At 37.2% G+C, this 127711-nt stretch overlaps 9 protein-coding genes, 1 long non-coding RNA gene and 1 gene segment (V, D, J or C); 7 read left to right on the forward strand and 4 right to left on the reverse strand.

Annotated features, from left to right (window-relative positions):
- The window catches only part of LOC128031306 (T cell receptor alpha variable 13-2-like), a 1778-nt gene extending 1763 nt beyond the window's left edge, over positions 1-15 (reverse strand). Inside the window, exon 1 of the V gene segment in view lies at positions 1-15. This exon is cut by the window's left edge and continues 153 nt beyond it.
- A 15231-nt stretch (positions 16-15246) lies between these two features.
- On the forward strand, positions 15247-24529 carry LOC128031242 (inhibitor of growth protein 5-like). The gene is made up of 9 exons (XM_052619517.1): positions 15247-15445; positions 15773-15844; positions 15940-16106; positions 16195-16306; positions 16409-16502; positions 16610-16745; positions 17000-17061; positions 17148-17943; positions 24296-24529. The coding sequence occupies exons 1-8, from the start codon at positions 15409-15411 to the stop codon at positions 17185-17187; spliced, it is 720 nt and encodes a 239-aa protein (XP_052475477.1). The 5' UTR covers positions 15247-15408; the 3' UTR covers positions 17188-17943; positions 24296-24529.
- On the forward strand, positions 24342-30507 carry LOC128031209 (serine/threonine-protein kinase PAK 2-like). The gene is made up of 13 exons (XM_052619483.1): positions 24342-24528; positions 24844-24947; positions 25140-25284; positions 25366-25484; positions 25604-25739; positions 25860-25923; positions 26070-26118; positions 27653-27765; positions 27900-28017; positions 28101-28200; positions 28283-28479; positions 28625-28762; positions 29469-30507. Exons 1-13 carry the CDS (start codon positions 24342-24344, stop codon positions 29553-29555), a joined length of 1557 nt encoding a protein of 518 aa, XP_052475443.1. The 3' UTR covers positions 29556-30507.
- A 133-nt stretch (positions 30508-30640) lies between these two features.
- Positions 30641-37049, forward strand: LOC128031200 (kelch-like protein 6). The gene is made up of 7 exons (XM_052619470.1): positions 30641-31344; positions 31520-31685; positions 32676-33125; positions 33733-33970; positions 34577-34779; positions 36084-36297; positions 36402-37049. The coding sequence occupies exons 1-7, from the start codon at positions 31073-31075 to the stop codon at positions 36701-36703; spliced, it is 1845 nt and encodes a 614-aa protein (XP_052475430.1). The 5' UTR covers positions 30641-31072; the 3' UTR covers positions 36704-37049.
- An 863-nt stretch (positions 37050-37912) lies between these two features.
- Positions 37913-42379, reverse strand: LOC128031214 (cyclin-L1-like). 4 transcript variants are annotated; one of them, XM_052619503.1, is made up of 11 exons: positions 41989-42368; positions 41605-41679; positions 41411-41520; positions 40986-41103; positions 40825-40889; positions 39729-39828; positions 39541-39645; positions 39303-39444; positions 39115-39214; positions 38749-38844; positions 37913-38634 (listed from the first exon to the last, which is right to left on the reverse strand). In XM_052619503.1, the coding sequence occupies exons 1-11, from the start codon at positions 42226-42228 to the stop codon at positions 38301-38303; spliced, it is 1485 nt and encodes a 494-aa protein (XP_052475463.1). In that variant the 5' UTR covers positions 42229-42368; the 3' UTR covers positions 37913-38300. The 4 variants fall into 4 exon arrangements, with proteins under 4 accessions (XP_052475463.1, XP_052475456.1, XP_052475475.1 ...); XM_052619496.1 differs by having other exon boundaries at positions 38749-38847; positions 41989-42366; XM_052619515.1 differs by lacking the exons at positions 37913-38634; positions 38749-38844; positions 39115-39214; positions 39303-39444; positions 39541-39645 and adding an exon at positions 40404-40417 and having other exon boundaries at positions 39768-39828; positions 41989-42375.
- A 6530-nt stretch (positions 42380-48909) lies between these two features.
- On the forward strand, positions 48910-53795 carry LOC128031398 (pentraxin-related protein PTX3-like). Its single transcript, XM_052619646.1, has 3 exons — positions 48910-49290; positions 50269-50832; positions 51653-53795. Exons 1-3 carry the CDS (start codon positions 49119-49121, stop codon positions 52267-52269), a joined length of 1353 nt encoding a protein of 450 aa, XP_052475606.1. The 5' UTR covers positions 48910-49118; the 3' UTR covers positions 52270-53795.
- Positions 53796-53934: 139 nt separating this feature from the next.
- LOC128031378 (Golgi integral membrane protein 4-like) lies at positions 53935-62609 on the forward strand. Of its 5 annotated transcripts, none has more exons than XM_052619602.1 (13): positions 53935-55057; positions 56210-56284; positions 56461-56510; positions 56620-56673; positions 56792-56942; positions 57067-57149; positions 57325-57408; positions 58446-58607; positions 58961-59294; positions 59546-59616; positions 60127-60264; positions 61259-61327; positions 61432-62609. In XM_052619602.1, exons 1-13 carry the CDS (start codon positions 54871-54873, stop codon positions 61582-61584), a joined length of 1611 nt encoding a protein of 536 aa, XP_052475562.1. In that variant the 5' UTR covers positions 53935-54870; the 3' UTR covers positions 61585-62609. The 5 variants fall into 5 exon arrangements, 4 of the variants coding, with proteins under 4 accessions (XP_052475562.1, XP_052475572.1, XP_052475592.1 ...); XM_052619621.1 differs by having other exon boundaries at positions 54988-55057; positions 56478-56510; XM_052619612.1 differs by lacking the exon at positions 58446-58607.
- Positions 61416-64060, reverse strand: LOC128031415 (uncharacterized). Its single transcript, XR_008188090.1, has 4 exons — positions 63312-64060; positions 63115-63220; positions 62920-62977; positions 61416-61549 (listed from the first exon to the last, which is right to left on the reverse strand). It is a non-coding gene; the product is annotated as an uncharacterized LOC128031415 (long non-coding RNA).
- LOC128031407 (programmed cell death protein 10-B) lies at positions 63187-68085 on the forward strand. The gene is made up of 8 exons (XM_052619657.1): positions 63187-63349; positions 64112-64273; positions 65030-65083; positions 65284-65401; positions 65579-65705; positions 66203-66281; positions 67379-67461; positions 67615-68085. The coding sequence occupies exons 2-8, from the start codon at positions 64184-64186 to the stop codon at positions 67694-67696; spliced, it is 633 nt and encodes a 210-aa protein (XP_052475617.1). The 5' UTR covers positions 63187-63349; positions 64112-64183; the 3' UTR covers positions 67697-68085.
- Positions 68086-103350: 35265 nt separating this feature from the next.
- Positions 103351-108223, reverse strand: LOC128031419 (SLIT and NTRK-like protein 3). Its single transcript, XM_052619677.1, has 2 exons — positions 107798-108223; positions 103351-106730 (listed from the first exon to the last, which is right to left on the reverse strand). Exon 2 carries the CDS (start codon positions 106704-106706, stop codon positions 104058-104060), a length of 2649 nt encoding a protein of 882 aa, XP_052475637.1. The 5' UTR covers positions 106707-106730; positions 107798-108223; the 3' UTR covers positions 103351-104057.
- Positions 108224-112638: 4415 nt separating this feature from the next.
- LOC128031428 (nardilysin) lies at positions 112639-124361 on the forward strand. Of its 2 annotated transcripts, none has more exons than XM_052619698.1 (31): positions 112639-112743; positions 113149-113378; positions 113652-113898; positions 115390-115471; positions 115572-115725; positions 115927-116000; positions 116090-116185; positions 116268-116390; positions 116477-116534; positions 116610-116683; positions 116759-116828; positions 117134-117211; positions 117334-117454; positions 117754-117812; positions 117935-117989; positions 118164-118268; positions 118403-118526; positions 119202-119288; positions 119394-119513; positions 119620-119671; positions 119866-120016; positions 120100-120227; positions 120912-121074; positions 121293-121324; positions 121419-121557; positions 121680-121727; positions 122417-122469; positions 122557-122640; positions 123128-123335; positions 123441-123530; positions 123823-124361. In XM_052619698.1, the coding sequence occupies exons 2-31, from the start codon at positions 113209-113211 to the stop codon at positions 124039-124041; spliced, it is 3264 nt and encodes a 1087-aa protein (XP_052475658.1). In that variant the 5' UTR covers positions 112639-112743; positions 113149-113208; the 3' UTR covers positions 124042-124361. The 2 variants fall into 2 exon arrangements, with proteins under 2 accessions (XP_052475658.1, XP_052475648.1); XM_052619688.1 differs by having other exon boundaries at positions 112680-112743; positions 113100-113378.
- The last annotated feature ends 3350 nt before the right edge of the window (positions 124362-127711 follow it).

Below are 127711 nucleotides of genomic sequence, written 5' to 3' on the forward strand. Positions count from 1 at the left end.
GAACCACATGAAACCCAAGTTCAGTTCCCTATCATAGGTCACTTCGATGCTGCGGTGACGTCACCACGTATGGGAACACCTCTGGTGTGACGAATGTCTGAAGCCCTATACCATCCCGCCAATCCAATTGGCCAAATGGCGCATAGCACCACCCTACGCATGCGCACGCATGATATACCTGGGTGCAGCGCGCCATTTCGCTCAGATTTCATTCCTTCAGGAATAGCGAATCATCTGTGCCCTATCATCTCGCGTTCTCCAGCGATCTCTTCGAGCAGTGTTAACTCCTCTTCGCGGACGCGGTGAGTTTTCGAAAATGCAAGGAGCCATGTACCAGGTACATCACGGCGGGGGACACTCATGACAGGTGCGTAGTATGTCTTGGTTTACATCACGCAAAGGCGGCGCTTAGCGGCCTTTCTTCCTGTCCCCATTGTGATGGCCTGCGGCTCAGAGTACTGCGCTCCAGGGTGGAAGTATTCTCTAATGTCGCCCTCGAGTCTAACCCCCGTCAGGTCACCTCTGCGACTGCCGAGGCACCGCACGAGGCGAGGGCCTGGGGTGACACGTGCGACATGGACTTCGTGGACAGCGCAGCGCTGGAATATTCTCCACATCGCTCGCTCTCCCCTACCCTGCTGCAGAATAAAACTTATACTGAGCCTGTCGTCTTCTCTAATGAGGATTTACTTCCCACACCGGAGGCATGCGCCGCCATCTCCTTCGGTTGTGGACGCTATGACGACGATGTTTTATCCACCGCGGCCTCGGGGTCTGAGGACTTCGCGACCGACACTAGCCCTCTTCCTCCTAGCGGACAGGAGAGGCGTGTTTCCCCCTCCTACAGTGAGCTGTTGGAAGTTGTTTTCTCGTGCGGTGGGTAAATTGGGGCTAGACTGGGAGGTTGACAAGGCCGAGGCCCAACCTTCTTCTAAGCTGGACGACCGTTTTCTAACCAGTCGGACACCTACACAGCCCCGGAGGCCTTAACCTTTTTTCCCGGACCTCCACCAGGAGGTTTCGAGGTCCTGGAAACAGCCGTTTTCGGCGCGGATCACTAATGCTGCGGCCGCGGATTTCGCCACCGTTTCTGATATGGCGAACCATGGCTACACTATGATGCCCCCGGTGGAAGAGACTCTCGCCGAACACCTTGCGCCTAGTTCGGCCGCGGCATGGAAGTCTCGCCCCCTTCTTCCTTCGAAGGCGTGTCGAGTCACGTCTAGTTTGGTGGGTAAATCCTACATGGCGGCTGGTCAAGCGGCTGCTTCGCTCCACTCTATGGCGGTCCTTCAGGCCTACCAAGCGGAGTTATTAAAGGAATTGGATGAAGGTGAGGGCATCACACCGGAGGCAGTGAAAGAACTTCGCAGAGCTACGGATTTGGCGCTACGTGCTACCAAACATACCGCTCGTGCAGTGGGCCGTACTATGGCCGGTTTGATTTCGGTTGAGCGCCACCTCTGGCTTAATCTCACCGATATTAAGGAGAAGGATAAATCTTTCCTTATGGATGCCCCTGTCTCCAGGGATGGGAGAAGTTCAGGGCAGCGAAACAGCAATCAGCCGCTTTCCGCCAGCTGATTCCCCGCAGACCCAGGGAGGTCGAACGCCGGCAATCGCCCGCGCGTTCTCGCTCAACCTCCTCTCACCGCCAGCGAGCAGCCTCTCGAGAGGAACCCACACCTATGGCGCCTCCTCGTAAGGACTGGGGCCCTAGGGTTTTTCCTCCGGCGCACCAGCGTCAACGTAAACGATTGAACCTGACCTCGAAGGCTAAAGCCTCTCGTTCTCGGGTACCGAATAGCAGCTCCTGATCTTTTTGCTGCTTGCCAGGGACTGTGCCCTCCGCTAGAGAGCGCTGTCGGACCGCTTTCGCGCATCCTACGCTCTCATTGCAGTCCCCATGCTCAAACATTGATTGTCTCGCCGCAAACAGCGCCTCGAGCAACATTGGATCGAACTGTAATGACAGACGCTCCCTCAGACACTCTGCGCAGTCCTGCTTTCGGAGTTCGAGGGACGACTCAAGGACCCTGCACAAACGGCCCGTTTATGACGGCTCGCGCAGCCGCCGCTTTTTCGCTAGCGGCAGAGCCCGATGTTCCATCTGTTGGCCTAATTCCTGCCGTGGACACGTTTCAGGATTATACTCAACGGAACGCAACGACTCTGGCGCATACGCTTCCCCGGTGCACGAACACCACAGGTTTTTCGTGTCCGGTCGTTTTAACGCGTATGACGGCGTTGCAGGGAGCGGAAGTTTTGAAACCGCTAATATTGTTTCGGGCCGCGTGGGAACGCTTGCCCGGCATTTCTCAATGGGTGTTACGCACGGTTTGTCACGGATACACCATTCAGTTTCGGAAAGGCCCGCCTCCTTTCCGCGAAATTCTTTCCACTACGGTGAAGTCTACGGAAATGGCGATGCTGCGACAGGAAATGTCAGCTCTGCTGAGCAAAGGGGCTATAGAAGAAGTACACCCCTCTCAGATGGAGACAGGTTTTTACAGCCGTTATTTCGTGGTACCGAAAAAAAAGACGGCGGGTTACGGCCCATTCTGGATTTACGCCGTCTGAATCTTGCACTCAGACCGAGCAAATTCAAGATGTTGACGGTGAAATCTATTCTGTCTCAGATCCGACCAAACGATTGGTTTATTACAATCGATCTGAAGGATGCGTATTTCCATATTCAGATCGTCAAGAGACACAGGAAGTTCCTCAGATTCGCTTTAGAGGGCAAAGCGTATCAGTACCGCGTTCTTCCCTTTGGCTTGGCTTTAGCGCCCCGTACTTTCTCAAAATGCATGGACGCAGCTCTGGCCCCGTTGCGGCTCCAGGGCGTTCGTGTGTTGAATTATTTGGACGATTGGCTGGTGCTAGCGCAATCGCGGACTCAAGCACACTCTCACCGAGATCTTGTGCTGAATCATTTAAACAGCCTGGGCTTACGAACAAATTTCAAGAAAAGTGTTTTAACTCCCTCTCAACGGATAACTTTTCTGGGAATAGATCTGGACTCTCGCGCGATGACAGCGAAGCTTTCTCTCCCGCGCGCTCAGTCGATTGCGTCATGCGTGCGGCACTTCAAAGCGGGTCGCACGGTGACAGTGAGATTGTGCCTCAGGCTCTTGGGTCTAATGGCAGCAGCATCCCCCGTGATTCGTCTGGGATTGCTTCAAATGCGCCCCTTTCAGTGGTGGACGAAAAGGCGGAATATTTCACCCCGTTGTCTCCCGCATCGCACGATTTCGGTGACACGGCGGTGTGTGATGTCGCTAAAATTTTGGATGTCAACCGAATTTCTCCTGTCAGGAGTTCGACTGGGAATGTATGCTTTCCGAGAGATTGTCACGACGGACGCGTCTTTGACTGGTTGGGGAGCTGTGTGTCGAGGGCGACCAGCCCACGGAGTGTGGACAGCGGCTCAGTGCGGCTGGCACATAAACAGACTGGAATTACTGGCAGTTTTTCTGGCTCTCCAGTATTTCACGGATCTGCTGATCGGCCGTCATGTGCTGCTCAGATCAGACAACACAGCGGTTGTGTCTTATCTGAACCATCAAGGAGGATTGCGCTCTCGCCCCCTGTGCAGGCTGGCGAGGCGTGTTCTTCTGTGGTATCGGGACAAGTTTCTGTCGATCCGGGCCATTCATGTCCCCGGACGATTGAATTTCGGAGCGGACTTGCTATCCAGACAGGCTCTGGAACAGGGAGAATGGCGATTACACCCCCAGACGGTGGATCTTTTATGGCGGATATTCGGCAAAGCGAAAGTGGATTTATTCGCGTCGAGCATGACTACGCATTGCCCGCTATGGTTCTCCCTACGCTCCCCGTCGCCCCTGGGCGTGGATGCGTTAGCTCACAGCTGGCCCAGGACCAGTCTGTATGCTTTTCCTCCGATTCGTTTGATCCCAGCGGTATTATGCAGAATACGGCGGGACAGAGTGGAACAGCTGCTGCTGGTGGCTCCGCGATGGCACACGCAGCCGTGGTTTGCGGATCTGATCAGTCTGCTAGCGGGCTCTCCGTGGGAGATTCCCCTCAGACAGGATTTATTATCACAAGCACAGGGGCTGATTTGGCACCCGAGGCCAGATCTGTGGAAACTGTGGGCGTGGCCATTGAGCGGAGTGCATTAGTATGTCCCGGTCTTTCTGTTGAAACTACTGAGACTATATTAAATTCTAGAGCGGCTTCTACGAGACGCTTATATGCTTTCAAGTGGAGACTGTTTACAGCCTGGTGTGGTAATCATAATGTGGATCCAGTTTACTGCCCAGTGGCTTCAGTGCTGGAGTTCCTCCAGGAGCGTTTTTCGGATGGCGTTACACCAGCCACTTTAAAGGTTTACGTGGCAGCCATTTCAGCTTACCACGAATACATAGGCGGTGCCTCTGTGGGGCGTCATCCATTAGTTTCTCGTTTCATACAGGGTGCGCGACGGCTGAGGCCTTTCCGCCCTGTGCGAGTTCCTTCATGGGATTTATCCATTGTGTTGCTAGGTTTATCAGGGCATCCGTTTGAGCCCTTGGAGACCGTATCGGATAAATTCCTGACACTGAAGACACTTCTTCTCATGGCTTTATCCTCCCTCAAGAGAGTTGGGGATTTACAGGCTCTTTCTGTTTCACCCTCATGCATGGAATTTGCACCGGGCTCTGTGAAGGTGCTGCTGCGGCCCAGGCCTAACTATGTTCCTAAGGTCGCATCTAACCCTTTTCGCTTTCAGCAAGTGGTTCTGGAAGCTTTTTCACCTGCTGAGGCTGGGTCAGGAGATCTAAGTCTTTGCCCTGTGAGAGCTTTAAAGACTTATGTGGATCGTACAGCCCCTTGGCGTGAATCTGACCAGCTGTTTGTCTGCTTTGGACATAAAAGTAAGGGCCATGCAGTTACAAAGCAGCGCATGTCCCATTGGCTGGTGGAGGCAATTTCTTTGGCCTATGAGGCGCGCGGACTCGCTTCGCCCTTAGGGATTAAGGCTCATTCCACTCGAGCTGTAGCTTCTTCTCAAGCTTTTCTCAGTGGCTCTTCTATGGATGATATCTGTGCTGCGGCAGGATGGTCCTCACCGAGCACTTTTATCAAGTCCTACAGTCTGGATGTGAGGATGGCCCCTGGCTCCCGGGTTCTCTCCGCTTGAGCAGATGCTTCCTCGGATCTCAGTTATCAGGTACGTCAGGCGTTTTGGTATATCGTTCCCATACGTGGTGACGTCACCGCAGCATCGAAGTGACCTATGATAGGGAACATCTTGGTTACGTATGTAACCTTGGTTCCCTGAATATGGAACGAGATGCTGCGGTTCTGGCCGTTCCGTACCTTGATAACTCTTCATCTTCAGTCATGAAATCTGAGCGAAATGGCGCGCTGCACCCAGGTATATCATGCGTGCGCATGCGTAGGGTGGTGCTATGCGCCATTTGGCCAATAGGATTGGCGGGATGGTATAGGGCTTCAGACATTCGTCACACCAGAGGTGTTCCCATACGTGGTGACGTCACCGCAGCATCTCGTTCCCTATTCAGGGAACCAAGGTTACATACGTAACCGAGATGTTCTGTGATTTCAATTCTGTTCTTCATTGCTGTAGTTCCAGTGAATCTCTGAGAACACTGCCATCTTGTGGCACATTATACCTGCATAACGTGTTACTCATGATAATGCAGTAGAACTTAAACTATAAACTTCTTTGTATGTATTTGATGTAATTAACAATATTGCATTTCTTAATACACTTTTGAATTTCATATTTATTTAAAATACTTTTAATTTGCAATTTTGCACAAATAGACTTGGATTCAGAAGCTTTTTTATCAGATTATATACCTATTAAATCTACTATAAAATTTATCACGGCTACAGTTTATAGTTGCTGTTTTAGTATTTGTCTCTGTGTGTCATTCTTTTTTAAGGACTTGATTTGAGACGTCAAAAGAAGCTCAAAAGAAGCTCTTGGAATTTTTTCAACAGGCCTGATTTAACCCCACACAGGTGTGACCACATTTTATTATAGATTGTGGTTTTCAATAGATAGGTTCAAAGGGAAAAGAGCTTTAGGTTTTTGTACAGCATGTTTCATATTTTGTTTCACTGGGCTTCTACTCTTAGAGCACAATAATAGAGAGCTGAATCTGACAGACGTACATCAGTGATAGTGAGTTCAGTGGAGGATTGTGTTGTAGCTGAATGAAATCGATCATTAAAGGTGTATTCATAATTTGTCCTTTTATTTTTGTATAAAAAGAACTGCGGTTCTCTGTTGGGATACTGTCTGTACCAGTAAAGCCGAACATATTCACTGTTTGTACTATAAGAGCAGCTCAGCTTGACAGTTTCTGTTTCTTGAGAGGTTTTTTCTGTCCCTTTATCTGGATTAATATCATCTCCAGCCACCAAACCTGTCAACAATAGGAACATATGAGCTTATTTTTGATTTGGTGGAAGCAATTAATCTACAGAATTTCTTTATTTAATAAATATTGTACCTGTTCCCACGATGAGGATCAGTATGAAGCATCTGTCCATGTTCAATCAGATCAGTTCAGTTCTCTGTTGAGGCTCTCAGTGCTCTGAGCTGTAAGTCACTACAGGAACACATACAGGAAATTCATCCTCTCTAAACTTCCTGCTGGGGTTGATGATTGTCCTTTAACTGTGCTAGATAACTACTTCATGAGAGAATGTAGTACATATAAATATATGCATGAGTGTTTCCATCAAAAACAACACAAGGTGTTTAGGTTCAACATTTTCCACAAAACATTACAGTGTAGTATTTCTATACACACACACACACACACACACAAATTCAGTTCTATAAGTGCCTGTATAAAGCCCACTATGGCCAATTAAATATACTGCACAGCTTACACTGAGCTTTACCCCCAAGGCTTTTAAGGCTATAATGGCTTAAATATTTGATGCATGTGTTTTTAATTTGCCAGTTTCCTCATATTTATTATGAGAATAAATACCTAAATAATATATCATTTTTATTTACAGGATTATGCTTTCTGTTACATAATTTTGAATACTGTATATAAGTTTAAATTTTCTGCTTATTCAGTTGAGTCTGTTTCTGTTCATTTGTAGCCGTAGTAGCTTATATACGTCCCATTTAAATGAATGATAATATCTCTATTTTAATACAAGCTATATTTTTATGACATAGGCTACACGGAGCTAAACTCTCGAGACGAGACTTATGACAAATAATATAAGTTACTAAATAAATACATTATTGTGATAGAGAATAAGAAGCTGACGTCTGATTTCTTCAAGCGGTCATATTTACCATGCTTACTATGGTAATGTTAATGCCTAGCATGCACTTTTAGTCTTTAGTCTTATGCATCACTTATAAATATTTCTGCCTTGTTTAGTTATTGTAATCCAAATCGGATTGAGTTTTGAGCTCAACTTATTTTAAAAAGTCTTTAATGCTGGTGTTAAAGCTGTTATCTTTCTGAAATGATCCGCGGCTGACGTTCTCCAGAGACAGAGAAACTCCGCCTTTGTTCAAAACCACTCCTCTAGCCCTAGCTGACCCGCTTTGGCCCAAGGTTTTCGTCGGGCCAAAAAACCCTGGCAGGAAACCCTGAGGAAACCCCAAAGAGGGACGATCAAGCAGTGACAGTGGAAATGTGACTGGTCCTGGCAGGCAATAGCACGCCTGCCTTTGGCCCGACAGTGGAAACACGGCTATTGAATGACTAAATCCAACTAGTCGGGACGTGTATGAAATTATGTCTTTTAGTTCTCCAGTTTGGTTCCACTCAATCTGTGTTTATTTTCCTGATAAATATTAACACAATTAGAATATTTTGTCATGAGAGGGTAATTAATTCAAAAGTCTGTGGAATGCTGAGCACCTCATATCAGCAGATTATATTGATCTGAGTAGCATACTGATTATGCTACTGCATAATAACAATATATTTATATCTGTCTTAAAGCTTTTTCATCTTATGCTTAAACTAACACATTCTATTAAGTGGTAGATGTGGAATAATTCTATTAAGTGGTAGATGTGGAATTTTCTAACCCCATTTTAAAAGTTAGAGTTTGACATCTCCAGAACAAAGAAAAACAGAGAAATAACAATTCAAAAACAACTAAAAATAAGTAGTAGATGATTGAATAACCAGTTAAGATAATCCATTGATTTACATTTAGAAAAAGCTAGAACCTGTCAGAACTGACTGACTGATGGTGGTTTTTGTGTGAGTGTTGAGTGTGTTTCAGTCACTGTGGGCCTCAGAGCACAGTAGTACACAGCAGAGTCAGACACTCGCAGATCCTTGATTGTCAGAGGAACTGATGTTGAAGATGTGTCGATATGTGCATTAAATCTGTCTTTGAACTCTTTGTCTTCATCTCCAGTCTTGCCAACTCTGTTGAGTATATATTTAGGGACTCTGTTTACTTTTTGCTGATACCAAAAGAGAGTCGGGGAGTACGAAGTTTGATATGTACAGTTGATTATTACAGTTCCACCTTCATAAGCAGTCTGAACTCTTGTTTTCTGTTCAACACTGTCCTGTGATTCTATTCCTGTAGAACCAAATCATGAACATCAGCAAATGATAAACATTCAAAATTACTTGGTAGCATACTGAAAACAATACTCACAAAAAATATTACTTACGCCAGATATAAATGAAAATAATAATAGTGTGTTTTATCCAGTGTGCCATTTTTCCTGCTTTAAGACTCAAATATCTTGTTCTCACCCTGATCTAATCTGTGAAAGAGTGACTGTAAGTACTGTAATGTGTGAGATCACTTGAGCTTCTGAGCTTGCTTGATGAGGTTTCTTTGACTCCTCCCTTTGACTTGATTCATAGTTTATTTCTGCCGTCTGGTGGACAAGAGTAGACAAACATTTTGTGCCAATAAACTCAAAATAAATTTTCTGCCCATCTTAGAACTGTTTTCCATATTAATTCCACATTAAAATTAATTAAGTTGCTTTAAGACTATTTCTGCCAAAAAAAAAAAGGATCATTTGGAACATAATATCTGAACTTAATGTTTATTTGAAGTTTTATGCCAGGCTTCAATGCAGGTGTTTTCAAGTTTTTTATTACATGGGGTGCTTGATAGATTTTGGTTTTGATTGTGGTTTCACTAGATAATTTCAAAGTGAAAAGAGCTTCAGGTTTTTGTACGACATTCTTCATGTTTTGTATCACTGGGCTATTACTCTTAGAGCACAATAATAGAGAGCTGAATCTGACAGACGTACATCAGTGATAGTGAGTTCAGTGGATGTACGTGATGCAATCGACTGAAACCGATCATCAGAGGTGTGTGCATCACTCGCTGACTTTACGTTTTTGTTTAATAGATATTGTGGTCCTCCATTAGGATACTGTCTGAACCAGTAAAGATAAGTATAATCACTACTTGTGCTACACGAGCAGCTCAGCTTGACAGTTTCTCTTTCTTGAGAGGTTTTTTCTGTCCCTTTATCTGGCTGAATGCTGTCTCCATTCACCAAACCTGTGAACAATAAGCACAAATAAACTTTTTGAATGTGAAAGCAAAGTTGACAAAATAGTATTTTTGTATAGTAAATAGTCAAATGTACCTGTTCCCACGATGAGGATCAGTATGAAGTATCTGTCCATGTTCAATCAGATCAGTTCAGTTCTCTGTTGAGGCTCTCAGTGCTCTGAGCTGTAAGTCACTGCAGATCAGTCACAAACACACACAGGAACTTCCTCCTCTCTGAACTTCCTGCTGGTGTACACTTTCATCCATATGGTGTGATGTATTTTTTATATTATTTGATTATATGTGATAAATCTTTTCCCACCCTTTGTATATGATTGTTCAGAACTACCAGAAAAAAACTCGTATTGAATCTGTGTCATATATTATTGATCTTCTTTCAACTTCAGTCAGATGTTTGTCTGGTAGAGTAGCCCTACTCTGATCTGCACTTTGTAAAGGTTTCAGAATATTAAATGGAAACAACTGAAAATGCAGTTAAATTAAATGCATACAAATAGTGTGAAAAGAAGTATATTCCTCAACCTGTGTGACATGACTGTCTATGTTGAATACACTTTAAAGATAAATCAGTGAATGGAAATGTTTTGCTTTTGTTATGATGAGATGAAAAAAAGGTAATATTGATTGCTTACTGCCATCTTATGGTTATTTGCAAGCATTGCATTATATTGCCATTTCAGTAATTAAGGTGTGTAACATACAGCCAAAATGATGACCCATACTCAGAATTCGTATTCTGCATTTAACCCATCCACACACACACCGTGAACACACACCCGGAGCAGTGGGCCGCCATTAATGCTGTGGCGCCCAGGGAGCAGGTGGGGTTCGGTGCCTTGCTCAAGGACACCTCATTCATGGTATTGCTGACCCGAGACTCAAACCCACAACTTTAGGGTCTAGTAGTAAAACTCTCTAACCACTAGGCCACAACCTCCCTAATTAACAAATTAAACATAATTTGACTCACTTTAGAATGTAGATTTTTGCTTTATGTTTTGATCCTTTTTGCATTAGATTATTTAAATATTTGTATACTAGCTTCTTTGTGACAATTTTTCTCTCTGTCTCTGTTTCTCTGCTGTCTCTCATTGTAACAGGTTTTTGTAGAGAGTTGATGTGTTTCCTGTCACTGTGGGCTGCAGAGCACAGTAGTACAGAGCAGAGTCTGATACAGCAGCAGAGGAGATGATCAGATCCACACGTTCCCTTTCTGTAATGTTAACAGTGAATCTTGGATCGATATCAGACTCTTTAGCTCCTTTTGCACTACTGTAGGTGAGTACAAGAAATTCAGGTTTTGATCTTCCATACTGACGATACCAGTGAAGATAATCTGTACCTCCAGATGCAGAATAACTACAAGACAATGTAACACTTGAACCCTCCTCAACAAAAACCTCTGTTTTGTTTGGTTTAATGACATTCCCAAAGACAGAAGCTGTAAAAGAAGAGGCACATTTGTAGCTTTCTAGTGCTTTTTATTTAGTTTTTAATAAACTGAATAATCAATGAAAAATGAAAATACATACCGGTTGAGGCACAGAACAGAATAAATGAAAGAAGATTCATTGTACAAGTGTTCACTCTGAGAAGAGTCAGACTGAATCAGTTCCACCACAGTCTCTGTGAGACAGAATTAGATCATGTCAGATATAAATCCCTCCTCTTTTGACACTCCAAGACAAAAAAGAAGCTTTATTTTGAAGGAGTTTAGTGAAGGAGTAGTTTTTCTTCTGGCTTGGCTCATTACTGCTACCATTATGTGAAACAAATTTGTCTGTCCATAATTTTTAAGATTAATTCTAAGTAATAATAGTTCATATATAGTGGATTTTGTTATGGTAAGTTAAAATGAATCTAGTCATATTTTAGTGTCAGACAGTCTGTCACCCTAAGTTTTATAAAGTAGAGAAAAAGAATTTGACTCACATTAGAATGTTGCATTGTTATGATACTTTTTTTTCATCTTTGCTTTAGATTAGGAAACATTTGTATACCAACTTCTGAAGAAAGCCTGAGAGCCAAAAAAATATTCCTCAATGTGCAAAATAAAATAACAAAAAGTTCTGAATCTCAGTTGTGAATCATAGCTGAATATACCATCTTTGACCTCAAAATGTTTCTCTCTGTGTCTGTGTTTCTCTCTTTGTCTCTCATTGTAACAGGTTTTTGTAGAGAGCTGATGTGTTTCCTGTGACTGTGGGCCTCAGAGCACAGTAGTACAGAGCAGAGTCTGATACAGCAGCAGAGGAGATCTTCAGAATCACATGGATTTGTTCCTTTTTTGTTACTTTAACAGAAAATCTTGAATCTACACCAGATACCTCACTATCTTTTGCAGTACTGTAAGTGGCTACAAGAAATTCAGGTTTTAATCTTCCATACTGACGATACCAAAAGAGATTTTCTGTAACCCCAGAGGAGGAATAACTGCAGGACAGAGTAGCTTTTTGACCTTCATCAGCATCAACATCTGTTGTCTCTGGACTGATGTTGTTTCCAAAGACAAAAGCTGAAACAGAAGAGAAATGGGTAGCATTTTAAAGAGATCTCAGATAATAATTAATAAATAAATAAAACAATTCTCTCAATAGAAATACACACCTGCTGAGACACAGAACAGAATAACTGAATGAAGATTCATTGTACAAGCGTTCACTCTGAGTAGAGTCGGACTGAATTTTTTCAACCAGTGTCTGTCAGACACATTAAATCATGTCAGAACTGTGAACACTGAGTCCCTCCTCTCTGAGTTGTTTCATTCACACCTGGGAAACAAGAGCATGTGTTTTGTATTATATTGTAATTTAGTCTATATAATAAATAAACATTTGTATGTTCTCTGTGTGCTCTTAATGCATCTACTATGTGATTCCTTAACATACAGTTTGAGGTTGGTAATATATTTACATATAGATAGATAGATAGATAGATAGATAGATAGATAGATAGATAGATAGATAGATAGATAGATAGATAGATAGATAGATAGATAGATAGATAGACAGACAGACAGACAGACAGACAGACAGACAGACAGACAGACAGACAGACAGACAGATAGATACTGTTGAATGCTTTTTTTTTTAAATCATGTTCGCCAGATACTTATTCATTATTTCAAATGAATAAAGCTTTTCAGAATCTAAATGAAAACTTAATAACTAAATGAAAAGTTATTTGAACATGTATTTCTTGCCAATCTGTTTATTTGTTCTTATCTAAATAGTATCACTGTACACAATCTTTAACAATGTATCATTGCTTTTATAAATGTATTGTTTATGATATAACTAGAACAAGAATATCAGCAGCTAGACTTTATTTGACCATATTTCAAAACTCACAGCATGTTTCTGCTCCTGTGTTTTTGTATGTGGTTGACTTGAGTTTTCTCACTGTGGGCCTCAGAGCACAGTAGTACACAGCAGAGTCAGACACTCGCACATCTCTGATTGTCAGTGGAACTGAATCTGATGAAAGTTTAGAGTGAAATCTCTCCTGAAACTCAGTGACAGTTTCTCCAGTTTCAAACTTATCCCTTCTCAGGATGTATTTAGGAATATCATTTGCTCTCTGAATGTACCAGAAGAGATCTGGAGCTGTTGACGCACTGCTGTATTTACAGTTTAATGTGACTGATTTTCCCTCCAATTCAGTCTGATGTCTTTCTGGCTGGCTGACTGTTTCTTCCCCTCTACATTCTGGAAACATATTAAATTAATTCAAACAAATGAGACATCAGACTTACATAAAATGCTCATGGATATGTAAAAAATGTTATTGCCATACCTAAATGAAGTACAAAAATAAAAAACAAATTCCTTAACCATTGCGACATTGTTTCCCTTAGTAGTTTGAATAGCTTAGAAGAAATCACCATCCACAGACTGATGGGAGAAGAATCAATATATTTTCTCTCTCTCTCTCTTCTTGAATGTATTTGATAACGCATGTAACTCCTCCCATTCTCAAGACCGGCTGTGTGATATATTCTATTTAGTACTGCCAATTATTACAACAGTCTCGAGATGTTTTTGCTCCATTTGACAACCTTACTGAAATTGTGATAAAATGTGTTGGTGTTGCATATAAATCATTTTCCAAAAGGAATTCATATCCTTAATGCAATTTCATCTCCCAGTTAATTTACTGTAATATACTACAATATAGTCTCTGTCAAATGTATTATTTTAAATGTAACTTTAAAATGCTGCAATATATGGCTATCCGCCAAATAGGAAGTATTTTTGTTGACTGACTTAGAAATAGATGTAATTTAGGGGTTATTGTCTTAGTGTTGAGTGTGTTTGTGTGACTGTGGGCTGCAGAGCACAGTAGTACACAGCAGAGTCAGACACACGCAGATTCTTGATTGTCAGAGGAACTGATTTTGAAGATGTTTTGAGATCTGCATTAAATCTGTCTTTGAACTCCTCATCATTGCTGCTAGATCCAGAACTTCTGATCAGCATGTATTTTGGGGAACCATTTGTCTTCTGTTGGTACCAGAGCAGATTTGGATATTGAGTGCTGGTTGCTTTGTAAGTGCAGTCAAGAGTCGCTGTTCCATCTTCATGAACTGTCATAACTGGTTTGGACTGCATTACATTGTCCTGTGCTGTGCATCCTGTTCAATCAAACATAAATTATTGTACAAGGTAAACTTATGCTTTAGAAAAAATTAAGTCAAAATACATACCTAAGATAAATGCTGTCATAAAAAATATACTATAGCACAGTTTCATCATTGCAGTGTTAAATATATGCAAAATAAACGAGATATTCACAAGAGCTTACATCTATGTCTTGTTTCTGCTTTCATCACTTAGGCTAGTACAAATGCTAAATACAAAACCTGGGAGGAGTCATTTACATATAGACTATGCTTATTGGCTCGCAAGGTATACACAAGGTATATTATTTATATCATATTATTTATATGTTATTTTCTTGAATAAATCTCATATTGTTTTTTAACAGTACTATCACTTTTGGATTTATTTTAAAGGCAAACATAACTGGATTTAAAGGTAACCATATCTCATTGTATTCCATAAATGAGTAAAGGAGCTGTCTAATCCAATCTTTCTCCTCATTTTCTAATTCAACCCTAATTTAACTTTTTTTATTATCGAATAGTGTGGTGCCATGTCTGCATTTACATCAATGGTGTTGCAATCCGTCATCTCTAGTGTTTCTGCATGAGGACTGAATGTGATTTGGTCACAGTGGGTTTCAGAGCATGCTGAGGATGACTTATATTTCTTCTCAAACTCTTTAGATAATCCATAATACAGCTGTTTCACCATGTCTATTTTTCATGTGCAGTATTCATGTCATTCAGAGAAAATGCTAAATAAAATCAATAGCCTACCGGTTATGCCATTTGTTTTATTTCACGTGATAAAGTGGCTCAGCCTGTCACTTTAATACCTAAGAAGACACTGCCACCTTGTGTTCTGAATATACTGTGTAACATACGTTGTCTTGTCCCTTACTTTTTAAACATTAGCAAAAAAAGTCATAAGGTTGCAGTTGATATTTAGAAACCTAAAACTATATAATACCCATCGAAATTCTTGTATTATCTAGTTCTTTCACAGAGAGCGAAGTCGTGAACTGCAACTCCACTGCAGTAGATGGCGATAAAGAGCAACTTTTTACTTGATGTACTACAGATGAAGATGTAAAGCTGCAATATATGATATATAAATCAAGTGGATAGTCTTGTGTGTTTACTTAATAGTAGTTTGGTTGATCGTTTTCATATAAAAATCGAATAACCTACAAAGCGACTTCAGAGAGATAATTTCAGCGCGCGCTGAATAAACCACCGTACACGCCTGCCGAAAACAAAGTAGCCTACTAACAAGAATGGCGAAGGGAGTTTATTTAGAGCATTATTTAGACAGTAAGTATTTTAAACGGTATTTTTGACAATCGTGTTGCCATATTTTAATAACTGCCAAGTTGTATGAAATGTGATGAATTCCTCTCGCAGTTCACTTGTGCGTTTAGGAGTCGTTTTGTTTCAAAAATCGTCTAATGTTTTACTTTACGATAAAATGCTGAACTGTAACGTTACATGACCGAGTGCCTGAATAATGTTTTGTATCTTATACCACCGCAGGTCAGTGTGTAAAGTTAACTTCCTGTAGCATACATGCGTCTTATTTTTCCCTGCCATGTAGGCCTAAATACAGTTTACACGATCTTTTATTATAATCATTCACTCCAGGCATCGAGGGACTTCCCTGCGAGTTGCAGAGAAACTTCTCATTAATGGAGGATTTAGATAATAGAACTGAAGGTATGAATCCTTGGATCAGTATCACTTTGTATTAGAGGCCACTTAACTTTTAAATTGTGATTAATTAACAATTACTTTCTTATTGTTGTTCACAGAGAAAAAAACTGAGATAAGTGATTTAGCTTCTGAGTATGTTGCAAAAGTTAGAAATTTGGCATCCGAGGAGCGTGCCCAGCATTTAAAGAAGATTGAGAATGCCTACAGCAAATGCAAAGAGTACAGCGATGACAAAATTCAGCTTGCAATGCAGATTTATGAAATGGTGAGATGCAAAGTCCTTGGTTTTATTTATTTATTTGCGTGTGTCATTTGATGCATCAAGAAAAAAACAAGTCTCCTGGCATTTCCAGGTGGATAAACACATCCGGCGGTTGGATGCTGATCTTGCACGCTTTGAGAATGATCTGCAGGAGAAACTGGACATGGGAAGCATGGATAGCTCAGATGAGAAGCAGTTGCGAAGTTAGTCTTATTGTTCAGAACATATCTTCATGTACGTATCATTAAAGTTAATACGGTGATGTAATATAGGGTGAGACTAAACCGACCCATTTGTTGTTTCAGAGGATAAGAATATAAAAGACAAGAGGGGATCACTTGGAAGAGACAAGAAAGGATCAGATCAAGACTCACCCAAGCAGAAAAAGCAGAAAACTGGGTAACTGTCATATTAAAAGGACACATTTGATTGATGCCAGTATATATTATTTTAAGCCTTTGTATTCAGATACTTTGTGTGTGTGTGTCTTGTCTCTCAAACACTAGTGCCAACATAAGTGAATCTCTGCTCGCAATGCACCCATCAGATGTCCTGGATATGCCAGTGGACCCTAATGAACCCACATACTGTTTGTGTAGTCAAGTATCATATGGAGAAATGATTGGATGTGACAATTCTGATGTGAGTAAAAGTATATATACATGTATGTTATTTTTAAGCCATTGTTTGAGGAAACGGTTGTCACGCACAGAAACAAGTACTATTTTACATGATGATAAAATAAATAAATAAAAGAGACTAATGGATTTAATTTATGTTTTATAATATCTACAACACTGCCAGTCCAGTTGGAATAGGCGTTTATTTTTGTAAATAGAGAAAAGTAATCTAGTTGATATTTAAAAGAATGAAAAAGGTTTCTTCTCTTTTAACAGTGTCCAGTAGAATGGTTTCACTTTGCTTGTGTCGGCCTAACAACCAAACCAAAGGGAAAATGGTGAGCCAAATACCTTTACTTCGTATTCATTTCATTTGCATATTCCATGTACTTAATATCATATTTTTTGTGTTCTCTGTTTGTAGGTACTGCCCACGATGCACCCAAGATATGAGGAAAAAATAGTCTACTTCTACAATGCATCCTGAATCAAATCTCCAGTTTTTACAACCTTTTCAAGTGGAAATCAATTAACCTTTTATAAAAGTGCCTTTGCTATGTAGACGATCATGATTGTAACAACCGGGAAGAATATTAAATGAATTTTCCAGTTGGTGCCAGCAGAGGGCTTGGATCTCTATTCATTTTGCTGTAGAATAAAGTTTATTTATGTTGATGACTTTTATGCCTTGTCTAAATAGCTTGATCTTGTATCTTACTATATATAATATGTAAATATTTTTTTATTTTTTTTATACAATTTTATGTTAATCTAAACCCTTCGCTCTCATAAGACTTAACTGTAACAGTTACGTGGGCATACCAGTGAATCGTATAATGAAATAATTTGACAAAGTTAGAATCCGATCAGTATAGGGAAATGTAGTTCTTTGAGTACTCCACCTACCGCGGTGCAATAGAAATGGAGACTACATTTCCCGTCATGCAACGCCCGTCAGGACTCATGGACGGAACCCATTTGCAAACAGCAGTTTGAGGTTGCAGGAAACTTCTGATCACAGTTAGTTTTTTTTTTTTTCGCGCATTTTAATAATATTTAATTAAGATTTTTATAATAATAGGTTAATAAAAACCTGATCAACCTAAAAAGCTACGTTTAGTGAAGTCCAAACACTGGGCTGGGTCGACAGTTCCGCTTCCCCTCCGCCATAGCAGACAGATCCCGGGAACAAGAAGAAGTTAACGCCAAAAAACAAAAAGGTACGTCGGCACGGCATCCCAAATCATAATCTCCAGGGAGATAGTAGCATTATACTTGCAACAGAATCTGTTTATGTGGGTGAAAAAGGCGGAGCTTAAACTTTGAAAAGGTTTGCGTGAGTTCTGGTGAGTTGAAAAAGCAAAACTGGTCTGATCTTGACATCTGCTCGGCCAGCAGTGCGCAGACCACTTGATATTCAAAAAGGATGGTGTGTATTTATGATTTATCATCAAGCTTTAGATTTTATAATTACTTTGTATTAATAATGCAGTGCTGTTTGTTTGTTTTTCTATTAGAAAGTAACGTTACTCTGGGTTGTTTTTTTTTCTTCCAAAAAAGTATGAATTAACACGAGTAACGTTAGATAGTCGACAAAAACAAGGCGAACTAAACCTTAGTTTCCATTAAGCTTTAACATTTTTACATCAACAATTGATTTATATTAATGTTTGTTAAGGGGGCTTGTGTGAGGGGTAAAAAAAAATCAAACTGTAAATCAAAGTCCTATCTTTTAAGCCTTTCTTTCATGTTCTGCTTGAAAGTTTTTTCATGTTACGATTATGTTTCTTTTCTTCATGGAAAACAAAGTAGATGTTTGGCATAAATCGCAATTTAAGTCACCTTTCACCATCATTGTATGAAAAATATGCAGTTAATAAATGGTGACTGAGTCTTGAGCCCTCATAGAATTCTGTCTAACATCTCATTTTGTGTTCCACAGAAGAAATGAAGTCATGAGGGTGAGTAAATTACACATTTTTAATTTCTCTAACAATAAGCAAGAATTGTGTGGTTAGAAAGCTTGCTGCTGCTTGTCTGGAACAGCACATGCCTTCATTCTCTAATAGCTCTGAAGGAGGACGACAGCTAGGTTCAGTTCAGGAAGTCTTGCTCAGTATTTCCTTATATAGAAACTGCAAATACAAAAGGCCCCTGGTCTGTCTTCCTGTAAACAGTTCCTCTACACAACCACACATCTGTATAAGAGGCGTGCTCCGATATCTTTGTTTTGGTCCAGTTGGTCAGATTAAGTGCAAGTGTGTGTGACCCGTAGTGGTCGTGGCTGGTAGGATCAGGAAATGCTTCTGTTATCCGTCCACCAATCAGAAATGGAGGGGATATGAGTAATAGGAAGTGGTGGCACTCTGCTGATGAATTTTTTTTTTTTTTTTTTCTTCCCTGTCTCTCTAGTGGTAACATGAAGATAGTAATCAGAACTGTCAGAAGTAACATAGTTGGAATTTTTTACCAAAAATGTTTGAAATATTTTGGTGATGGAAATTGTATCTCTAGCGGGCAAGGCCAAAATACCAAACATAACAAAATTAGCTTCTATAACACAACTAACTAAACTACAAAGAAACATAAAAATTAAACAGATTAAACTAACTCCCTAAACTAACATGAATAGGAGAAATTAAGTAATGAAAAATAAAATGGCACCCACCTTCCTACTAAACCCAAAACAAAAGACGTGAATTAAAACTCTATTTATTATGGGCAACTGAAGTTAACACTACGGCCTCAGTCATAGATGTAATCGGTGAGACAAAAGACAGAAGCTCTGCTTCAACAGTCTCAACACAATTGAGAGAAAGATACACCATATCGCCAAACTAAAGCCCCTATATACTTCAAAAAATATTGAAGAACGAACTTATATGATGTAATCTCGATACAAAATCAGGCAGTACGAATCCTCAGCCACTGCCACCAACTACTGGTCTGAGGGTAGCTGTAGTTTAAATGATCTCACTCCTTTCCCATCACCAATCACAACTGAGCTAAGTGGGGATACTGGTTCTGTGGGGAGAGAGAGAAAGCGATAGAAAACAAGGCACAGAATTCACAAAGCAATGAAATCTATGGCTCTGGTCTGGACAGTGCATCATGTCTGTTGGTTGAATGCTGAGTAGTGAATACTGATGTTCTTGCATTTATACTGAGAAGGACCCACATTGCATGCATAGTCAGTGGCACCTTATGTTTACTTTTGAGCCGCCAGTCTGTAAGTGTGGAGAACAAATATATTCTGGTTAGTTTAGGCCTGGCGCGGCTCATATTAAAGAGGCTCAGGGTAGCAGATGGGAATGTCCACAGTCCCGCTTCCCATGAGCTTTCTCTGGCATTTTCATCTCACTTCCTCCGTTTGTACACACAAACTGAGAGGACAGCTTTCAGCCTTTGGCTGAAGTCCCACTTACTTTTTATGCGTGACTTAAATGGAAAAGCGTATCTTTATGATTTTATTGTAGAAAATACTGTAATTTGTAATAAGTGGGATATTCTGTGATATTATTTATGCATTTGGCAGATGTTTTTATGTAATGGAACTTATGTTGAATTCAGGGTTTGCATTTTTATCGGTTCACATGCTCCCTGGAAATCAAATCCATGACTTTGGTCTTACTAGTCACATGCTCTTGTTTTGGTCTTGAATTCATGTCTTGAATTAGTGTATTGCTGTTTGCTGAAAATGCATAAATCAAAAGTAAAAGTAAACCTTTGGTGTCACATGGTATCTTGTCACAGAAGTGGGGAAAATGAAAAGCCAGTAGTTGTTGTCAAGCATAGATCATGGCATGCTTGACTTGATTTATAGTGCATCTTTTTTTGTGCACTTTTTCATTTAGGTCTGTATGAGCATTTCTTTGAGACTTTTTTTATATATATATTGAAAATAGATCATCTTCTAAAGCAGGGTTCCTCACAACTGGTCTTGGAGGGCTGCTGCCCTGCAGAGTTTAACTCAAACCTTGATCAAAGTCACCTACCTGTGAATTTCTAGTGATCCTGCAGACCTTGATTAACTTGCTCACGTGGGTTTGAGTTGGAGTTAAAATCTGCAGGCCACTGGTTTGAGGTACCCAGTTTTAACTCCTTGCATAACCAGCAAAGTTTAAGAACAGTGGATGACTGATAGATGGATATGTCTTCAGCAGGGCTCTAGAAATTACAACTGAAATGAGCACAGACCTTTGAATTTGTGGAAAACTTTGTATGCATCAATTTTGTCCTGTGACTCATTGGTTAAGTACATCTTCAGAGTGCATGCCAGTAGTTCTTGCATGCAACAGTGAATTCAGCACAGGCCTTGATGTCTGATAAACAGAAAAAGATTCTTGAACCATTTTAAAACTAATCTCAGTCATTTCTGAACAACGCTTGCTCTTAATAAAATTATTCTGTAATTTATCAACAAATAAGACATTTGGCTAACTTGATTCCTAAATTATGTTTGAATTTTTTTATTTTTTTGAGTCCTGGATCACATTATGCATGGCTTCACAGAAAAAGTTGTGGAATTAGTAGCTTGGGGCGTAAGATTCATGATAGCGCTAGACTTATAGTATAGTTTCTGAAGTGGAAACCTGAAACACTGGCTCTGAATGGGAAAAGAATCATAAAATGGACCGTGCAGAAGTTTGTTTGAGCCTGTAAAGAGCACTGTGTGCTGGAGAGAGCCACACCTCTCCAAAAACGTCATTACAGGGCAACAAGTTGAGACTTGAGGATCCCAAATAACATTCCTTAAGGTAGAATTGAAAATTATTACTGAAATCGGCAATGATCTTGCAGTCTGTGTAGTGTTTTTCAATACCGAATGAAGCCATGCTTCAAACAAGAGATTTTTCTTTTCACATCCTTTTTTGATAGTTTTGTGGGGGTGAACATGCTCATAAGGCACCTCCCATAATTCTGATTCATTCCTAGTAGTGTGATTGTTGTGTAACGGTGTTAGTTCCTCAGAGCGAGAGAATCAGTGATGTGTAAAGGTATGTCCAGTCTAATGTCTCCTCTGCTGTAGGGCCTTATATCAAGCCTGGTAATATCACTAAAGCAGTGTGCAGCACAAAGGCATGACTGCACTCGCAGCATTTCATCCTGCTGTGGAATGAAGCATGCCTGCTTCAACACGCCTCTATCTCAGCTCTCTTCAGTGGAAGCACAGGGAGAAAGAGGCTGTGGACACACCATAGCAAAGACCCTCAATGTCCCAGGAGTGTGCCAGATCTGGGCCAGGGACGTCAATTGGACCTTTCCATCAGGGTTCTTCAGGGTGAGATGGCCTTACTGGTGGTACTGGCATCTGATTGCATGCTTTTTCATTGATTTCTTTAGAGTTGACTATGCGCCTTTAAACAAGCTGATGACGAAGCGGCTGGAAAAAGCAGTTTAAACTGCGCTTCAAAATAAATTAATTGAATTCAATTCGATATTATCCTTTGACTACTTGATAAAAGATACAACTATTTTTTTTGTTGTTGTTGTTAGATTCCATGTGATAAGTATATACGTTTTATTTATATTTCTAACCAGACTAGCTTCTGAGAATGTTATTTCAGTAACTGCACTGATCTTTATTCTGCCAATGTTTCTTCTCTATAGGGAAACAGGAACTGGCTCACGAGTGTTATCATGCAAGTCTTGTGCAATAGTTAGTCTTTTGTTGATTGTGTCTCAATTCTTCAGAAATATCTTTGTTAAAGCTCAGGTAACACATGCTTTTTATGCCTTCATGATGAAAACACTTCTTCAGGATTTATTTAGGTCTATGCAATAGAAGTTCAGTCATGTAGAGAAATGTACCATACAACTAAACTTTTAATACTGCATCACAATTAGTCATTTTTATTTCATTGAGTTTGCTCAGCTCGACTATTGATTCTGAAGAAACTAGAAAGTGTGTAATCTATGATTCCGTGAAGTCATTACATTTTAGTTTTTTTTTTTTTTTTTCAGATTTATTAAACCTTACTCTTTTAATCTGTGCAGTTGTAATCAAGCAGGTACCTATGGCCTTTGTTGATTGAATACAATGCACAGTTGAACTGAGCTGTCAAACAGGAAGACACTGTGGTCATGTTGAGGTTGAATTGCATATGATTTGCTGAATTAACCTCACTAAGGTGAGACAGGATTTTCCCTTATTTGGACATGTTGATGACAGGGGCGGAGAGGATGCACACAGCGTGTGATGGCACTGATTTCTAACCAGACTTGACAGACTGTTGGAAAAAAAAACCTTTGTACAATCTGAGGTCATATGCAGCTGATGGAGATTTCTATTAATAAATATCTCTTACTAGTAGAAATTTAAAAGGAGAAAGACTCAGGGCACATTGTTAAATTCACATCTGTTCCCAAATCAAATAAAAAAAAAAGATAAAAGAATGTTAAAGCATTATAAATGTACTTCCAACAAGCAATCAATAAGTAAATTTTAGCCTTTTAAATAACATTTCGGAAACTGAACTAAATATGCTGTCGAGGGCCTTGTGTTAACAGGTAATAAACCAAGTTTCTTCAGCAATTTCTTCTGCCTCTCAATATTTCTGCTACACTACTTCAGCTAAACTTAGATGTTGTTATTCTGTCATCACTGCTGACATGTTTACCTGTTCGCTCTGTGCATTCATAACACATTGAAGAATCATTTGGCCCTTTAAAACTATCTCGGCCAAAATGGGAAAAAAAGAACTGAAAAGTATACATTTTTCCTTGTGCCCTGTATTTTTATGTTGAGTTTCTTAAATGTTTTAGGAGATATGTTCATGCTGTCTATGTAGAGTGCAACAAATCAGTTACTTTTAAATTAAATTTTTATTAAGATTCTATTTTTGTTAACTAAGCCACTAGACAGCAAGGGTAGCAAAGCTCACTAGGTTTAGGTGTGCTTATGTCACCCAGCCATCCTTAGCAAGGCATTTTATTGTGCAGACTTGCATTCTGACCTGAAAACCTCAACACTTTCAGTTGAATTGATGATCTGCTAGAGCTGCTACTCTCAGAGGATAGCAATGCTAGGCTAACTGACAGCTCTCTGTTACAGACGAATGGCAGTGGCAGTGCATACTCCAAAAAGTTTCAGTTGCTTTCACATAGGGGTGGACACTGTTGGCAGCTAGCAGAACATGAGACAGTCTCTCTATGTCCATGCTGCTAACTTGTTGACTGGCTGCTTTTGTAGCACAGTAGCAGCTGTTGGCTAGGGGTTAGTTAGCTTTGCACTGTCTTAGCAGACTCTTGGTGTGGCTGTTGTGGTAGTGTGAAAGCTCTCATAAAAGGTCTGTACAATACAATTCTGAAATTGTTCCTCTGAGATTTTACTGATATAGTCACATTGTTTTCTGGGCATTTAAAGCAGCACATTAATGAATGAACAACCTTGGCTGGTTTGTTTATTTAGCTTTTATTTTGCCAGTGATGAATCTTATAGTCCCTGTTAAAGTCTTCTGCCAAAATGGCCTGTTATATGTCATTCTCTTCATTTGTTGTATCCTAATTGTCTTTTTAGTGCAGCCAATCATTTATCAGCTAAGATGCGTGTTTCTCTGCTGCCCTCTTCAGGTTGATCTCTGAAACCCTATTACCCCTCTGAGTGTGTTTCCCTGTCATGTCTGAGAACGGAGAGCTGGAGGACAAACCCCCTGCCCCCCCAGTCAGAATGAGCAGCAACTTTAGCATCGGCATCAAGGACAGTATGTCAACAAACCCCAGTTCTAAACCCCTGCCCTCCGTCCCAGAGGAGAAGAGGGACAAGCCGCGCAACAAGATCATATCCATATTCTCAGCAGAGAAAGGTAAGACCAGAAGACCCAGGTTATTCAGGCTCAGCTAATTTGTTGAATGTATTTTATGTGATTGATTAATTTAAGTATTGACTTAAATATTTTCTATGATAATCAATGCCACAAATGGCGACGACAATAAGGCTCAACTTGTATTGAACTCAACATTTTCCTTTAATTGACCTTATGGTACTCTATAATTGATCACATTTTGGACACAGAGGCTCATCTCAGACTTGGGATCATTGATTGTAAATTGATCCACTGGAATCTGTCATTTTCCCAGTGACCAGAAGCATGTAACCACAACCATTCTTTCTGTTGAAGGAAGAAAAAAAGACAAGGATAAGGAGCGTCCAGAGATTTCAAGCCCTTCAGACTTTGAGCACACCATACATGTGGGCTTCGATTCTGTCACGGGGGAGTTCACTGTGAGTGAGACATACTTACCGCATTCCTTTTGTTGCAGTTTCCCCATGCTGTCCCGATCTGTCCTAATCCATCAAATGCTGGAAAGAATTGCCAATTAAATTGCCTAGATTGAATTCTATGTCCATTTGTCTCCTGTCTGTCATAGTGCACTGATTTAATTTGCTGAGCTCTTTCTCATTTTTGTCTCTCAGGGCATGCCAGAGCAGTGGGCTCGGCTGCTGCAGACCTCCAACATCACGAAATCTGAGCAGAAGAAAAACCCTCAGGCTGTCCTGGATGTGCTCAAATTCTACGATTCCACCGGCAACAGCAGGCAGAAATACCTCAGCTTTACAGGTAAATGAACACACAAACATACCACCGGTCTAACTCTATTTGTATTTATCCTCTAATGTCTGTTCATTCTCTTGATTTCAGATAAAGATGCACCACCAGCAAAAAAAGGCTCTGAGCAATCACCAGTCAAGGATGATGATGATGACGATGATGAAGCCCCACCTCCTGTTGTAGCACCACGTCCTCAACATACCATATCTGTGAGGGAACATTTCTTGTCGTATTTGTCATATTAAAAAGGCATTATTACTTTTTTTACTTTATACTTTATGGTTCTTGAGGGAATGCCTTATTGTTGGTGTCTTTGTTGTCTGGATAGGTATACACTCGCTCTGTCATCGATCCCATTCCGGCACCTGCTGCCATTTCAGAGACAGATGGATGTAAAGCTGGAGATAAACAGAAGGGCAAGGCCAAGGGCAAGATGACAGATGAGGAGATTATGGAAAAACTTAGTATGTCTTTGGTGATTACTAAACATTAGAGATGCTCACTTTAACAATAATGTTATTATATGCACTGCAGCATGATTTTATATGACAGAATTCTAACCGTGTTGTTGTGATTGATCTCAGGAACTATTGTCAGTATTGGAGACCCCAAGAAAAAATACACAAGATATGAAAAAATTGGACAAGGGTAAATATATTCAATGATTTGTAACTGGTTTGGAAGTTTTACTTTCAATATGTCCGTCTGTATCACAGAACCAGTTAACCAGTAGCTGAATTTATAAACTGAACTGTAATCTTAGGTTGCTTCAATTGAATGTTGTCTCTTTACAGTGCGTCTGGTACGGTGTACACAGCCATTGACGTTGCTACTGGCCAAGAGGTATTTTCTCTATTCAATTCTTAATTTTCTCTATTCAAATTTGAATCCGTCAAATTCCAGAGAAAAGTCCTTAAATAAAACTACAATTGAATTTACATATGGGTTGAAGAAGGGCACGCAAAATTTCTAAATCCCTGGTAGCTCTTCAGGCAGAGATTCTTCAGGTTTAGGTAACCCAAAATGAATTTAACAAGTCTGAATAAAAAAGACAGGTTGAACCTTACTGTGGACAAATCTGCATGACCAGCAAAAACTAGTAGCATATAGGGATGGAACGATTTTCTGAACTTACGATGCAATAGAATTTACGATACATAATACACTACCATTTTCTTACAATTTATTTATATATTTATTTATTTATTACCAAATTATATTAAAGACATATTATAGATAAAACGTCAAATGCTGCATTTTTCTTTGTGGAATTGAGATGTTAAAAAATAAAAAATAAATTGAAGTTTTAAAACTAAGTTTAAACATTAGATCCAGAGAAATGTCCGCTATATTAAATAGTTTGTGCAGAGACCCTTTGCAAGACATGGAGGTGCCAGCACGATAACTTAGATATTTTAAATACGCCGTCATTTTTGTTCATAAATGTAAGGGTAATAATTTGTTACTGCAAAGGGTCTACTTTTATTTGTGTGCGCTCACAATATCAACAAAACGTTGTGCTTTTATAAAATAAAGAAAACAAACATGATGCGCTTTCTGCCATCTCATCTTTAACAAGTATCCTTGTGTTTACTAGAATACTTGCAGAGACAATTATTTTGTGATCATTTTGTGTGTATGTGTTCATTCAGAAGCAAGGATATGTATACAATTCTGTGTACGGGCATTGTCTGAAATGTGGATCTCTGTGTGCGCTTTGAAACCAAGCAGAAACCACCGTGCTAGCTCTGAGTGCACGCAAATGTTTTGAAACGCTTGTATGTTTAAATTGGCAAGACTTGGAAAAAGTGCAAACAATCAACCACAATCCATTTCACCCTTACAATCGAGTGAACAACTCGAATCAAGTTAGGAGTTTTATATTGCTATTCAAGATAAAAAAAAACACAATAGCCCCGGAACGTTGGGCTAGCGATTTTGCGAGTTCCAGGTGAGGACAATTGCTTAATGTACACTTCTGTTCACGCATTAAATAAAAAATTGATAGTAAAGACATTCATAATGTTGCTATTTCAAATATATGTTGTTTTGAAATAAACACATCAGCAAATTAGAATAGTGTGTGAAGTGTCATGTGACATTTTAAAATATATTAAAACTAAATTTTAAATTGTAATAATATTTCATAATATTACTGTTATTATTGTATTTTTGATCAAATAAATTCAGCCTCTGTGAGCATTAGAGACTTTTTTTTTCTTATACAGCCCCCAAACTTTTGAATGGTAGTGTATTTAATATAATAAATCATACTTCATTAAATGGACCACCATAATTTATTTGTTTGAGTTTCTTTTTGGCTTTTCTCAGTTTTTTGACACAGGCCAAGCTAACTGCCAGTGATGTGTTTCCATAGGTTGCCATCAAGCAGATTAACCTACAGAAGCAGCCCAAGAAGGAGCTGATCATCAATGAGATCCTGGTGATGAAGGAGATGAAGAACCCAAACATTGTCAACTTCTTAGACAGGTAGTTACATTCCTTAAAGCTATTTAAACATGGCTGAAGTGCTGTTATTTTGTGCATTATGTCCCATAATATGTTTCCAGCCATCTACTGTAACATCTACCTTCTGTTTTGTGTGTGTGTGTGTGTGTGTGCAGCTTCTTGGTAGGAGATGAGCTCTTTGTGGTAATGGAGTACCTTGCTGGAGGCTCTCTGACGGATGTGGTTACAGAAACCTGCATGGATGAAGCACAAATCGCTGCTGTCTGCAGAGAGGTACAGTATTTCTGGCATAGTTGTGAGCCCTGAACCGTTTTTTCCCATCACCAACTGAACATTGTGGTCTGCTTCCTCCACAGTGTTTACAAGCTCTAGAGTTCCTGCATTCAAACCAGGTCATTCATCGAGACATCAAAAGTGACAATGTTCTATTAGGAATGGATGGATCTGTCAAACTAAGTGAGTCCACAATCTCACTGCCAAGACCTGGCTTCATTATGTCAGAACAGTTTGTTTTAATAGTTTGCTCTCCTCTTTTCAGCTGATTTTGGGTTCTGTGCTCAAATCACGCCTGAGCAAAGTAAGAGAAGCACCATGGTAGGAACACCCTACTGGATGGCCCCTGAGGTGGTCACACGGAAAGCATATGGGCCCAAAGTGGACATTTGGTCCTTGGGTATCATGGCCATTGAGATGGTAGAAGGCGAACCTCCTTATCTCAATGAAAACCCTCTGAGGGTGAGCCTTTCTTGTCTGATACTTTTATTACTTTGTCACGGATTCATTTAGGAAATCTTTTTGTTATTAATGACGGTAGCTCAAGTGATCTGTTTAACTTTTAAAGAAAAGATTTATGACATTAATGCTTAATGATCATCTCCAGGCGCTGTACCTCATCGCTACTAATGGCACCCCAGAGCTGCAGAACCCGGAGAAACTGTCACCCATTTTTAGAGACTTCCTAAACCGCTGCCTCGAGATGGATGTGGAGAAGAGAGGCGGAGGAAAAGAACTCTTGCAGGTAAGGAGCAACACTAAATTCCAAAATGTCTCGACATATTATTTTTGTCAGTTTATACGTCTGTTTGAATACACCAGGGTTTCCCAAACAGGGAATTCGCAATAGGTTTGTGATGTGATGATAAGCTAAGAATTAATCCAATTGAATGTAAATTTAAAATGGATAGAAATTGGGCTGCAAAATGAATCAAAATAAAAACATAATCAATATTTGGATGAGTGCATTTGGGAGTGCGCAGTGTTTTCTTTGAGTTCACAAAGTTTACAGCATTTCACCAGTATTCATTTGAAAGAGAAGAATTTCAGAAACAAACATAGTAGTAGTAGTAGTTGAAACTTGTGGTGTAAAATCAAATATTTTTATAATGATCGAATATTAGTTTTGTTTTGTTTTTACATTGAAATACAGTTGTAATTTAAAATCGAAATATATTTCTGCCTCAATTTTTATAGTTAAAACGAATTCATTTTTAATTCATTATTAAAATGCATTGAAATGAACCTTCATCAGAGAACCGTGATTATGTGGATATGTTTTTAAATGATTTTAATATGAAATTACTTTCTCGGGGTACTTCAAGTACATAAATAAATCTAAGGGGTTTGGCTGACAAAAAGGGTTTGGGAACCCCTGGAATAGACTGTGGAGCTATTGATGATTAGGCGATTTTCTGGAAAATGTGCTAATGTCCTTCTGTCTCTTGCAGCATCCTTTCCTCAAGCTGGCGAAGCCTCTCTCCAGCCTCACTCCTCTTATACTTGCTTCCAAGGAGGCAATGAAGAGTAACCGTTAGCCAATGCCCAAATTCCTTCTCGCAACCGATTCCTGTGAAAATCTCTATCACTCCAGCAGAGTCCCCCTTCTAGTCCGTGAAGGACCTTTGCTATTCAGCCCCGAGGACCCTTTTCATCTCCACCCGGGCGACTAACTTGCACAATCACCATGTCTTGCCTCCTCACACCAAACTCTCTTTTAATGTGCCTTAAGGGGCTACAAAACCAGAGGAGCCAATGACTGTAGACCTCTCTTGTTTTCTACTGATGTTTCTCATTGTATTTGTTTAATGTAAACTGTTCAGACACCGTTGCATTGGTCAGTGTGTACCTGAACATTTCAAATTTCTCTTGTATTTTAATTCATTTTGAGTATTGTTGAACTCTGGCCTAACAAAGTACTTTTTCCCTTTTTTACCATCAAGAGAAGTATTCTAATACTTATACTGTCCCATTCTTTCTTAATGACCTGTCACCTGTGCCTACTACCTATTTGCCTTCACTTGTCTCAACAAAATGGAACAATTTTGCTGTATAAAAAAATTCAGTGAACCATTTCTGTTTTTAAATTTTTATTGCAAAACCTAAAGTTTATTAAATCGTTTTGTATATTATGTATTTTGATTAGCGTGCAGAAATGGGGGTGGGGGGACAGGAATCAGGACATTTTTACAAGTTTTGTATTTATGTGCATGTATACAGTATTTTATATTTTATGTCAGACCTTAATGCATCTCCAGAGGGTTGTAATAGAATAATTGGAATAATTTGCTATATTCTTTTTGTATGTTAAATCTAACTGGTTTTTAACACATTTCAATGAGAAACATTTTCAGACGTTCCAACTGAGTAAATACACTTCCTGTCTTTTTTCTGCTCGTTTCCCATGAGATACAAAGTTTTTAATGACGAAACCATCATAAAATCTATCCTTTGTAAATTATTATTAAAACAGACTTGCAGCAAAGATGATTGAACCTGTGATATCGACTGGTACATTTCTAGAGCTTGCATCATTCTGTCGTGACTCTTAAAATATATAGTTGTTACACTGATTACAGTACTTGATGAAATCTAAATTAAATTCATGTTAATACTTCTGTGAATCATATTTGTTTAGACTTTAGTGTTTTATAATCTCTGTACAAGAAAGGATGTCCTTTCATTCTTTATCTTTTAAGATTTTTTTTTTTCAGAAGGTTTAATTAAGACATTTGTTTCTTTCTTTTTAAGGAACTGTGATGTATGATGCATTAGATGCAAATGATACATTTCCCCTTGAACCGTTGCCTTAAATGCACAAGTGTTCAGATAGCCCAGAGAAACGGGCAGAATCAAGACGACTTGAGAAGTTGCGGAGAAGAATTTTAGAGGCGTCAGCACTTCCTCTTTGTAGTCAGTTATGAAAACAGGAAGCTTAAATGTTAGGACAGCACAGTTCAGTTTTTTGGCTCTAGTGTTTCGTCAGTATCTAGACATCACATGGTGTTAAACTTCATTCAGAGGTGAAATCGGTAACCTTTTGGGACTCCAGATCATGGCTGACACTTTAGAGAATAACTCCGAGTGCCCTTCATCTGCCAAGAGTGATGCTTCAGCAGGTGGTCTGAGCATGCTGGAGAGCTCGATGCAGGAGAACCGACATGATGGTCAGGTTGTGTTTGAAGACTCCGTGTTTGCTGGTTATTTGCAGGATGGGCTGCAAAGTCTCCGGCTGGAAGACAGCTTGATTGACGTCACCCTCATCGTTCAGGGTCAGAGCTTCCAGTGCCATCGAGTGGTCCTCGCTGCAGCCAGTCATTATTTCAGGTTAGCCAGTAGCGCATCCAGATCATTTGATGTGATATACAGAGAAACGAGTTTGCTTGTTTCATGTAACATTAATTTTTTTTTTAAATATAAATTTTAAGAGAGCAGTGTTTCTTCTTTAAATGTATATTTTAAGTCTGCAAACATAGAATTTTCATAAATGTGTGTTTTACAGAGCAATGTTTTGTAATGATTTAAGAGAAAAACACGAAGAAAACATAAATATTAAAGGCATTGATGCTGACACCATGAGAATCCTGTTAGAATACACTTACACCAGCAAAGTCATCATAACCAAGGACAATGTTCAGAGAATGCTTGAGGCAGCCAGCCTATTTCAGGTTTGTACTATGACAGCTTTTTATCAAACTATTTTTATGGTGGATTAGCCTACATGTAACGGTTTCTGTCAAGCATGGCCATTTAAATGTCTACCAGTATGTTTTTGCAAGGTACAAATGACTTTTTACTTCCCCAGTGCCACATTTGTGGTATTTTATGTTTTTGTTTTTTTTACTTGGAGGTGAAGGCATCCAAACCACCTCAGAAGTACCAAACATAACATGGAAGTGAAACTGTATATTAGATTTTCCATTACGGTCAGTTTTAGTAGTCACATCTGTGTTTGGGTATAGCTGGGTGGAGATATTTGTTTGCTAAATATAGTTGATGTAGCTTACATATAAAATCATAAACTCTTAAGTAAAATAATGCATTTCTGCCAAGGCCAAATCTGATTTCAGGCTAGTTCAGACCATTAAGATTATGAGATTGGCACAATAAGTAATGTTTTATCTGTACAGCACCTTTCAAAACTGTTTTTACAAAGTGCTTTACATATACTGTTTAAGACCACTACTGCTTAAAAGTTTTTTATTAAAAGTTTTCAAGCGGCAGTATCTTATGCTCACCAAAGCTGATTTATTTCCTCAAAATACAGTAAAAAAAAAAGTTTCATTTATTCCTGAGATTGGAAGATGAATTTTAAGCAGTCATTGCTCCAGTGTCGCATAATCCTTCAGAAACTATTTTAATATGCTGATTTGGTGCTCAAAAACATTTCTTATTATTATCAATGTTAAAAACAGTTATGCTGCTTAATAATAACCAACTCCATTTTTCAGGATTGCGAAGTCTGAACTCACTTTTGATCACTTTTACGTCACTTTTGTTCAATTTAATGCATTCTTGCTGAATGAAAGTATTAATTTCTTTAAAAACAGAAATCTTACTGACTCAAAATGTGTGTAATGATAGTGTCCCTAAATGTCTAAATGTGAAACAATAATTTGATGCTCTGTAATGACCTCAAATCTCATTTTTGTTTGCAGTTTCCGCACATTGTGGACGCCTGTATCAGTTACTTAGCAGACGTCCTACATCCAGACAACTGTGTGGGAATCCTGCTCCTAGCTGATGTGCACTCGTTGGAGTCTTTGAAAGCCCAAGTCTACACCTACATTGTCCAAAACTTCTCTCAAGTTGCGGACCATGATGAGATCCTGGATCTTCCAGCAGATGTGTTGGTCAGTCTGCTGCAGCATGATGACTTGGGGGTGACCGCAGAGGAGCAGGTGTTTGATATGGTTACACGTTGGGTGAGGGCCCAACAGGATGAAAGAATAGCTCAGCTGCCGCTTGTCCTCGCACATGTAAGGCTGCCCTTGTTGGACCCATGGTACTTTGTAGAAAGGGTGGAAGGCGAGCCTCTGATCCGCCAGTGTGCCGAGGTTTTCCCACTGCTGCAGGAGGCCCGGCTTTATCACCTCTCAGGAAAAGAGGTCAGTTTTACAAATGTGACCTTTCTAAATGCTTGACGCCATGTAGAAGTGGTCACAAGATTCAAATACAGGAAGTGAAATCCAAACTTGGGAATTATGACTTTGAGTCATAAAGACATGGCAGGCTTTCATTTTAGAGGAAGGGTATTAAATCATAATGTCAATTACTTTGCCACTATAGTGAATTCTGTAAATTATACAGAAAAACCTTCTTACTTCAAATATTGCAAATATATGTAATAATTCTATTATTATAATTCTATTATATTATAATAATAACAGGGCACAAACTATGCAGTTAAATTTAAAGGTGATTGCGACTTTTCTAACAATCATGAGTTTATCTCACAATTCTGAGTTAATTTCTCTGAATTTCTCTCAAATCTGAATTGTGAGATGTTGGTGACCAGACAGTTGAAGGTAGCCACTGACTTCCATATAATGTTTTCTTAATTTTAAATTTTCAGTGGTTAGCACCAACTGTTTGGTTACAAACATTCTTCAAAATATTGTCTTCAACAGAACAAAGAAATTATACATGTTTGGAACAACGCTTGGAATTTTCATTTTTGGGTGAACTACCCCTTTAAATCCTCTTGGTTTCTAGGTGATATCGGAGCGGACCAAACCAAGGGTGCAGCAATTCCAGTCTGAGGTTTTTATGATTATTGGAGGATGCACAAATGATGAGAAATTTGTATCTGAGGTGACCTGTCTGGACCCACTACGCAGGAGCCGCTTAGAGGTGGCAAAACTACCGAACACAGAGATGGAATCTGAGAATGAAAATAAGAAGTGGGTGGAGTTTGCGTGTGTCACCTTCAGAAACGAAGTCTACATATCGGGTGAGCATCAGTACATCACACTGAGATACATCACACTGAGGAATGCACTTATTATAAATGAAAACAAGACAAAGGAAATTATTTTTGCTCTCTCAGAATAGGTATCAAAAACAAGTGACCATACATAATATACAGATTGAGCAAGTGTCTTCCTATAAATATTTGAGTGTCTATGTAATGACTGCTTTATCATGGTGTGCACATGTGTTTGTTGTACAAAAACGCATCTATTTTCTTAGGAAAGTGAGGTTATTTTGAGCAAATAAGCAGATCTTGCTGTTGTTTCTTCAATCTGTATTACAGAGTGTTGTGCAGTATGGAGTATGTGCATGGAATAGTTAATTGTCTGTTCATCTCAAAGCTTGACTGGCTAGATTGCTATCGGTTTTAAAATTGTGTTTTCAAGATCTGTATTTGAAAAAAAAAAATTACCTTGTCTGGAGAAAAAAAAATTTTTTTGGAAGAGATTCCAACAATAAAATTACAAAAAAAAAAGTATAAGATATAACTGTAAAGTGGCACTGCCTATGTAGTATGTTTATTTGTATGGACACTGATGTGTAAGATCAAAGAAGAAATTTGTAAAGCCGATTTACACTTAAACAGGTGGCAAGGAAACACTGCAGGAGGTGTGGAAGTATAATGCATCACTAAACAAATGGATCCAGATAGAGTATCTCAACACAGGCCGCTGGAGACACAAGATGGCCGTAGCTGGAGGAAAAGTCTATGTTTTGGGTGGTTTTGATGGAACCCAGAGATTGAGCAGTGTTGAAGCCTACGATCCATTTCACAACTGCTGGACAGAGGTGAGTCCTGTAAATATCTGGGATGGGTAATTATATAACTTTAGGTCCTTTGCAGTCTCAAAAGAGAGAGAAATAACTTTTAATTTTCAGTTAATGGTTGTCTGATTAAAAGAGTGTCTATTAGTTTTTATCACAACACATTTCCATATTGTTCATGGGATTTGGGGGGCAGTGTTGGGAAGGTTACTTTGGAAATGTAATCGGTTACAGATTGCAAGTTACCCCCATTTAAAATGTGATAAGTAGTAAATATTTTAATAACTGAATTACTTTGCTAAATTTCTAATGAATGGTTTCAGCTGTTAATCATTTGAAAACATTTAAAGCAGGCAGGGTTAACCTTACAGTAGTACACGACACTGATTACTGTCAGACTTTCAAAATCCTTCTCCACTTAAATTAAGATTATATTCAGTTAATTTAATAGCACAGCCACCACAAAATCAGACTTTCACGCCGCCTCTTTGAGATCATTCTGAGGTTAAATACAGACTTAAAATCATTAGAAATAGTTCAATAGTTATGATACCGTTTTTGAAATCAAACCTTTGCATAGCTACAACAGAAAACACTGGCAGAAATACCTTGGGGGGGGGGGGGGTGTGCAATTTGGAAAATAAATAAATTAAATGTCTGTGTGTTACATTTATTTTGCAATTAAATTATGTAATTCCGTTGCATTTAACTAGTTACTCCCCTACACTGTTTGGGAGTTAAAAATGTCTATAAAGTGCAGAAAATATTCCATGTATGAAAAATGCATGGAATTTAAATGTTATATCCATGTATTTCAACACATATTTTACACTGTAATTTATTCCTGTGATGGCAAAGCCATAACTCAATTCTTCAGCATCACGTGATCCTTCAGAAATCATTTTAATGTGCTGATTTGCTCAAGAAAAAATTATTGTTATTAAGAATGTTAACAACATGCTGCTTTTGCTGATTCATATTTTTTTGTAAATTCTAATACCATTCAAAATTTGGGGTAAGAAAGTAGAACAAAGAAAAAAAAGGAACTTTTATTCAGCAAAGACATTAAATAGGTCAAAGTTGGCATTATAATGTTACAAAATATTTAAACATGAATAATGATAAGAAGAACCATTATCAATTATTAGGCTCCAAATCAGCATGAATGATTTCTGAAGGATCATGTGACACTGAAGACGGAAGTAATGGCTGAATGAAGGATAGATTAATATCTAATACATCCGCACCTATCATAACATTTCAGTGCATTTATGATGGTTAATCTGATCATATATACAGGAAACGTAATATTTTTGTCCACCTTCCAGGCAGGACCGCTCATGATCAGCGTAAGCTCCTTCTCTGCTGCCAGCTATGACAAATACATCTTTGTGATAGGTGGAGGCCCCAATGGCAAGCTAGCCACAAACAACATGCAATGCTTTGATTCCCTATCAAATCAATGGAGCTTAAAATGCCCGATGCCAACCGAGGCCAAATGCACAAATGCGGTGACTTTTAAGGATGTCATTTTTGTTGTTGGTTTGTACCTTTTAATTTTTTTGCTTAAATAAAACTGTAAACAACTGACCAGAGATAACCGCCATGCTTTGATGATTAAATATGTCATTTCCTCTAAAATAAAGGTGGTGCGATGAAGGCCTTGTATTCCTACAGCCCTCTGGAAGACTCCTGGACGCTTATAATCCAGCTGGGTTGTGAGAGGGCCAGCTGTGGTATTGCTGCCTGCAATAACAAGCTCTTCATTACTGGTGGCCGTGATGACAAGAACGAGGTGATCGCTACCGTTCTTTGTTGGAACCCGGAGACAAAAAAGTTGACTGAGGAGTGTGTGCTTCCACGTGGAGTATCTCACCATGGTAGTGTGACTCTCAGGAAATCCTACACACATATACGCAGGATAACGCCTGGAACAGTCAACGGATGACAAATTCAGCAGCTTCAGAGACTACAGTTTTAACTACATGTTTTGTCCTTAGATTTGACTCTTTTCAGGCCCATATGATCAACATTAAGCAGTGGAATTCAGTGTTCTCTATTACATTAATACTAAAAGTGTTCTCTATTTTTGATATTTAACTATGCAGCTTGTATATACCAAAGTGTAACCATTGTGTTCATTTTGACAATGCAAAGAAATGTTTACACACATTACAGTAATTTTTAAACATTGAAACATTAATATTTATTTTGTGGCACTTCACAATAACATTTCAATTGTTAACATTGACAATCGGTATCATGAACCCAATTAAAAAAGACATTGTTATTTATTAATTTCTTATTGTGAGCAATTCATTTAATATCATGTTTAATTTATAAAAAATAATTATTGAGCTTGCAATAAAATGTAATTCACTATTCAGGTAAAACGACATTAATGCACGACAGATCTGGCCTATCATTTAGGCTACTTAAACCAGTTAAAGCTGCGGTAGGGAACTTTTGACGCTCTAGCGGTTAATAAACAGAACTGCTTGCGTCTTGCGGAAGAACATCGTAGCCGGAACTACTTCTCTCTGTTTATGTCTATGAAGAAACACAAAGGTACTGGGTTACTCCGCCGCGGTACCCCTGAAGCAATCTAAAATAGTCCAAATATAAACACTTGTTATAGGTGCACCATAGGGATTCAGGACAGGCTAAATAACACGGTTTGGAAAATGGATTCATGGTGTACTCGCTTATTATATACATTTTTCTACATTTTGAACACAAACAAAGTTACGGACCGCAGCTCTGATTGTTTCTTAACGGGAGCGATGTATTTCTGCAAATGGCAATAGGAGCACTGGGAGGAGCCAGAGGAGCTTTTTTTTTCACAGATTATCTGTCTCATATTCTACTGTCAGGACATGACAGATTTTACAAATATAAAAAATATATTTTTACAAAAGTTACCTACTGCAGCTTTAATGATATAAGATGGGTATGATTAGTAAAACTGCAAAACTTTACCTGAGTTAGCATTTATTCTGCATTGAAACCGTTACACTAACAGTGACATGAAAAGATCCAATGAGTGTTTTCTTTAGTTTAAAGTAACTCAATATACACACCATATAAAGTAAAACAAATGTTCTCAGAATTGGAATATAACATATTTATTTTGTGTAGACAGATGAATACAAAGTCATCATCATAAAAAATAAGCTTTATTTGTACAGGGCACAAACAGCTGTGCATTTGGAAAATATTTTACAGGCACAGGTCTCATCTGCTCTTTCCTGTGCAAATGGGATCCCTGATATAGGCAGATATTTAGCAGTCTGTTTGTTCACTTTCAAGTTTCACGTAAAACACAATTGTCAAATACATAAAAGGCACCACTACCTTGCCTAACTGAACTCTGTATGAGTTGGTCAGGTGCAAGAACAATAACATTGAGAGAAAATCCACTTCTTCACAAGGTTTACTCTGGAGGAAACATTGTATTGAAGCAAGCATTTTTCCAATCTACAATTTAGTCCTGTAGTCCAATGCCATCGTAGTTCTGTCAGTTTCATTCAGCAGTGCCATGTGTCTCATCTCCGGTGTCTGCGTCCAGAATGTGACCTGCTCTGGTGTTTGCTTCGTCCCTGATCATGTGATCTGTCACGATCACGTTCACGATGGTCCCAGTGGTGCCCGCGATCGTGCTTGTGTTTCACATAGTCACGGTCACGCCCTCGTTCGCGGGAATTGCTGCGAGATCGGCTCCGTGATCGCCTCCTTTTGTTGCTATTCCGACTAGAGTCACTCTGTCGGTCTCGTTCCGTCCTGAGCTGTGTAACTGGTGAAGCTCTGTGACCTTTGTGTTGGCGTGGTGATGGGCTGCGGCTGCTCTGAGAGCTGTACGTTCCCGAGTGGCTCCTCTGACTAAAAATAATAGAACATCATGTCAGCAGCAGAAAGAATAAATCTATTTTAAACATCAACCTGGTGTACAGGTATAAAATATCACTTGAATTAAAAGTGCACGGTGTAACTTACTGTCTGTGTGGAGAACGAGATGGCGAGCGAGATCGTGAGCGAGACCGGCTGTGGTTCTTGCCATTCTGAAACACTTTGCCTTCCTCCTTTTTCATGCTGCTATACAAGAAAGATAAAAATAAATGAACAAAATAGGGATGGGTAGCAGTGTTGATTATTTACCAAAGCAATGTTTAATAGTTTTGGTTAACTGAAATAAAATAAAAGCTAAATTAAAATTTGATCGAAAAACTAAAAACACTTTTAAAAGGCATAGAATTTTTCTTAAATATTAATAAATGTAATTTTTCATCCCAAAAGGGTAAAATAAAACAAATGATTAAATTTGGCATTTGCAACAAAAAAAAATTGCATTTTAAAACTTACCCATTTAAGGGGCTTTTTGGAAACAACTGTCTGTTCTCAGACTCCTTCACCAATTTAGAGTTTGGCGATTTCTCTTCCATCTTCACTTCTCGTGGAGAAGCTGGAAAAGGAAAACATTTTAGCTGCCTGTGATTTGATAAGTTAAAAAGTTTGTTTAGTAAGTAAAAGCAAACAGAATAAAAACGTACAGGGTTTCGATGCTGGGGAAAATCCACCAATGGCAGCAAGAGCTGGCGTGCCATTGGGATTCTGTCCTCTGGCTTTTAGTCTTGCCTCTTCCAGGGCCACCTTCCTCTTTTCCACCCGTTTTTCAAGCTGTTCACTGTTAGGCTGAGAGATGGATGGAGTATTAACCACAGCATGTATTAACAATTATTAAAAATAAAGATTATCAAACATGTGCCAAGTTAATAAAACTCAAGCTACCTTTTCTCTAGAATAAAGCTTCATCGTGCTGATACATATTTCTCTGATGTGCTCCTTAGTAGCACCGAAAACAAGATACCAGTGTGGCTTGGAAGGAAGAGGAATCTGAAGAAATACAAAAATACATGATGAAATAAAGAGAGAGACTGAAATAGATAAAGATAAGAGAGATAGATCCAAAAATGTACCTGTAGTACTCGAGCAGCGAGGTAAATACAGGCACACGCAATGGTCTCAGGTTCAAACCGCACAAACACGTTGGTCCGGAGGGCATCGTTCATATAATTCCTGCAAAACATAAAGAAACACCTATGCAACACCTGCCATGCTCTCTCTCTCTCATATGGCTTCTGGAGGCTCTTAAACTTCATGTCCTTTCCCTAACTTTTTGAAATGTAGCCATGATGGTGCCAACAGTATAATCTTAAGAAATTTGAACAAATAACTGAAGCACAAACAAAGCGCATGTGTTACGAAATCGAAATTTTCAAACCCCCTATCAAAAAGGTGTGAGGAGAGGCAAGAATCAGTTAATGGTGGATATCAGGGACAACTTACAGTAACAAAATTCACATGAACAAGATTCATATGAAAAAAAAAAAAAAACGACATACCATTTTCATTGCTTAAAAAAAATTAGAGAGCATAAAGCGCACAACTAAGTACTAGCACTCAAGCTCTGTGGGAGGGAGAAAAAGAAAAAAATCCTGGACCCCCCAGCAAAGCCAAGGCCTTCCATTCAGAGAACCTCCACTGAGAGCTCTCACTGGATTGGCTGGCAGTCTCGAAAAGCCAGCCAATGAGGTGGGAGGGGTTCCTGGGTCTTGTGCCTGAGGAGTTCGGGTGTTTTCTGTGACACTTACCACCATGGGCTACCCTTTAATCAAAGAGTAGAGAAAGGACAAAGTTAAACAGAGCTCTCCATAAGCCTTAACCTCAAAGATGTGCAAGAAATCACCGAACACGCAACCTACAGAATATCTCTGTATTTTTACTACAAAAAAACTGTGTGATGCCAGAATGATGTGAACCTATCTTACCTTTAGGTATACTGTACTATTATACAGATTATATATAATGCAGTGTTTCCACTAGGTCCTGTTGATACTCAAGTACCAAGCGCTTTCACACAAGTTCAAGGTCTTATCAGCCAATTTTACTAGTGGAAACACGGCATGAGTCCAACCATAAATCTGATGCAAAGTCTCCTCTATAAGGGGAAAAAATTCCAAGTGATCATTTAAAGGGCATTTTTGTGAGCTCCAAAAACATAGAAACACTTACCATGCTGTCTGAACAAGCATCTGATTCTTCTCACATTCAAGAACTTGAAGGTACATGACTATAATCTGAAAGAGTTGAAAATGAATTAAGGAAATTTACTGGATTTTCACACACAAAAATATAATCCGGATAGCAGCAGAATTGTATAAATCAAAACTTACCTTGTGTGGATGTTTGACATGTACACAGAACCCCAGTTCCTTAAGGACACGGCGCTCTGCTTTGATCAATTGGTTCTTGGTGTTGATGTAGTTTTGATCAAGGACAAGAGGGGTGCTCCTGGTTCAACACAAAACGGCTGTTATAATACGTTAAATATGATATATTATTAGAAAAACATAGCCTCTGCTTTATTTTATATTCTCTTAACAGATGATACTAACATGTTTATAATTACAAAGAAAAATTTTATAAAAACAACTCAATAATTAGACTAAGTCATCAGTAGATTTCATTAGATCCAAAGTTTTAGCTAAGCACAGCAAGTAACCAATGGAGTGGAAATTCTACAGGTTTCATCTACTAAATTTCTTGGGTTAATTACTAAATGTCTAACATTAATAATAAAAACAAATAATCAACTTACTTTTTGCCCTTTCCTTGTTTCAAATGATGGAAAACGTTGATCACATCCCTCACTCTTCTTGGCGATTCCTCGATCTTAGATGCCAAATTGACGCAGGCCATTGCAAAAATCTGTTACACAGTGACAACCACATTAGGTCATAATCTGGGTTTAAACAAAGGTTGATTTTTTTTTTTTTTGTATCTCTGATTTACCTCAAAGCTGTGCTTGATGAAAGACTTCGAGTAGAAGAATCGTTGAAAAAGGACTTGTCCAGTCGCCATCGCCACCTATTCAAAATACCAAACAATAAATGAAAACCAATGGTCATGTCAGTTGCTTTACATAAAAGCAACCCTACTTGTTAGACAACTAATAGTAGAGCGACAAATAATCTACTTTTAATTACATCCCAAAATAGATTTCACGGCAGGCACTCTCTGAAGAACCGCTGCCGCTGGAAAACAAAAGGCCGCCGGTTTCACTGTGCCGGTAACGGCTAGCTAGCTAGCCGTGCTAAGGATGTCGTCTTACACGTTAAAATCATTAGGAATTAAACTAAAGGACCAAATAAAACATTAACAAATTTAGATAGTAACCTGTGGCAGACGCAGAAGAATCCCGGCGGACTGGATGAGTTCACAGCCCAGAATCCGCAGGTTTGTCTCAGTCTCATTGTCGAGGCCATCCAGCATGGACGGGGTCGAAGAGAGACTCTCCTCAGGTATAATCGAGCTATCGATGGCCAGAAACACCTCCGAGTACACTTTATCACCGATCAGTATGCCTTGGCTGTTTGCTGGAGTGTTCACATGAGGAGATAAAACACCTAGAGACATCTTGATGGAGTATTTCGGTTTCACAAAACGTAGACCTTTCGTCTGCCAGGCGGAAATGGCGACGTTTCGTAATTGACGCAATACATCAACGGATGTGACGTCAATGGTTCTGTTGCAATGGTGAAATCCCGTAGAATACCGACCTTTCCCGTTACGGGAGGGTTCTTTTGTCTGAAGCAGAGGGAGAACATGTCGTTTTGTATATCCTTCTCTTTCTCTTTTTGATAATGATGACTCTACTGCTAATATAATACAGTGCTTAAAGCAGTTCTTTCCTGTCTAACTCAACTCTTCTTAACATTCCAAATCGTTTCAGTTAAAGTATATAATTTTGTTACCATAAAGGTACAAAAAATGCTCCAATAAATTGCATTATAAATTGTTTAATTTTGTTTGAAAAAAAAAAAAATTCATAAGAAAATATTCTCTAACTCGCAGCCTACTTTTTCACATTTCTTAGTTGAAATTTATGCATTTCTCAAATCCCTTAGGTTGATTAAAAACCAGAAAAGTAACAGTTTTTAAATCTTATGATGATTTGTTTTGTAAAGCCTCTAATACATAAGGTTTGCTCTGTTTGTCTTTATTGTGCTATTTTTATTTATCTATTTTTTTCTTTTATTGTGTTTGTTGAACTTTACATGAAGAGTTTATGTTATTTCATTCCTGTAGAAGTTCTGTCTGTCTTAGTCTGTTCATTGTTTGATGCATTATAATGTATATATATATATGCTGTGTGGGTGGTGCTGCACCAAATGTTCTCTCAACAATAGTAAATTTTATAATTATATATGTGTGTGTGTGTGTGTGTGTGCTTGTAATATATAAAAACTATATAAGTCTACACCATTTCCTCATTTAGATAGCTTAGTAAAGGTTTGTGTAATAATTAAAAGAAATGGAATAAAACAACAACTTATTGCCACTATAGAATAACAGATAGATAGATAGATAGATAGATAGATAGATAGATAGATAGATAGATAGATAGATAGATAGATAGATAGACAGATAGATTGATTGATTTCTTGCTGTGCACCAGGTCCCCTCAGGGATGTGCTATAATCCATGACTGTGTTGCCAAGTACCAAATTAATCACATCATCATATCCGGGACCTACACCACAGTGAGGGGGCTCATCACTGAAACTGATGAGACAGCTAACAGAGGGGATGTGATATGCCTAGACACCTGGTCAACAAGACATATAAAGATTGTTGACTTCAGGAAATCTTGTGGTTCCTTCTTCATATCAACGACACTGGAATTAATTTCATACCAGCAGAAAAAAAAAAAAGATTTCTGGACTTATATAATACATTTTATTTTCAACAGTGCAATAAAGTACAATACTTCCCTTTATATGCTTTTGCACATATTCATTTTCCCGCGTAATTAATTTTTCTGTATACCTCACAATCCAAAACCCATTCTCAACCTCTCACCTCTTTGCTGTTCAGATAGTGCCAGACCTGAGGTTATTATTCTGTTAAGATTTTTTTACAAATTATATAGAAACAGAATAATTTGGTACTATAGGTGAACATAAAACTGTGATTAACTTTTTTCCACTTTAATGTCTTCATTAGCACTGTTCAGGTTATTGGCCTACTATTTGGCTAGATTTGCTGAGAGGGTTAAGGATAGCCTTGGTCTTTGCTGTGCACCAGGCAGGAAGTAGGAGAGATGCCAACTGTCACTGATACTCATTTTGACCTCATTTCATTTACCCACTTGCCCCTCTCATCTCTCAACCAATATCCTCATGAGATGTGTCCAAAAGAAATAAAGTACATTAAGTTGTGCCAAATTTGCCCCCCAACCCCTGAAAAGCACTTCCGATTTTAATAAACAAATGCTTTGTAAAAGATGTATTAAATCCAACATGATCTCTTATTACTGCACTTTTCATAAATCTACTAAATATTTAAGAGAAATTTACAGGGGGCAAAATCATTTATATATATATATAGAGAGAGAGAGAGAGAGAGAGAGAGAGATTTGTCTCAGTCCAAGTGAAAACATTTTGATGATAATTCTTTTTTTATGTGTTTTCATAAAAAAAAAAAAAAAATTGCCTGCGGTTGTTTTTGTGAAATGCATGTTCCAAGTTACTGAGAAAAATAGTAAACAAGACCTACCCTAGACAAAATATCCTGCTGCAGTTGAAGTTTTGTTATATTCTGTGTAAGATACTTAAAAGCCTGTTCTTTATGCATTATTATGCATTAAAATGTTATTAAATGCTTTGGACAAATCCGACATTGCAAATAAAGAAAAAGGAAGTACAACATTTTCCAGCATTACATGATAGTTATATGAATTAATATTATACAGATTATTTTGAAATGTTTCACTTTTTGGGAGACATTCTCATGAGGTCTGCAACAGTGAAGCTTCTGTGCATGCCAGCATGTCAACAAGGCATGCAAATAACACCTTGCACACAAGCCACTTTTTCAGCTGTATACTCAAGAGAGAGAGCCCCATCCCCTTTGCTTCTGAATGCAGTTTGTTACACAATATGTTTGTGACTTCAATATATGTCTCACTTCAAAATACAGAAAATGAGCTCAGTTGGACAGCCATTTAAATTACATCGCATGTCAGTCATGCAAGTACAAAATGTCATACTCTTTCATACTGGCAGCTGAGCAGCACTGCATAAACCGAATGTCCCAGAGGAAGAACATCTTGCAGCTTTTTCTAGCATAAATCACTCACCGAGACATTTTAATCAGGTAATTATTCATACTTTCTGTCAGTGACAGGGGGATTCGTAATGTACTCCAGATCTGCTGGCTCCTTGAATGGCACTACTGGGATCTGGTTAGAGAGCTGTTATGTTTCACCTCACAGGTTCAGAAACGCACACACTGCATCTTTGCTAGGGGTGAAAATGTGATATTTAAAACCATAAATGATGTCTGCGTAGGCACAGAATTTTCTACGAGTGCTTCATTTCACAGTGCAGAAGCTTCATAGACCCGGGAGGAACCATCATTACGAACAAGATATTCTTGAGTGAATCAAATATCTAAAAACCTAAAGTCAAGGGAATGTCATCAGAAGTACAGCACAGTTAAAACTGAACAATACAGCATTTTATGAGGCAGGTTTGAAGTAGCCCCCTTAGACTGGAAAAAAAAAGTTCTCGCCCATAGCAAGCTTGGCACATACAGCCGTGTGACGTAAATCAGCATGTTTCTGTGTCTGATTTCATGGAGAACATGTTCCTTTCACCTAAGGAATGTTTTTGTTCCTGTCTGCCATTACCAAAAGCAAATTTGATTGGCTGCTTGTAAGCCAGTGAGACTAATTGTGATTCTTTTCGAAAGCAAAGTCAGCTATATTTTCTTAACCCTTTAACTGCCGCTCGACCAAATGGTTGAGCACATTTTGAGTCACTATATTTTATTGAGAGGAGTACCTAACTTAATTCAAGCTGATTGAGCCATCTCTACCATCTGGTAGAGGTATGTTAAGCCAAAAAAAATCAACAGCATTTGTCACAACACTTCTTCTTTGATGGATGTCAGAGAGAAAGAAATCACTCCTGCCATGTAAACTGTTTTTGGTGAAATTTTGCAAGGTAAGCATATTTTTTTGACATATTACACTGTAAGAGCCCTAACTTTACAAAATTATTTTACTTGGTGCCATGAAAAAACTTTAGTATGTTTTCAATAATTTTTCAAAAACGTGCTCAACCAAATGGTTGATTTGTCACTTTATGGTAAACGTAGAAAAGCTAAGCTAATGTTTTAAAAATTATGGGACGTGTTGGAAAAAAAATACATTGAGTGTGGTAACTAATGACATAAGGAGATAAGAAATGCAAACAAAAAATGCTTTTTTCTTGGTGGGGCAGTTAAAGGGTTAACATACTAATGATTTCCCAAAGCCTGTGGATGTGACATACAGCAGAGACCTGGCAACCGATGGTGAATATTAAACCTGCTGTTGTATGAAACATTCTCAACCTCTCACTTCTCTGCTGTTCAGACAGTGACAGGCTTGAGGTCATTTTTTCATTCCTGAATGTGTGTCAGAGGAAGGAAGCAAAGTTGAGTTTTTTTTTTTTTTCAAGTGTAAAACCCCTCTGGTAAATGGTATACACTACAGGTTCCTTGTTGTACGATTATTGACCTGGCCTGCAAACCAGCTGCATTGCTTTATTGAGATATTAACATCGTCACAGGACACCTCCAGAAAGTTCAGTTACTGTAGGTTATACCTCACAGTCCAAAACCCATTTATAGAAACTGCCCACATCTGGTGTTGCCTGGTTCACGCTGGGTCTAATTCCCACCTCACCCCCAGAAGGCCTAAAAGTGTAAATATTTCCATCTCCACATGTTCTCAATTTTGTTCTGACTGAGAGTGCCCTGTTCTGTGAACTGAATGCTGAACTTAATCACATGCGATTACTTTTTCTGTTTCTATGTGACACATTATACTATGTAAACCCCCCACAAACAAATAGTTAAAAGGAGAATGGAATGAAACTCGCTGACAGCAATGATAAATCACTGGAGCAGTGATTTCATAAATGTTCAGATTAGTGATTGCTTCTCAGAATTTCTGTATTTTGGCATTTTTTTGTTATCTGACTGACTTGGTGTAGATAGATCTACCCTTTATAATGAGCAGTGTGTGTGTGTGTGTGTGTGTGTGTGTGTCTAAGTCTAAATATATATATATACATATATGGAAAAGCATTGCTGTCAGATATTTCTCAACAGAGCTAAAATAATTAAAAATGGTATAATTATACAATGCTTAAATAGTATATCATTTTGGAAAGAAAAACAAATAAAGCTGTCTTTGTTTTTAATGACTTCTGAATTTTAAATGCAAGTTTAAAAGGAATAGTTCACCCAAAAATGAAAAAACGCTGAAAATGTACTCACCCTTAGGCCATCCAAGATGTTGATTGGTACGTTTCTGCATCAGAACAGATTTGGAGAAATGTTGTATTATAGCAGTTGCTCAATGGATCCACTGCAGTGAATGGGTGCCGTCAGAATGAGAGTCCAAACAGCTGATAAAAGCATCACAATAATCCACACGACTCCAGTCCATCAATTAAAGTAAGCAAATGTTATATTGGTTTCTCCAGTGAAAAAGCATTCTTGTCTGAATCAGAGGAGAAATATGCACAGATCAAGCATCGTTTAACATTTGTGTGTGCCAAAGGTGTGAGGGAAAAAAGTGTTCTCTACAACCAAACGATGAAGATTAAATGATGCAGAATATTTTAATATTCTTAACAATATATATTAATGATGCCAAAATAATTAATTGCTATTCAAAATAAACCATGATAAAAAAAAAAAACTTTTATAAAGGTAAATATACATAAATAGTGCTGATATATGTTCAAAGACACTATAATAAATCAGCAAAAATTATATATATATCATAATCTCAAACAGCTTTCAGATACCATCAGGACTAATAATTTAATTTAATTTAACTATAATTTAATGTATAAAGTAGTATATTTTGCAAGTTGGGTGCCCATGAAATTAACAACATATTTATGTTTATTTTGTTTATGTTATTTAATTTTTGAATATGTATAAAATATGAAACAATAACTTTCATTTTTGGAGAAAAACATAAAAACACAAAAGTAGACAAACGCTGAATCAGTCTACAGCTAAATGCTATTAGATGCTATTTTTGTCTGTCTCATAACAACCTACAGTATATTGCCAACTAAAGGCACACCCAAGACAAGGAGTATTTAACAGATGTTTGTCCTCACCTCAATAAATTATTTGGTTGCGCTTCTAAAAATTTCTCACTGATCATAAGCAGTAGGTGGAGCATTCATTTAAACTGATTTATGCTGACATAAAAAATAAAAAAAATCTGCTGGAAACAGATCTTCAGGTGTTCCAGCCACCGCTTTCAGCGTGTTCTTTCAAAATGTAGTGAAGTCACATATGCTTCCTTCAACAACATGAAAGCTGGAAACCAGATTCTTGATATCACGTCATTGTTTTGTATTGTATTTATTAACTTGTTTGTGTTGTTAAGAGTTTGACCTAAGGGTGTACATAGACATGACATGCTGAGTCACTCATCGTTTATCTTGATTTATTAATATAAGTTATTGACACAATTAATTCAATATCATGTTGCATCATCTCTACAATATGGCGAATGAGTTAAACTTCAATCAGAGTTGATGCTCCAATGCACCCACAATTAATATTTATAACTGACAAAAAATGAACAATGAACAGTCTGTCACGATTTACTCATCCTTATGTCATAACAAACCTATAAGACTTTCTTTCTTCTGTGGAGCTCAAAAATGTTTTTTGGATGACGTGAGGCTTTGAATGACATAACAGTGAGTAAACGATGACAAAATGTTTATTTTTGAGTGATCCATCCCTTTAAGAATCAGACATAAAAAAGGTACTGCCATATTCAAATGCTGAACAGCGAAAAGAAAGATATGAAGAGGGTAACTCCTGGACAACATGCAAAGGAAAGCTCCCTCTGGAGTTATTATAGCTACTCCCATAAGATCAAGATTTTTATTTATTTATTTATTTAGCCCAGATCTCTCTTTCTATCCTTTCACCTTGACCTGAGGCAAAATTCTCAATGGGGAGACCCAACTCCTTTCCTACTTTTTCTTTCCACACCCCCATGACAACTTCTTGCCCAACCAGCAGTAGAGGCTGTGACATTTGAGTACATCACAGATGCTGCCCACCTCCAACAAAGCATTACTCACACTGTGACAGCCCTGCTCTGAGTGCTGTGTTTAAAAAGAGCTCACTTAGCCTCATGTACGCTCAGGAACAACCACAAGGCATCTTAGTGGCTGTAGAACATCTGATTTACTTCAAAATAATCTGATTACATGCAGGGGCAGACTAACATACACACCAGCATTATCAACAGAATGTATGTGCCCGGGGCTGTGCTGGCCCTCTGCCTGCCCTGCTTTCTCAGTGGGAATGTGTTTGGTTATGAATACGGAGAGGATTACTCTGATTCCTACTATAATGAAATCTCCAACGGTGAACTGCAAAGTATGTATTTTTCAATTCCAGATATCTCTTCTTTTTTTTATTTATACAAGTTGCTGTACTGAAATTTTGCTTCTTATTTGACTTTTAAAAAAGTAATCTCGACTGCATGACAAATTATTTGAAAAACAGAAATATTGAATAAATGGGTTGTTTATTTATTTATACAAATTTCAGGTTAAAATGTATACATTTTAAAACTTGTATATACATGTATATAGATTTTTCTCTGTTTTTCAGTACATTTTTGTCTTCACCAGTCAGTTTTATATTGTCTTGGAAGTGTGACAAATTAATATCAAAAATACAAATATTTCATGTTCTTCAATTAAAATACATTTATGCTTTTCACAAAATTTTAATGTTCTCAATGTGACAAATTAATTTTTATAGAAGAAATATAACATAAAATCTCTTGTCATAAAAGCTGCATGCATATAATTATAAACAATATGTTAAATATGGCTGTTAAAAGTTTTAAGCATGTCACACCACAAAATATGCCAACTTTCTAAAAAAATCTTTCATTTCAACTATTCAAATCTATTTAAATATCTGAATTTGTAATGCACAGTGCTATGAAAGCATAATGTCATGAGCCATGACCTATAGCTTTCAAAAATACAAAAGTGTTTCTTGATATTTGACATTTACATACCTTTCCGCTGACACTCTCCTGCAAACCCAAGCCTGGAGCTTGAACATATTAACCAGAGGATGCTTAAGAGCATCATAAAAGTTATTTATTTTCAAAGAACTTGCATCTAAAGTGGTTTAGCAAAGTGGCAGTTAGTGATCCTTGTGGCCACTACAAAACCTTTAGCAGAAGCCCTGGGAAGCCCTGAGAGAACAAAGGATGACAACAAATAACACACAATAAGATTATTCATTACAAGTACATTATTATATGACATTTTACCTTTAAAAATTGGTTATGTTGCACCAACACAGAGCAGTAAAACCCACACTCTTTGTTCACAGCAGGAGCTAAACAAATTCAATGTCCGCCTCAAGACCTCTCACGCTGGGACAAACTTTTCATCATGCTGGAGGACTATCAAATGAAGCAAGACATGTTCTTGCAGCAGAATGAAGACATGGTTAAGGCGGAGATGAACTCCATACGGAGGGAGCTCCATAAGCTTAACAACAACAACAACAACGTGTGTGTCCAGGCCTCAGAAAACACCTGTAAGTGTGTAAGTGAACAGATGAATCGCAATCTGAATCAAGCCATGGACCAGCTCAGAGAGGCTGCAGATATGTATCAAGCCCAAAACAATGAGACGCTGCAGCAGCTCATTCAGTACAGCAGGAACCAGGCCACCCGTCTCACCAAACTGGAGAGCAGCTCACTGCTGGGAGCAGGTCTGGGGCAAGTGGCCATGAAGTCATACTCCACTTATCCAAAGGAAGAAGAAGCAAGCAATGCAGATGGCGGTAAGCTGGAGAAAGCGCTAATGGCCACCGTTGCAGATCTCCAAAGGATACAAGCCCAGCTAGCCCTTTTCCAACGAGCAACGGCACACCGATTCCTGCCCTCAGGTAGATGCTTTAACTGTCAGAAACCCCTAATCCATGATGATTTCACTGTTTTAAAATTAAATTAAATTAAATTAAATTAAATTAAATTAAATTAAATTAAATTAAATTATAAAGGGCATTTTAGTTTAGTGCATGAGGAACAGACAAGGCAGACAAAAATCTATGAGAAGAAAAATTATCTATTTATCTTATCCTCAATCTTATATATTCTGTTGATTTAACTGATCAAAAATACAGTAAAAACAGTAGTATCGAGAAATATTTTTTTATGTATTTTGAATGAATCAATAGAAGCAACTAAAAGTGACAGTAAAGACATAATTTTATAAAATAATTATATTTGTAAATAAACACTGATCTTCTGAACTTTCTATTCATCACAGAATCCTGAAAAAAGTATCATGGCTTCCACAAAATTATTAAGTAGCAAAAACATTTTCAACAATGACAATATTAAGAACATGTATTAATGACTGAGCACCAAAAAAACTGAGCACCTGAAATAATTTTTGCTGAACATTCATCTCTGGTATCACATGAATAAATTATTATTATTTTTTAGCAGAAAACTATTATTTTTAATTGACCAAATAAATGTAGCATATCAGACTTATTAAATTCCTTTTAAAAAAAAAAAATCTCAGTGATTCCAAACTGAACAATGTTTGTAAAAAATAAAATATCTGTGACCCTGAGAAATAATTATAAATAAATACTTTGCAAATACTTTGAAAACACTGTACTTTGTCAGTACTTGCATGATGATTCAGACTAATAATGAATCTTTAATTTCTTGCTTGCTCTCCCTCTTTTTTTTAAGGCTGTGAAATGGCTTTATTATTCCCAATGCGCTCCAAGCATATCTTCGCCGAGGTAACACCCTCCATGTCCATGTCCCTTCAATCATTCACCATCTGTCTGTGGGCCAAAGTGACTCAGTCACTGAATAAAACAGTGCTTTTCTCTTACGGAACCAAGAAAAACCCTCAAGAGCTCCAGCTTGTTTTGGCAAGACACTCGGTGCTCCTCACAGTGGGTGGTGAGACCCATCTAGTGGAAGCTCAGAGCGTAGTAACAGACGGTCAGTGGGGACACTTCTGTGGAGCTTGGAGCTCAGAGCAGGGGTTGGCCACTTTGTGGGTGAATGGAGAGAACGTTGCCAAAGTGCCTGGGGTAGCCGAAGGGCACGTACTGCCCAGTAATGGGTTCATTATTCTCGGGCAAGAACGCAGCCGGTCGGGTATCTACAGAGATCTGGACTCATCGGTTGCCTTCACTGGAAAAATGACAGGGGTGAATATGTGGGACCACATGTTGGAAGCAGGGAGGATTAAAGAGTATGCCAATCAAGACGGATACTGTGATAGCCGTGGGAATGTGATTGGATGGGGTGTATCAGAGATCATTCCACATGGTGGCGCTCAATATATCAACTGAGACTGCATGCATCACAATACAATCTTGCACATTAAGTAATATTACATTGTATATCATCAATGATTTTGTATTTACCTTCTTTTTCATTTTAAATAAAAAGCACAGCTTAAAAGGATTTGTTCTCCCAAAACTGAAAATTTGCTGTGTGTTTATTCACCGTGAGGCCATCCAAGATATAGATGATTGTCTTTCTTCAGTAAAAGAATAAAGAAGATTTTTAGCTCAACTCATGATCCCTGGTGATGCAAAAAATGCAAGTCAAGGGTACAGTCACTTTGAGAGAAAAACTAAAGCAGATATATATAAAAAAAAACTAAATGAATCGCTGTGGCTCCTGAAGATATAGTGAGGTCTAATGTAGTAAAACAACTGGTCTGTGTGAAACTGAATGTTCCAAATGTTCTGAAACTGAATATTATTTACAACATCATTACCTATAATCCATGCAGTTTCGGGTTCTTAAACAGAGCCATCATTTCACTTCATAAGACCTCAATATATCATCAGGAGACACAATTTGAAGAATTCATTTTGTATTTCTGTAACTGCTTTTTTACTCTTAAAGTGACGGTATTCATTGGCCTATATTTTATGAATCACCAAGGACCAGCTAAAATCTGCATTTCTGTTCTACTGGAGAAAGAAAGTCAAATAAATCTTGAATGACCTAAGGGTGTTTCATTTTTGGGTGAACTACTCCTTTAAAGGGATAATCTACACAGAAATGAAATTTCTGTCATCATTTACTCACCCTTGTGTCATGTATGATTTTTTTCCCCCGTGGAACACAAAAGAAGAAATTTTGATATGTTTCTCAATGAGTTTGTCCATATAATGAAATCCAACGGGGTGCAATGGAATTTTATTGTATGGACAAAACAGCTGAAACATTTTTCAAAATATCTTTTGTGTTCCATAGAAGAATAAAAATCAAGCATGTTTGGAAAGACACAAGCGTGAGTAAATGATGACACATATTATTTATTATTTTTTCAATTTTAGAAGAGAATTGCATTACCATGTAAATAAATTAGTTAAATGAGTAAAAAGCTAATAAATTCTAGCGGTGTGGCTCAGTGAGCATAATTAATGGACTACAAATAGAACTTTGTTGTCCAAATGTACATTTTAATGACTTAAGGTGGGGCAAGTCTGGATTTATTTACATCACCATGCTGGATATGACTGTTTACATTGCTTACTAATAATTCAAATCAGATTTTCCCTCTTCTATAGTTTAGTAATTTACAATGTCTGGCGTATTGCTGAATAGGTGTTGCTCCAGTATAACTATTGCCAGTTGGTCCAGTCTGACCACAAATAATATAAAATGACCAAAACAAGGCGTGTGCTTTAACCATAATGGCAGTAACTCTGAAATGACACACACATGTGTACATGTAATGATTATTACAATGAGCAGTACTTTCCAGTGGTGTGGGAGGCATATGGTCAAAATAGCCCTTCTCATTTTAAATGACTTAACTTCGTCATGTCAACCTAAATATAGACTATATTTAACCAAAGTTAACTATAATCGACTATATTATTTATCCTGAAGGCCTAACACATCAGTACCAATGACTGTATATTTAAAAGTTCATGCATATTACTTGCTATTTCTGCATTACAATATGGTTTAATCATCATAAAAATATTTCTAAAGTTTTGTAACATGACAATGGTAGAGTAAAGTTGTTGAATTAAACCGAGATTAGTATAACATATGTTGTTCATAAAGTAATTAAAATTATAGAGCTCATTTGGAAATCCAAACAGCTTGAATTATTAATAACTTTCATTTAAGATCTTAGACAAAGAGTTATAATATATGTGAATGCAAAATCGTTGTATATTTGAATAATATGGGCAAAGTGTTTTCATTTCATTCCAAGTTTTTCATTTGAATTTCATGTGTTTTCATTTGCAGCAGCAAGAAATGAGAATAAGATAACAATACAATTTTTATTGTTTGTAATTGTCATATTATGCACAAAGTACGAACATATGATTTAGTTGTGTGTACCTACATAAAATTTAGAATTTAGCCTATACGTTTGAATTTCACTTCAGCAATGTTTAAAATTTCACAGTATTTCTTCACAACAAAACGCTGATAAACATAATAGGAAATACAATAGAACAAAATAGAATCTGTCACCTTTCGGATGGATTTCTAATGTTGATTCATCTCTAAATCTCTGAAATGCGTTATGAAGTACAGTAGCTGTTGGAAGTCAATATTGTTCTATGTCAGCGCATTGGCCCCTGGGTGGCACTGTACTCAAAAGGGAGGAGTTGGTTAAAACAAACTGACTGTAATGATAGTCCTTTGAGAATGACACGTATGAAAGATTTGAAAAATCCAATTCATAGCCATTAGTTGGGCTTACTTTTTCCGTAAGGGATAAGTAGCCTATAATTAGAGCTAACTCGAGAAGTCTACGTGAGATCAACTCGCGCGCCATTTAAAGGGGCAGCATCGAGAGGAGAAAAAAATAAATAAACAGACGGATCATTGTGGCTTTCCTAAAAATTTACTTTACTGAAGAATCGGATGGCACATAGTCTTTACGGTCTACTCAAGAAGAGGAGGAAAGGATGGGGAAGGGAATTTGTTCGAGACGACAGAGAAGAATATTTCAGTCTTTCCTGCTTCTCATCTTCGTCTGCGGGACGCTGTGCGCCTTCATGATCTCATATGAGATGCAAAAAGAGCTGAAAAAGACTGAGGCGACGGCTTTGAAGTACCAGCAGCATCAAGAGTCACTTTCTGCACAGCTGCAAGGTAGAAAATGAATGAAAAGATCCTACAGCGAAGACACTTTGTATTAGATGTTTGATTAGGGCTTATCTGATTGTTTTGAGATATCTGATGCATAGATTTCTATTGAAAATGTTTTGGCCTGTTTGTTAATTCCTCTTATCCAAACATAATAGTTGGTATATAATTAAGTAGAGGACACACATAAGAACAGCATCAAGATTTTCTTGTGAGCAACATTCCTTGAGAATACTTATTTGCTTTCACTTGATGGCAGTGCTTTCTGCCTCTAAGCTTTTGAATGGGGTCCTTTGACAAAATTTGGGTAACACTACACTGAGGATTTTCACCTCTCTGTGCCAGATTATTGAGTTCATAATATATAGGCAAATCTCGTGAAACCCATCAAGAAATGTCCAGATCACATTTCATTCCAAAAGAACACAGTAAAAAGTCATATTTGGCTAAAAATTAATGTAATCTACTACTGTCAGTTAAGCAAATAATCACAAAGAATCACTATAAAGTGTTTGGTATTCTTTTTCTCAATATTTTCCAGTAATATACTACTGTAATAAAAAAATGTTTAAATGAAAAACAATTTACTGGAATTCATTAAAGACAGTACACTATGTGCTGCCATCATGTTTAACTAAAATAAAATAATTAATAATTAATTAATAATTTTTCATAATACTCTAATGAGAAGATATTTGCATTAATGATTTGGGGATAAAATTTGCTTAATTATGCTGAAAATAAAACCATTATGCAAAAAAAAAATATATATATAATAATAATAATAAAATCAATATATATATATATATATATATATATATATATATATATATATATATATATATATATATATATATATATATATATATATATATATATATATATATATATAAATCTGTTTATATATGTTTTTGTAATCATTTTTTTTAAACATGTTCATCTTTTATATTTTATGTTAACACGTACTGACTGGTTTTAGAATGGATGAATACGTGACATATATGTCCAAAATGTATTTTTGTATGGGGTTGATATATTTGCTAATATAAGACATTTTTCCAGTTTTATATATGTTTTAACTTTTTATTTATGGAAATTTGTATATACATTACATTTGCATATGAGTGCTTATACTGATTTTTTTTTAAATCTTTTCAGTGGTATATGAGCATCATTCTAAGATAGAGAAATCCCTCCAGAAAGAAAGACTTGAGCATAAGAAGGCTGAAGAAGGTAATGTCCTGTTCATTTGCACAATAATTGATTTCCTGATACACACAACCCACTTAATCTGGATGAGATTTGATAATGATAATAAACATTGAATGATAATGAGTCCAGGTTGTGCTGAATGCAGTCTGCTTCACCTTTGTTTTTAAAAGCCTCTATTGATTGTCAATACATCATAGATTTGCTTGTGTTTAAGCGGGAATCACAGAAGACCCTCAACAAAGAAAAGGTAATTCAAAACATATGGTGTTTTGATTACTAATGATGTGTAAACAGGATAGAGCTGCTGTCAGCTGCTGTGGATGCATAATTACTTACAGTTTTGTTTGACCTGACAGCAAGAATCAAGCTATCGACTAAATGCTCTGCAGACACAGCATCAAATACTGAAGGTGAGATGGCATAATGGAAGTTCTTAGAAGTCCAAAAACTAGTTACAAAACTGACATTTTAATTGTGGATGATAATAAACATAATAATTCTGACATCTTTTGTAAATGACTTAATCAGTCCCAGCATGAAGACTTGAAGATGCAATATTATGAACTTCAAGAGAAGAACCAGAATCAAGGGCAGGATCATGAACATGTTCTGGATGAGCACAGGCTGGAAATAGACAACCTGCAGAGGGAGAAGGAGGTTGAAATATCGAGACTGAAAGGTAAATCTGTGTGAAACTCTTGTATGCATTCAGAGTAATCAGATTTAAGACTTTAAGCCATATAAAATGCGCCTGACCTTGTATATTTTCTAGAGTTTTTCATCACTAGATCTCCTCCTTTTAGAGAATGTGTACAACCTTCGAGAGGAGAACAGACAGCTGCGGAAAGCTCATCAGGACATCTACACACAGTTACTTGATGTGCAGGTCAGAGAAACTGCAAAGGATTGGGTGATGCATTATATGATTAGGGTTTAAAGGAAGTTTTACATAATTTGCATGAAGATTGTATTTTATTGGTGTTTAGTTTGTACTCCTAAAACCTTGACATTTACTATTCTAAACATACTGAAATTATAGTTATTCTTTTCGTCTTCACCAGGAACAGCACAGAAACCTGAAAGCTTCCAAAGCTCATCTCTCACTCACATTACAAGACCACAAAAATGCACTTGTTGCAGCCCAGGTAAAACACAGTCATGACTACTGCTTTACATTAGCCAGAATCTGGATGTGTTTGTGTTTGTATCATGCTTGAAGTATATCCCATTCTGCCATTGCCACACCTTTAACAAATACAAAAACAAATTGGCAAATAAAGAACAACTGATTGCTGGGTATCCCAATATTATTATTAACATTTAATTTACAGTGTTTGCTATCAGTGTAAGTCTCTTATGCTTACAAAGGCTGAATTTGTTAAATAAATACAGTAAAATAGTTAATTTATTAATTTATTATAAAAACAGTAATTTATTTTCAGGATTCTTTAATGAATACAAAGATTTGTTGCTAACAATGTATAAGTCTTTGCTGTCACTTTAGATCAATTGAATATATCCTTGCTGAATAGAAGTATTTGTTCTTTCTCTCAAACAATGTAACTGACTCTAAACTTTTTTAACCTACTAATCATATTCTCACCTCATTTCATTCCATCTCACCCTATAAAGACAGCTGAAAAATGTTCAAAGAGATTTTAAATGGAGTTAAGTTTGTTGGAAAGTCATGCCTAGCAATATTTACATCTTAAGCATATCTAAAGACTCATATTATGGTTGATCATTTTCTTTGCCTCAGACCACAGGTTCATGCATCATCCTGGCATCTGACCCTTTTAATACTGACATTATATCTGACTGGCTATAATGTGCCACTGTGACACATTCAAACATGTAAACTACTTATTCTTCCTGCTCTTACATTGCAGGGATAATTTCTTCAGTAGTGTCATACTATATAAACCTTTGTTCTCAAATAAGAATGGGGAAGATGTTTTATAACAATTATTTATGAAGGTTATAATATATAACATTATAAATTCAATGCGTTTTCTCCTCGGCTGTATATTTAATTGACATTTTACAGTCTCTGTGCTGAGTTAGCATCTTTCTTTCATAGAGCCGGCTCTCATACTATTTGACTTTCATCACCCGATCCATGCATCACAAAGTATCACTTGAGAAACATTTAATTCCATCCTAATTCAATGTTTGGATAAAGCTTCAGGTGGATGAGCTGAGGCGATTAAAGGAGAATCGCAATAAAGCATCCAGTGCAGGCCGAGCTGCTAAAATTGATAAATTTGCTACTGAACGCACCCAAAGCTATATGCTGGAGACAGTAGAACATCTAAATGAGGAGCTGCATAATAAGCCAATTCAGGTACAGAAGGAAATGGAACATACAACATTAAAAAACTGACTCATTTACTATTTGGTTTTTTACTTTGCCTTTATTAGTAAGGAAGCCTGTGGATTAGCCTACTGTAGACTTGAATGTGTGCTGTTCACACTCTCACATCACAAATGGATTTAGTCTTAATCCTTTTTTGAAATTATTCTCACTTTCTATTGCAGTTGAAGTGTATACACAAAGGCCATTTGGGCGAGTTTGTCAACTCCAGGATGAGATGACTCGTGTAACCTAATAATGTAAATGTGTGACTGTGGCTAATGCAAGTGTCTTATCATCAGGCCACACCACACTTTGGTCATGCGGATGTTTCTCCTTTACAGGTGGAAGGATATGAGGAAAATGAAAAAGGGTTATCCCCTCGGGGTGTGCTGGAGATTGAAAATAACAATGCGACCAAAGTGGCAATGAAGCAGCCTCAGCAAATTGATATTTTTTCTGAGGGAAATGGCAAGAAAGAGGAGAAAAGCACATCAAAGGATAGAGGAGGAGAGGATAAGGGGAAAAAGGCAGTGATGGAACATTCCTTATCAAACCCAGTAGAGTTGGGCATTAACCCTCGCAACACGCTAAGCCAAAGCCTGGAGAAACAGACACAGACAGAGCCACTTCACAGAACCAAAGTACACTTTGAGGCTTTGGATACAGTGATCGCTGGTAAGGAATGATATTTTTTGTGGCAGATATTTGCTTTTTCTGATTCTGCTCAATTTTATGAAGCTAAGGGTTCTAGCACAAAAGTACAAAGTGCTATCAAGCTAAGATTTGTAAAATAAATAAAATAATAATTCCTTCAGGGATACATTTAAATGACACATTTATGTTACTACGCTTTAAAAAAAAAGAAAATTTACTCAGAAATTGATGTTAAATTTCACAAAGTAATACAAGTAACATTTAATTAACAGGGAATGCTGTCCAATCACACTATATTATGGCTGGACAAGATGATGTAAAGGAGACTCAAAAGCATGACAAGGTGTGTCTGATAATGCAGTGTGTATGTTATTATATATATATATATATATATATATATATATATATATATATATATATATATATATATATATATATAATGTGTCAGTTTCTTTTATGATCTGCATTTGCAAACTGAGAGTCTTTGCAGTAAGAACTGCATGATCAGACATGAAAGAGACCTGAAACAGATTTAAAAAGATCAATGTTCATTTACCCTGTTCAGGAATCTGTGTAGAGAGGGAAAAAAAAACTGATTTGGACTACTTTCACACTGTGTGAATGACAAATTGCATGCATAGTCATAAATTAATTATTCAATAATATTAAGGCAGTGTGGCATAAACACTGTGGCTGTGTTTTCTCTGTATTATTTCTCAAAAAGCTAAATTATTTGACTTTGAAGAGCAAATTACAATTTGTTTAAAGTTTTATCACAGGAAATTACATCATTTGAAGTTTAAGATTTCTATTAATGACTTATTCTCTCTCCTTAAATGACTCCTTTGAGCAGGGCATAGGAGAAAAAAAACTGAACGCTGTGAATGAGGGCAACAACCAGAACGAAGATGAATTTGAAGAGGCAGAAGAAGAAACAGAGTACAAGACCAATGTGAATGAGATCAGGCCTGAAGAGGATGAGCAGCTTGTGGTGAGTTAACAAGAAGGATACAGACAAGCTCCTCTTATATTATTCATTTATATTTGTTCAAATATTATTTCATTAATTTTGCCTAGGATTTTTTTTTTACGTATCATTATTTGGCAATATTAAACACACTGCCATTCAAACGTTTGGGGTCAGTAAGATCTATTTTTTTTTATTTATATTTATTTTTGAAATAAATTAATTTTATTTAGCAAGGACACATTAAACTGACTGTAAAGCCTTATATATATATATATATATATATATATATATATATATATATATATATATATATATATATTACATATATATATATATATATATATATATATATATATATAAAAACATTTAAAAGAAATTGCTGTTGTTTTTAACTTTCTATACATCAAATAATCCTGAAAATATCACAGTTTCGAATAATGTTAATAAATGTTTCTTAAAAACTAAATCATCATAATAGAATGATTTCTAAAGGATCGTGACACTGAGTACTGGAGTAATGATGCTGAAAATTCCACTTTGCCATCACATGAATAAATTACATTTTAGAATATATTACATTATAAATTACATTATAAAATATATGAAAATAAAAACACTATTACAGTTTTTACTGTATTTTAATCAAATAAATACAGTCATAGTGAGCATAAGAGATTTCAAAAACTTTTATAGTGTATATCGTTTTTTTTTTTACTGAGGTTTTATTAGATTTAAATAACCTTTGTCATCTTAAAGTAAATTAAAAAACACTAATCGTGTAATAACTTTAGCAAGCTTTAAAATGAATATCCATTTTCATATTGCACACTATAATGTTGTAGCAGTTAAAATGTTTTGTTTTATTTTTATTTTTTTATTTTTTATTTAGACAAAATACTAATTGTAAATAAATGTAAAAACCTGTTGACAAAGCTGCTATTAGTAGTTCCCAGCAGAAGAACTAAATCCACTGGTATGGAACGATAAGCAGATTACTGAAGCACTATATCAATAGGTGGCAGGCAATCCAGAGCAGCAAGAGGACCAACCAGATGAGGAATATGAGGATGATGTAGAGGATGAGGTGAGGGAATACAGGCATTGATGGACTGGTGTGCTGAGGAAGTGATACAAAATGCTACATGAAAAATGACTTGTTCCCATCATCCCCACTGCGACATCCATTAGACTCTTGATGACTCAGTGCATGACAGACAGAAGAGAGCAGAAGAGGAAGAGAGTGAAGATGATCCCTACAGTGAGCGTAATGGAGCACAGGTCAGCCAAATGAAGAAGTCGTCCTTTCCTATCAGTCAAATAACAGTAGTGAGAAACATGTAGAAAACTTTGTACTTTAGCTGAAAATGCAGAACAGTGTATTTAGAATGTATATGCACAAAATGTTTGACAGGCTAAATAAGTGAATTTAGAGCACAGAAGATTTGAAATATCAAACAATATTTTGTTTCATGGCCATGAATGAATACACAGAAGCTGAAAATGATGCCAATCAGATGGAGAGTTTCCAAGAAAAAAACGATAAAAAGAGGATTGAAGAAGATCTTGGGGAAAGCAATCAAAAGCCTGAGATGTGAAGGGGACTGATTCTAGTGTCTGCTGAGTGGCTTTACACATCTCTTCTAGCAGAAAACTAAAGTGCAACAACTGTGATCCCTTGTTTTCCCCCCAAGAAGTGACTACTTGTGCAAGTGCCTTTTACTTCCAAGTACAAGGAGTTGTTTAGCATTTATATTTAATCAAAGCATTGTATCTTCTTGATCTTTCTAAGGCGATATGAACTGGCACCCTGCTGAATGAAAATAAGTCAACTTTTAATTTCTTATGTCAGGGAGAAATATTCCAATTAATCTTCAGTTCATTCTTTTCACTTATTAAAAGTAGTAAAGGGACTGAAATTACAACAAAGTTGAAGAAGAAAAGAAACATTTAACTTTTTGTACTTTTTTGTCTGGTATATTACTTTCTTCTGAGAACTTAATGCACATCTGGACTTTCCCTAAAAAAATATAAAAAAATATGATATAGTAAAGCTGTACATGAGCTCTTTAATTGCATTGTGTTATTATAATATGAAATGTATAGGAACCTTAAATAATTTAAAAATGTGGACATAAAATGTACTTATAAAATACATTATAATTTGAAATATTTACATAAAAACAAATGTGTTTTTTTTTAGCTTTATTAAAATTCTGATTAATGTGGTTCTTTTGTTCATGTTCACCCCCTTACATTTTTTTTCTTCTCTTAACCACGCATACTATTATTTATATATCTGTATTTGTTTTTGCAAAAGTAAATGTTGTATGTTTACTGTTTTGCAAATAAAATGATTTTAAAATATGTATACAGTATTTTATATCATATTCAATACAAAATATGAGACACCCTTAGGAAATATTACAGTATACAGAAATGTATCAATGCATAGGATGTGAATGGAAGGAATAGAACGGAGGATCAGTTTTAACCAGGCTGAGGTTTGACCACAGGGTTAAATAAAACTTTTTTTTTTTTTTTTTTTGTTAGGTAAAGGTAAATCAGATGAATGTATGGAATGTTAAATCACAGAAAATTCAGAACATATAGTGTTGCATTGCATAGGAAAGAAAAGATTAGATTAAAGCAAAAGATAAATCAGGAAGAAAATGGAACCTTGAAGGTGTTTTGGGAACAACAGGAGAAAGATGCACAGGATGCTGTTGTGGAATATCTGAAGGATACAGGGGTATATGATAGGGTTTAGATAGTATGTTATTTTTTACTTTTTTTAAAATTTCTAATAATGTAAATATTCATTGAGATATAATTCATGCTACATGCTCCAATACAGTAGGTTACGGTATGCACCTGATAAATCGTGGTTGCAATCCGCAATAAAACCTTCGCCCATGGAAGGAGCGATCTGGTTGGTCAGGAGACGGAAGTCGTCAGCTTTCTCGCAGCAAACTTCCGACTTCCGAAGAAAAAATAAATAAATAAATAAATAAAATAACATTGCTAACCATTGCTATAAGCTAAGCGTCAAGGAAACCTTTATTACTTACCCCTCAGCAGTGGGACGTGCAGGCATAGACGAGAGCAGGTATTTCTGTTGAGATTGTGATCATATTAAGTGTACAGACATCGAGATGAACAGATCTGTCTGCTAACTTTGATAGCCAGCCTGCTTCTGTCTGGGTATGAAGGAGTTAGCTAGGCTGCTAACTCTTAAAATCAATTGAGAAATCGGCAAAGCTTCAATAACGTCAGAATGAGGTCTGTTTGATTCGGCTTTTTACGGTTTAAAAACAACCAAACTAAACCGAGAGGAGCCGGTGGGGTTGTGACGTGATAATAAAGAGACTAGAAAAACATTTGCTGCATGCCCACTGTAATGGACGGTTTAGCAGGTTAAATAATTAAGCTTAGTTTCACTAGCATGGACTTTCTAGACTATATTTTTGTGACAAAAACAAGATGTCTAGATTGTCGTGTAGGTGTGGCTTTGCAGTCAACTTTGACAGAATGAAACCTTATAGCATTCCTTCAAAAATATTATTTATTTAACTGTTATCTTTTGGTATAAATCATATGCGTTAAATATATTTACATTGAGACAAAGTTGATAATATTGATTTAAATGCAATAAGAGTTATATTATCAATCGCATCTTTTTAATTGCACCTTAGAGACCTCTTAGTTGTCACAAATGTGTTTAAAACTTCTTTAACAGTCTACAAACATTTTGTTCCTTTAAATGTTGAAAATTCATCATGAAGGGATTTATTATTACTTGAAGTTTTATAAAGTTATATAGATATTTTGGTAGATATCCATTAATTCAGTGTTTTCTTTTCAAATGTAGAGTGCTTGAGAGAACTGAGTGAATTGTGTGGCTCAACTGCCCGTTTTTTCCTGTGGTGGGCCTCCATCGAGGATGACAATGGAAGAGATGAAGAATGAAGCTGAGACAAACTCAATAGTCTCTATGACATTATATGCAGTCATGTACCCCGTCTTCAATGAGGTATTTACATTTACATTTAAGCAAATATGTAGTGTTGTCACACAGAAGAATAAGTTATGTTTGTGTAACATTTAGTCATTTAGCAGACAATAAAAACATTTTCCATGAAGTTTGTTGTGCAAACTGATACATTTGGACAGCATACTGTACTGTTTTAAAGTTTAGGCTTGGTACAATTTATGCTCATCAAGGCTGAATTTTTTTTTAAGCACACTTAAAACTTAAATTATAGCAATTTCAAATAACTTTTCCATTTAAAAATATTTTAAAAAAATTTATTAATTCCTGTTTTGGCAAAGCTGAATATACAGCAGTCATTCCAGACTTGCGTGTCACATGATTCTTCAGAAATCATTCTAAATATGTTTATTTGGTGCTCAAGAAACCTTCCTCTTTTTTTTTTACCATGATGTATACAAAGTTCAAAAGAACAGCATTTATTTGAAATAGAAATCCTTTATAACATTAAACATGTCTTCATTGTCACTTTTGATCCATTTTCATTTCTTAAGAATCATGTGACACTCAAGTCTGGAATGACTGCTGTATATTCAGCTTTGCCAAAACAGGAATAAATTACGTTTTCAAATATTTTTAAATAGAAAAGTTATTTTAAATTGCTATAATTAAAGTTTTGTACATTGTACATTCTTGATAAATGTCTTTTTTTTTACATTTTGTAACTTAAAACAGTTGATGATATATCATAAAGTATGTGAATATGAAACATCTTTTTTGATTTCGTTCTGTTGACAGTTGGAGAGGATAAACCTGTCCGCGGCACAGACTTTGCGGGCAGCATTTATCAAAGTAAGGCTTCCTGAAAGTGTCCATTCATCAGCTTGCAAATGCCGATAATACAACATTTATTTTTCTGACATGTTATCTCTTTTTATCTGGCCCTTGTGATGTATTTGTTTTTGTTTTTTTAAGATTAATTTCATGCTCAACATAAAATGAAGTTTACTGACGTGAGTTTAATTCTCTTCAATCAATGCCACCCTCCAAAGGCAGAGAAGGAGAACCCAGGCCTCACTCAGGATATCATCATGAAGATTCTGGAGAAGAAGAACGTGGAGATCAACTTCACAGAGTCACTCTTGCGTATGGCTGCAGATGACGTGGAAGGTAAAAAAAAAACAACATAATTTGCTTCAGGTACAGTCCATATTTCTGGATCTATCCTGCAGTAACACTCAAATGATTAAGTTCCTTTGTTTTTCCAGTAAAGAACAGGGTGGTTCTTGTGACCATGTGCACCTGTTTTTTTATCTGAAGCTATGTTTTGTGATTCATATTTTACAGAGTACTTAATTGAAAGACGTGAGCAGGAATTCCAGGACCTAAACGAGAAAGCACGAGCCCTCAAACATATCCTGAGTAAAATCCCAGATGAGATCAATGACAGAGTGCGCTTCCTACAGACTATAAAGTGAGAATCCTGTCCCTTGTTTCACCTTGATGGCATAGTGGTTAATGATCTGCATGACACTTAACCTCCAGTCATTACAGAGGAATTGTCCCAGTAATAAGTATACTGTATGTCACTTAGGATAAAAGCATTTGCTAAATGAATACTTATGTTGTACTTACTTAAAACAAACTAGAGTAATGATCACACAATAACTGCAGTCAAAATCGTTTGGAGCCTATTGATTTTTCACCCCTCATCATAGTCTTGCTTAAGGTCTAGTTCTTTAGTTTTAATCAAGCAATCAGCCAACAATTAATCGACAAAGCAATCTCAAATAGCTGACAATACCATGGATACATAGACCTCAGGAGATGTTCAAACATGAAGGATTTGTAGGCATTTTAACGGGCCACTTTTCTATTATCTTGCCATTCTTTACTTTCCTGACTGCTGAGTCAGTGCTTCGCTCTTCATAAATGTGTTCATCTTTCCTGACCTCTCGCTGATTTCCACAGAGACATCGCCAGTGCTATAAAAGAGCTGCTGGACACAGTCAACAATGTGTTTAAAAAATATCAGTATCAGAATCGCAGGGTAAGTATTTCTTATTTCACAGATTAAAGTTCCATTGTTGCACAAGCAAGTTGGGATATTTTTTGTAAATAATATTGGGATTAAGTTAAAGCACCCCCGAAAATTGAATTTTTTTTTAAAGAAATGTACACCCTCAGCTCATCCAAGATGTAGGTGAGTGTATTTCTTCAAGGGAACAGACTTTGAGAATTGTAGAATTGCATCATTTGCTCACCAGTGGATCCTTTGCAGTGAATGGGTGCCGTCAGAATGAGAGACCAAACAGCTGTTTAATGTAATTGAGTGTTTAATGTATAATGTTAGCTGTGTAATTAAACAAATCCATCAAGATATTTTTTACTTCAAATAAGTCCTCCAATGATAACGCTTACTCCAAACTAGTAGTTTCAGTCTCCTCCGTCTCCTCTGAATCAGGCGATAAATATTCTAAGATCATGCATGGTTTACAAGTGAAAACAGTTATGTCACTGGATTTTGATATGAGAAGATGGAATGGCCTTCACTGGTGGAAATGTTACTATGGTTTATGGACTCAATGGCTTAAACTTAAAACACCTTGATGGATTTCTTACAAAAATCACTTTTTTCACTTATATTTTCACTTATATTTTACAATATTTTGATGTCTTTTATCATCTGTTTGGACTCTGTTTGACGGCACCCATTCATGGCAAATCAACTTTTTTGATCAAGAACAAACTCATCTTCACCTTGAATGGCCTGAGGGTGAGTAAATCCAGAAAAATTTCATTTTGAGGTGAACTATTCCTTGACGCTCACTTGATAGTGCCCAATGTTGATTACTACAAAATTAAATTTTCCCTCCTTTTCTTGTACTCATTGTTGTAGTAATATAACCACAAGTCATTTTAGTGTGAAGAAATTGCTTAATCTTTTATGTTTAAAGTTAATCTAATTATACAACTTTGTAGCCATGACAACCTAATGGCTAAAACCTTTAAATGACTTTACATCTTAAATAAAAGTTTTAACAGAAACGTTAAAGTCAGTGTTTATCATGTCCAGTCCTTGCGACCCCCTGCTCTGCACATTTTGTATGTATCAAATATTACCATTTTATTTATTTTTTTCCCCAGGCACTTGAACACCAAAAGAAGGAGTTTGTGAAGTACTCCAAAAGCTTCAGTGATACGCTGAAAACATACTTCAAAGATGGAAAGTAAGCAAGCAGACAGTAACGGAAGTTTTTTCAAAGTGCCCTCATGCTTCTAGCAGACATCTATTTTACATCTTCTATGAAAATGCATTTCTCAATGAAAAATGATCAGCCAATTGATGTCCTGAGCACTGACTTTCTCTTTCTCATTTGCAGGGCAATAAACGTCTTTATCAGTGCCAACAGGCTGATCCACCAAACTAACTTGATATTGCAGACCTTCAAAACTGTCGCCTAGGAGATGCAGATGCGATGTGTGTGGGAGTGTGTAGCCAGTTATGTATAATATACAAAGATTTTTTTCTTTTCAGAGTATAATTTATAAACTTTGCCTCTTTTGAAGGCACTTGAAATGAGGACTTCAAGGCATGTTCATTTACTCTTAGCTGAATAATCATGATTTTCACCCTTCCTGACAGCTTCATTAACTTTTTCTTTCACTGTTGTTCTGATCAAATGAAAGCCAAAAGACTTTGCGCCTTAAAGTGTCATTCAACATTCCATATAAAAAGTGTAAATAATGGTATTCTTTGTCACTGAGACAGAAAGTATAGAATAAATGATGTATTTAAAAGAGATTTGGTTATAAATGTTCAATAAATAGTCTCCAAATGTTTAATATCCAAATGTTTCTTGTCTCTGGAAGTTTTTAATTTATTCACTTAATATATCCACACAGATGCACTAGGGAAGTTTAAAAAAACAGGTTTTATGAGGTCTGTTCTGTAATGTATATTAAGAAGCACAGCTAATGGAAGAGAATTTCAGTCCTTGGTAGTGCAACTGAAGCAAACAATCCACTTTGGGTGGTAAGACACTGTCAAAAGATCTCTGGAATAAAGTTGTGGACAGTCACAAGTAGGCCTGTCATAACTGTTTGTTGTGCGATTGCCCGAAAATAATTGCAATAAACAATATTTTTCTAATTTTAAGACTATTTTATGCCACTGAATATATAATCATCATATAAAAGCTAAATAATGCAAGACACACTTTCAAATGACAACAAACTTTTAACTCTTAAGAATATTTAGATAATGGAAATTAAGTTTCAAAATATTAGATACCTTTAAAAAACTTAAATAGTAAATGTTTTCTAACAAAAAGTGCAAAGTAACAAATAGGAAAAAAATTTTTTTTTTGAAAAATGAGGAACTGTTTCACTACATATACAATGAAAGATTAGACCCAACTGACCCCATCTCATCCTATGATAGAAGCTTTTTTATTTTATTTTTTTTATCATCTATTGTGTTCCACAGAGGAAATATTATGGATCAATATGATGATTGCTATGAATCAAAGTTTGAGTACTATATGAGTAACTATTTTCTTTCCCACAGAAATAGCTATTATTATCCCTGATATTTACCTTGCAGTCACATAAGCCAATATAGGCCTTCTGCTGCATTTCTTTGTGTGATAAAATCCCTGAGAGAAAAGCTAAGTGACTGCCAAGGCAAGGCGACAGATGATACTGGTGAGCAAACCATTTATTACTGACTCTAAATAGAACGCCCAAGGCCAGCACAGACAAGTTGCTGCTTCTGCTTTAATATCTAATGATGCCCTTTTAGGCTCACCGATTTGTCTTGTAAAAACTATTTAGTCTGGAGCTGTTTGTTGAAACCGTTTAGAAGTTTGCAGCTGCAGCAGATTGATCAATTATAGAGGCCTATTGATTGGAAATGTCAGCAGGCATGACTGTGCGAGTCGATTGTATTAATTTTTTATTTTTTTTTCCACCTGTCGATATGAGACAGAGGGCAGCTGCTTCTTGGTGAGTGGTTTGTCAGGACTCTGTCCATTAGACTGGTAAAGCAACAGCAGTTACGTGCGTAATCTGACCTTTGGCATTGGCAGAACCTACTGAAAAGCCTCTTTATGGACGTTTCACAGAGGCTTTTGACATTACAGACGCTGCTGACACGATCTCCCCTACTGCTGGCTTTAATAGCTCTCATCATAATAAGTGCTTGTTATAGAATAAAAACAACTGAGAGAGTTGATGGCTCTGAAGTACAAATTCCATTTCATTTTCCAAAGTGGGCTTTGCATTTGGAATTTTTAATTTAAATCAGATGCTCAAAGTCATTTCAGTCCAAATCTCCAATTTAATTTATACACAATGTTTGATATTCATGTGATGCTCTCCAGTCTTCTGGATTCAGAAAAAAGTGCTGGCATTAATGCAGAATGCCCACGGGCCACTGCAGAATTAGCATTTAAAATGGTCTGAGTTGAGTTTAATGAGCCACTATCAGGGACAGCTTTGTTTTTGTCTGCTTTCTTGCAATATCAGAGCAGGTGTACGCATCTGGACACAAGTCTGTCCAGTCACAAATAGGATTTAGAACTGTCAGTGCAGATTTATTTATAGCTCAACCCTCCTGTTGTATTTTAATAGGGCTGTCCCATATTTGTTGGGCAGTTTGCCAAAAATCAACACAACCGAAAACACTACCGAGTCTCGTAAAAACATGAAACTCTTGTAGCCGGTCAGAGACTAAAAAATCTAAAAAACGAGAAATAGTGTACTTTGTTTTAGGGGTCAATTCGTCCCACATATTTTTGTTCACAATGACCTTTCTTTTGTCTGTTTTTTTGTGTTGTGGCTACATGAGCGGTTTTCCCACCTCAAAGTGTGAATGGCTACATTTTTTATTTATTTAGTATAAATAATATTTATTGCTATTTTTACTTAGTGTAAAAAGCCTCTGGATTATGTCTGGTTCCCAAATGGTTTTGAGGGTAAAATGGTTTTCTCACACTTCTTTTCAGTCCTCCTAAACAATGAGAAGAAGGAAAAAAAAATTACAAACTTTTTCTTTTTCTTTTTTTTTTACTGTGAAACTGTAAAGCAGTTCATTTTCTTTGGATGATTTAGTAATTGAGTGTTCAATTTCAAGTACATTTTAAATCCTTAATTTCATACAGTCTCATGTATTTCATATGTTAGTCTCTGAAAATTAATTTGAAAAGCAGTGTTGATTTTTGTCAAATTGCATGGAAACCAGTGGGAGGTAAATCTGATCCTTAACACCACTGTAGTGACCAAAATTTATACAGCCTTCCAAAACACATCTGTGTCGAAAAGGCAGATTCAAAGCCACAGCATTTTGAGAAGAAATAGTTTAACAAGTGTTTCAAGCAGTTTGAATGTAAGTCAGATTGACCCACACCAAAATTTCACAGAGTTGTACTTTTTCTGCTGACTTTCAGTTCCAGTTTAACATTTATCGCACCTATCCTAAGTATAATTACAAATGTGCACAAGCACTGAGGCTTCCAATATTTATTTAGAGGCACACTTCATGTCAGTTATTTATCTTCTATCACACCTCGATTTTGGGAGGAATGCTCCCGTCTCTCTTACCAGGATGTATAAAGAGCCATCAGAAAATCCCTGCTGGTGTTACTGATGGAGAAAGCACTTCTGCAGAGACGCGGGACCTCTTCACACCATTAATTATCACAGTAACATGCTCGATTGCTGAGCATTTGTTTATTTTTGCAAGTCAGAACTAGCACCATTGCACAAAAAAGGTCTGCAGACGGTGCAGGCAGGTGTCCTACTGTAACCCAGCTCATTAAAATGCAGAAATCTTTCAATCCCCAGGTATTTGTCTACTCTTCCATGAAATTAAAATTGTTGTTGAACCATGGATTAACTTAGGGCGAGGTAATTGAATACACAAGCGTAAGCACATTCAGAGTATGGTAGAACATCTCCTGCTTCCTGTCTCAGCACACAGCATACAAGTAATAGTATGTTGTATAATTTTAATATGGACCCCTGTCTTTTTACAGTCTTTCTACAATTCTAAATTCAAGATGAGTTTTGAGGAAAAGTAATTTTTTGATGACTTGGTCCCCTTTTCCACTTCAATCACAAGGAGAGCCAACAGAACTCTTTCGTGGAATTTTGTAACCATTTATAGGTGAATTGGTGGCTAATTCGTATAATCACATATGTAGTCTATCTTTTCATTCACCCACCTTTTTTCCCTTTTAAAAACAGCTCCTTTCAGATCAAGCTGTTTTGTAGCATTTTCCTTTAAATGTTAATGAGATCTGCTGACCCCGCCCCTCTCTTCCGAGCTGCTCTCTGAGGGACTGTTTACTTTAGCCGCATTGATAATGAAAATGGCTAATTAGCACATTATTAGAAAGGCGACTTGCAAAGATTCATAAAAAAAAAAAACTTATAGTCACTTCTTCTGTTGGTTGAAGTTGGATCACGAATGATTTGTGTAAACATAGACGCATTTAGGTAGATTGGGTGCGCATTCCCTCCAAAAACAAATGTACTCCAGTGCTTCTTCAGCGGCTGAAATGTCAGGAGTAAATGACAACTGCTAGGTCCATTATTACATCCAACTAAAGAACACCTCAGTCGCTGAGAAGTCATTCTTGTCTACATCTGCTCCAGAGATGAAGTGGCAAAATTTTCATTTTTGGGTGAACTATTCCTTTAACGTAGAATGCAAAGGATTTGCTATTTAAAATGCTGTCAAAATTGATTAATTATTCATGCTTCATTCCACATGCATGGACAAATGTGTGTGTAAATACGTACAGTACAGACCAAAAGTTTGGACACATCTTCTCATTCAAAGAGTTTTCTTTATTTTCATGACTATGAAAATTGTAGAGTCACACTGAAGGCATCAAGGGCTATTTGACCAAGAAGGAGAGTGATGGGGTGCTGCGCCAGATGACCTGGCCTCCACAGTCACCGGACCTGAACCCAATCGAGATGGTTTAAGGGTGAGCTGGACCACAGACAGAAGGCAAAAGGGCCAACAAGTGCTAAGCACCTCTCGGGGAACTCCTTCAAGACTGTTGGAAGACCATTTCAGGTGACTACCTTTTGAAGCTCATCAAGAGATTGCCAAGAGTGTGCAAAGCAGTAATCAAAGCAAAAGGTGGCTACTTTGAAGAACCTAGAATATTACATATTTTCACACTTTTTTGTTATGTATATAATTCCATATATTATTCCACATGTGTTAATTCATAGTTTTGATGCCTTCAGTGTGAATCTACAATTTTCATAGTCATGAAAATAAAGAAAACTCTTTGAATGAGAAGGTGTGTCCAAACTTTTGGTCTGTACTGTATATATCATAAGAGGGTCATTTGTTGGTGTTACCGCATATAGAAGTAGAACCGCTATAGGCATTGCCACAATCTTCCCATATTAGCCACTGGATGCCAGTATAGTACTGACGTGATATACTGACTGCACCCTAACAGTAGGGTTTTCTTTCTTACATTTTCTTAAACAGTGGGTTTTTTTATTACCATAATGTGACCAGTTAAAAATCATTTAGCCTTTAGATGATGCATGTTGCTGGTGTATGACATACACACAGGTCAACCCTTTAAAAGAGTGATAGGCGGATTCAGCAGTCATATCACTATGTTTGTTGGCAGTGAAGTATCAACTGCTGCTATCCCTCTAGCAGCTTGTCATTTTCTCCAAGCACTTTGGAGGCAATCCTCAGCCCTGTTCCCACCTGTCACCGGTATGCTGTACCTCTCACAAGCCGAAGGGTGAAAATTCACTCACACAAGGTAATTGTGTCAAAGTACATGTTTGAGCAGCAACAGAACAGATGTATCATTTTCCTGTGTTGCCTTTCTTACACCTCCACAATTTGTCTCTGAACTTCACCTTCATAACACCCACAATGTGTTGCCTCAGAATTTCAGTGTACGTGTACAAACCTGTGCAGAACCGGAACAGTAAAGGAAGAGAGAAGGAAATGAATTAATTTGCATTGAAAACATTGTTTCAGTTCACTGAGGATCCTTTGTCAAATTTACCAGAGGCTTTTTCCATTCCAGCTGACTTACTCTGTGAGGAGACTGCTGTTTTTAATGCAGGGGCATCGTGGGTCACAACACTGATTTTTCAGTAGGTCAGCTGTCTGATAACACTTTCCAGAGAAGCCTTGCCCACTGGGTTTTTTTCCATTACTGTGTTTAAAGCACAATAGAGTTAATCCAGTCTCCTGACTTTTCTTTAAAAGGTTTATCTTAATAATGTGTTTTAGGAGAGTTCAAAGGTTAGCCTGGCTCCTGGCAATCTCAAATGCTCGCTTACAAATCACTGCAGAGTTTCGGCCTTTACTTTATGGACACCAGCTGATAAAGGGTTTGCTTTTAAACACATCTTGTTTATGCATCATCCCACTATACTCAGAAAAAAGCCTTTGTTTGGAGATGCCGCTTTTATATTTTGTTCTGTGTGAAATGAAATTCATAAATTTTTAAGTGTCCAAAAGTGTCCAAATACATTTTGGGTCCTATGTCTCTCATAACATTAAAGTGCCCTGAAATTATCCCATCTTGTTTGCACATGACCAGAATCCCACTGCAGTTCTTTATTCATTCACACACATTACATGGTTGCAGATCGTTCGAGAGTACACGTGTCTAATTAAAGTGAACTGCAGTAGATTGCATGGGAACCACTTTAGGTTTGAATTAGTAATGTGTGTTAATTATGCATAGTGTGCCGGCAGTTGAAAAAGTGTAGATTATGGTCCGGTCAGCCTTATGTGCCTGATGTGATAGTTCAGTAGTACGATGCATCTCACTGCGTTTGCGCATGGGCTCTGTGGGCTCGTTTTAATTGCATCAGGCAGTGCCCACAGCTAGAGTACTGGGCAAGGAGCATCCTGTCTCTCTGCCTAATGTCTGAGATGCTTTAGAAAGTTGTTGGTCCCTGTGTGGTAGCTGAGTCATGCTGGGCAGTACTTCGCTGTGGCTTTGCACATTTTCTCCACATTGATGTTCTTTCATCCCTCCTCCTCTCCCTCTATCCCGCTATTTGCTTCTGTAATGGAGGAGTGTGATCAATTCTTGCCCTTCCTGCGCTGCAAAAATGCATTTTGATTTTTTTTTTATTGTGTGTTACCAGGAACAGCAACTGGGCAGATGGATTCACATCTGTGAGGGAAATAAAAACCCTCTTTCACGATGGGCTGTAAATTGAATAATATTCCCAAATCAGAATGATGTTGCTTAGAGTGGTTATAAATGACAGCTTAACTGTGAAGTCAAACATATGCTACATTCAGCATCTGGAAGAAAAAAAGGGACTGGTATCATACAAAGCACCCTGATACACTATACGTCACATTGAAAGTTTGGCTCAAAACATATTTAAACTTGTAAATAAACAAAGTTTGGGGATTTTGAATGTTTTAAAACAAAGAAATGTGACACAAACGAAGCACATGACGACATTCATCGTAGTACATTCATTATTGCAAAATAAACAGCAACGTGGAGCTATTCACCAAATACATACATAAAAAACATGAAACTATTTAAATGATGATATATTTTTAAATACAGTTTTACAGTTTTTACAGTTTAACTTATCTCAAATCATTACAATGTACAAAACAGGCAACAAAAAGGCAACCAGAGAACAAGAAAAACACTGTAACAATATTACATTAATTTTAATACTGCCTCCATTTAACTACAATCAATTACTGAAAAGGTCAATTTAACAACAACTGAGATGCAAAATAGTGCCAGTTGTGTTTGTATTAAAAATAGAGAAAGTCTGCAGGGTGATTTGAGAAACATGAAAGTAGCACTTGTTTCAGTAACCCAGATATACAGCGCCTCCAAGGACAACAGCAAATATTAGAAAATATCCGACCACTGAATACCACAGTTGACCAATCACTTTCTAATAATACACTGCGCTGTGTAATAATGAGAAATAGTTAGGATTTTGCACTTTTTCTATGTCACTGATCAAATAATCAAATTTGTGACAACTCTTTTTCACATTTGTCTTGCTTTGGTTTAAGCAAAAAAAGATGCTCTTTGGAACATTCTCAAATCATGCTGGAAAATATGAATCATCACTTGAGAGGTCCAGGTCAGCTCAAGCCCTTTAAATCAAAAGTGGTCATATCCCATTCTAAGAAATTCAATGTTTTCTTTAAGACATTAAACACAAAATAATCATCTTTATGATTTAAAATCAACCTTATTAAAAAACCAAGTCACATAAAACCTGCAAGAGTGACTCAGTGTTGCTCTACTTCGCTGAAGTACATTTCTCTAAAGCTAAATCCACAATGCATACTTGACATGAATAAAGTTATAGACTGCCATCTTAACCAAAACCTTGAATCTATACGCATGAATGTATGTTGCTAAGAATGTAAACAATTATTTGCATGCCGACTTTCTTTCCATCTTTAAAAGATTTGCAGAGAAAAAAAAAACCTTTTGCATTTGAAACGTTGCTCCTGAAGCACAAGGTAAAAGTGAAAATAGTTGCGTCTCCTGTGCATGAGTGCCGGAATAAATGAATTGGTAAGTAGTTTGTTTGTTGGGGTTTTGCTCTGTAGTATTGTGGAGCACCTCTTTCTGTAAATTAGGTCCCAATGGAGCACTGCATCACAAACCCCTGCACTGATTGTGCAGCTAAAGCTCCTACAAACTAACTATACTTCATTTGCACCAAAGGATAAACTATGGCTGCGGATTAGCTTTTTATTTTATGTTTTTATGTTTTTTCTTTTCATTTGCACAGCTTGTGCATATCATTCTTGCAAAATCAGTTCTATTACCAATGAATGCTGCAAAGGTATGCAAGATTCTCACCTGCTGATGAAAAAAACCCTATTCTGGTCTCCAGGGAAGATTTTGCTCCCAAGAGTTTCTCCCATTGTGAGGACTTTTCATTCTGGTTTTAATGGGAGCTCCAATCATGTCAGTTTGGCCTCAAGGGACAACCTATGCACCCTATCACATCGCCCACAATCCTTCAACATGCAGAGAGAGCGAGAGAGAAAGAGAGAGAGAGAGAGAGAGAGAAATGAATATGCCATCACTGCAGCTGGGGATGATGAATTATATTTGAGATATGCAGACAATTTACCTGAGTACAGTGCATATGGCTCCTACTCTTCTGTGTTCCACAACGTTTTATGCATGTTGGTGGCTCGACGTGTTTCGTAAGAAACGGTCAATCTCTGGTGGCTTATCAATTTCACAGACGACCGAGTCAGACGCGAATACATTCTCCAGTGTCTTGCTCTGTATATTCCTCAGCAAATAGGTTGGCGGATTAGTTGATGCAATCGGGTAATACAGTGCTCTCAGCGCTCAATGCCGCTGCAAAAACCCCTCAACAATGACCGTATGAAAGTTAACTCGAAGAATAGGAGACGTTTTCGGCTCTGGCTCCGGCATTACTTCGGCTTCCAAATAAGACAGAAATACAGAGATGCGAACGCTGTTTGCGGAAATATAATCTCAGGGCGTGATTTCTTTTTAACTCAATGTTGTGGTATTGCCTTGAGATAAATACCCTTCTCCAGATGCAGTCCACCGTCTCATCCTTGTGATTTACAACACCACGTTGTTCCATAAATTAAATTACTCCTTAGCTTAACACTCAAACCTCGAGTCCTTATTTAGTTTAGCTGTGACACTAATGTGCGGAGAGATGGTGGCCCGCAATACTCATAACTCCCCAACCTCTCCTTACCCCTAGTGCAGATGGAGCTTGCCCCAAGGCGCCTTGAGGCCTGCAGGAAAAGCCCAGCTCTGCCTGGACAACTTATTGAATTTGGGCCTAATTTCTGCCACTCGGGCCTGTGAGCAGGCTGTAAAGATCCCATTGCAACCTGCAGATTAGAGCCCCACATGGTGCCTTACAAATCACTCCCTCAGAGTGCTTGCATGTGCGACTGTGTGCGTCTGCCGCAAGAACATTAGATTAATTAACGCTTCTGTGTTTGGCACAATTGGAGCTGCAAATGTTAGCATAGTGATTAGGTTTATCTGGCATTTATGTGATAAATTGTAGGTTTAGGACACACACAACTGTGCCGGAATTAAATGCGGCGCATAACAGTGAAATGTGCAAGTTGGTGCATCTCTTTATTCTTGTGAAAATAGCTTGGTGTTTTCACAGGTGGCGAGGGCTGATGAGTCAATGTTTGGATCGGGAGGTGGCTGTGTGCACATCCTTGCTTTTATATCTGTATGGGAGAGAGGATTTCTCTTCAAATCTTGCATCTCATTTTCGCTGGCAGAACTTGTGCTGCAGAATGCCGTTTTCTCTCTCAGAAGGCTGGACACAGATCATTTAGTTTAGGATTTGCCATGCAGCCTAATAAGAAGCTATGATAGGCCCTCTGACAATACATTAAATTAGCTCATCACTGCATCTTCTTACAGCCGTGACTAGAGGTCTGTGCCTAAGACTAAATAATTGTCAGATTAATCCATTATTATCCAAATGTTGCCTGTTGGAAAGAGATGAGATGCACTGTGCTCTGTTTATAATGTGCTGCTCTGCTAGTGGTCTGATAAAAAAGGAGCAATCTTCTAAAATCTCCATTTTGTATTCATGTTGGTTTCTATGTCAGTTTTATTTTAGTTTTATATACTATATACTAATGTCCTATTTTTCTTTGTTTTGCATTTTATGATTATTTACATTTTAAATATATTATTACTAACATTTAAATGACTAAAATACTAAGGGTTAGTCAAATCGAAAGATATTTAATATTTTGAATTAGCTTTTAACTTTAGAATTTCAGTTTTCAATTTAAATTTAGTTTCAGTTTTAATAACTGTGCTTTTGTCAGTTTTGTTTTCTTTATATTTCTGCTTACCTTTATTCTAATACGTCTATATTTAAGTTATAATTATAGTTATTTTATTAATTCAGAAACAACTTGTTTAATTTAGTTAGTTGGCAAAAAAAAAAAATCTTTTTTTTGGTTGTCTATCTAATATTCATATTTTCTGCTTAATTTCAATAAATGAAAATATGTTTTTAAAGGGTTAACAAAAAAAAAAACACTTTTCATATGGTTATGCCATTTTCGAAATGTCATGTGGACTAATCTTCAAGTAAAATGTAAAAAAAAAAACGTACACTTACTTAATACTTAATTATTACTTGTAATTACTTGTACTTAATGTATTTTAACTATTAATCTACACCTTCGTGGTTATTTTTTAAAAAAAGTATTGAAATATATTTTTAAAGATAAAAATATTTATAAATATCACTACATTTTCCACATATACTACAACATTTGCTACACAAAAGTTTTCAAGATTTACTAATGTTAAAATAGATGTTAAATATATTTTTTTCTACAAAATTACAATAAAAGATCATGCAAGGACATGTCCTTCATGGCAGTGACCCCAAGTCAAATGTGTAAGTATGGCCATCACTGTGTATATGATTTGTGCGTTGAAGTAGCACATAGTTTGTAATAATAGAGCCTAAGAACTGAATTACTGTGCTAAAACTGAATTTTAAGTGTGCTAGATGAATTAGGGGTTATCTCAAGTCCTATTGAGACCGCGATGTTCTTCCGTTAAGCGTGCTGTGAATGTAGAATTAAAGTAGAACAGATTTCAGTGCTAACTTTATCAGTGCATCTGTGGATCAAGGCTTGCATTTAATGAGCGAATTATCCCTGCAAACATTTCTAATAGCCACATTTATACTTTCTCCTCCCGTTTTATAAGCAATTAGGCCATTTTAAAGATAGTCTTATCGATCTGACAATTTTTGCTTTCTTTTATTTGATAAAAAGCAATTAGCTTATCGGTGCAAAACATGCCACCATACGACAATCTGATAGATGGATACCCCACAAAACACAATAAGGCCATCACGTCTTCACTGTCAGTGACAGGGCTTCTATTACAGCTACAAAAACATCCGCATCAATCACTGCCTCGGCACCTTTTAAAACAATGGGCATGGGACTCACTGGAAATGGCAAATCAGTAATTGCAGCCTCATTGTCAGGTGGGGACAAAACAGGGCCTCATTCCAAAACTCCCACCTCACTGTTTTTTTTTTCGAGCTGATAAAGTCAATCCAACCCTTGGCATATCTAATAATGCATAATCACGGCTATTAGAGACAAGCGCAAAGTAAAAGGCTGAGGATACAAGACGACTCCCGCTAGAATAACTCTCTGTAAAGGTGAGATGTCTGGCTGTTTTCTTGATGAGAGTGCTTCACGATGGAGCTATTCACGTCCCCTTCCACATTCGCAGAACGTCTGGGTATCTTTGTGAATGTGTGATTTAAAGGAGTTAATTGATAAGGAGACTGAAGGAGGCTAATGAAAAGCACTTTGATGGCTCTCATTCGGAATGCTCCGTTACTCTGCTGTAACCTCAGGCCTCTCTGCAGTAGCAATTATCAGAAGTATGTAGCCCGGTGCGAGCCATCTGCAGCCTCCAGGAGTAGAATCTTCATCACATAGATTCAATTTTCCCCAGAGCCTCAATGTTGTCCGAAAAGTGTGAACTTTCAGGAGTTTTCATTGTTTTGTTTGGGGTTTTTTTCTACATATGGTCCTGGTAAGGAAGATGAGTTGTCCAACTTATCCAACATCACACTCCGGTGGGCTGGACTGATGATGCACAATATCCATCAGTCCATACGTAGAGCCTTCATAAGACATCAAAAACAACAAATACTACCATTCAAGTTTGGGGTCATCAAGGTTCTTATTTAAAATAAATTAATACTCTTGTTAAGAGATCATTTTATTTCTTAAATCAAACAAAGGTAACAGAACAAAAGATTGCCATTTCAAATAAATGTAGTTCTTCTGAACTGTCTATAAATAAAATAAAAAAATCCTGAAAAAAAATGTATCACCATTTCCACAAAATTATTAAGCAGCACAACTCTTTTTAACATTAATAATAAGAAATGTTTCTTGAGCACCAAATCAGCATATTAGAAAGATTTTATGAAAGATCATTTGACACTGAAGCAATGGCTGTTCAAAATTCAGCTTTGCCATCACATTAATCCTAACCCTAACATAACATAAATTACATTTTCAAATATATTAAAACAAAAACAGTTGTTTCGAATTGTACTAATATTTCACAATATTACTGTTTATATTTTTGATCAGATAAATACAGCCATGGTGAGCATAATATATGACTTAAAACATTTAAAAACTATTTTTAAAACCTGGCAAATGAACACTAGCAGAACACACAAAATGTTAATAAAATCCTGTTCACACTGGTAAAGGAGTCACATCCTTTAATCTACAATCTAGATGATTACAGAGAGTACAACCAACATGTCAAATAAACATAAGAGAAGTCAAATCATCAGAAAAGCATGGCATCATTTATATCTATTGTTAAATAAGTCATTGTGTGCACATCCCGCCTTCTGGCAGGTGCAGGACAAATTGAAAAAAATATATAATGTCTGCAACACTGCTTCTAACTCCCATATTTAATAAAAAGGCAACATTTCGACCCTGCTGGGTCTAACCATATGAGTTAACATTCAATAACTCACAAAATACTGATGAACATTTTTTTAAATGTTGTGCTTCAGGATAACTTTAATCAGTGTGGCATATGTTCTCAGCTCCCTGGATGTTTCCTCTACATAAACTCATTCACAGTGGTAAAAAATAGCAAAGATGACACCGCATGAATTACAAATGACAACACTTCTTACTGCACATGCATTTTTATCATTTGCAAGGTGTGAGAAATGTTTGAACTTTTTTTATTCATCTCCACCATGTCCACCATGTTCTGATTGGACAATTCGAAAGAAAAATTGTTTCACTCCACTTGCCTGTTTTCTTTATGTTTTAGGGCTGGAGCATTTATGCTTTCTCTCATCGGGACATATGAATCAGCAAATGAAGAACAAAAAGCCTGTGGAGTAATTTCTGAACATTTGACTGGAATATATTCTATTTCCATCTATGAGTTGCTTGATGCTGTGCAAAGACTGATGGTTCGGCTTCTTTTAGAACCATTTTTGTTGGTGGATGAAAAACTATGTACAAATAGTTTGTCTGAAAGTTTTTCATCTGAAGTTACTGAAATCCTTCCCTATAGAACTGCTGTGTAAAAGCAAAATCAAACAAGAAAGAGTGCTGATATTCAGTGCTGCTATTTTGCTTAACCTTCATGCTGGACTAATCACCCCAATGCAATCATTGGCAGACAAATTCCTATTTCTTTTTTTAGGAATACCATGTCCTTTTTTGTGCTACCTGCAGGTAGCACACACCTCTTTCCAAAATGTGGGCCGGATTTTTTATCAAGATAGAAGCTCAGATATTATATTGATGTGTAAAACTTAACAAAAGTCTTGTTTTTTTCTCCTCCTTTGTGTTTTCATACTTCATCATGATGATAGAAGATTTCAGACTGTTGTGAAACCTGGCTGAGAATTGATTTACAGAAGAGTCGATTCTCGTGAGGTCTCTCATCCCCTTCATCCTCTCTTACTCTCTCTCGCTCTCTTTCTCCTTTCTTTTCTCGTGCTGCCTTTCTCTCTTGCTTTTATCCTTCTCATTGACTTTCTCACTGCCGTTCTTCCAGAACCGCATGACAGGTGCTGACGGGTTTTCTGCGATAAACTAAAACCAGCTTGAGGATTCAATCAATAATCATACCTCTACTTCATTTCTCATGTTTGACTTTGTTATAGACATACAATAAAAACAATACATCAAAATGGAGAAAATCAGTTCCGTGCCAAAACAAACAGCTTCAACAAACTTTTTGTATGTTTATTCCAAGAGAGCAAGATTTAGATTTTTTTTTAAATAAAAATATTAATTATATTTTAATAAATCCAAAAATGAAAACTAAATATATAAATATTCAGATTATCTAAACAGAATGCTTAACATTATATATATATATATATATATATATATATATATATATATATATATATATATACATATATATAACAATTAAAAAAATAAACAAACAAATTATAATATAAAAACACATAATAAATCACTCAAAAACAGCAGCAAAATCACAAAATATAAATGTAAATAAATAAACATACACTTAGCCATTAACATATTTTATTAAACTAATGTTTAAACAATTTAGGTCAGTTCAAAGAGCATAAATATCTTTAAATTGTATTTTTATTTTCTCCAGAGGATGACACAATTGCCACTTATTTACATTAATAAGAAACAGATTTACCAAGAGATAGTGAGCTGCCAGCTTCTATGAGATGTGCCACTAAGCAGTTGGTTAATGTGAAATCAAATACTGCAGTGTATGGGCAACTGGCTGTCAGGAAGTCGCTGTGAAAGTAATTGATTGTTATTGTTTTTTGACGTTAATCAAACTGGCAGATTTGACAATTCAGCCAGCCATCTGTTTTTATGAGCTGACTTCAGAGAGCACAGGGAAGGCATCAGTGGGGTTTACATGATCTAGAGGTTGAACAATGCTAATTTGCCAACGTTCTTTTGTCTTTTTTTTTTTTTTTTTTTGGAGCGACATATGACGACATATTAGTCATGCTATAACTCTGTCCAACTAGTCTAATGTTTGTTTCAATTTCAGGAATCCATTTTTGCAACTGCAGTTTTAATCGCTTGCTCTCCAAGTCTGATTGTAACAGGATGTTTATGTTTCTCTGAACAAGGTATGTTCAATCAGGTTTGTCCTCGCTGGGGTCAGAACAAATGTACCATAGTGAAGTAGAGTAAAGATGAAACCTGCATGACGAAGCTCTTTGCCCACAGATGGATGAAAAACATGAAAAAGTCGTGACACAAAATGAAAAAAAAAAGTGTTTCTTTGCAAAACAGACACAGACAAAGAGAATTCAGTTCAACCTTTGTTATCATAGTGTTCTTTTATATCTGGACTGTGAAAAAATAAATCATACACAGAGGTTCATTTGTTTGTCAAAAAGCTGACGCAGAATTGTGGGTTTGTGCTCACAGGAGGGAAAAAAAGATTACAGTTTTCATTCCTCAGTCTATAATTGATCTGTGTATTCAATAAACAGAAAGGTTTATTACTATCCATAAAATGAGTTTTTCACCATCTTCAATAAACAAACCAATAAGACTTTGCCGTTCTTGTAAAGCACAAATTCATGCCCTCATTTCTCTTTCTTTCTTTCTTTCTTTCTGTACTTTGGCTTTCTGTTCTCTGAGAGTGGCTGCTAGCTGCGGCTTTTCTCATTTCCTTGTAAATTTTTTATGAAGAATCTTGTAAGTTCCCTATAAATTGAATAAATTTTGAGAAAATGTAGAGTTAGCCTGTTATTAACACAAATACATTTATCCCCATCTGACTGTATATTATCTAACATAATATGGCTTCCTACCACATAAAATACTGATTTCCACTGAAATTATTACAAACATTTATATATTTCCCATAGGGATTTTAAAAAGTCTTCATTAAGTCATTATAAGGACTGAACCAAGCTAACCAGCTACGAAGTGAATCACAACATTACAAACTTTGATTTGATCTGACAAAAAGACCCAGGTACAAGACTGTACCTAACAGCTTTATTGTGGGAAAGAACTACAATCCCATGAAGCACTGCAAATGAGAATCGAATTAAAATATCTATAAAAACAAAATAATAAAATGTTTCGCACAACTTATTTTGAAAGCATTGGTTAAATAACTTGATTATCCTTTATTGTGTTTCATGGGAGAAGGCTCTTTTGCCACGATTTTCTCATGCATACTCTCATATGGGTGACATTTTCTGTGTGGAATAATGGGTAATGTAGTTGTTACTTTGAAAACCCGAAAGTTGCGGCAACCTTTGGAAGGCACGATGACCGATCAGAATTGTCAGCATTACAAAGAACTTAAATCAAATTTAACAAACACTGAGACCACTGTAAATCTGAGAGAGGTTAAAAAGGCAAAATTATGACCCTTGTCTTTCTGCTAATCAAAAACAACCTTAGAAAAAAATCTGCTGATTAATTTTTCATTACAGCAGAAACAATTTCAAAGAACTTGGCCGCTTTCTTAACTTGAGCATCATGATGCCTGCAGTGCTTTAATTACTTTCTTACTGCTGCAACACATAGATCTGATGAATCCGAGCAGTTTAATTTTCATCATTTTACAATGTTCTACAAATATTAAACGGTAGACTGGTGAGGGATATGTAATGAGGTCTATTCCATATTCCGTGATTGCTCTCTGCAGTACAATGTACTATCTGCATGTTTAATCTTCTTGATTTTAAACATAATAAGGGAAACAGAATCCCAGAAAGATATTAAGGGAATATATGCATGTACTTATTTGTTGTTAATCCTCCATCCTAACCCCTTGAGGTTTGATTTGTACCATATTGTAAATTCTGTAATCAGACACACACACACAAAAAAAAGTATAGCAGCCTTCACAAATACAGCCTCCAGGTAATTATAATTCATTGGATTACAAAGTCAGCACAGTCAAAAAAGAATATCTGTCATGTACGCAGTCTAGCATTGATATATTTCTCGCCGCAATTCCTCACAATTATTGACTCTTCGGGGAATGTCAAACAGCTTGCACAATTAAAGAAAATGAAGGGGAGCGAATCAAACACATCCAGGAATCGATGTCAATACCTACAGTAGAAAACGAAGACTCAATTTCTTGGTATTACAAAAACGTTCATTTGCCATGAATGCATCGTTCCAAGCATGCATTTTTGCTGCTATTTTAGGCAGAATCCTTCACTGATGCCCTTGCCTCATGATAATGAATTGTGTTCATGCAACTAGAAGTCACACATTTTTAGAAACAATTGCAAAGCACACATAAGGTGTTGACAATGATGGTTTTCGAAGCGTGCAAAATTCCCACTTACAGCTTCCCAACTTAGCCGATGTGTTTTACTTTCTCTGCAGCAACAGCAAAACTCCGTTCTATAATGAGAACAGAGATGTAATTTGACAGAAACCATTGTATTCAATCAGCTCCATCAAAGCACTATTTCATCTGAATGCCAAAACAATGAAGTGTTTAAGTGCAGTGACCAAGCATGTACTTCTATTGCGATCATGAACCAGCTTTTATCTCCTCCTCGGTAAATCCCTGCCTACGGGCACTGAAGGATTTGGCTTCTGCCTCTTCTGTAATGAGCTCTGTGTCTGTACATACAAAACAGCTCTTTTGCTCAGTACTGGAGCTGCGGCTCTCGCTCTTTTCACCCTCTCTCAGAACCTCATTTTGAGCTCACAGTTTGATCTGTTACAAATGAATGCTTATTTAAAAGTGAGTATTTTGGAGAACACTTTGTCTAATTCCTCATGAATGCTCTGATGTCCCGCGGTGCGATACAACATCGGTCATTGTCGAGTATTAATTAACAGTGATGATTCATAGCACACATTATCATGTTAAAAAGTAATACAATATTACTGTGTCATAAAATAAAGCCCTGTTTCTCTAAGCTGTAGTCATGGTGTAAATTCCTTCCTATAAGTAACTGCCAGCTTTAAGTATAAATTTCCAGTACAATCATGGGATATTAATTTACATTATACATAATTAAAAATGCAGCTGAATTCAGGTTATGTCTGTTTTTTACTTCACCACCTGTAAGATATTATGTACAACTGCAAATTAATTCACAATAGATTTAGCTTAACTCGTTTCAAAGTACCAAGGTAATTAAATGCTTTTATCTTTGAAAGGATGCATACAGATGCTTTATTTGTGAAAATCTAATTAATTTTCTGTTTAAAGCCCATAGGCATCAGTAGATGTCTGGACCATGGATTTAGAGCGCGCCACAATCCTCAAAAACAACATAAGAAGACCTTTATTTATTAGTTATGCTATGATCCTGCAAAATGAGCTATTACAGCTTCCGATAAATGGGACATCTAATTCACCATTGAAGTATTACAACTGAATCAAACTGTTAAACTAATTAAACACTCCAAGACTGTTATTGCATGCTGAGCTTAATTAAAGTATTTTAATTATTTTAAATGCACAAAAGCTCAGACAGTGAGGAGACAAATATGGAAGTTGCAAGATGGCAGTGATGAGAGGAATGCTCTAGTTTTGCCATAAATACAAGAAATGCTTCCTGTTTGTTCTCATTCCCCGGAGGAAGAGATACCAAGATTATCCTTTAAATACAGTGATCCTAATTACTTTGACACAGAATATCAGTGCCAATGAGAAATGCAGACAAATAGTATTATTGTACATCTTTGTTGACCTTGGAACAACATTGTGATTAACCAATCAGATTTAAAGAACAAGTTTATAGATTTTGTGAAGTTTACGCTTACAATCACTGTTAGGTGCTTGTACATCAGTGTCATTCATTTCCTCTGATTTTAAGGATCACTCATGGTTAAGGTTAGGTTTAGGTGTAGGGATATGGTCAAGACTACATTTTTTGAGTAAAATGTTGTTCCAGGGTCAACAAAATATGTTATGAATTGATCTGGGAACACATCTAACTCAGCAATATCAGGACGTGCCATGCTCATGAGTGACTGCATAGATCAAACTAAAACAAGTGAAATCAAACAGCTAACAGGGAATGTTCTAAGAACCGTGGCTAAAGTTCTGGCAGGGTTCTCTCAAAGTTATAAACAAACATTCTTCCAGTAACATTAATAGAATGTTCATTTAACGTTTGTTTAAAGTTCTCAAAATGTTAACACAAAAACATTATTTACAGAAATATTTTAGTTGGATGTTCGACTAAGAAAAATTTTATTTTTTTTATGTTTAGAGAACATTCAAAAGTAAAGGTGATGATCCACAGGGCAACTTTTTTGAGCAATGTTGCTCGGGCACTTTCCATTTGAGAATGGGCAACAAACAAATTGGATATTTCAATTGGATGTTGGATCATTCATAGGACCTGTGTCTCACCTGGTAGACCAGCATCAATGTTGCCCCATGTATCATCACCTTAACATTCCCATAATGTTTGCAAAATAATAAAATGCAATGTCCCCTGAATGTTTGCACAGTCAAGAAAAAAATTACATCTAAGAAACTGTAACTTAATGGCAACATTAGCAAAACATTCTTAGAACATATTAGCTGGGCATAAGGAACCCAATGCTTCTATTAAGTTAAGCCTTGCACTTAATGCCACAATGATAATGACGATGGATATCATTAATGTGAACCTATTGATTGAACAGGCTAGGTGCGTGATATTTTCCACTTATGTGACCCTAACACATGGCTAGTTAGCATTATTTATAGTCACATTCGATTTTTAGTTTGAGGCATTCTTTGTTTTAGTATCATACACTGTAGCAGGGAGTGTGTTTGAAAGATCATGGGTTGGAGTAGGATTACTGTCAAGCAACGTCCCCAGAGTGGATTCTAAACAGAAGCTGCACAGCTGTACACACACAGAAATGTGCTCCGCCCCATACAGCAAGAGATCTCTGGCTGAAGGACAACAATGTATTCCTATTCAAAGACTGCTTATTTTTTAGCCCATCTTAAAAATATTTGTCATTTGGATTGTAATCTTAAGGTTAAATATACTGTACATATAAAAAAAAATCTTTTTTTTTCTGATTGTGTGCAGTTGAGCTGAATGAGGTAACGAGTTGGTTTGTAAATTTCTGGGTTTATCTATTTAATGCTCTGATACTAGGTTTTTATGAGAAATGTTTTATGTAATGCATACAGTTCAGAAGTGATTCATAAATGGTTTGTGGAATTTATGGCAGATTTGTTTGTTATCACTCCGCACATGCTGCAGCCAAGAGGAGCTTAGAGCTCCACACATTTTGCTTGCAAAAAGTAAAGAATAAATAAAAGTATACTTAAGAGAGAGCTGGTGATAGTGAATATGGAAGGGAAATGCTGATGTAGAAAGAGCATGAACGAGGCTTACTTTCAGCCTAGCATTAGCATGCATTAACATATTTTAACAGGTTGTTTTCTACTTTAGCCTGATTTTTGCTTTGGCCTCCCATATGTTGGCCTCGAACATGAACTGGCTATTTCTCCAACAACATCCATTATTTTTTAAAGAAACTGAATGCCAAAACAATTAAGTGTTTAAGTGCAGTGACCAAGCATGTACTTCTATTGCGATCATGAACCAGCTTTTATCTCCTCCTCTGTAAATCCCTGCCTAAATTTCCTTTTTTTTTTTTTACCTCTAATTCATCACAATGTCTGAACTGTCTACTTCAGTCTGCGACGCGTCTCTTCTTCTTGCTTAACGGCAGATCACAGACTTATAAGTGCATTAACCTCACCCATCTCTCAAATGGACCATTGACACTCTATCGACAATATCAATTAGGAGTGTCAATGGTCCAATGGTCTGCCGTTAAGCAAGAAGAAGAAGAAGACAATGTGTCTTGTGACGACTGAAGAAGAAAAACAATGAAGTGTTAAATAAAAAATGAAGAGGTAAAAAAAAAACCTGATATATATACTGTTCAGTTTCTAGCACAGACTGATTGTTTCATGTCTTTACACATCAATGTATCATCATGAGCCTCAGGGTTTTATTTGAATATATGTTTTTTTTTTACTCTCAGAGCCATGATTCCCATTCACTTATACTATCTGACTGACAGACTGCAACAGTTTGAGTTGAAAACCTTTGTTTGTGTTCTACTGAAGAAACAAAGTCACTTACATCTTAGATGCCCTGGGGCTAAGCGGATAAACATCAAATTTTCATTTTTGGGTGAACTACTCATTTAAGTGAAATCATCAAACCAACAATGTTAAATTCCTTAATTATTCCTATCCCTAAACATGAGTGACTAGTTATTCCATGGGCAAAAAAAAATATATGCATGGGTAACTCATGTCTGTATGGAAAGGAGGCACACAGCTTTTATGTTGCATTTGTTTTCTTTGCATCTGAAGGCTGCACTATTATTCCTGCACAAACACAGATTCTCACCGTAAATTTTAGTGAGGGCTTCTTCAATAACTACTCCTTGGAGCAATTCCATAGCATCAAAGAGCACATCATCTGTTATTGTAATGAGTCTCGACTCTAACTCAGCTCTGAATCATTAGTGAATGGATCAACCGCTCTCATCAATGTGTTTGTGCCCCAGTGGGAATGTGAGCGTGATGAGGCCTCATCCAGTGCACTGTGATTGATCATTATTTTAATCACTGCAGGCAGACGGTCACAGGGACGACATCAACCCACCACATCATTACGGAAGAGAATAGAAATAAATTAAATGCAGGTAGGAGGCATTATTTCGAATTAGCGTCTTTGTGGATTCTCTGTCACAGTTAAGGGCTTCCCGCACTTTCCTGTAAGCACCACACTTGACGCTCTGGTCCTCCAACCTTAAATACATTCACAGCCAGTGACCGCACACAAAGATGAATCTGCTCTCTGCTTGCTCTGTGGCAAGGTCGTCTGGCTAGTATCTCAGTTTGCTTACAGATACTATTTGAAGGATTCCTTCCTAGAAATTCAGGTTAGAAAAATAAACTAGAACATTTTTAACATGAAGGCTACTATTTATTTCAAATCATTTTAATTATTATTTTTTTCTGCCATAATAACAAGCTTTTCGGCTCTGTCATTGACCTGTGTTTCTGCCACATGAACAGCAGCTCTCAAACTGCTATTTTCTGTGTTTTTCCCTGTCTTTTACGATGGCTCCAAGCACAAACAACACAGCTTGAGTAATCAAGTCAAAGGCTTTGAGATGAACTCTTCAAAAACATACTCCCACTTCGGTGTAGGAAAAAAGGTCACATTCGATCGCGTTTCCGATTGTATGTAGCTGAGTAAAAGAGAATGCACTGGAAGTCTAAAAACATTAAAAGCCGGCTCAGTTTCTCTGTCTCTGTGGTTGAAGTGGCGTAACGCAATATACACCCCACATTCAGAGGTATTTTTTACAGATTAGCACCTAGAGGACATTTGTTTTTTCGCAAGCCAGTGGACGGGATCTAAAGATAGTGCACTAGCAGATAGCACAGGGGCAATCTAAAAAAAATCAAGAGGACACTTTAGAGAGATTGTATCTAGAGAAAGCTATTGTTTCTCTCTTATCTGATATTGGAACAGTCTGGATTGCTCACAGGTTCACGGGTGTCTATGAGGTTCCCATACAGAAAATGAATTTTATTGATTGGATAATAATTAATCATTGATAATCTATCTATCTACAGACAGACAGACAGACAGACAGATAGATAGATAGATAGATAGATAGATAGATAGATAGATAGATAGATAGATAGATAGATAGACAGATAGATAGATAGATAGATAGATAGATAGATAGATAGATAGATAGATAGATAGATAGATAGATAGATCGATAGATCGATAGATAGATAGATAGATAGATAGATATCATTTTAAATGAAAAAGCTCTGTTGCCGTAGGTCATGCAAGAATGGGTTGTATGTCTGTTGTTGGAGGCTACTTTCCTTTTCTGTATAATGGATTTATTACTTGTGCTGGTGGATCAACCAAAGGCTTTTGGTTGCCAAGCAACAGCGGTCATGTGATAAATAAACGGTGCTTGCTTCTGTAAAGGATCAGATTATTCTCCCTCCGTGTATTGTCTAAGGGGAAGAATAACTAGGGATGAGCTACAGGGCAGAAGTTAAGATAATGCATTTTCGAAAGACTTTTAACTTCATGTAAATTGACACAATGTGCAGCTGGGTTCTGGTGGCAATTTAACTGCCATGCATTACGCTCAATGACCGAATTTAAGATGCAGTAATTAATAACTCAAGTGTCATAACTGAACTCACAGCACTGAGGACTTTATCACCATACCAAGCCAAATGGATTGGCTCAATTATTTGAAAAGGGAACAGGGACCATTGAGCTGACATCTAGAGATGTTAAATAAAATCCTTGACTCTGTTTCTGAATAATTCAATAGGGATTTCTCTTGAATTATCAATAATTGCACACCACCGATACGCCTTGAGAGGTCATTACAAAGTGCTGAGAGAAACTTTGGTTAAATATACTAACTTTATACATGTCTGTTGTTTTTTCTCTTATACTCCATGTCTTGTGCAGCAATATTTTGTAAAATTAAAAAGAATAATTATTTTTCACCAACACACAGAGGACTGAAAAATTTTCAGTGGAATATTATTAATCATAATTCCAGTCCTGACCCAGCCTCTGAGCTGTGAAATTGTATTTCTACTTTAGCAAACAACAATAATTGATAGGAGAAAAAAGAGGGGAGAAAGAGTAAATTGTACAGCATGGTCCAAATCAACGGATAATAATTACAGCATCGCACAGACATTGTGTCTGCGAAGGCTGTACTCAGCCGAAGTCATTTTCAATTAAGCCATTGTGTGAAGCAACTCATGGAATACTCTGAACTTCACAATGCTTAATAGCACACTGTCTCTGACACTCGGCTGTGCTGAAACTTTAGAGTAGAATTGCATTTATTAACCCAAACGCTATGGGATGTTCACAGTCTCTCACTAATCTGTCTGAGTGTTGAAATGAAATTGAAAAATATAAGTACTGAAATAAGGACTGCAGTCATACTCACACAGAATACCTAAGGGGAATTCTGGTGGATTCTGGGGGTGCAAATGTTTCAGTGCAAGAGATGATGCAATCATTGGGGTGGTGGCCATGATGATGAAATGGGCATAAACAATATACCAAACAGACATATCAAGTACAGTCTTGATGGATCTTTTTCTGCACTGCAGCAGTGGGGAAAAAAGTGTCTTTCCTAGCACCAATATCTTCCTTTTGACACAACCTTTGTTGTTCTAAGTCTGTTGTTCACATATTAATGTCATATTTCAGATGCCAAAGAAATGATTAAAGAAATGTGCATGCAATCTTGGTTCGGTCTAATTTAATTTAATTTAATTTAATTTAATTTAATTTAATTTAATTTAATTTAATTTAATTTAATTTAATTTAATTTAATTTGTAATCTTCGGCAAATGTCAAAATTAAACATCCATTTTAATATGTGATTTTGTCATGACAAAATAATATTGAATTGTAAAATCTTTAGATATCAGACATAACATGAAAAAAATAATTGACTTATCAGTACGAGAGTACATTTTAATATCAGTTCATTCCCTGTTTTTGAAAGGTATAATTTTATAAAGAGGAAAACATTTTAAACAATCTTAAAAGTGACATCATTAATGGTCTATGAAAAAAGTACTATGAAAATTAATTGGTATGATCTCATACACCAATCTAAATTCTATTTTAGCTAGTGTTTTAATTTGGTTGAGGGGTAAAACATCCCTTGAAAACATCGGTACTTAGGATTTAGATGAAGAGTGATACAGGGGACTGAGGGGAATAACCTAGAGTGCACAGACCAAACCCAATAAGAGAATAAAATGTGGCCTTTGGCAGAAACATATTGTAGCTGTCCGTCTAATAATGGGACACAGAGGTCCATGGCAACAGCTCAACTAAGCTCAGGCTGAGGTATAGCGGTTCAGTTAACTCTAGTGAATGGAGGCATATTTAAAGTTAGAATAGAGGGAGCTCAAAATGATTGTGTGCTTCAGGTCTACCAAACCTCATTTACTTTTCCCTCTCTCTTTGTGATCAATAAATCCTATTAATTAATTTGGTTTATTGGGTGCCTATAATACATAAGGTCTATAATACCTGATAAGAGCTATGAGTTAACACTCTCCCATTCTTTTCACGAACAGTTACCTGTCTGGTGATATTTGATTTGATAATGCATACAATATATATATAAATTCTAATTAATTCAAAAAACATCCAAAAATGAATAAGGTACTATTAAAATATCTACTATCATTTCATAAAATATTTGAGATTTATATGTTTATATTTGTTTAAAATATAGAACTTAAAGGGATAGTTCAGCTAAAAAAAAAATAATACCCCATGATTTACTCACCCCCAAGCCATCCTAGCTGTATATGACTTTCTTCTTTCAGTCGAATAATCGGAGTTATATTAAAAAATGTCCTGGTTCTTCCAAGCCATATAATGGCACTTTATGGTTGTTAATATTCAATAGTCCAATAGACGCCCAATAATAGAAGTCCATTCATCAAAAAAAAAAAAAAAAAAGTTCCACACGGCTCCATGGGGTTAATATTCGTTTGAAAGAATAAAGTCATATACACCTAGGATGGCTTGAGGGTGAGTAAATCATGGGGTTATTTTCAGTTTTAGTTGAACTATCCCTTTAAATGGCCATCAATTGAAAACATTTTTGAAAAAGTTGTGAAATGGGTCAAGAGGACCTTGCTAACAAGCCACACCTGACAGTGATTCACAGTGACAAAGCAACCAGACATCATCCATTTTAAGCGAACAGAGTTCAACTTTATGCAAATGAGGAGTGAAAGGACACCAGAACAACCTATGGGAACGTAGGCAGTGGGAACGCCCACTAAAAACTTAGTGACCTCCAATATTTTAATAGCTGTCAGTGTGAACGCCCCTTGAGTTCCTGAAGAAAAAAAAACACCATTGGCATACTACAAAGACACATACTCTTATTCTTCCTCCCCTCCTTGCTGCATTGTCTGCAAAACTGCCATGCTTTAGCTTTGGGTTTGCTGTAGTTTTTGGCTGCATTTTCAGAGTTTCAGCGGTTGCAAGGTAATCATGTTGACGCCACAGTGATTTAAAGCTTATTTGCAGAAGATTTTGACAGAATTCCTGTCACTGTAAAACATCCATAATTCAGTGAACTCTTCCCTCTTGGTCTCATGGGATACAAAGCCTGGCTATTGGCCTTGTGGAGAGAGAGCAAGCGAGCGAGAGACTGAGAGAACAGTTTGCTTTGTGGCAACTGATGCTAGCTGATAGCATGCAGTGGAGAGTTCAGATATGGCTGCTGAAATGTGCTTTGGAAATGTGCCTCATTAACATCAAAGATTAATTCCCTTAAAACAACATGCTCTTCCGGTGTTGTTTTCAGGGAAATGATAATTCACACTTCCTCTATCTCTGCCATCGAAGTCATGAAATCCATTAACCAGGTATGGTGCTTTGAAACGCAACTGAACTACAACTATAATCTCTTTTAATCTGTATGGGACAGATTATGTATCCAGCACATGAACAAATACCACTGAATGATTCATCTCATCATTTTCATCTACGATGTGATTGAACACAGGACTGCCTTTCATGTTTCCTCATCCTCCAAACTGGATTTCTGTAGGGCTGTCCCAGACCAAATCAATCGATAACTATGAAACCTTCCAAATTCCATCCCTCAAATTTATTTAAATTGCAATTAATTGAGGACTTACATAAAGGTTACGTAAAGTGATGAATAATGAATGGTGCATAACACCACACTGTTATTAAAAACTTCATATTTTATTAAGGACGGGGAGAGAAGCTCTGCAGATACAATTCATGTACCTCTCTAATTATCCTTGCAAATGACTTCGGGGACTAGGCCTAAATAAGAGACGGCAGAAGACAGTGCCACTGCATATCATACAGCTGCCACTGTCATTTTGCCTTTTATGTGCACTAGCCAAGGTCAGTCCCGCTCACACGTTTGATGGTGTATACGTTTTATAACCAGGCTGAAACTGGCAGTAAAAAAAGTGCTGATCACTTTGAGGCTCCTTTCATAATTGATCTGAATGCAATTTCAATCATACGAGAAAGAAGCCGTCACATATCATTCATCTGGATTCCCACAATCCTCCAAGCTGGAATCAAAGAGACTGTGCTTAGTCACAGCAGGCCATTTTCTCTCCCACTCACTCACGAGTGAGCGACTGAATGTCTTGCTGGGTAAAGAGCTTTCTCTGAGAGTGAAGCACTTCAATAAGGATTTGAATATCACTGTTATGACGTGTGCACATTACTGAAGCGAAATCGATTTGGCCATCTGAACCCTCCTCCTCCTCCGTTTTAAAGAGTCTAGACAAAGTGGAAGCCCGCCGTATTATGACGGGGGACTGCATTGCTGAAGATGGGCTATAGAACATGTAGGTCGCAAAAGATGAGCCATCATTTTAATATGACATCTGTGCATCCATCCTGTGTCAGGGATGAGCAGGCGCAAATTCCCAGGTAGACAAACGCTTCCGCCTTGGCTCCGTTTCAATGACAGCAATGATATCTGAGAGGATAATGGTGAGTGTCAGACTGGGAAATAGACTGGAATAATTGATACTGTGAGGGTGTTATTCCAGCAGTCGGAGTTAAGAGGCGACTGGCAGCGAGCCTAAGAGCGAAGAAGACTCCCTGATGCCACTGGGCTCTCTGAAACCAACAGTTGTGGAATTGAGACTCGTGATGATGTGAACAATAACCTGCCCTCCACTGAGGAAATGAAAAAAGACTCATAATGGAAGCCACTAAACACTGCCTGCATAGATATATCCATTCATTACAACTGAGGAAATCATTAAGCTTTTATTGGAGTATTATGGGACAAGCTTGTGCTTTTTTGCCCCAGTACAAAACTTCCTTTTATATGGCACTAATGAGTGGATGGTGAATCTTCTCACTCTCATTATGAAGTCTGCAGGCTCGTCCCTTGACACCAACAGCCTGCCATCAACATTCAAAAGGCTTAGAGAAAACTACGTTAGCATATCACTTCTGCTAACTCCAATGAATTTCACCTACACTTGCAAAAATAAATGACATGAACTGATTCACTGGCATTAAACTGGATATTTAGAGAATTGGTGTTTTAATCAATAATTCCTTTATGGTATGTAATGTAATATAGTAATATAATAAAAAAAAAATTACTGTGTAATCCTGGACATTGTAAGTTAGATTTTTTTTTTTTTGTATAATCAATTATAAAAATAAGATCAGTCTTAAAGTCATTGTGAAACGGAAGTTGCGATTATAATTTCTTCCTTATTGTTGCATATAAGGTGGATGTGAAAATAAATCATTTATCTTTTTGATCTTTAATTCAAAAATTTCTGAAAATTCTAAACTTTCATTGAAGTAAAACAACTGAAAGTGGGGGAAATATATTATGAAATAAATGTTTTTCTCCAATGCATGTTGGCCACAATTATTGGAACCCCTAGAAATTCTTATGAGTAAGAATTCTTATGAGTAAAATATCTCTGAAATATATTCCCATTTATATTTAAACATTTTTTAGCACACCAGGGTGACTAGAAGCATGTACATTTCAGCAACACTAGCAAAAAACTAACAGAACTGCAATAATAATGATTATTTAAATACAGATTTCCTAAATGCTCTACTTCTATTCAAAAACTAGGTAGGCCCACCCCAAACAGCTTGAGCCAATGACACATTATTGGGCTGATCGGGATGCTCAGACAAACAATATTTCCACATGAACCTATACAGAAAAAAAAATATTTAACAGAAAAAGGCTACAAAAACAATATTTATACAAAAAGCTTTAGCTTCAGCTTTAAGAAAGCCTTACATAACAATGTTTTTGAAGTGTCCACTTATGTGTATGTGTGTTATTTATAATAAGAACACTTATTCCATTTACATCTGATTAATAGCTAGAATTGTGTCTGTCAGAATTTCCACTTTGTCATGAAAATAATTGCTTTTTTGCATAATGTTTCCTGTGGAAATGTTCGCAAATGTAGGTGGAATCTTTATACATTAAGCACATGTTAGTCAATGTTTTTGAAAGTTTAAAATATGGCAATAACAGAACAAAAAGGTTAAGTAAAGACATCAGTAAAAAATAAACATGCGCACACACTTCTTAATACTTCATTAACGTCAGCTAGATGTTAAATCTCTTCAGATAGTTGTGAAATAAGCACACATAAAATGAAAATAGATCCCAAATGTCTAAAAACTGACAGTGCCTTGCTCTCCTTTTCCTGCAGTTATATTAAGAGCCCTGACTAATGATCTGTCCTTTATCCCAGCCATGCAAAGTATATCTTCTCTCGCCTTTTCCTTCACACATCCTCTCGTTTGCATTCATTCTCTTGTGCATCTGTCGACCAAAGCAAATGTTCGTCGAGGATTTGGTTTAGAGATTTCATTTCAGACCGCCATTTAGAACAAGCCGTGAGCTCCAAATTAGTGTCAACATGCTGAAAAAAACAAAATATCTAAATAAATCTACCACAGCATGTCACAGCTTTCCTTCTCCCTCTTTCAATAGATTTTTTTGGTTAGCATGCTTTTTGCAAGCCTTTGAAGAGAATGTTAATGATCACGGAAACCTGTGCCAGATAGCTCAGCGATTAATTTCTTTTCCTCTGATCAAAATTGGAAGAGCCTGACACTGAGTAAACCCGGCTGGAGTCCCAGTCGGTATGATCTATATTTCATTGTCTCAGTAACATCTGTAATTAATCACTCTTCTCAAAATGAATGCAGTCGGTCCCCTCTTCTATTTTTTATCTAATGGGGTCAGCACTCTCATTTGAATGAAGTGAAATGGAAGAAGAAAAAAAATGTGTGGATAAATTTTGATTGGTTTGAGATCAACTGAAAAAGAAATTCATATTTTTAAGATGGAAGGGCATTTATTATGCTCTCTTTGTAATTATATCGTTGCATCCAATATAAAACATAAAGCCTTCTTTATTATGGTTATTATGTCTTATCATGCTGAAACACTGCATAGCTTCGGGTTGCCTATTAAAACATTAAGACAGTAGAACTATTTCTTTCATTCTGTCAAAACATTAAGAAAAGGTTGCACGCATTCTGTACATTTCACTGCTTGTGGTCTTATCTAGCTCAGTGGAATCTCTTGTAATTAGCTAAATATGGAATCTAGTGTTATATTATGAAATTCATTTCCATTATTAATGCAGTATATTATTTAATAACATGGCTTTCAGGAATAGTTGATACTGACTGGTTATTCACGTTGCTAGTGTTCAGATATTTCTTAATAGACTGCAACAGTGCCTGTCCACTTTTTTTTCAATGATCTTGGATCTGGAAGTATGTTCCCTTAGGATTTTTTTTTTTAAAGTCTTTGCTTAAGAGTTATAAGAACCAAACCAGCCATCTACAAGATGAATTACAACATAACAAGAAAATAACATAACAAAAAACTGAAAAACAAACAAAAAAGACAAAGACAAAACTGTGTATTTGAAGGCTTTACTATCGGAAAGAACTACAATCCCATCAAGCACTGTGGATACAATTTTAAAAAGTGTAGTGAAGTATGAAACTGCTGGTTTCAATATGTTAATTATATATATAGAAACACTCTTTTTTTATATTTATTGCAAAATATGCTTGTTATGGATATTTACATAGTTTGGAAGCATTGGAAGCATTGGACATAATTTGTGATGCTTAGTGTTTAAAGTGGTAATTTATGTGCTGAATCATGGGTTATGTTGTTTTAACATGGAATTCCAATTTTGAACATGATTATTAAAAATATATATAATACAAATATAATGTGAAAAAAATCACACACCTTCGTTTAACAATTTAGATCACAGCAGGTCTATTTTTAAAGATATACTATTGTTTAAAATCAATTAGTCTTTTTAAAACATTTTTAAGTTTTTATTTGCAAGACCCAACAGTTGCAAACTACATTCATCATCGTCCATGGTAACGCTTTAGTTGTGCATGTATTTTTTCTTAGCTTCAAGATAAAACAAATCAACATTTCATGCACACATATTTATTTATTTATTTAGTGATCAGTCATGATAATGAACAATCAGACTGCCATTATTGTAAAATAAATGCCTTCAGGCTGATACAAGATTGATACACTCCCAATCACCCTGTCATATTTTGCGATAATGACTGACTCACTGCACATAAACTCTAACACAATTTTCTATCATAAGTGATTGAGCAGGGCATTAAAAACATGGATAGGATATTTATAAACAAAGAGCTTCCTTTGTCCACATGAGATTTTTATGCTTTATTTTTTTTCGCCTGTTCCTGTTAGTTTTCCATATTTAGTTCCCACCTGCCCAAAGCTGCTCTCTCTGGCACAGACGTAAACACCTCTGTGTTAACTTCAGCATTTTTAAAATTAGTATTATAAAATCGTTTCCCATTGTGCGTGCATGTCTGTCTCCTTCTCCCTTTATATTGTGTAAGATGAAGAGAGACATTAGGAAATGCTATGTGAAAGATACTTCCAGGAAACATACTGCTGGCAAACACAATAACAGCAAAATTCTCCACTGACAATAATAGATAAGCCTATTTTTTTTTTTTTTTTTAAGATTTAGTTTAAAAGCATTCCAAATCATTCCAGCTTATTTTGTTTTATAGTGATTTGCCATAAACCCTTTGGCAGATATCACAGATAAAAAATAACTACCTTCAAATAGTTAAACATAAAAATTCAAGACATTCAAATAAACAAACCACATATAATTTGCTTTGTTTTCCATTTGTCTCCCCATTCCAGGCTGATCAAGTTTTCTTAATGAAAACATGTAATTACTGAGACAGTGATGGTGCTCTGTTAGATGCCATGGGTCAGATCAATGCCCTCCCAGCCAAGACAAACACACAATTACACTGACAGATCTCCCATAAATGTCCAAGAACTACAGCAGATGGCAGTCTTAAGAGTCGGAGCAGATGGCTGCATCACAGTGTACTACAGTAGATTCTAGATTCATCATCAAATGCATAAAATCAGCTCCCACTGCAGGAAATAGCACAATGCAAAAGCTGCACAGCACAGAGCATTGCAGAATGCCTTGCCGAAACCTTCTCTCTCCTTTGCATAAAAGAAATTCAGCACCATGGACAGGGAATAACCAACTCATGCTAACTATATCAGCACTCCCGCTGTACCAAGAAACTGGGCATAAAAAGTCATTCGTCAGTCACTAAAACAACTTTTCTCCTTGCTGGCAGAGTTTAATTCCAGATGAAGAAGGCAAAGTAAAGGAGGAGAAACAAAAGATCTAGTTTGACAGCATCCTATTCTCTTTTCCCAAGACAAAGCTCTCAGCATGGTGTCAGAGCTGCTTCAAACAGAGATTGAACCTGCACAGAATACAAAATACCAGCCTGTTCTTGCACCGGCTGTACCTTTAAAGAAGTTTGCTGTGTGAGGTAATATTCTCTTATTGTTTCATACAGTAGCAACCACAGTTTATCTTTCAGTCAAGGTTTGTGAGCTGATTTGACAATCAGGTGGATGAGAGCCACAGGGAGAGACGGGAATGGGAAAATAGGGATGCCCTGAAATAAAAAATTCTGACCAATAACAATGAGGAAAATAAAGTTTTTTTTTGTTTTTGTTTTTTTTAATTAACTGATAAATGGCTATATTAATATACAACATGCATGCTATACTATATTGTCTGAATAATGAAAAAAAACACACTAAAATCATTTCAAATTCTACAAGTGAATTTTGACATCACAGCACTACAATGAACAGTATGGAAAGTTTTCAGAAAGGTCACATTTTAAAGGTCACAGTGTTATTAAAATATTGTGTTTTTTAAAAAAAGATTAACTTTAGCAATGGAGTCATCTATTATTCACACAGTATAAAATATTTAGAATTTGGTTAATGAAAATTAAATATAATATATTAAATAATCATTGATACTGAAAAAAGGAATATACTGGAAAATAACCAATATGGTACATATTTGGATATTTTCCATCCCTACTAAAAGTGCTTCATGTGGTCACAGCTAAATTAGATTTTACTCAAATCAAAATGTTTATTTAATACCACTGAATCAACAAAAATACACCAAAAAAAAAAAAAAAAAAAAACTTGGTAACACTTTAAAAAGGTTCATTAGTTAACATTAGTTTACTACTTCAGTTAACATGAAGTAAGCATGAACAAAACTTCTGCAGCATTTATTAATGTATTAACTGACATGAAAAAATATTTGTTGACAATAGTTAAAAAACAGCTCCTAGTTTTTTCAATTTTTAAAATCAAAGTATTGTACTGTAGCATAGTATTTAACCGGGATTAATTTGGTTCAATAAAACAGGCGGCTTTTGGGAAATTAAAATCTGATATCTTACAAAGTGTGATTGTGACAGTTCTTGTGGCTCTTTCATTTTAAACTAAATAAGCGTTATCTAAATAACCTTTCCATTTTCTCTCTGTCCCCTACCTGTCCCTTTCAAGCACATTCTTATTATTCCCCTTTTCTCTCTCAAACAAGCAACTTCAATATAGTGAAAGGTTAAAGTGCAAACCACATGCAGTAAATATCACACAACACAACACCGCAGCAATATTGGTCAATATTAGAAAGGCCTTTGCTGATTTTTTTTAAGAACAGTAACACACCTAATTCTTGTTGAAGTGAAATACATCTACTGTATATGCAAGCCAGTGCAAACATTTCTTCTTTTTCTGCTCTGTGATCAATTTTGAGAAAGAACAGCTCTGACGACAGCAGAACACTTGAACCATGTCCAACTGTCCAGCATTTCAACTAAGTAAAATGACAACTGCCTGCACTGTGGTGTCCCTGAATTTCCCAAGGGGCATGGGTTTTGACGGCATGTCTGAGCAGACACATTACAGGCATGACAGCCAGAGGAAAAGGCCACAGTCTCCGGTAAAAATGCAAATGTCAGAGAGCAATGGCACACACCGTTTGCTGACTTAATTGCATTCCATTGAAAATTCCGCAGGTACTTTGTGGCTCATTTACGTGTTGGGAACACATTATCCGCTGTGTACCACATTACATTTTCACATTCATCGCCATGCGTCGTGTTCAGAATTCATAATAATGGTGTTTTGTTAAATGGCTGTTCTTAGAGCATTTTTCTGAAGTAATTATTAACCTCATAATGATGCCACTGTACGTTAGGAGCCTTCCCAAGTCACACAATACTTTCAAAGAAAGTAACTGTAGGTTAGTTAGATTCCATTAACCATTAAACATAATCTATCATTTCATATTTGCCTGTTTCTCTCTTTTCAGGGTCTTGTGGTTAAATACCACCTTGTCTTGGCGAGGCACATGAGCACTATGTAGAAGAGCAGCTGACTGCCCCTGGGATCACATTCAATGCATACAGGATCAGTTGACCAGGCCTTCTGTGGGACTGGGTGGCAGAGGCATATAATGAGGGTTACTGGAGTGGCATTGGGTGGTTGATCTCTCCTCATACTTTGGACAAAAGCTTTACGAATTATCGCTGAGGAAAGGTGGATAGGAAGCTGCTCTCTTTGACATGCAGGTCTGGATGCCAGAAGCAGAAATGCCATTATAAACGTCCAACTGTGTAAATGATGGGATAGCGTGTGAGGGATGAAAACTGCCAAGTACAACATTAGCAGAAATAAACAGGGGCAGCGCGATAAGAGCCGATCCGGGGCCCTGACGTTATCCTCCTTTCGAACACGTGTCCTTGGACTTTCAGCTCATCCACTGGCCAATTTCTAGAGAACCTGGACCAACAGCAAAACCCTTTTGTGAGCAATTAAAACATCAGGCGCACACTTTCATACTTTAGATGCTCCATTACTGTAATGTTTACTGTAGCTCTTTGAAAAAGGATAATGTGTTCAAATGGCTCTAAGTGAAGGTTTGTAATTGCATTTCATGCAATCAGAGGAGAAATAATGGAAGAACGTGATGAGAATGAGGAAATAAAAATGACAAACGTCAAACCGTGGGATGACAGAACTTTGATATTCATAACTATTCAACTTCATCTATTTCCAGGGTTGGATTTATTCAAGGATTTTACAGTATGATGCCAAAATGGTATTTTTCTCCCTTACGCAATGCTGCATAACTAGGTTAAGCCAGCTTATGCATGGTATAGGTGTATCTAACTGATGCCCTCCCATGGACACTCAGGGGACTAGAGACTGCAGAGGATGCTATAAGAATGCTGCCCATTTTCACTGCTTCCTCTCCTCCAGGTCTCTGGGTGACCTGACAGCCTTCTGCAAATTGACTGTGTTAATATCATGCAATCTCTTGACAGATTACACCGTTATTTACTAGTTTCTAGCATATGAGGTCTCATTTTAAACACTTTTTTCTTTTGAATCTCGTTTGAAGCATACTATAAGTACATGGATAAAGTGCTGTGTATGTGTGTGCATGCATGCTATGTAGAGGCCAAAATCTGCATGTGCAATACTCAAAATGGTACAGTTTAAAGAACTTGGCTTAGTTTAGCACCCTTTATTGAATTTATGTTGTAGTTTTTTTCATGGAAGGCTAAACCAGAGGCATAATCATTATACACCGATTTAACATGATGTCTTACAATAATAATTGCAACACTGAAATCTAAGAATAAATATATGCACAGATCTGCCTTTATGAGATAGACCATGAAAAGGTACATCTGTAGACATGATCAATATTTCCCAAGCTTTTACATATTTTGACCTTACCTTGGTCCATAAAACCATTCATTAAGTCCCAATAAAGACAATCTACTCAATTTGAAAATACAGATTCAACAAAGCAATTAACAGTTATACAATAACTGCAGTATCTCTATTGCTGAAGGACAATTTTCAGTTAAATAAAAAATATCTCAGAAGTTTTCAATGCAAACGAGTTAAAAGCCAAGACCACACGCCCTGCATTCATATGTATAATTTGCGTCACATGTTAACCAACATTGCAAAGTCTGGAAACAGCAGTTGATCATTTTCCCTCTAATTTAAATCTATGTATTTTAGATAAATAAAACTGTGATACAAAAATACTCATTTACAACATTGCTGGCTGCTCTTATGAAGGCACTTTAAAAAATCTTAATGAGGGATTTCCTCCAGAGCAACTTGAGGGAAATCCATTTCCATCTTACCATTTTCATTTTGGATGTGCAGTCTTACATCTGACATGTCTTAGAATTGATATGACCTCTCCAGCATATCAATGTAATCCATCTTTGTTTTGAGTCTAGCCCTCAGCTCAGGGTAATCACTTTGGGTTTGATTAGGACATCCTGTCCTTGTCCCTGTGGTGTTTGTGATCATTTGCATTTGTCTGGCATCCTGTTTGGCATGTGGATACTCTGAGGGAGGGTGTGTGTGTCTGTCAGGCAGGTTGCTAAACTGGGAAGTTGTGACAAAAAGACTGTCCACTAATCCCACCTTGGGCGTGGGACCTTGGCTATCAATGACAGTCGGGCAGAGAATTCCGTTTTCATGGAAGCTGGCAATATCACCACATGGCATGCCGACAGTGACAATAGTGTTAATAGGGGAGCTGGAGATTGCCATGGTCCACTCCTTTTCCTTCTCCACCAGCGTTCTGTAGTGCGAACCACTCTCTTTTGTCTCTGAGAATGGATGCTTCTGCCCTGACTCCTCCTGTCTGCTTTTGTAAACGGGGTTGCTGCACATGTGTGAGGAGGAAGCACCGATGCTATCATACACGTGATTGGAAGGAGGAGTCTCTGGTAAGGTGGGTGGCTGTTCTGTAAATATTCCACATTCCATCTGAATACCCGCCAGACCCACTTCCCCTTGCTTCCTAAAGGGTAGCTTTTCTCGCTTTTTAAGAGCATATGCGCAAAGAGCTGCCGCAGCAAAGAAAGCAGACACGAAAAGAACCAGCAGGCTGAGAATGAGAACGGAGAGGGGTATTGCACCTTTTGGCGGATGCGGCCCCACCTCTGGATATGTAGTAACAAACCCACTATCTGATTCAGCAGGAGACAGCGAGGACTGTCGGAGCTCAGGGCAAATCACTTCAGAATTCAGAGAGCGTAAATCTTTTCCTGAGACCAGCTCGGGGGTCTTACACACCACTTCTCCGACTATGACCACTAAGCTCAGCGTGTCCAGCCACTCTTTGAGAGGGATGATGTCGCAGGAGCAATCCCAGGGGTTCTGATTCAGGTCGATCTGGACAACAGCATGCAGGTGTTCTAGAACACCGGTGACTGGGAGGCACTGAAAGTAGTTGTTCCGCAGGTTCAGGCGTGTCAGCGAGGTACCTGCGAACGCTCCCATGGGCAACGTTTGGAGGAGGTTGTTGTTGAGAAAGACTAGCTGCAGGGAGGGCATTAAACTGAACGCAGCTGGCTGGATTTCTCGTATCTCATTGTACTCGAAATACAAATACTCAAGGCTGTGCAAGCCATGGAACATATCAAGAGTTAACTTCACAATATTATTACCATTCAGGTAAAGGCTTCTCAAATTAGGAAGATTAACAAAAGCCCCCTCTTGGACGTAAAATATCTGATTGTTTCCTAAGTGCAATAAATCAAGACTGGAAAAATTCCAAAAATCAGACTTGTGAATTCTCTGAATGAGATTTCCACTTAAGTAAAGCTTCTTAGCATTCAAGGGTCGAGGCATTAACTCAGAAATGTTCCGAAACCCATTTTCCTTGCAATTGACTGTCAAACCAAGGTCATTAATATGCAAGTTACAGGTACATCCAATGGGGCAAATGATCGGTATAGGCGGCCTTGTCTGGTATCCGGCCACAGGCGGCTGATTAGGGAACACGCTGCGTGGTGTTGGTGGTGTCTTTGAGGGCCTGGGTCGTTTTGTTGGCTTTGAGGGTCTTTCTCTTTGTTCCACAGAGGAAACAGTGTTTTGATTGGGGGAGACTATAGATGACGGCTTTGTAGGCCTCACTCTCCCTGTGTAGAATGGTAAGTGGAGAATGCCTAGAATTGACTCAATCTCGGCTTCATTCAATAAAGGACAAAGCTCACTGCGTTTTATCTCTCTGAGGTCCTTCCCGTGGAGGTGAAAAGGATACTCGCAGGTGATCTCACCAACAACTGCAGTGTATGGAATCCGCTCCAGCCAGACTTGAAGCTGGATGATATCGCAGACACAGTTCCAAGGGTTCTCCTCCAACTGGATCTCCATAAGATTGCGACCGATATATTCCAAAATCCCTTTATAAGCCAATGTCTTTAGTCGGTTGCCTCTCAAGTCAAGGTGCGTGAGAGAGACAGACCTGAAAAGAAACGCTGGAAGCATTGGTATTAAATTGTCATTAAGGATAAGCACTCTGAGTTTGTGGAGATTTCGGAAAGCCCCACTGTCTATTCTCTTGATAACATTATAGTCAGCCTGAAGGTATTCTAAACTCTCCAGTCCGAGAAATGTGTCATTCCGGAACACTTCCAATTTGTTTTCGTGAAGGTACAACCTCTTCAGGGAGCTCAACCCATTGAAAGCCCCAACATGGATATCCTGCAGGGCATTATTGCCCAGATTAATGGCCACTGCATTGTTCAAGTGCAGAAAACTGTTGAAGTAGAGCTTCCGTAAAGAGTTCTTCTGCAGGTAGAGCTTGAACGGTCTAAGCCATGACTGTGAGACTTGGCTAACATTTGTAAATCCTTTGCTATCACAATGAACATGAAACAAGCCTTCCTTCACTTCGCAGTAGCAGGGCTCAAAGCAAGGCTCATCTATTTCTTCTGAATCATCAAGTAGAGGGATAGGAGTCGTCCATCCAAGTGCAATTGTGCTTAGCAGTGTAACCCACAACATGCTTTCACCAAAAGCAGGCAAGTGCATAGCCTCAAGAGCTCCTTCACTGCACTGAAAAAAATACAACAGTTTTAGTGGCGTGAATACAGAAAGGATGATAAACACTGCTCAATACAAATGATGTTGACTTTTGGCAAGTTAGTTGTGATATAACTGCCGAATAGGGAAGGTTATCATATACTGTATGAGAGAGCGAAATGCAGCTCGGCTGCTTTGACTGCAGTTTTTTTCTGCAAACAATATACTCGAAATATAGAATAAAGCTTCAATAACCAATGTCAGCAAATGCACCAGAGCTTAATATTGATTTAAAAGTATGCCTGCTGCATTTGTTACAGTGATATTGAGAAGAAGCTAAATGTGACCTAATCCATTTAAAGGCATCATGCTTCTCAAGAGGTTTCGCTTTAGTTTCTAAATCAGCTAATGACTCTGGAATATCAATTTGACCTCCATGGAAAATATTTCTTTCTCCCCTCCTCCAGGAGGACCTATTAGCTAATGTGCACAGCAGGGCACTTAGGAATGTGATGTTAATAAGACCTAGGTTCTATTGATTGCTGAAGAAGTTTATGTGCATACAGGTCATTGAAATAATGTAGCTACCTCAGGCCACCACTAATGAATGTGAAGCATATTATTGCAAGCAAAATCTTTAGGGCAACATAAATCTTTTTTTTTTTTCTTTTTACACAGTTGTAGTACTTTGAGGTAAAGTATGATTTAAGAAAAATAATGTTCATATTTTGCAACAAGACAAGATAAAAAAATATATATTTTTAAGACAAAGTTAAGATGAAATCCAGACGACATTGCTCTCTTGTGACAGATCAGATCCAGCTTTGAACTGAGTATGCAATACAGACATATAAGGAAACCATTCAAGCACTGCATGCATGATAAAGCTTAACTTATGTAAGCTAAACACAATTTTCATTAGATAACCAAGTGCGATTCATGCCATTGTATTACGCTGTCAGAGACATAATTAACACATAATGATAATCCAATTCGCTAAAATGCAATCTATTAGCATTCCCCTTTGTCTGCCTTTACCACCGCCCGCGTCCGGATCTATATAAAGAGGAATTAACTGGGCAGAAATGTGCGCTACTCACTCAGGTTGCTGCAGTGGAATTAAAAGAGCAGAAGATGGACCACTTTAAATGATGCTGCTTCTTGCCATGTCACCACCGCTGATCCGCTTCTGCTTCTTCTTCTTCTCCTTCTCCTCTCCGCTCTCGTGGAGGAGGCAAATCGGAGAGCCGAAGACGTGACAGGACTGCAATGTCTCAGAAAGGTTTGCTTTAGGATGCAGGTCCGCTCCCCTGACGAGCGCTCAACAGTGAAGACAGCGAAGGCTGCAGTTCAACCCCACTGTGAGAACTGATGATGACCGAGATCTTAGCACATTTCGGCTAGAAACAGTGAGAAAACTAAGCCGGTTCAAGTATGCAACTTGGCAGTGAATTAAATCAGAGGATGGCGCTGCCTCGGACTTCGGTTTCCAAGTAAAATATACTGAAACAAGCGCGCGAGCGCGAGCGCACCCGCAGCTCTGCTATGAAACGCTCCAAATATATTCGTGATGCTGAGAAGAATATGAAGGCAGCAGCCGGCGCGCTTCACACCGTTTCAGGTTTAGCGGGGCTCTTTTAATGCGCGTTACTCTCGCTTTCCTAGACATATTTGTTAGATTTGCGAAATTAAGTAGTTGATATGGTTTGTACCCATAATGCGTATCGTGGCTTATTCACTTTTTTGTATCACATCAATGTCGTAATATTAAATAATACTGTAACAGTTCCTAGAGCGATGAGGCTTCTTGGGTCACTTGTCCTTTATCCTTTATGGTATTAGGGCCCTAACAATTTAATGAAACCTTATTTTGGTTACCATGGAAACATAGTGCCATCTGCTATCTATTGCACAACAATGTGGTGCTTCATACATGGGCATGTTGCTTTTTTTGGAACCTAGAATGAACAATGTTGAGTTGATGCCCAATTTTGCTGATTTCTCCAGCCTGATGGCTGATTAATTATCTTATAAATCACCAGTTAATTACTTCATAATGAGTTTGTAATTTGACACTGATATGCACAGATAAATAAATATGATTTCTCATCTGACCATTTTGGTTTATTGTGGAATATGCCTGCAATATTTAATATCCTGCCAGCTTCAATCACTGTTTTGTGCATAAAAACCAAAGCAAACTCTAGGTTAATGAAACCTCTAAATTCCTCACATATACCCGAAGTAATATTCTGAACACACAAGCATATTGACTTTACTTTTCCCTTTACTGTGAGTTTCCCACAGGTAACAGAGAATCTGAGCTAAAGCTTGTTAATACTCTGTCTCTGCAGCTCCCTGTGCCTTTGAGCATTAAAGCGTTTTCCTGAAGATCCTTAAAAAATCTTTAATGCCATCACACAGATCAGAGCTACAGATCAGAACATGTTCCAGTGAATTAGCTTGCGACAGCAGCTTCCCTTCTCTTCTAAAGCCTGTTAAAGGTGATTAAAGCAGTGTTTTTCCATCAAATTGCTGCAAGAGTATTTACCAGAGCCCTTTGAAGAGAAGAAAAAACACAAACAAACAATTGTGGGGTTGAAATTATAAGGCTTTATACTACTTTATTCGCTGTTAATGGTATGTGGTGCTGGACATCCATTTTTCTACAGCCATCACATTGTGCAGGAGGAAGAAGGCACGGTGATTGACAAGACCGTAATGGGGTCCAGAAACTCAACCGTCTACAAAAACTAAAGCATATTTCAATCGTCTTCAAAGAAACAATTCAATTTCCGATCCATAATAATATAATAGCCATGCCATGATTTTCACATACTAATCAATTTAAGCAAGTAACTGTGTGTAATTAATATTATTACAAAAGATTGTTTGAAAAAGATTGCTTTGTTTGAAGAATGATTATATTAAGGATTTACATGATTCCTCCACCCTAGACTAATTTACGAATCACTTCAAGCACTCTTGTTTAATTATAAATCCCCCTCACATGAAACCAACAAAGACTGTTTGACAAAATCAATTTGCGACAACTGAAGAGACACAATTAGGCGTAATTTTTCAAGAGAAAAAAATAATAATAATAAAAAATAACGAGATGCAATCTGGTGGTCAGGCCATTTGAAGCTCATTTAACCTAAAGCTGGTCATTAAACAGAAGATGAAGGGCGTAGCTGACACTGAGGTGCTAGAAAAGGGGGTATCTGGATCCACGGGTGCTGTTACTATTTAGTTATGTGCACCTTGTGGATACCACAGAGCAATGACCCCTCTCTTTATACACATGGACCTCCACCAAAGATGGCCTGCCTTGAGCAATAACCAGTGTTAAGCTAATTAAACTACCCTCCTATTTTAATTAGGATATAAATCAGTTGCCATGGGAACCTGTCCTTTGGGGTCCCTATGTAAACTTCTGATGGATTAAGTGCAGTGGATGAAGGGTGATATTTCAGCAGCCCTTTTAATTCATGTAACAGTCCGTACAGACAGGCACTAACATATAAATGCTTATATATATATATATATATATATATATATATATATATATATATATATATATATATATATATATATATATATATATATATATATATATATATATATATATATATATATATATATATATATATTACAATATAAACAGATAACTGTTATATCATAAAAAATCATATTTTATATTACATAATAAAATGTACCAAACAATCAGCATAGCAACAACACAAAAACTGCAGGAATGTTTCAGTAATTTTAATATTAATGTCTGAGGCGAGTAGCACTGGTTCAGTTACCGGATATACAGTACAGTGTTGCCATGGATGAGCACAAATTATAGGAAATATCGGATCTGAATACCGTGACTGAATCTTATGTTAAATCATGTTAAATGTTTCCATAAAACCACTCAGGACCATTCAATAGGGTCACTAGATACTGTAAGTAAAGTGGGACACAATAGCTTAATCATCTCTTATTATGTGTATGTTCATCCATTAAAATCAGCATTCATTTCTAATATAGAATGCAGTTATATAGGCATTTAAAACATATTTTAATGATAAAATGATCAAAAACATTTCCACTTTCATGTTGCACAGATAATATTTTGTGTTATAGTAATCATTTTGAACAGTTTTTTATAGGCTACTTTTATTATCTTTAACATAAATGTTTGCACAAGGATTTTTTTCAGTGGCTCATCTGTTTGTCTGTTCGAGTGCTTTTCTGGCCTAGCATTTCCTTGTCAGAAGCATCTTGTTAAAAATTGAAAAGCACCAGACCTAAACTCAAAATGTTTTGACACAGCATTTCGCAAAACAGGAGTAGTGCTCCAAGGGAAATCACCTCTTATCATGCGAAGAACATACTTGAACTGCTAAAAAATTACATCAAAACTGCCACACTAAATGAAGGAGAAAATGTGCCACGACGAGAGCTCCCCCTACTGACGGATAGAATCCCAGTCATCCACTACTAAACAATGCAAGCGTGTTCACAGCATGTAATACCTACACAGGATTATACAGGGAATCCAATGATTATGATTATCTCCACTTAAGAGCTTTCAAATACTAAATTATAGAAACAATTAACCAGAATCATATTACTAAGCACACATTACCGGTTCTAAACATCAGCAAATAAGAACCGTGCATGAAAGCCGTCCATTTTTTTCATCAACAGCAGGTCTAGAACTCATGAAACACATCACATGAGACTCAAGCACAACCCAGCAGGTCTCATCCACAGAAGCAGCAATAATGTGATATGTGAATGAAACTTACTTTTAACTCTTGAAAGCCATATAATGACAGTTCAGCTTACCAGTATACTGTTCCACATCTGGTTGTCATGGGTGTGGCATTGATCATTCTCCTTTCACAGGGTATCTGTTGGAGATAAATTTGGAAGGAATAAAGGTTCAAAAGAACAGTTAAGTTCTGCCTATGTGTGTTTATGTACAGTATATGCATGCACGCGCGCACACACACACACACACACACACACACACACACACACACACATATATATATATATATATATATATATATATATATATATATATATCTTAGACTCATCATCATTACAGTTCTTCTAAAGGTCATATGAAGTCATACATGTGTGTGGGTTGTTGATGTATAGCATGTCCATAAACCTTTCTTACCTAAATATACAGTTAAAATATATTCATAAGGGAATAAAGGTTCAAGAGAACACTCAAGCTCTGCCTGTGTATATCAGTTTACTGGAGTTTGTTTGTATGTATCTGATGCATCACATTTCCTGGAATAATTTGCTCTAGATTTTTTATGTAAGCAGCCTATTTACAGTTATAAAATTCTCATTTCGATTTACATTAGAAGCTTTTCATCAGAATTTCATCTTACTGTTTGGACATATAAATAACAACATATGAGCAAAATTGCAAAAACTTATCTGAATGAGCCATAATGTATCAAATATGATACAAAACTATGATTACATTTAGGGAAAGTGAGGGAAAGTGCATATTTAAGTTGCCATGAATGCATCTTCAGTTATATTCATGTCTTACCAATTATATACACCCTTTTTTCAGGAATATTTATCTTGGATCATAGTCCAACTCCAAAATCACTGTGTATATGTATACACGCTTGAATTTAACAAGTAGCCTAAGTGATTTAAGGGCGATTGGATTATAGTCTCTGGAATTTACTAAAAGAGAGAAAGGTAATATAGACATTTTGTCATTACAGTTTTGTCGCTAATTTAATAATCGGTGGTGGACTAATAACTGTAATAATCTCCACAAACCACAACATATATTTATAAATTGCTGAGACAGTTAAAACAGCATCACGTAGCCCGAACCATGCTCTGCGTGTAGCTATTTGCCTTAGCAAGGACTTTGGCCAATCATAGAGTCGTGTTTTACTACGTCTATGACCTTTAACGAATCAGAACTCTTCTTGTTGCATAGACGCCACCTTTCAGTGACAGGTTGATCGCTGTAAGTTCGGCTGACCCGTCATCAGGATAGCAGGTATGAGACTATGATGAAACTTGGCTAACTTTATGAAATAATGTGAGGTAGCCTGCTGATCGCACTTGGATGCATCATATTTTAGACGAATTAGCGAAGTCCATGTATTAACCACAGCAAGCGAAATCAGAGGTTTTTGGTTTATATTGTGTCACTATGTAGCAGATTAGCTTCATTGTAGCACAGTGATGATGATACAAATATATACTGTCAAAATATGTATCTGAATTTAAAGTATTCCATCGTCAAAAGCCAGACCCGACTCATTCTATCATTCAAGATGCATTACAAAATGTTTTTATTTTTATGGTAACCCTGTTTGTAATATACATATCGTTTCTTTTCGACTGAAAAAGTCAGTATTGTTCTCTTCAATGCTGCGCGTACGTTTCACCTGTTTTGTAGCAGGTCATAAACCGCTCCGTTCACCTCAACTCCAGTGCTGAAGTAGTATCATTGCTCAAGATGCCACAGACAAACAAAAGTGGTGGAGCCAGCAGCGCTGCTCAGTCTGCTGGTCCAGACCGGGGAGAAGCACTCAGAGACCCCACCGAGCCTCCGGGGGACAGTGGAGGAGATGACAACCAGGGAGACGCTCAGATTATTAAATCTCCAAGTGACCCCAAACAATACAGGTAAAGTCCACATGTAACTGTGACAGCTAGGTTCTGATGATTAGCATAGTCTTGTTCATAAAGTACCAAGTGAAACCTTTTTAAAAAAGATCATTTTACATTATGAGTGATATTGTATGTTGGCACTTAAATAGAGGAAGTTTACAGAAATTTGAGATCACACAAGTAAAACACAAGCTCTGGTTGCATCTCCTGCGTGTGTAACACAACCCTGCATGCAAGTGCTGATGACTAAACCATCTAACAGATTTTTTTTTTCCTCTTTTCATCCAGATACATTGAGCTGAGTAACGGACTGAGGGCTCTCCTGATCTCTGATCTGAGTGGTTTAGATGGGCAAACTGAAGATGAGGAAGATTCAGAAGAGGAGGAGGAAGAAGAGGGGGGAGAGGAAGAGGAGGGAGACTCGGGGGAAGGAACGGACGAGGAATCTGAAGAAGAAGGGGACAGTCAAGATAGTGACTTTGAGGAGCTTGACGAGGACAGCGACAGGCAGAAGAAAAAGGGATCTGAAAAACAGGTTTGTGTTTTTTTGTCTAAACGCATTCAAACTCTACTCGCTGCATGTTCTTTTGGTTGAACATATATTAAAGTCAACATGAAATAAAAATCCCACTTATCCATATTTCCTTCTTTCTTAATTGTTTTTTTTCCCCCCAAACTGTCATAACTAGTGTTGTCAAAAGACCCGGTACTTCCGCACCAAGTCATCAAAATCCAGTCATGAAAATGAAACTTACATTTTAATATGGACAGTCATGGAATTTGTCAAAGTTAGCATAAATTAATCAAATCAAATCAAATCTCCATATGGACCAGTATCTGTAAATGTTAAGATGCAAAAGTTGTGAATGGCATTAGATTTGCGGGTTTGTTTATTACATAGACTGAAGCGCGTGACGCTTGCAGTAATTTCAGCATCTGCCGTCTAAATGACAATGAGGACATAAATACATCAACAACATTACCAGAACTGTTCTGAGTCACTTCACAAGCATTTTACCATTTCATTTCAGTAAAACCAGTATCAATTTAAAGCTATTCTCGGCAACCCGTCAAAATAAAAGTTCATTTTTACATAAAGGTGTTGTGCTAGAAATATTACTATTAATTAGTAGAATGTATGTGATACTGCTACTACTGTTGTAAAAATTAATAAAAATGTATTTCTTAAAGAAATAAATCACACAATATTTTTTCCATGTTTTAATTTTAATAGCAAATCCCCTTTATTTACCAAAAAAATTAATGTGTTTAAATTTCATTAATTAAAAGACAAATTAAATTTGGGTGAAACTTGTTTACTGTTTTTCATAATTATATTATTTGTAGAAAAACCTTAAACACAATTGTAAATAAGTATGTTAATTACTTAAGTAAAGTAATAAAAAAAAAAAAAGCATATTTGTGTGATTTGCTTTGGTACCGAGAACCATGGATTTTCACTGGTATCGGTACGGAATACTGGAATTTTGGTACCGTGACAACACTAGTCATGTCAGTCTTCCTGTGAAACAACTTGTCCAAACATTTAGTCCGCTTAAACCCAGCCCGCTTCTTATAATCGACTGAATCACTCATTCAGTTCAACCTCCATCCAGTCATCAACTGATCGATACAATCTTACAATACAATATATTACATACAAGTCCACGGTACATTTTTTTTGTTTGTTTCATTCAGACCTGTTTCTACTTCCATTTCATTGTGACTATTTCAGCTGATTTCCATCTAACATTTAGCAAATGTCAAAATGAATATCCATTTCTCATTACTGTACATTATAATGTTTTGATGTCTAAATTCACTTGCATTTAAAATGACTGATTTTAATCTGTGGTGTTTTTATTTTTTTATTTAGACAAAGTAATATAAAACTAACCATTATGAACCATAACATGAAATTAAATTTGCCATTACACAAAAAAAAAAAAAAAAAACAGATTAAGTGTGTTGAAATGATTTCAGTGCAGTTATATACTTTTTTTCTTTCTTTTTTTCTGGAAATTAGTCTGCAGCGGCCTTGTGTATTGGCGTAGGGAGTTTCAGTGACCCTGATGACCTACCAGGCCTCGCACATTTCCTGGAACACAGTAAGTCACACCTGCAGTTGTTTGCCATTACTGTATTAAATAATGCTTTATTCTCAGTGATAACGTTTCAGTCAAACGTATCTCTCTACTTATGTCTCAGTGGTGTTCATGGGCAGCGAAAAGTACCCCTCTGAAAATGGCTTTGATGCATTCCTCAAAAAGCATGGTGGCAGTGATAATGCTTCCACTGATTGTGAGAGAACCATTTTCCAGTTTGATGTCCAGAGGAAACGCTTCAAAGAAGCCCTTGACAGGTGAAGCAGCTCTAAAAAAAAAAAGTGATCGTATCACATCAACTTTTATCCTGATGGCCTCTTTTTTCTGAAAATTTTACACAATCCCATTGAGTCCTTTCTAACTAAAATCCTTAAAATAACAACAAACACATTTCTTTATATGTTTGGTCGTACATAAGCTTTAAAGTTTAAAGATTGTCTTTTTTATTGTTATCTCAGATGGGCTCAGTTTTTCATCTGTCCTCTTATGATTGAAGACGCCATTGACCGAGAGGTTGAGGCTGTGGACAGTGGTGAGTAAAGCATTTATATTGTAGATTTAAAATATTCTCGATAGCTCAACTGTGAAGTTTAACAGCCTAATGTTTTTTGTTTGCTGCAGAATATCAGCTTGCTAAGCCTTCAGACTCTCACCGTAAGGAAATGCTCTTTGGCAGCCTTGCAAAGCCCAACCATCCCATGAGCAAGTTCTGCTGGGGTAAGTAAAGATCTGCTTCAGAGTAGCTTCTGGGTTTATTCTAAAGTTGTTGTTTTTTGATGATCTTGTGATTGTATTTAAGGAAATGCACAGACCCTGAAGACTGAACCTAAGGAAAAGAATATCGATGTTTACAAGCGGCTCCGTGAGTTTTGGAAGAGGTACTACTCTGCCCACTATATGACCTTAGCTGTGCAGTCTAAAGGTAGGTACAGTATGCAAGACTTAACTTGGATATGGATTTTCTAATAGAAAATGATCCTAAAATCTCTTCTACTCTTACCTTCATAGAGAGTCTTGACACCCTTGAGGAATGGGTTAGAGAAATCTTCAGTCAGGTGCCCAACAAGTAAGCTCAACCCAAATCCTGTCTGTAAGATGTGAAAATATGAATATATTTAAAGAGATTCTCAATGCCTTTCAGTGGGCAGCCGAAACCTGATTTTTCTGACCAGTTGAGCCCCTTTGAAACACCTGCTTTTAACAAACTTTACCGAGGTATGTCATAGAACTTAGTGTTCAGATGAGGTTAAATGAAATTAGAGTCTAATATTAATGTTTTGTTTGTTGCAGTTGTGCCTGTTAGAAAAGTACATGCCCTCACCATCACATGGGCTCTTCCACCGCAAGAGAAGCACTACAGGTTTAGTCATCAGTCATTTTTACTGACATTCATTCATACAACATTCAAAAGTGCTGTTAGAAACACAATGAAATTCAAAATTCGAGTTTTGTTGATCTAAGTCTGTGTCCGCATCAAGGGCATCTATAGTATATCCATGGCTTTGATATGTCACCTCCACTTCCTTTTTCAGTAGCAAATATGTCATAGAACAAAACTGCACTCATAAAGCCATTTCACTAGGACTTAACATATTGATTTTGTTGGTCTGTATTGGAATGGCAATATTATTTCTCAAATATGGTTCTCTTTATGTTGATCCTCAGGGTAAAGCCTCTGCATTACATCGCTTGGCTGATTGGTCACGAGGGGACTGGAAGTATCCTGTCCGTGCTTAGGAGGAAGTAAGTCCTTTCTCTCACGATTTGGTTTTTAATAAATGACACGGTGGTTCTACTTTCATTGTAACATGTAGCATCAATTTTGCACTAAAGTCAGAAAATGTAATCTCTTTCTCTCTGTCTAGGTGCTGGGCTCTAGCTTTGTTTGGCGGAAACAGTGAGACCGGTTTTGATCAGAACACCACCTATTCCATCTTTAGTATCTCCATAACTCTGACTGATGAGGGCTTCCAGAACTTCTATGAGGTCTGCAAGGGTCATCAGTCTAGACCTTGTTTTACATTTCTGTGATCCTACACTAGTGCATGCCAAAATCATGCACTATATTTACAAGCATCCTGAAGATATAATATTGTTTTCACACTTAATGTCATTAGAGAAATTTGTGAGGAAGCTGAGAAACTAACAGCTTAGCTAGATATGTGTAAAATAGGATTACAAAGTCTCTGAGGCACAAACACACCCCTTTTCCTAAATTATAACAGACATGATTGCTATAAAGTTTAGTCCACTCAGAATAAATTTGGATGGTTTTCTTCATTCAGGTTGCTCATCTCGTCTTCCAGTACTTGAAAATGCTTCAGACTCTTGGGCCTCAACAGAGGTAGGTGCCTTTTTTCGTAAAGTTTTTTTTTTTTTTTTCTTTGCAGAACTTTTACACATACTACATTGAATAATGTAGCTTGAACGATACCATAAAAAAAACACTTTGATTTTCTTTGGCAGAATATATGAAGAAATTCAAAAGATTGAAGCCAATGAATTCCACTATCAGGAGCAGGTAAGGTTACACATTGTAAACTGTTGTCAGCTTATGAACGCTTAGTTGTTTCTTACCAACAATGCTGTTTTTTTGTTGTTGTTGTTTTTGTATTTCTGGCTATTAGAAGCAATTTGAAAAGAGATGCATATGAGTATTTGTTTGTAGACTCTGCACTCTGTGTTGCTTTTACAGACTGATCCTATTGAGTACGTGGAGGATATCTGTGAAAACATGCAGCTGTTCCCAAAAGAAGACTTCTTAACAGGAGACCAGCTCATGTTTGAGTTCAAACCAGAGGTAGTCTCCCATCACATGCAGCATTGATTTTGATTTATTCCAGGTTTTGAAAAATATGGGTACATATTTCTGCTATTTTAGCATGCCAAGTGAAAGAAAACAAAGTACTTATGATCTTTTTTTTTCTATCTTAGGTGATCTCTGTTGCACTGAAACTCCTCACACCAGAGAAGGCCAACTTGCTCCTGTTGTCTCCTGAGCATGAAGGCCAGTGCCCACTCAGAGAGAAGTGGTTTGGGACTCAGTACAGTGTAGAGGGTTTGTACAAATTGTTAACTCCCTATTTTTAGTTCAGTTTAAAATACAAGATTCAGGATGAGAAGTTAGTTTGAGAACTTACAATCTGTGTCCGTATTAAATTAGTCTGGAAGTGAATGTCAGAATCCAGTTCTGAAATGTTAACATTGGAGATTTACTTGTCACAATAAGCTCAATCACAAAATGATATACATTTACATATACTTAAAACAAGCAGTATTAATGCAAGTTTGAAGTGAATGTGCTCTAGCTTATCGAAATGAGTCAGTGTAGCCACTGTAGCTTTAAAATAATATCTGATGCCAAAATTAAGTACATTGGTTGTGTAGGAGTATTTTGGTTTTGAAAATACTCCTTCACTGCAGACAATGACAACTGATAGAAATATACTAGTAGATTATAGGTGGTTACTTAAATGGGAAATACATCTTAAGTCCAAGCACAACAAGCTGTTTCTGCCTGTTGCTTAAGTAAAAGATTTGTTATTTTATTTTTATTTTTTGATCATTTTTCTTTGAATTTTGATAATAATTATTTCCTGGTTTCAAATCTACTTCAAATGTATTCTTAATTCATCTTAGGTTTAACACATTATGCAAGAAATACCATTAAGCACTTTTCCTTCTATATTGTGTGCAACACTGGAAACAAAAGCACCATTTGTTTTTCATACAGAGATACAGCAGCACTGGAGAGAGCTCTGGGCAGGAGATTTCGAGTTAAACCCGAGCCTTCACCTACCTGCTGAAAATAAGTACATCGGTGGGTGTCTTCAGTTGATGTCTCTTAGTTTTGCTGTTGTGTACTGTATCTGTAGTTTGTTTCAAGGCCATGTGTCATTGTTCCTGTGTCTCTTTTTACCTCCAGCCACTGATTTCACCCTCAAAACCTCTGACTGTCCAGACACGGAGTACCCTGTCAGAATAATGAACAATGACAGAGGGTGTTTGTGGTATAAGAAGGACAACAAGTTCAAGATCCCCAAAGGTGTCCTTTGTATTTGTCTCTAAACTCAATATATCATGTCCCTGATGTCCAGGAGCACTCTGTTCTATTACCCAGGTCACACTTACGTTTCTCTCTATTCCTACAGCGTACGTGCGGTTCCACCTTATATCACCTGTGATTCAGAAGTCCCCAAAAAAGTAAGCTGAAGATCCTGTGGAAACTTAGTCATTCAGGCAGATCTTGTAAATGCTGTAGCCATGAAAACCCCATTTAGCCATTAGTGTGTCTGCTCGGGTCTCAGGAATCACTAGCGCTAGTTTCTATACTTGCTGATCCACTTACTTTTCCATCTGACTTTCTCTTTTTGTCCTCTCTTCTCACCTCCACCCAGCCTGGTGCTTTTTGACCTGTTTGTGAATATCCTGGTGCATAACTTGGCAGAGCCAGCCTATGAAGCTGATGTGGCCCAGCTAGAATATAAATTGGTTGCAGGGGAGCATGGTCTTGTCATCAAGGTTAAGGGCTTCAACCACAAACTACCGGTAAGTAACAAGCTCAAATCAAGCTGTATACAGAAATTGGTTTAATAAAATAAAAATCTTTTAATTTCTGACATTTGTTGCAGTTGCTGTTCAACCTGATTGTGGATTACCTTGCTGACTTCTCCACTGCTCCTGATGTATTCAGCATGTTTGCAGAGCAGCTGAAGAAAACCTACTTTAACATCCTCATCAAGCCTGAAAAGCTTGGAAAGTGTGTCTCCTTCACGTTTACTTTTTCTCCACTTACACCTATAGAGCTGCCCACAAGTAGTAACATTGTACACCAGCAATGTTTTTGTTTGTTAACTTTTAAAGTTTTCTTTAATTTAGAAAATGCACATTTGATGGACTAATTCATGTCTTTCAAGCCTATTTACAGCATTTTTACACTGCCGGTCTGTGGTTTGCAACGTTTGAGCATGTGACATTTCTTTCTTGCAATTGTGATTTTGTATAAATACATGTCACCATAAAAGATCGGTGTAAATACTAGTCTATACACTGCCGTTCATAAGTTTGGAGTCAGTATGATTTTTGTCAGTATTGAAGTCCTTGCTCAAGCAGAAAAAAAAAAAAAAAGAAACTTCTTACAGTTACCTGTTTTAATATATTTTGAAATGAATTACTGTGAGGTAAAATCTTAATTTTCAAGAGCAATTACTGTTTCCGGAGTCAATAATTTTTGGTTCAGTGTCGCATGGTGCTTCAGAAATCATTCTAATATGCTGATCTGGTGCTCAGGAAATGTATTCACCCCATACTTTTGAATGGTAGCATATGGCAACCCCCGCAGTCCCATATGCCAGCATCTATATAGCTATTTCTATGTATATCTTTTTAAAAATGCATGGTCTTCCACTCATTGCTCTTTGTCTGTCCATACATGACTCCTCAGAGACGTGAGGCTGCTGATTCTAGAGCACTCTCGCTGGTCGACAATTCAGAAGTACCAGGCTGTGCTGGATGGTCTCAGTGTGGACGAGCTGATGGAGTTTGTGAGCAGCTTCAAGTCTGAGCTATATGCTGAAGGACTAGTGCAGGGAAACTTCACCAGCACTGTGAGTTTTCTCACATTTTATATACACCTTGCATTTTTTTGAAGTTTTTCAAGGAACATTCCAGGTTCAAAATATCCCACAATTTCAAATTGTTGTATTGATGTACACCTAGAATATTATGAAATTATATAATACTTGTAAAAGCAAAAAGCTTTTACAGTCAGAACCACAGTTGTTCTCTTAAGAAACTAAGATTTTGTCACTTTTGTTTTCTGTAGGAATCCATGGGGTTTTTGCAGTATGTTACGAAGTAAGTGCTTTTTTTCCACAAGTTTATTTTGTATAGCAGTACCACAGTTAAAAAAAAAGAAAGTTTTATATAGCTTTTTTTTTTTCACTTTCAGCAAATTGCAATTCAAGAAGCTGTCAGTAGAGGTCCCTGTCCTCTTCAGAGTGGTAGAGCTTCCTCAGAAACATCATCTGTGCAAAGTGAAGTCTCTCAACAAGGGAGATGCTAACTCCGAGGTCACTGTGTATTACCAGGTAAAACTTGTTTTGTGGTTTAGATCAAACTGGACAAAACATCTAGACATATTTACCTTTTTTATGTCGTATCCTCAAATTAGCAGTGATCGTCCCTAATATCTGCCTGTGTCTTTTGGTAGTCTGGTCCTAAGAACCTGCGTGAGCACACTCTTATGGAGCTACTAGTGGTGAGTATGACTCCGTTTTGCTGGCTGACTACATAAGGGTATCGCTTACAGTAAATATTACTGTAACTTTATACATGTATAAAACGTATAGGAACAGCTGCCCCAGGGTTTATTAAGCAATAACGTCAGTCCCTCCTGCCAGATTCAAAAGAAGTTCTCAATTATTGCTCTCTAGGGCGCTGAGCACACACATCTGCATGGCCGTAAGCTCAACTCATCCACTTTAGTTTTATACTGAAGACTGACTTTGGATGCTGTCCAGTTCTCTGTCTTTCTCAGCAGTTACTTTAGAACACTCTAAAGAGGTTGAGCTGGCTCTCGTTGTAAAGTGTAATGTACTGTTCTTAAGGTCCAACGATTTATTTATTTCTGACGATGAATGGTTGCTGATAACAGCTTTGGGAAGTACCAGATATCGGCTGAAATGATATTTTGCTTATAAAACTAAAGCTTCACTAAAGAAAAACTTGCAAATGTTGTTTTTTCACACATTAAACATAGCTATTTTAAAAACCATTGGCCAATTAATCAGACTTTCTTACTCCTCTGCACCTTACATCAGCTAAATCCAATATCAGACTTCTGTCCAATTCTACTGCTGCAGAAAAAAAGCTTGTTCCTACATATGGGATAAAACATTAACTGTTTTAATAAACTCGTGTTTTTTCATTGTGGCTGCTGTGTTGTAGATGCACATGGAGGAGCCATGCTTTGACTTCCTCCGAACCAAAGAGACATTGGGGTAAGTCTGTGGTGCAGAGATGACATTAAGATATTATCTTGTTCCAGTTGCTGGTTTTAATTAGTTGTGCTCCATCCGTTTTCACAGATATCATGTCTACCCAACCTGTAGAAACACATCAGGTGTCCTTGGATTCTCAGTCACAGTAGAGACTCAGGCCACCAAGTTCAAGTGAGTTTTCACTGTGGTTTTTGGTTGCAGTTCACTGCTGCATCAGAATTATCCGATTTATGTGCTGCAGCTGCTGCCTCTTGACTTCAGAATCATAATTAACCTTTATCTCCACCTCTATCTCGACTAAATTGCAGTGTTACTTTACACTGATTGGCTCTTTTTATTATTTCTGAAGTGAAATACAGCCTACACTGAATGTTAACAATGCATCCACGTACTTACATCATGCATAACATTTTATTGCATGCATAACATAACATCTTATAATGTTGTGTTAATATAATAGTAATGTGGGAACCCAGATTTCCTAGAACAGTAGTGCATATGAAAAGTGTTTTCTCTTAAGTTTACTGCATGCTACAAAAAAATGGCTTCCACACAGTAAATAATGTAAACCATTAATTTGGGTTCTGAAATATTTCAAAGTGGCGTTAAATGGGCAAAACTCTCTTCTCTTATTCTGCGCTCACTCTCTGCATTCTAGCACTGAGCTGGTGGAGGCAAAGATTGAGGAGTTTCTGGTGAGCTTTGGAGAAAAGATGAACAGTTTGAGTGATGAAGCTTTTAAGACACAGGTGACTGCTCTCGTCAAGCTGAAGGGTTGCGAAGACACCCATCTCGGCGAGGAGGTGGACAGGAACTGGACAGAGGTGGTCACGCAACAATTTGTCTTCGACAGACTCAGCCGAGAGGTGAGGCCCTGTTGCACAGGAGCAAAGGCTGACAGTTTAGCAATGTGTTAATGATGAATTGTGGGAATATACTTGGACATTGTCATTTTTCTACTTGTACAACAGATTGATGCACTGAAACTCATGACCAAGGCTGAACTCGTGAATTGGTTCATGGGACACCGGGGTGAAGGCAACAGGAAGCTCAGTGTACATGTAAGCATTGCAGCACATTACTCTCTTGAGATTCATCTCTGCATTGAATCAATTTCATTGAAATTCTGCATTGTGTATGTTGTTTAGTTGCTTTGACACAATGTATTTTGTTTAGAGCGCTATATAAATAAAGGTGACTTGACCCTCTTTATGCAAAAGCAATTAAAAAAAGTATCCCAAAAAGAACTAATTTCCTCTTCTTAATGCAAATCTGTTTGTTCATATATTGTTTAGTAAATATACTGTTGTGAAACAAATAAAACAGTCTGAATGATGAATGGTTTCCTTTCAGGTTGTTGGTTATGGAGTGGAAGAGAATGACCCTCCTAGTGAGGAACATCCGGCCGCTGGAGAGGAAGAAGAGGCCAGTAAGATGTCATTGTATGGGGAGGTTTCCAAACTCACCTTCCTTCCTGCTTCCACTTTACTGGCTTCAGTCACTACGATCACAGACATCCAGGCCTTCACTTCCTCCCTCAATCTCTACCCTTACCACAAAATTCTCAAATAAACAAAAGCATGGAGTCACTCTGCCAGATGGCACACAGGCACGCACCCCCCAACGTCCATCTTCCATTCTTTCTTCTTGGTTACTTGAGCAAGGATGAAGAGGGGCCGGTGGTCTCCCAATGCTCTCATACTTTTGAAACGATTTTCAGCCATGTGTGCATTCATATAATGAGCCCTGCTGTTAAAATGACATTGCTGTGAGTGTTGTGTGTTTGGAGCTCAGTTTGGGGGTCCTGCTAAAAGATGCAAATCATGAGGTCTTATTATATATCCCTCTTTGGCTGTAGTGGACCTTTCAAACATAAACATGAATTTAAACTACTCAGAATTGTGTGTATTTTATTAAGTGGTCTGCAGTGTTAAGTTTGTACTAATACATTTATAATATGACACGGTGATGAAAATTATTAAATGTATATGAATGAAATGCAGTGAGAGAGATTGCTGGACTGCTTTTTATGTAGCCAGTTGATGCTTGATATTTCAAAGGTGGGCATTTGAGCATGCAAGACCAAAATTATGATGCTTCTATTATTGCTATAGCATGATTCTGCATAACTTCAGTTTGTAAACTGAGCAAATCCTAATATCACTGCTTAAAATCAGAACATGCAAATATACATTTATTAAAAGTACGGTGAAGCTGTAACTCGATTTAACCAGAGTGTTGATTTTTAAGTTTGCCGTCTGTATCCAAGGATAAACAAAAACATAGTGTAGGCTGCTGTGGAAGAATGGAAAGAAACGTTCATAGGGATGCATGCAAGAACGAGATGCTACAATGTGACCAGTGTAGCCAGATTCCAGACCAAAAATAATTAATTTCACACAAGACGAATGAATGGTTGAAAATCATGAAATTTGAATCAGTCTGAAGATGCTTTACAGAACTGTATCACCATCTGACAGTCACCGAACTGCAAATTATCATTTTTAATAGAATCCCCATTGAAATGAAGAAAGTTTTATCTGTAACACTGGCACCAAAACATCTAATGTCATTAAAGAATTTTATTTCTAAGGAAAACTTATAAGAGAACATTCCAAATATGTGCACTTGATGTTATAAAATGTATCATGTATAGAATCCAGCATGGGTGGACAAGGCTCTACCACTGCACTAATACAATTCTTTAGAAAACACGTTAATAAAAAATAAAAATAAAAACCTCACACTACACTTCTGCTAATTTAATATCCTGTTATATTGGATTATAAAAGTAAAATGTGTTGCAAATAATGTTTCATGTTGACCATGTTGAAAATGTGCCATTTACAGTATAGCAATAAATTATAATCATGTGAACTGTATGTGATTTATAGCATTTGTGATAAGTCACTTTAAAAAGCGTGCCCTCAACTCTTCAAAGGTGACCTTCTAAAATTCATCTGAAAATACGTGGAGAACAGTCAAAGTGCCAACACTTACCAGGCACCACACGGAGTTGGCATTGTGTCCTCCTTGTCCAGGCAGGTGGCACATAACAGCACAGCAAGATAGTCGATCTCTTTGTGCTCCAGAATAGCTCTTCTCTCACCACCCCGCCTTTCATCTGATGTCCTGAAGCGCTCTGTAGAGGTGCAGTACACTGGCTAGGGTTTCATCAGTCTGCTGAAAGTGGCACAGTTTCAGAGGGATCACATTCTAAATATTTAGACCGTCTTGGCATTCACTGCCTGCCTTTTGTAGTTTGATGATTTGTCACTACGCGGTCACTCCTGCAGGGTGTCTTAATTGACAAGCTGCTTAAGTGGGAGGAGATGTAGCAAAGACAGAAAACGGTTGGATAATATGAATAAATAAGTCCACTTCCTGCTCTACAGGGAGTTCTCTTGGTTTTACTCATGGAGCTGTGAGTCTCACTGCTCTTACAGATCATGTTAAATATAAGATGAATTATGTGCCTCCCAGGCAGCAAAGCACAAGGAGTGAAATAAGGGCTTCTGTAAGGCAGGTTAATTGGTTCTGGCCTTTTGATACGGAGACATTGGAATCTAATGATAGATTCAGACGGTCTAATCTAACTCCTTTAAGAACATTTAAATTCATAGTTGGAATTATAACCTTTTTTTATTTTGTGGAACTGCACTATTATGAATTTAAAAAGCTGAACATTATCATCAAAACTGGGTAGTAACTGATTGCATGTAATTTGGATTACATAATCATATACCAAAAAAATGTAGTATTGGATTAGACATGGTCAGCAACATACTCGGGTATATTGTGGCATTTAAACGATGCTCAACTGTTACCAATTCTGGTGAGCCTGTGTGAATTCTAGATTCCATTTCTTACCTGCCAGGAGCAGCACCTGCTGTGGTCTTCTGCTGCTGTAGCCCATCTGCTTCAGGGGTCAGTTGTGCATTCAGAGATGGTATTCTGCATACCTTGGTTGTAACGAGTGGTTATTTGAGTTTTATCATCTCTAACCTTTTATCACCTCTAACCAGTCTCCTCTGACATCAACAAGGCATTTTCGTCCACACAACTGCCGCTCACTGGATTCACTACCATTCATTTTAACCCTAGAGATAGTTGTGCGTGAAAATCCCAGTAGATCAGCAGTTTTTGAAATACTCAGACCAGCCCGTCTGGCACCAACAACCAGGTTCAAAATCACTTAAATCCTCTTTCTTCCCCATTCTGATGCTCGGTTTGAACTTCAGCAAGTCGTCTTCACCAAATCTAGATGCCTAAATGCATTGAGTTGCTGCCATGTGATTGGCTGATTAGCTATTTGTGTTACCAAGTAATTGAACAGGTGTACCTAATAAAGTGACCGGTGAGTATATATACTGTTTAAGTCACGTGCTGTTAGAATCTTGTTCAAGAACTTGACATGCTTATCGAGGTGGTATTTTAATGAAATGATTTATTTGCATATAAAGGCATAGTGTAATGGAAGTCAGGAAGGAGGGAATGGCATTCCTGTGTCGTGTGTAAATATTTAAATACAAAGATGTCACATAATATGGCGTCTTTGCACTGAAGCACTTTTCCTACATTACATGCATTGACACAGACGAGTTGAGCAGGCTCTTAATCTCCTTCATTCAGCTTTATTACAGAACCCCTCTGCTGGTACAATTCTGATTTATGCAACAAATCCCTGCCAGCCCTCATAATCAAATCTGTCAATGATGTGGCACCTTACTCTGTGTGTGTGTGTGAGCACACATGAATGTGCATACACAAAGAGAGGGAGAGCTTGAGTTTATGATAGGATTTGCGTAGGTGCATGCTTGTGTCTTCATTTAAGTCAAACCTCATTAATCTTCCCACATACTGGAACGTTTGTACACACAATGTATTTTCATTAACTTTGCATGTTGCCTAAAACAAATTGAGAAATTGGGATATTTAAATGGAAAGTTCACTCAATTTTTATTTGATTTTTTTATTATTAAAATCTATGATCTTAGTTGAATATTAAATTCAAGTTTCATTTGGTCCAATCATGCAATATGAAATTTGCAATAAAATATCAGTAGACCAGCATGGTCTGTTTTAAATAAGTGGTTTTTAAAAGTAGCTACATTTTGAAGATTTATCTGCCAGTTTCTTGCAACAACACTGATACATTAAAAAAAAAAAAAATCATGTTTAAGTCTACTTCTTAATATACCATTTATATAAAGTGTTTAATTTGGCTTGGATATATTGTTGT

The sequence above is a fragment of the Carassius gibelio genome, chromosome A2, assembly GCF_023724105.1.
Source record: "Carassius gibelio isolate Cgi1373 ecotype wild population from Czech Republic chromosome A2, carGib1.2-hapl.c, whole genome shotgun sequence".
Lineage (NCBI taxonomy): Eukaryota > Metazoa > Chordata > Actinopteri > Cypriniformes > Cyprinidae > Carassius > Carassius gibelio.

Bases quoted from the DNA above. Each gene is read 5' to 3' on its own strand.
- LOC128031214 (XM_052619496.1), bottom strand. From the start codon at position 42,228: ATGTCTCTAGGTGTTTTATCTCCTCATGTGAACACTCCAGCAAACAGC. The intron at 41,521-41,604 runs GTAAATCAGAGA...ACTGTGTAACAG, and splicing joins TCATCAAGCACAGCTTTGAG to ATTTTTGCAATGGCCTGCGT. The intron at 38,635-38,748 runs GTAAGTTACACC...TATTATTTTTAG, and splicing joins TCTCGTTCTCCACACAGACA to TCAGAGGAGCCACTCGGGAA.
- LOC128031398 (XM_052619646.1), top strand. From the start codon at position 49,119: ATGCAGGGGCAGACTAACATACACACCAGCATTATCAACAGAATGTAT. The intron at 49,291-50,268 runs GTATGTATTTTT...CTTTGTTCACAG, and splicing joins CTCCAACGGTGAACTGCAAA to CAGGAGCTAAACAAATTCAA. The intron at 50,833-51,652 runs GTAGATGCTTTA...CTTTTTTTTAAG, and splicing joins ACACCGATTCCTGCCCTCAG to GCTGTGAAATGGCTTTATTA.
- LOC128031200 (XM_052619470.1), top strand. From the start codon at position 31,073: ATGGCTGACACTTTAGAGAATAACTCCGAGTGCCCTTCATCTGCCAAG. The intron at 31,345-31,519 runs GTTAGCCAGTAG...TGTGTTTTACAG, and splicing joins GCAGCCAGTCATTATTTCAG to AGCAATGTTTTGTAATGATT. The intron at 36,298-36,401 runs GTTTGTACCTTT...TCTAAAATAAAG, and splicing joins GGATGTCATTTTTGTTGTTG to GTGGTGCGATGAAGGCCTTG.
- LOC128031428 (XM_052619698.1), top strand. From the start codon at position 113,209: ATGCCACAGACAAACAAAAGTGGTGGAGCCAGCAGCGCTGCTCAGTCT. The intron at 115,726-115,926 runs GTGAAGCAGCTC...TTGTTATCTCAG, and splicing joins TTCAAAGAAGCCCTTGACAG to ATGGGCTCAGTTTTTCATCT. The intron at 120,017-120,099 runs GTAAGTAACAAG...CATTTGTTGCAG, and splicing joins GCTTCAACCACAAACTACCG to TTGCTGTTCAACCTGATTGT.
- LOC128031378 (XM_052619602.1), top strand. From the start codon at position 54,871: ATGGGGAAGGGAATTTGTTCGAGACGACAGAGAAGAATATTTCAGTCT. The intron at 59,295-59,545 runs GTAAGGAATGAT...TTTAATTAACAG, and splicing joins TTTGGATACAGTGATCGCTG to GGAATGCTGTCCAATCACAC. The intron at 60,265-61,258 runs GTGAGTTAACAA...CTATATCAATAG, and splicing joins AAGAGGATGAGCAGCTTGTG to GTGGCAGGCAATCCAGAGCA.
- LOC128031209 (XM_052619483.1), top strand. From the start codon at position 24,342: ATGTCTGAGAACGGAGAGCTGGAGGACAAACCCCCTGCCCCCCCAGTC. The intron at 24,529-24,843 runs GTAAGACCAGAA...TTTCTGTTGAAG, and splicing joins CATATTCTCAGCAGAGAAAG to GAAGAAAAAAAGACAAGGAT. The intron at 28,201-28,282 runs GTGAGTCCACAA...TCCTCTTTTCAG, and splicing joins GGATGGATCTGTCAAACTAA to CTGATTTTGGGTTCTGTGCT.
- LOC128031242 (XM_052619517.1), top strand. From the start codon at position 15,409: ATGGCGAAGGGAGTTTATTTAGAGCATTATTTAGACA. The intron at 16,503-16,609 runs GTAACTGTCATA...CTCAAACACTAG, and splicing joins CAGAAAAAGCAGAAAACTGG to TGCCAACATAAGTGAATCTC. The intron at 17,062-17,147 runs GTGAGCCAAATA...CTCTGTTTGTAG, and splicing joins ACCAAACCAAAGGGAAAATG to GTACTGCCCACGATGCACCC.
- LOC128031407 (XM_052619657.1), top strand. From the start codon at position 64,184: ATGACAATGGAAGAGATGAAGAATGAAGCTGAGACAAACTCAATAGTC. The intron at 65,402-65,578 runs GTAAAAAAAAAA...CATATTTTACAG, and splicing joins GGCTGCAGATGACGTGGAAG to AGTACTTAATTGAAAGACGT. The intron at 66,282-67,378 runs GTAAGTATTTCT...TTTTTTCCCCAG, and splicing joins ATCAGTATCAGAATCGCAGG to GCACTTGAACACCAAAAGAA.
- LOC128031419 (XM_052619677.1), bottom strand. From the start codon at position 106,706: ATGCACTTGCCTGCTTTTGGTGAAAGCATGTTGTGGGTTACACTGCTA.